Source organism: Quercus robur, chromosome 9 (genome assembly GCF_932294415.1).
Source record: "Quercus robur chromosome 9, dhQueRobu3.1, whole genome shotgun sequence".
Lineage (NCBI taxonomy): Eukaryota > Viridiplantae > Streptophyta > Magnoliopsida > Fagales > Fagaceae > Quercus > Quercus robur.
The window spans coordinates 9,375,387-9,518,265 of NC_065542.1; the positions used below are offsets into that span (position 1 = coordinate 9,375,387).

The window sequence follows — 142,879 nt, forward strand, 5'->3', positions numbered from 1 at the left end:
TTAAGATAATTATTTTATTACAATAGCCCCCCCTTTGCTAACATTTATTATCTCATATGGCATTGGATTGGCATTCTTGGATTTACATTCATCTTTCCTGATCAGTAACATGAATAATGATAGAGATCCTAATAGGAGCAGCAAAATTGGACACGACCCACAAATCCGATATGACACGATATGAAATTAGTAGGTTATAGGTTGAGGTTTAATGGGTTCATGTCATATTCGGGTTGACAAGATTGACCTGTTTAATAAACAGGTTAGGTTATAGTCCATCACATGGAACCCGTTTGACCTGTCTGATCCATTTAATTAAATGACATTTTACTAATATACCTTCAAACTCTAGGTATATAAAATTATTAGTTGTTGTGGTCTATTTTTTTTGACATATTATGATTGATTATTTATGATATTGAAATATGTTTTAATTTTGAATGATTATTTATGATGTAGTTACTCGTTAGCTCTGAATTTTATATTAAAAATATTTATTTGTTTGGTTTTTCATAATTCATATCAATTTGGTTAATACTATTTTTTTTTTTTTTTTGATAAAATATAATAAATAGGTCGATACAACTGATAGGTCGATACAACTGACCTGTTTAATAAATGGATTGTGTTAGGGTTGAGGAATCCTAACCTGTTTAATAAACATGTTGGATTAGGGTTGACCTATGTAGTCGAATACTCATGAGTAGACATGACACGAATCTGACACGCGAACATGAATTGCCATCCCTAAATACAGACAATTTTACAAAAAAATTTACAAATTACTGATATGATAACTGATTGTTGGTAAATGAAAAAATGATATTAATGATGGGTCTAGATGAAAACCAATAAGAGGTTGGTCACATCAACATATTGTAAAAATGTTGTAAAATAGTTTGTACCTGTAATAAGGAGGGAAGGCATGTAGAACCTTGGGGGAGCCATGGCCCCCACCCCCTCCAAAATTTTAAAATCTCTTTATAATATTATATAAAAATAAGTTGAGCTCATGTACATATAATGATTACACCCCCCCCCCCCCGCCCCAAATAAATGATTTTACATGCCCAGTTCCTATTAGTTTTTATGCCTTTTCCCTTTGAAATCTCACACTGGCTTTACAATTCCAATATATTAGTTTCTCAAGTGTGCTTCCCCAAAAAAAAAACAAAAACAAATAAACAAACAAACAGAAACTTAGTAAAGGCTAATAAATCCAAATCTGTCAAGTTCCCTTCCTTTTTTATTTTTTCTAAGAAAACAAAAGTGCATTGTGTTTGTGTGTTAAATTTTGAAAGTCCATTGTATAATTATCCAAAAACTATTGAGTTCCTTTTTGTGTTTTTGCAATCTTAATCTTTAAACTTCATCTCTTTATTTCCCTCTTCTATTATCATCATTTTTTTTATAACAAAATTGATATTTTTCTCAACATCCCCATTTTCCCCTTAAAGTTACATATTTTTCTAAACTTTATCACTATCAGTTTTTTTTTGGGAAGAGAATTTGATTTGTTTCAAGAAAGAGAGATTGGGTTGCAATGGATTTATGGTACATTTTTCTTCAAAGATTTGAAAAATGAAATTGCTAAGAAATTCAATGTGGAAATGATAATAGATAAATTTTATTATATGAAGAATCACCGTTGAGCATAAGTTTGATAAGAGAAGCTAAATTCTTTCTGTGGGGGCCAGTTAGTCAGGAGGTATTATTAAGGCTGTACGAATTGGGCCTACGGCCCAATCCGATGACATTAACTAATCCGAGAATGGCCAAATGAGGATATAATGGGAATGGTATAAAGAGAGAAATAAAAATAGTACGAGATAAGTCCAACACACGTTTGAGGAGAAAAGCCATCTCGGGAATAAGGATCCGAGGTTAGTAAGAGTGTCATATCACCCTAGACCTTCTTCAAAGTTACATCACAACCAGGAGTTGGACGTTGGACAAGGGGTAAGGCCTTGTTTGGGAGGAGGGAATGGAATGGAATGGAAAGGAATAAAAAGAATAATTTTAGAATATTCTTCCCTTCCCCTTGTTTGGGAGTTTTAATGGAGGGAATGGAAAGTTCATTCCCTTATTTGGGAGTTTAAGTAGAAGGGAATGGAATGAGTAGGAGGGAACACTCATTCCTCTCTATTCCCTTAAAACCTCAAATTTTCATTCCTCCCGAAATTGGGAGGAATGGGAGGGAATGGAATTAGATTTAATGATTTTTTTACTAAAACTCCCAAAATACCCCTGTATATTCAATTATTTATTTTAAAATAAGGGTCTAATAGTAATATTGTTATAAAATGAATCCATTCCATTCCCTCCATGTTGCTCCCAAACAAAATTACTTACATTCCATTCCTTTCCATTCCTTCATTTTAAAACATCCAATCAAGGTTACTTAATTCCATTCCATTCCATTCTTTTTCATTCTTTTCTCTTGCTTAAATACATTTCATTCCATTCCGTTCCTTTCCATTCCCTTATGATCATTTTATTCCATTCCATTCCCTTCCCTTATGAACTCCCAAACGGAACCTAAGTAGAGGGAGGCAACAAATATCTTCAAAGGCTGCTACCTCCACATTAAATGCCTCCCAACTAACTCTCTGGCCGCATTAATGTGGAGGTAATACCTGAACAGTGACCAAGCAGCCTTACAGCTACTATTTGATGGTTTTGGGAGGTGTTGGATGGGACAAGAAGGAGCTCCTAGAATCCAACTTACATGTGTATGGTAGGGATAACACCAAGATTGCAATATATAGCATGGGAAGGTGACCTAAAAGAGGGATCAAAAAAAAAAAAAAATCAAGAAATCTTTGTAAGAATACAGTGAACTCTTGTAGCTTTGTCAAAATACTAGATATTATAACATAAGCTCCTCAAGCCGTGTCGATGATAGATTTTCTCATCTACTGGTGTTCAATAATCTTAGTTCAGCAACTTTTATTATCCATTTTTTGGAGTAGAATTAGTTTTTTCACCCACGCTCTATAAATTAATTGTCTGAGCTTGTTGGGCTTAAACCTAATCCTACACTGGGTCCAGTCCAAATTCAGTCCTTACACTTTCTTTTATATTTTGTTACATATTTATAGCAAATTAGACAATTTTATATACTCTTCTAAAAAAAAGACAATTTTATATACTTCTTTGAGTTTATAATATGTTAAATTTATATATATTACTTATGATGTGTAATTAACCTAAAAATACATAATTTGGCCCCCCAAGTTAAAAATTCTAGCCACGCCCCTGCCTGTAGCTTTACTCAACGTAATATTGTAACAAAATGAAATTAAGATAACAAATAGAGAAGTATTATGTCCATGATATTTTCACAACAAATTACATGTGAAACATTTTTATTGGTTTTAATTTAAATTCACAACTTAAATTACTTTTTTATCCTCTCATAACAGCCAATAACAACTTATCACTTAGAATTTATTGTAAAATTGATGTGGACAACGCATTTCTCTAACAATTATGACTTATGATTTTTTTCCTTTAAAGCATTGGCAAATTTTATTGTGAAAAAAGAAATGGTTAATATCATCTTTGAAAATTGATTTTTCTTCAAATTTTTACATTAAAAAATTCCAAATGATGATTGAAAAATATTTTCCATAAAACTGACCGAGAGACCTTAATTAAATAAACTTGAAACTTAAATGACTGAAATAAATGAAAGCAAAATTAGAAGATTTGAATGAATTATGGTGAAACTTAGGCTTCGCTTGGGAGGAGGGAATACAATGGAATGAAAATGAATAAAAATAATAGTTTTAGAATATTCTTTCATTCTCTTGTTTGGGAGTTTTAATGTAGGGAATGGAAAGTTCATTCCCTTATTTGGGAGTTTAAGTGAGAGGGAATGGAATGGGTAGGAGGGAACACTCATTCCTCTCTATTCCCTTAAAACCTCAAATTTTCATTCCCCCCAAAATTGGGAGGAATGAGAGGGAATTAAATTAGATTTAATGATTTTTTTACTAAAACTCCCAAAATATCCCTATATATTCAACCATTTATTTTAAAATAGGGGTCTAATAGTAATATTGTCATAAATGATTCCATTACATTCTCTTCATGTTGCTCCCAAATAGGATTACTTACATTCCATTCATTTTCATTCTTTTATTTTAAAACATCCAATCAAGGTTACTTAATTCCATTCTTTTCCATTCTTTTCCCTTACTTAAATACATTTTATTCCATTCCATTTCTTTCAATTCCCTTATGACCATCTCATTCCATTCCATTCCATTTCATTCCCTTATGAACTCCCAAGCGGAGCCTTAGAGGTGAAGTTTTACATTTTAGCTTCTAATGGCCTTAATATCCTTGTATCTCTTATCCAAACAAAAAATTCCTTGGATCTACTTTCATCTTTCATGATTTATATAGTAACAAAATAAAATTAAGGGAACATTTATTATCTCTAATGGCATTAATATCCTTGGATCTATTATTCCAAAAAAAAAAAAAAACCTTTTATTTTTTATACCAGATAGAATTTTTACTCTAGTTTAATGTAAGTGTATATGTGTGTGAAACTCCTTCCTGAATACTTGAATCTTGACTCTTATCCTCTAAACCCCACAAACATTTATACTTGTGGAGTGACCACCACACTAAGGATGCACGGTAGTTAGAAATAATTTATGACTTATATAGGAATAGAATAAAATGACTTTTATGATTGTTTTCCTTTAAAGGATTGGCAAATTGTCTATCTTCTTTCGTCATTAAAAAAAAAAAAAAGAAAAAAAAAAAAAAAGAAAAAAAAGAAGAAGAAGAAGAAGAAGGGATTGGCAAATTGTATTGTGAAAAACAAAAAAGAAATGGTTAATATTAGGTTCCACCGAGATTTGAACTCGGGTTACTGGATTCAGAGTCCAATGTCCTGACCACTAGACCATGGAACCCTCTTGTTGGTTGTCATTAATTTAAATTATATATAAAGCATCTCACACGGAGATAAATTTAGAATATTCTCCTCTGACAAATGAAATCATTGTCACGTTCGATTTTTTTTGGTGGGCCACAAAAATCATAGTGACCTCGATTATTGTTTATCAAATTTTTACCCAAAAAAAAAAAGAAAAGAAACAACAATCAAACTTTCCACATTTGAATTTGTGCCCCTTTTGGAGTATTATATTAATAATTACTACGTATAGGTGATGACGTGACAGATGAGACGTTATCATACAATATACTAAAAATAAAAATAAAAATGTTTTTACTTTATACTTTTATACATTGATGTGATTGAGCACACGTGGAGACAACTCCACGTGTTGTTGTGGCATCAATTTAAGGAAATTCTACAACAATCTTTTTGTGTTTGCTTTTGTTTTTTGTTAGAAACAAACATGGAAAAGTTCGGATAGGGATGAGATTATAACACAAAAGTTACACAAGGGACCTTACTCAAAAGTTATTACGACTTTTAAAGGTGCATGTGACAAATTATACTTTGTATGATGAGGCACATGAAACTACTATCTTACTTATAGATGAGCCCTATATTTGAAAGATTTTTTTTCATATATAATATATTTTCTTAAATAATATGATTTGAGAAGTAGTAAAAGGTCACGTTATTGAGTGTGTGTTTGGCGATTGCTTATTTGTATAGTGTTTATTAAAAGATATAATTTTTGATAACTTTTATATTAAATGTGTGAGAAAAATTTTAAACTCGTTTATTTAAAAATAAATAAAAAATGAGATTATTTGTAAAATTGTCCTATTAATAGATGGACATTTATTAATAAATTATTTTAAGAAAATTTATATACCATTTTTATAAGAAATATAAAAATTTATTAAAAATTTTATTTTTTCTCATAAAAATAATTCATTAATAAATACTCTAAAAAGGTATCAATTAACATTTTACTTTATAACAAAGTCAAGGTAAAAAGAAAAAAGTAAAAAGCCTTTTAACCAAAAAGCACTTTTGAGAATCCAAGGGCAAATAATTTGTAATGCATCAAATAATTTTTTCCTAGGTAGTCGAACCATTTTCGTAAAAAAAAAAAAAAAAAGTCCAATCTGTTAATAACTTTTCATACTTCACTCTTTAACATAAACTTTCTTGCTTGATTTCCTTTTAAAAAGAAATTAAAAAAAATTCATAAATATCAGTTACTTTTTTATTTTTCAATAAAAAAAGTTTCCTAAAATGATTTATTAATTGATGTCTTAAGGGTAGTGAAATCCAAAAAGAAAAAGCTGATTGACTATAATAGAAAGGGTTTTGGTAATAGATGCATTCGGGTATCCGGAGAAATTTAGTGCACTGCGTTGGAAATTTCCAACGTGTCAATTCATTTTTTCTAGGCAGTCAAATAACTTTTCAATAAAAAAAAAATCCAATCTGTTACTAACTTTGCTGCTTTTCATGCTTCACCCTTTAATAGAAAACTAGCATGTGTAACCCATGTAAATGCATTGATGCATTTAAAATTAAACAAAATTTATATTATAAAAATATAAATAATTAGTCAAATTATTTTTTAAAAAAGCATGCAACAAATGCATATATATGGATACATTTAAAATTAAGCACAATTTTTATCATAAAAGTATAAATAATTAGTCCAATTATTTATAAAAAAAGTAAACGTAATTAGTCACATATTAAATTTTTTACCTAAATTCAATACTAATTATGATCATTTTTTCCCAATTTTTAATAAGATAGAATATGTGGTGGTATTTGTTGTGTGGTAATTTTTATTGAGTATATGTGATTGGTTTTTTTTTTTTTTTAATTTTATTTTATAGTTCATTATATTAGTCTTTTAGTATTTTGCACTTATTAACTTACTTGACATAAAGATTAAAAAACTTAAGTGGACAAATGACACAAACTTAAGTGGATAATTATGATGTGATCTCCACGTAAATTTAAACACATGGTGCAAAATTAAATTTCAATTTCAAACTCTAATTGAACTTTCTCTGAGTTTTACCTATTAATTATATAGATTGCTTACTTGACTTCCTTAAAAAAGGTTAATTGATTATAATAAAAATGATTTAGGTAATAGCTATATTCGCATATCCATTATGAAAAAATTTAATGCACTTCATTAAAAAGTAACAAAAATAAATAAATAAATATTTTTTATGGGATGATGTGAAACTCTCAAATATATTAATAATATGATTTTTTTTAATTGTATTAAAAATTGAAAAAAGTAATTAATTAATTTAATAATTTTTCATATTCTTCATAAAAATAACATTAAAACTTTTTAAAAGTAATTTATTACCGAATCTTAAGGGCAGCCGTACTAATCCATTAATCATCGCAATAAAAAATTCAAACTTTTTTTTTAAGTTTTGGTCAGAAGAATTAAAAAAAGTCTTAATAAAAAACTCTCAACATTAAACTGATGCTATATGCATACTCGTGCCATAAATATGATTCCTTTTCTAGTCCAATGTATGTAACGCTTCATACGAGGATTTGGACCACATAAAACGGCAACAGCCCACAGTGTCAACTAGCAATCAGTCCTAAAAATACTAGGTACCCGATTTTTGCTGTTATTTGATTGAATTGGCATCTTTCACACCTTTGGTCTAAGGCAGGTTCTAGTCATGTAGACTCGGTTCTAACAGGTCTGGGACCGTAAGCCAGTGATGTCTCAGATTAGTGACTATGAGGGACTCCATGTGTGTCACAATCACCAGCCCCAACAAAGTGGTCCCTCTCTCTATTATGTTGAAAAAAAAGTGCACGTACAGAGACTTGTCCTGTCCCTTCGCTTTTGAATTAAAACCCCAACAGACTAGACCAGACATACATTTATGTTGCTTGCTTATTATTACCTTTCCAAATTACTGAACTTTCTGTGTGTTGTGTACTGATTTAACATCAAAAATCAAATGAACCATCACAGGGTTCTTTCTTTCTGTCACAGTTAATGTTTGTATTAAGAGTGACTGAGAGGGTGTTTTAGTTGTCAATCAAAGGCGTTGTTGAATTTTGTGTTTTTTTTTTTTTTTTTTTTTTTTGGTTGTTTGTTTTTGGGATATATGAAATGAGATATTGAGAAATGGAGCAGGGCCCATCTGGCGGTGAGGACCATAGGTGTAGGAGAAGAGGGACTCCAAATTGGAGGTGTAGTGAGAGAGCCTTGGATGGTAAGGCTTTCTGTGAGAAGCATCATCTTTATGTGGTGCTGAGGAACAAGAAGAAGAAGATGGAGAAGGTTGCTCGTGAAATTGGTGGTGGAGGGGAAATGGGTTCTGAGAGAAAGAAGAGAAAAAGACAAAAACTTGAAGATATTTTGGGGAACCAAGAAGTGGGTCTTGGAGATGATAGTGTGCAAGAGTGGTTTGCTGGTGGTAGTGGTACTGCTGTGAGCGTTGGGGAAGAAATTGCAAGGCTGTTTGGTGAGGTCAGTGATGGAAATGGTGGTCTGGGTGGTCTTGAGGGTGAAAGTTTACAGCTTTGGCCTGGTGGGGATGGTCAAGCATTTGGTCAAGGTGTATGTGGAAATGGCGGTCAAGTTCTTGGTGGCGGTGGTGTTAGTGAAGGAATTCAAGGTGGGTATGGTGGTCTGGGACTTGATGGTGAAGCAATTCAGTTATGGGGTAGTGATGATGCTTGTAAAAATGATGGTGGGGTCCCTGGTGGGCAGGGAATTCAGGTGGAGGGGTTTGGTGGGACTGCATGTGACATTGAAGGCCTGATTCTTGGTGGTGGTGGAGGAATTCAAGAGAGTTATGGTGGGAATATGAGTGGAATTGGTGGTCTTGAGGATTTTAATGGTAAAAAGGTTCAGCTTTGGAGCAGTGCAAATGTTTGTGAAAATAGTAGTGGGCTTTTTGGTGGTCAAGGAATTCATGGGGGTGGGTCTATGGAGAATGCTGGTGAAAATGATGGTCTGGGTTTTGGTACTGGAAGATTTCAAGACCTGTTTAGCAAGGTTACTGGTGAAACTCTTGTTGATGAAAGAATTCAAGCCCTTTTTGGTGAAACTAGCTGTGGAAATGATGGTCTGAGTTTTAGCGGTGAAGGCATCCAGTTTTGGTGTGAGGAAGCTGCATGTGCAAATCTTGATGGTAAAGGAGTCCAAGGTCTCTTTGGTGATAATGTATGTGTAAATGGAGGTGAAGTTGGAGTTGGAAATGGTGACAGACAAGAGGTGGTAGAGTCAAAAGGAAAGCGTGGCCGTCCGAAGGGATCAAAGAATAAGAAGAAAAGTTTGGGTACAGAAGAATGTATTGAAGGGTTGAGTGGAGTTACTGGTGAAAATGGAGTTAGAGATGAGGTTAAGTCGGAGGCTAAGCAGGGTAGGCCAAAGGGTCCAAAGAATAAGAGGAAAAGTCTTGAGATGGACAAAAATGAGAGAATGCCTGGTCAAGAAACTGCTTGTATGACAGCTTTGGATAATGAGAGGCTGTTTCAAGAGGTTGAGAAGGATAAAGAATTGGCTGAAGAAGGAGCAATTTCTGTTAATGAAGTTAGGAATGAGATTGTTGAACCAAAGCCAAAGCGCGGCCGACCAAAGGGTTCAACGAACAAGTTAAAGAATCTTTCAGGTCAACAAAATCAGGGAGTGCCTAGTGAAATTATGAATAATAATTTCAGTGATATAGTTGTTTGGCCTACTGGTTTGGAGAATGAGATGCTGACTCCCGTTGGTGAAAAAGAGTGGAAATTGCCCATTGAAGCCACTCGTGATGGTGAAGATGGGGATGAGAATACCCAGCCAAAGTATAAGCTTGGTCGACCAAAGGGTTCAAAGAACAAGAAGAAAAAATCAGAAGCTCAAGAAAATCAAGAAACCCCCGGCAATATTGTGGTTGTTAATGATGGTGGTGATAAAACTCTTTGCCCAATTGGTGGGGGGAATGAAGGTGGAACTGAGATTGTTCAGCAAAAGAAGAAGCTTGGTCGTCCAAAGGGTGCAAAGAATAAGAAGAAAAATACAGCAGGTCAAGAAAATGAAGAAATAGCTAGCAAAATGGTGGTTGCTAATAATGGCTTTGATGAAACTGTTTGGCCATTAGAATTGGAGTATGAGAGAACTTTTATAGGTAAGGAAGATAGGGGATTGCATTTGGAAGCCACTAATGATAATGAAGGAGGAGATGAGATTGTGAGGCCAAATGATAAGCCTGGTCAACCAAAGGGTTTAAAGAATATGCAGAACATTCTTGCTGATAAAGAAAATCAGGGAATGCTCTGCAAAGGCAGTAATGATGGTAGTTGGGTTGAAACTCTTGGGCCAATTACAGTGAGTTATGAGAATGAGAGGCCTATTCTTGTAAGTGAAGAAGATAGGGGGATGCCTGTTGAAGCCACTGGTGGTAATGGAGGTGGAGGGACTGTCCAGCCAAAGAAAAGGCTAGGCCGGCCAAAGGGTTCAAAGAATAAGAAGAAAATTGTTGCAGATCAAGAAAATGAGGGAGTGACTGGTGAAACCATGCACAGTAAAGATGGTGGCAGAGCTGAGACTATTTTGTCAATGGATTCTCAATATGAGAGACCTACTTTTGTAGGTGAAGAAGATCAAGGGATGCTGTTTGAATCCACTGTTGGTGATGGAACTGCAAATGAGGTGATCCAGCCAAACGATAAGCTTAAAGGTTTAGAGAACATGAAGAAGCGAGGCCGACCGAAGGGTTCAAAGAAGAAGAGAACTATTATCATTGGTGAAGCTTTGAAAATAGCAAAGACGCGTCAAGCATTGAGGGATTCTGGTGATGTAGAGATAAAGTCTAATGAGTTAATATCAGAACCCAGCAGTGTTCTGAAAAGGCCTAGAGGGAGGCCCAGAAAATTCAAGAATAAAAAAAGAAACCCTGATGGCATTAGGGAGGGAAGATCAACTGAGGATGGATTGGAAAATTCAGGATTTTCAGTGAGTTACTCTGCATCCATCTCTTCTCTTTATTCTAAATATTTCTATTTAGCTTGTTGATGGTAAACAAATTAGAGGAAGCAAGAAAGTTAGCGCTGTTACCATAATATTGAACTGTTGTTCTAGAATGTTACTGCCAAACTACTGTGACTTTCATGCTACGTTTTTATGATAAATTGGCATTCATAGAATTTTTTTTTTTTTTTTTTGGGTGATGGTTAACATGTGAGCTGTTTTGGTTGCTTTCATGGTCTCCAGTAGCTCTGCAAGCTATAAGCTGATTGGCTCTGGAAGCAACCAATTTATATGGTAGTAGAAGTTCACTGGTGTTCAGCACTGGTAGAAGTGCACTGATGTTACTTATTCAACACTCTAATTATACTGGCTCCACTATTATAAGCACACGTGAACTGCCAATTGTGAAAAGTATCAATGAGTATAGAAGGTAGAGATCCAAGAGTTGTACATCATCAAACAGTCTATCCAATGCTCTGGCATATAAGTCTTCCCCCTTCCCCACCCACACCCCCTTCTTTGCTTGCGGCGCCATATTGTATCTGCAATATACAAGCCAAATGTATTGTGTACTGTTCTAATTGTTGCATCAATTGATTGTTGTTAAGAAACTAGTGTTAAATGTTTAACCAAATTCTCAATTGCATGCTGTTCTAACTAGGTTTTTGTTTTAGGATGATTCTAGTAAGAAAAATCAAAGGAGTTTACCGTGCCACCAGTGCTGGAGAAATAATGCATGTGATATTGTTGTTTGTTCCAATTGCAAGAAGAGACGCTATTGCCACAAGTGCCTTGCAAAGTGGTAATAAGAACTTTCAAAGCTCTTTTAACATCCCTAGCTTTTAGATTCCAGTAGCCATATTGAAACTGATTCAGCTTCTTTTGTTTAGCAAAGGAGTAAATGGTTCATTTAGTTATGCAACAAAAAAAAGGATTTTTATAAGCTTACTATTTTTTAATGAACCTTGTTTGTATTTTGTTTCTGATGGTACTGTAAAATGAATGAAACAGGTATCCAGATAAATCAAGAGAAGATGTGGAGATTGCATGCCCTTTTTGTTGTGGTAATTGCAATTGTAGAGTATGCCTCAAGGAGGAATTAAATGTGATGGTTTGTGCCTTTCCGGTCTTTTCTGTTCCCTTTGCTGTGGTTCTGCAGGTCACATTTTATATGCAAATAAGTATTTGGTTTTGGCAGGTTGGACATGAACAAGAAGATATGGATACCAATGCCAAATTGCAAAAATTTCTTTATTTGCTATACAAAACTCTGCCTCTTCTCAGGCATATTCAACAGGAGCAGAGCTCTGAATTAGATATTGAAGCCAGCATACATGGTATTGCACTTTGATACAATAATTGGTCTGTATTTCTTCAATAGATAGATGACTCAGGAAGCCCAAAATTTTGTTTCTCCTTGTTCATAGGTGTCAAAATTATGGAGGAGGATATTTCAAGATCTGTACTTGATGATGATGATCGAGTGTATTGGTACCATCTCATGCTCCTTGATGACTGAAACTAAATAGTTTGTTATTCATGAGTTCAACTTCTGGTATCTCCAGTTGCATATTTATTTTGACTTTGGTATGTTTATGTATTGAAAGAGTTGGAATACCTGGGAAAATAATAGTTTTATATTTAGTAATTTGAAGTTCCACACTTCCACTTACTGTACAGGGGCAGATATTGCTTGAGCCTGACTGGTGACAAGTTCTATTGGAATTCTTTGGCTTTCAAGCTCAGTACTAAAGGAACTAACGAAAAGAGTGTTTGCCTATATATATATATATATATTCTTTTTTGGATAAGTATATATATAGATTTTCAATATTTGGAATTTACATATTGGATATAGATAGATTATATCTTATAGAAAAGTAAATCAAACCCTTACAAAAGTTCTGCCATGAACAGATTGTATCTACTGGGCAAATATAGGTTCGATCAAGATGTGTTTCTCCAATCAATGCTTCTGTGCCCTATATGAATTAAATGATAAATAAAATGGTGGTATCAAGATAGAGGCCATCTTCAAGAGCCATTTTATTTAGGATTTTTCTTATTTCATATTAATTAGAGGATTAATTTTAAATATTTTTAAACTTATTTTCGTCCTTCCCTGTGCTTTGTTTAACTTGTCTATGCATGAGTTTTGCCAAGTTGTTTGCATGCACAGTCTGTGCATTAGTTGCACCCCCTTGTTTGGCACCTTCTTACTTATCCTTTTCAATGTATCCAAATTAGTGTTGTTTATTGGAATTCTGATATGTCAGATGTCAAGCATGAATTTGCTAAGAAACATATTAAACAAGTAGTTTTTCACTGTCAAGAAATCACATCACTTGTTATAATTCCTCTCTTTGTGGTCAAGATTTGGAGGTTACAAGTTATTTTATCCATCATCATTGATTATTCTCTCTATACTGACATTGGCAACTGTGCCTTCTGTATTCGGAGTCTCAAGGCCAATGTCTATCAATTTTAGTTGGATCTGCATTCAAAATGCATTGAAACTTCTGCATCTATGATTTCTCTGTTCATAGTGATACAAATTTGTAATTGTGCACGTACACTTGTTTAACAGTGACAACTGCAATACATCTATTGTCAATATCCACCGAAGCTGCTCCAATCCTGATTGCTCTTATGATCTCTGTCTCACTTGTTGCCAAGAACTAAGAAAAGGATTTCAGCATGGAGGTGATGAAACAGAATCTTCCCACCAACAAGGACCATGTGATCAAAATACAGAATTGAATGGTCAGACTGCAAATGGAAAGATATTTGGTTGGGACAGCCATATGGACCTTCCCATAAATGAGAGCATGGCTGACATGTCTTTTAATGTTCCTGATTGGAATGCAGAGGTTGACGGTAGGATTCCTTGCCCCCCAAAAGTGCGAGGAGGTTGTGGTAGGGAGATGCTTGTACTGAAACGCATATTTGAAGCAGATTGGGTTGACAATTTGATTAAGAGTGCAGAGGACCTAATTGTCAAGTATCAGCCACCAGATAATGATTTTTCTCAAGGATGTTCTTTGTGCGATCCTATGAATATTGCTCAAAATGGATCAAGAGATTCTGAAGTAAGGTGGGCAGCTTATAGGGAGAGTAGTCATGATAACTTTCTCTATTGCCCAAATGCGGTTCATTTGGAGGATAATGACTTTGAACATTTTCAAATGCATTGGATGCAAGGTGAACCTGTCATAGTTAGAAATGTACTTGAAAAGGGTTCTGGTCTTAGTTGGGAACCAATGGTCATGTGGAGGGCATTTATTGGGGCAAAAAAGATATTAAAAGAGGAGGTAGCGAAGTTTAAAGCTATTGATTGCTTAGATTGGTGTGAGGTATGTGTTCACTCATTAATGTTGAAATTTCATTTCACTACTTTTCTAATTACTTGATTTTCTCCCCCTCCCCACCTCTTCTCTTGTATGATATTTAGATTTCTTCAATTTTTCTTTGTAATGTGATCATCTCAAATTGTGTTTATTTTCTCTAGTGAATGCACCTTTACAAAGATGATAGCTTCTAATCTAGATACTGGGCTCCATTTGTTTCGGCGTAAATTGTAAAATGTCAAAGACTATATCTGATATTTTTGTTTCAGAACCCAAGTAAAATTGTCAAATAACATCAAATATAATATGGTTGTGGTATGTACCTATTCTGACCAATTTAATTACTCACTTGACCATATGAAATACTTAGCATACTAAAAGGGTTAATTGTTTAAGTTGCAACTGCGGGGCCTGTTATAAACTTGAAAAATTAAATTTTGTTGTTGTTGTGATGCAATTTAAATTCAACTGAAATCAATTGCTGATAAGCTCAAGGTCAACTAACTCCTCCTCCCCTTATAAGTGCTAGCTGGAGGGCAAGGTTGTGGGTCCAAGACCCATCAGGTGCATGTGTAACTTACCAAAAAATAAAATAAAATATAGGAGTTCAGCCAGAACTATTCTTGTTTCCATGTTCATGTGAATTGAAAAGGTTAACAGTTTTCTATTTTGCAAGGTTTTCTCAATTTACCAGAATGTGCTATATATTACAATATCTTGGTCTGTCAACCTAACTTTAGATTAAGGATTTCCTATACTGGCTTGAGGTGCCTTAATTAGAGCTCACTAGTATGTAAGGTAGTCAACTAAGTGAAGATTCTCTTCCTATCTTATGGGAAAAGAGAAATCCAATAAATTTCTACCTGATGAGATGATGATTAGGAGTGTTCAGCTCGTAACATGTAAGGCAATTTTTCTTGCATGTTGCACTTGCATATTTCAGCCAAAGTTACCAGCTATTCTGGCATGCAGTTGGCTTATATTTCTGTCGAAAATGTTTTCTCACATATTAAGTAGTGAAATTTATCTTCTGTATTGGTTCTGCAGGTTGAGATTAATATCTTCCAGTTTTTCAAGGGTTACCTACATGGCCGTAGTTACAGGAATGGGTGGCCAGAGATGTTGAAGCTGAAGGATTGGCCTGCATCAAATTCTTTTGAGGAGTGTCTGCCCAGACATGGTGCTGAATTTGTTGCGATGCTTCCCTTCTGTGACTATACAAATCCTAGATCTGGTCTCCTGAATCTAGCTACAAAACTTCCTGCTGTTTTGAAGCCAGACCTGGGACCCAAAACATATATTGCTTATGGATCTTTAGAAGAGCTTGGTAGAGGTGATTCAGTGACAAAACTACATTGCGACATTTCCGATGCGGTATGCAATAACTTTGGAGATTTTGTGCTCAATTTTTATGTTCACAGATTGTTTCTTTTTAACTTTTTCTGAAGTCCACATCACCTTATTATTACGCTCTTTGCCTCCTTCACCTTCAATGTAGTTAACCAATTGAATTATCATGTCCTTAAATGCAATGCATTTCCTCAATGAAGTTGGTTTCCTGAAGCACACACATGAATGATACAGAATATAGCAGAAAACTTGGACTTTGAACAACTTATGCTACTGATAACAAGGATTTTTCTTTTTTGTTTTTTGTTGAGGATCCATAGCTGACCCCAAAAAATTTGGGACTAAGGCTTGGTTTTTGTAATCATTTGTGGGTTTCACTCTCATATCCAGTCAGGAATAAGCATGTTATTGCAAATTTCATTTGAGAAGCCAGTTGTGCTTTCATTGTATAGTGATAGTTTTTTAGATTGTTCAATGTGTTTGCACTTAATCTAATGTTGATTTCATTGTCATTGATTAGGTCTTTAGTGAAGTAGTAGTGGGTTGGTTTCTGCTGCGTATAACTCTCAAGGGCCTTGACACCTTGTCTGCTTTTTTGTTTTGTGATCAACCCAAACCCTCCTCTTTTTCAGCCATCCCCCTTTTATCTGCTTCAGGTGATGGAATGAACTATTATGGTCTACATGTTATCACCTGGTGTTTTACTACCTTCATTTGACCCTGGTTAGATATGCATAATTAAATTTATATTTTTCTCATAGAGATTTCCAGATATTGCGTATTTTTAAACAATGTCACTGGCATTGTATGCTTATTCCTTACTCTTGTTTATTGTACTCTCTCTTATATATAATACTTATATCACTTTTAGTTTCTTAGTTGTCAGAGATTTTGCAATCATATTTTTTGTAGGATGTCTATAGGTTTTAAAATATGCTTCTTGTATCATGTCTATTAAAAGCCTTTCTGATTTCATGAATGTCATTGTAACATTATCATTTCTGTTTAGGTTAATGTATTGACCCACACAACAGAAGTAAAGATTCCTCCAAGACAGCGTAAATTCATAACCAAATTAAAGAAGAAATATGAAGCTGAAGATTTGCATAAACCTTGTGATGGTACACACAAGTTCCCTAGTACATCTGGAAGAAAGCGACGAAAAAGATCTCGCAAAGGTAAAAGAAAAGTTCATGGGTATTCTGAAAAGGCTGACATTATTGAAAGTGACTCTTGCTTACTGGAAAGGCCAAATATAGAGGAAGGAACACTGGATGAACAACAAAATAAATCCTTGGATTTTGGAAGTCCTTCTCCAGAAAGTTTACTGATTGTTAAGTCACAGAGCGATTCAGTTGGAGATTTTCATAAAAGGGTTCAGAAGTTTGATCTTCATATGTGTGATTCTAGCTCTTCTTTGCTGGGAGGGAATTGTGATAGGGCATGTGATATGGTTAAGGACAAGGTTGAATTGATAAAGCGCTTGTCACCATGCAATGGTCTTGCTAAAGATACCTTGTTATGTGAAAGAATGGAGCTCGAACAAAGCACTCAAAACAACTATGAAAAAGAAAACGCTTTAGGTTTGAAGGTAAAATTTGATGAGTTTTGCTCTCTCAAAAATCAGCCTGACACATGCACCAGCGTAGTTGACTTGAATTCATCCATTGTGCCTACTTGCATAACTGGGGACTTTAAAACAAATGTGACTGAACAACCTAAATTTAAAGGATCCTGCATTTGCCAATGCATGAATGTCAAGGAGAACTTTTCACCTGATGCGATAATTGCTGGTACCAACCATACTGCCACTATTGAAATTAGTTGTGCCAGATGCAAAATTCCTGCAATTGAAGACGTTAGTGCTGATCTGCTTGATGCCCAGAGTGAAATGGTTGAAACTGATAAACACGTGCCTTCAAGTTCGGCAGTGACAAGGACGATGACAAATTGGAATGGTTCTGTGGAGGTGACATTTGCAGGCAGCCACACAGATGGTACAAAGTCAGACCCAGTTCAGATAGCTGTAGATCCCAACTCCTGTGCAAAAAGTTGGGAAGTTTCTGATGTCCCTTTATCTAAAGAGCAGCTCTCAGGCCCTCACCGTCCTGTAAGTGGAACTGCTGCTGGGTGTAGCTTCACCTTGTCAGATGGGGTTGCTACAGGCCTCAACTGTCCTGCTACTGAAGAATTTTGGTCTACTTATGAAGGTGATGCTAAAGATGTAAGAGTTGAAAGAGATTCAGGTAATCTAAAACATTTTCAGCCTTCAAGTACAATGGCAGAACTTAAGTCTGTCAAGGGGGAATACTCTTCTGGTGCAACAGTTTCAGGCAATATAAATAACAACTTAGAGCCAGCCAAACCAGAAATAAGTTCCACCAGAGATCCCCTTCAAAACAAAGATATTTCAGAGGTTGCATATGGATGTGCTGTATGGGACATTTTCCGTAGGCAGGATGTACCCAAGTTAATTGAGTACTTACGGAAGCATCACAAAGAATTCTGCCACATCAGTAATCTTCCTGTAAATTCTGTGAGTGTTACTTCCTAACCATGTTGGCTATATTATTTAGAGTGGTAGTAGTTTAAGTTGATGTGCTTGATTTGCACTTGCTTCAGGTTATTCATCCTATTCACGACCAAACCCTTTATCTAAACGAGAAGCATAAAAAGCAGCTGAAGGAAGAGTTTGGTAAGAAATTATGTTTTGTCAACTAGTTAAAATTATAATATGGACAAGGCACACATTGTTATGTAACGATGAATTGTATTCAGGTGTTGAACCATGGACATTTGAGCAACACCTTGGCGAGGCCGTGTTCATTCCTGCAGGATGCCCACATCAAGTGAGGAATAGACAGGTGCAATTCTCTTCAAATCAAATATTTGATTTCATCATGAGCTAGCCTTTTATCATCACTAGAATATCTGTTTTTCCTTTCCTTACATGATTTTGAAGCATAGCTCAGTATATTATGATCTTGGTTACCCAGTTTTACTGAACTAATTTTGAATGTCTTTTTGGTCCTGTTATGGGAGTACATCCACTGAAGGCGATGCTCTTGCATAAACAATACTCTAAATCCATGATCTTTTATAGTAGTAACAATGTACACATAAATATTTTGGAAGAAAAATAGGGGGGTTAAGATTAAGAAGGTTTGAAACAAGTTTTAGTGGGGCTGCAAGAGACCTATCCTTTTTTTACTAGAAAGTGAGGAAATCCCTCACTTATCCAGAAACAAGTAGAAGAGGCATCCATAATGAAATCTATGCCTCATTGAGATTAGAGTTCATAGTTTTCTATGCTATAGTTCCCTCTTGTTTTGTTTGTTCAAAAGAAATCTTCATGGATAGATTTCTTGCAGATTAATTCAAAATTGTAATTGATGACATGAAATACATAAAATCTCACAAACCATTTCAGATAGTATATTAAGCTTTTTTATTTTATCTTCATTTATGTGCTATATCAAGTTTAACACTATCTCATGATCTGTTCTAGTCATGCATAAAAGTGGCCCTTGACTTTGTTTCCCCTGAGAACGTTCAAGAATGCATCCGGCTGACAGAAGAGTTTCGTCTGCTCCCAAAAACGCATAGATCTAAAGAAGATAAATTGGAGGTACATCTTACTTCAATCAATTCCTGTGGCAACTCATTACTTGGCTTTTGCATTCCTAGTAATTTGATTCTTTTAGCAGTACGCTTAAAGCATAAGGTAGATGTCATGGCCATGCAATTGTAATTTGTTTTTAATAAATCTTACAGAACTTTATCCAATAAAAAATGTCTTCTAATTTTTCATCTAGCATGCAATGTCATGTATGAAAATGTTTATTAACATGTTTACCCCCATATATGACTTTTTCTGGTTATCCCCGTATTCGTATTTTTCAAGCTTATATAACATTTTCCTTTTCTTACCAAACATCTTTGTTTCAGGATCTCTAAGAGAAAGTTTTGCTGCCTTTTATCCCTTTTTAAATTTTTTTTTTTTTAAGTACTTTGTAGGACCAACTGCTGCTTATATCCTTATACTTTTCTAACGCTCCAGAGATTTCTTTGCTTGTAGGTTAAGAAGATGGCACTATATGCAGTTTCTAATGCTGTAAATGAAGCCAAAAATCTAATGTCCAAAATTGAGTAAGTACTCTTGAATTCAACACTTTCTTCTAACAACTTTTATTTTTAGAGGACCATGTATTATTGAGTGTAAATAAAATTGGTAGAGGACCAAGAAATTATAAAAGAAAAGGTCATGAAATTATCATAATTTGTTCAGATCTATAGTAAGGGTGAAACCATATTTCTTATTCTTAGCTTTCGGCCGATATATGGCAACAATCGTATTGGAAGAAGAAATGCTAAGGACAAAGGCTTCACCTGAAGATTAAGGGTGACCTGATTAGAGAATCAAAAAATAGATTCAGAAAGTGTTTAGTTAAGTGAAACATGGATTAGGTTTGTTGTGATGCCAACGATTTTATCATATATGTATATTGATGCCATATTGTCAAGATTGTTGTAATCTACATATACCCTTTTCTTGGCTTTTGATGGTTCTTAATGACCTTGCAGTTCATCAAATGGAGACAAGAAAGCCCAGGAGCATCCATTTTAATTGATGGCTCTCATGAAGGAAAAAGCCTTAACTGTAAAGAAAGTAGTTGCTGAATAGTATGTTGAATCCTGAATGTCTTCGGGACATTTTTGTTTTAGAATAGTTTGGGGTCGTCAATGATGTCTTACTTACTCAACTATTGATTCTATTATCTTTAGTCCTGAAGATTACTCTAGGCCTACATGTTAGTTTGCCAGGAGTGTACAGAATAAATTTTTGAATGTTACTTGGCTTGCATGTTGCGACCCTAACTAGTCTATTGAGAATCGATAGCCGACCCCAAAATTTAGGGATTATGGCTTGGTTGTTTTTGTGATACTAAGCCTGCATGTTAGCAATAACCTTGCTGCCCTTCAGGAAAGAACTACTTTTGGCCAATGATGTTTAATGGGAATAGTATGAAAGCCATTTGGATGTTTATGCTTGAAGCAAGACTATAGTTTCGGCTGGTATTCATGGCTCTCAAAGACTATAGTTTTATAGGGTTTCTTAAAAGTACATCTGTACTTTTATACATTTTTAAATGATTAAAAATAAAAACAACAATTTAAAATTAAAGAATATTGTGGAGTTGAAATTGTCAGAGTGAAAAACAAAAATAATAGATAGGTAGTTATCTTTTAAAATTAAATGATCTTCATACCATAATAAGAGGTTTAACTGTGCGAGTACCACGGATTCCGTTTATTCAACTTTCTTCTTGTTGAATAAGAGACAAGGGGACTTAGGTTTGAAACATGCCATCAACAAAATCTAATTAGTGCGTCTTAGCTTGATAATAAAAAACAATTATCATGTGGCAGATGTTATACATTTAAATCCTATTGTATCTATCCAAAAAAGAAAGAAAAAAATGGAAGTACTTTTGGTCTTAAAGTTTGGTACTATTTTTATTTTGACCCTTTACATTTCAAAAAGTTTTATTTTGGCCTTTTATGTTTGCTTCCATTTTCATAATGGCCTTATCGTTCGTCTTGTTAGTTATCTGATAGTAAAATGCTAGATAATTGGTGTCTATTAAGCTATGTCATCCACAGATATCACTAGATTACTAATGAAAGTGGATGACATGGCAAATATAAAAACAAAATAAAACATGAAGGTTTAAAATAAAAATTTGATGAGTAAAGGGTCAAAAGTGTACTGTAGTAAAAAAAAAAACCATTATAAAAGTAAGAAAAATAGACATTTAGGCTGGGTTTGGATAGCCCGTCTGCGTTTTCTTCATGCGTTTCCTTCTTTTTTTCTCCCCAGCCGCAACTTTTGACCCGGTCAGCTATGAACAGTGCACTTGTGCACTGTTCACGGGTCCCACAAACTCCACTTTTTATCAACTTTTTCATTAAAAATGGGTCCCACAGCACTATTCACACATTTAAAAATTATTTTGCTACAGTGTTTTCAGTTTCAGTTTTCAGTTTCAGCAAAAATAAGCTCAATCCAAACGGACCCTTAATATATATATATATATATATATATATATATTTATATATATTTTAAGCACGTTGGAACATGCACATAATAAATAAATAAATAAATGAACTATACATTTTTAAGCACGTTTCATATTAGGTTTCAAATTATGTATAATCCTAACAATATTTTCAGGTTCACATATGTAAAATAGATCATCCATCGAGACAATATGGCATGGACAAGCCTACTTGGCATGAATGACTTTCTCACTTGAACGTGACCTAGCCATCTCTATGTAACTCGAGCCCTTCAAATGAAATGATGATTCGATGGTCTAATGAACTTGCTCATGAAGCTCAAGCACAAACACAGAACTCCATAATGTGGAGCTCCATGGAAGAGTATTGACCACTACTAAAGAAAACGTGAAAATTGAAACCCATAGTCCTTATTCACAAGAGTCGATGACCATAAACTTGAATATCTTGCCTACAAAGAGGGTAAGAGGTTGTTTGGTTTCACCAATTTCCATCACTCGTTACTCATTTTTTATGGGTCCCAAGCTTAAGATGTGTGTTTAGCTATGTTTTCATTTTCAGTTCTCATCACTCAAAACTCAACAAAATGAGTGATGAGTGAGTTAAAATGAAAACAAGATTTATGTGTTTCCTAGTTATGAAAATAGAGTGGTGGTGGCAATGTTGTAATTCCACTCATTTGAGTCATAACTAAGCCACTAAGGCGATGACTATAATTAAGGAGTAATATACATCACCGACAAGTTTATAAATTCAATAACTTTTTAACTAGAGTAAGGTATGAGCAATCTACACACTTAAAAAAGGATTTTCTCTAGTAAGATCATGCATCAGAGACCTTAAGCCAATGCTACCAAGACTGGTTCATAGGCATGTATTGGAGGATGGTACGTGTGAGGAGTGTGGCATAAATTTTGAGTCTTTGTTTCATTTGTCTTGGGAATGCCCAAAAGCCTAAAAGCCGGTGAGACTTGGATGGGCTCTAAAACTCTTTCATTTTGTGTCTTCAGTACAGTTTCGTAGCTTCATGGATTTATTGTGGTTTGTGTTGATGGAGGAGAGGTGGCAAGATGAAGATTCAGCTTTGGCTATTACTTTGGTTAGGGCTCTTTGGACTAATAAGAATGATGTTTGCCATGGTGGTTTGAAAAAGAATGGAAAACAAAATTTTCATTGGTGTACACAATATTTTGATGGGTACTAGGCTACCACGGCTATTCAAATTAAATGTGATCAGCCTTTGGAGTCAAAATGGGTGCCTCTAATTGATCCAGTCTACAAGATTAATGTGGATGGGGTGGTTTTCTCAAGTCAGAAACAAGCTAGGATAAGCGTGATTATAAGAGATAGTCAAGGGAATTTCATTGCTGGTCTAAGCAAGAAGCTGAATGCACCTTTGGGAGCCATTGAAGCCGAAGCCAAAGCTTTTGAAGAGGGTATTGTTTTTGCTGGTGAAGTAGGCATTTAGAACTTTGTGGTAGAGGGTGATTGTTTTGCAATTGTTCAAGCTCTTCGTGATGTTTCTTCAACACCTTTGTTTGTTACTCCTCTGGTATATGGAATGATAGCTGCAACCTATGTGTCACAATGTGTAAAATTTCCCATGTTCGACGGCAAGGCAATAGACCTGCCCATCTTTAAGCTAAAAATGTTTTAAGCATTGGTGATTATGTTGCTTGGATTGAAGAAAGTCCTTGTTTTATTGAACAAACTCTTCTTCATAATATATTATCATCCTCAATTTGTGTTTAATGAAGTTTATGTCTTCTATCCAAATAAAAAATAAAAAAAAAATTTATTCAAAGCCTAAGAACATGTGATATGTGAACCTAGATTGTCTTCTAAGACAAGTTGCCGAACAAGACAAAGATAAAAATCTATAATCCTAAACACTGCAAAAGAAAAATATAAAATCTTGCATATTTGATATGATCTGCACTGTGCAAAAAGTTGGGACTGCGATTTGCCACGTCAAAGCTACATATGGGCCTCCTATTCCCATATGCTAAACTCCAACGACGTTGCTTTATAGATCAGCCCACTGATTCACCAAAATTGATAGATTATAGAGAATTCTCAAAATGATTCCTCAAAAAAAAAAAAAAAAATTAGTTGGGTATTTTTATATTAAAGAAAAAAACAACTGTATTTGGATATTTTCATGATTTTTTTTTTGGTGTCTTTTATCTCTCTAATCCCTATGTACCTAGTACAAAATTTGCCAACCATACATGATAATCCCAAAATCTAAGACAATCCCATTTCAATTCGGCTCCGATTCTATCCAACCCATCTCACAAGATTTCCTTTTGACCAATTCTATGACCCCCAATATTCTATTTCTGACAGCTTAAAAACTTTCTCTCATTTTCCTTCACTTTCCCGGGAAAATAAAATATTTTTTTTTCCAACATCCTAATTATGGCCGCAGCTCTCAGATCCAAACCCTACAAGGAAACGACGTCGTTGACGGTCTCTCAGTTCCGGTACTTCCTACTGAACTACATGCACGACGGTCGCATCGGCACGGCAGCTGGTTCTCACTGTGCGAATCGTACGAAGTGGGACGACCCTTACATGAACACCCCTTATCACTTCACTTCCTTCAAGCCCGTGTCTTTGCGCGGCGAGTTCATCGAAAAGGGTACCCAATTCTCCGATTTCAGTCGGAGATTCACTCAGCTTGACAAGAATTGGAGCAATAGGTGTGGTGCTAATGCTACTGTGTTGAGCTCTGATGGTGGGGACCCGAGGGAGGTGTGGTCTGGAGATGGGATTGTGATACGGTCGGGCAATTCGAGCATGCATGTGGTTCGTGGTGGCGGTGGAGGTGGCGGTGGCGGTGGCGGTGCGAGTGGCGGCTCAGGCGGTGGTGGGTTCGGGTCGAATTCGAAGGACGAGGCTTGGGGAGGGTCTAATTTGGGTAATAGTTTTCCCACGCCAAAGGAGATTTGTAAGGGGCTTGACAAGTTTGTAATTGGGCAGGAGAGGGCTAAGAAGGTGAATTGAATTTTGTTTACATTTAGTTTTTATTTTTATTTTTGTATGGATTTTATGGTTTTTCAATGGAGGAAGTGCATTTTGAGTACTCTAGCTCTTTTGGCTTATGCTAAAAAAATAGTGTCTTTATGATGATTGTTCTCTATCTCTTGTATGTTAGTCAATATGAAAAAATGTTGGAATTTGAGAGTTTGAAATGAAATGCAGTTCTGTGTGCTTTTAATACAAGTGATGGCATTCTTTTCTTTTGAGTCTCGTGGTTCTGTTGGGTGTAGTGATATTTATGTGGTGATTTTTGTTTACTAGATTTTTGTGGAGCTTTCTGTGATTGCTTCTTTGGGGAGTGGCTTTGATTTCTTGTATGTATTTTAAGAAAAAGATAGTGTTGATATAATTGCCAGCAATTTTCAAGTGGATAGATCCAAAGGATTATTTCTGTATTTTTAGAAGTTTGTGTGATAAGTCACTTATATTTATATTGCGATGATCGATGTCATGTGGTCTTGATTGCATATTCAGTGGTAGTATTGTGTTAATGTGGAGCAATTTTCTGTTTTCACAGTTCTACTAACTGTATTGCTTGAATACAGGTGCTTGCTGTGGCTGTTTACAATCACTATAAGAGGATATATTATGAGTCCCTACAAAAGTGGTTGGTTCTGTACCTTTAATATACATAAGTTGAAATAAATGTCCTTCATTTCTTTTCTACATGTATCTACTAGGAAGGATCGAGCATAATGTGGTTGCCATAAGGAGCTATTCCTACATTGCTTTGTTGTATATGAGGCCACTGTCATGAAAATAAAAATTGTGCAATGAAGTATGTGGGTTTGGCTAAGGTTACTCTTAATTTCCTCTAAACTTTGCTACTGTTGTGTTTTCAGGAATGCTTTCACATAATGCTAGAGAAAGTACATGATTAATGATTGTGTCATCTTTAATCTTAGTTAAGAAGAGAATTAATATTAACTCCAATGCTCAGTTTTATTGAGCATATACAGAGAATTGTAATGTCAATATCAATGATCTTCTAATTTTGTATAGTTTCGTATAGCTACTTTTGTCTTAGGTATGCCTCAATTCTTTTAAAGCTCTGGTTAGCCCATCAGGGGTGAATGCCCCTGGACCACAAACCACCTAGCAACTGGTTCTGGTGGGTGGGGTCAGTTGCCCTTAGGTTTCACTAGCTAAAGGCAAGTCTAAAGGGCTCTTCTTTAGAAAGGTTCCCTGCACTATCAAAAATAAAAAAATAAAAAATATATATATTTCAAGAAAGCTAAATCACCTAGCTGATGTTCATACCCCATTAACAAATAAATGTATCATCTCCTAACCAATGAAAAGCCGTCCTTAAAGATAAATTGATGCTATCATAGTCATTTTGTGATTAAACTTATCCTCATCAATATAAATGTATACAATATTTCACATTGGTTATATTTAAATTCTTCGCATGCCTATGTTATTGATGCATAAAATGAATGAATGAACTGATCACTCCATTTGCACCAATTAAATTGCTATAGATTTGGCATCACTGTCACCGCCTTGTTGGGCTTGTAGAAATTGATTGCTTGGCCTCCCTTTATGGGAATGATTCATAAATACCTTGGATTACAAGGCCAATAGTTGGTGTGTGAACTCTTTTTCCTCATCACTACAATTAACCATGGTTATTTGGCTTAGGTAATGATATCTAACATGTTACTACCATTTGGGAAGTTAGGTCGGCAGGAGATTCAGGTAACAAGAAAGTAGAGGAAATGGATGATGATAGAGTGGAACTTGAGAAGAGTAACATTCTTTTAATGGGGCCAACAGGCTCAGGTAATTTAGTGTAATCCTTTTATCAAAGTGCTTTCAAGTTTGTATTTTTTATGTTTTCACTATGCTAAAGAATGTTGATCTTGGTTTCATATTTTATGATTTTATCCATATAAAAATGCAAAAACTTTAGTTGATTTTGTTACTAGTCTAACTTGGTCTTAAATGCTATTTCAAGGACAGGGAAGACATTACTTGCCAAAACTTTGGCCCGGTTTGTGAATGTTCCCTTTGTTATTGCAGATGCAACTACACTAACTCAGGCAAGTTGATGTGTCTTTGTTGTGTGTGTGTGTGTGTGTGTGTGTGTATATATTGTTGTGAATTTTGCAAATGCTAAAATGCTTTTGGGAAGAATGTTATTTATGGTTAATGAAATTTGGGAAAAAGCATGGTGGAAGCGGTAGGAAGAAGGGGAGAGTTATGATTGCAAATTTGGGACTTGAGGAAGTTGCAGAAGAGTTTTCTAAAGACACACACACACAAAAGGGGAAAAAAGTTGAGAGGGCTAGAGAAAGGAAAAGGTGACAGAATGTTTGGATTTTGAGGGTGAGAAAGAAGAGGTTAATGTGGAACAAAAATATAGAGGAGTTTCAGCGAAGGAAAGGGTTTGGTAACTAAGAAAGGTGGAGAAAGTTGTTGTTGTGTTTTTTTAAATTAAAAAAAGAAAAGAAAAGAAGAGATTGAGGGGGTATTTTAGTAATTTTGAGTTTTAGCAGCTTTTCGTTGCTTTCTCTTTGATTTAAGTCTGGTTGTTTCACTTTTGCTCTACCACAAAAGCCTGATTTCCAAACCCTAACATCCTCCTTCCTAATCTTTCTTCCATGCTTTTTCATTAGTTCAACTCATTCCCCTGTCATAAACACATTTCTCATGTGCTTTCTCCTTTCTATGACTTTTTACAATACCATCATAAAAGTAACTTTTGCTGAGTAAAACAAATACTTTCTCAAAGAAAAAAAAAGGGGGTGGGGGGGTTGTTAAAAAGAGTTTGGCTTGGGTTCCTTGAGTTGTAGAGTGAGCGTGGGTTCACTAGGTGAAACCACTCCTAACCATATGAGTTCAATTGCGATGGTAGTACTTCCCCTTTGTTTCCAATGTTCAATTCTTATTTTAGAGATTTATGTTTCTAAGTTTTGCTTCCTTGTGGACTTTTAAGATTGATATAGAGCTTGTTTCACTGTGATTGGTGCATCACTCTACACTGCTTCGATCGCTACTATTGGTGTAGCAGTAATAAGAACTTAGGTTAAAGGAGAAAAGGGCTGGAATTTGGTCTTTTTACACCACTTACAACCCTAAAGACCTGGGATACCTTCCAAATATAAAGTGGTCCAAATCATTGCATGCGTAGATTTATATTATCATTAATGTTTAATTTAGACTATGGGGGTAGTTTGCAATAATTCTCTTAAATTATAGGATCAATCCTTCAATTTAAAACATTGATGGGAGGCATTGCAAATTAATTGATAGTTTGGGATGATAAAGTGTAGATATTACAATTTAAAACCTTGAGCTACTCAAATCTTAGACATCTCCTTCCCATTCCCCTTTCCTATATTGGTTTTAGTTCAGCATCATCTAGAACTGGAAAACCATTGAGGTTTCAATCTCTTGTGCAATGCAACATTAAAGATTATGACATACTCCTTTAATGTGTTACACCAGAACTCTCTCTCTCTCTCTCTCTCTCACACACACACACACACATACACTCTTTTGAAGGATTCAAGTGAAACAATTTTTTAGTTTGAGCAAATCTATGTACAGACTTGTTCTATTGTGATTAGTAATTACTGATTTGCTTTTTTTGGTTTGAAGTTTAGTTGCTATCTGTTAAGAGTTACAATGTGGTTGAGCAAAAGTATTAATAGGTCTTGTTATGTGCAGGCAGGATATGTAGGGGAAGATGTGGAGTCCATATTATACAAACTCCTTACGGTAATTCTGACAAGCCTATTCACTTATTTGCATCATATTTTTTTTTTTTGAAAATCTAATATATTCTGAAAATAAAATAAAAAGACGAGATAAGGGAGAGTTGCTTTAGATGGTTTGGTCATGAGTAGAGAGCGATTAATGCACTAATGAGGAAGGGTGAGTTAATTCAAGCGGAGGAGGTGGAAAAAGATAAGAGGACAACCTAATTTAACATTAGTAGAAGCAGTAAAAAATGATATGTCAAGTAAGGAGATGACAGAGAACGTGAGGAAAGAATACATGTGGTTTGTTGAGGATCCATAGCTGACCTCTAAACTAAGGTCTAGTTGTTGTTGCTAATTTATTCTGAAAATTTAGACTTCTCTCTATTGGCATATGTGCATACTATAAAAATTATGAGCTCGCCTGCCAAAAAAAAAAAGAATAAATTCATGAGATTGTAACTTTCAAAGAAGCAAAAATTATCTTATATAATTAGAATAATATGTAAATATATTACAAAGAAAATTCAAATGTCCGATTTACATTCAATTTCTTTTCTAGTAATAATTAAGTCTCTAATGTATTCACTATTGTACAACAATTTTTCATTAAGCTTTATACAACTTACACGAAAGGAATATACTAAATCAATAAACTTTGTTGTGGTGTTAATTTAATCAATTCTCATAGAGCATGAATCAATAATGTTAAGAAAGTCTAAACGAGAAACTGAATCAATAACCTTCGTTGGGGTGTTAATTTAATTAATTCTCATAGAGCATGAAGTTTTTCAATGAATATAGACACAGACTCTATTTTATGGTATAAAATGGTGTAAATATGCACTTCTATTCATATGTGGTGAATTAATGATTATATATTATTTACATGGGCATTTGTATCTCAGGTTGCTGACTATAATGTGGCAGCTGCCCAGCAAGGCATTGTTTACATTGATGAAGTTGACAAGATTACCAAAAAGGTTTCCCTTTTTTTCTGGTCAATCTCTCTATCTCTTTCTGTTTTGAAGACCACTTCCATGCTCCTTTTTTATACTTTTGACACCTTCCACTTATCCACTTTGCAGGCCGAGAGCCTTAATATTAGTAGAGATGTGTCTGGGGAGGGTGTTCAACAGGCATTACTGAAGATGCTGGAAGGAACAGTAAGTGCACCTGTTATGTAAATTGAAGATATTAGTTAATTGATGGTCTCTTTCAAGTTACTAGAAAATATTTTATGCAATAGGTGTATGCAATGCTCCTTACATGTATGTGGGACCCACACACATAGATCCACATATATGCGAAAGTGATGTTGCATATACCTATTACATAAGATACCACCTTGGGTAACAAGTAACAACCACCAGGTATGTTGTCCTTTGAACATGATGGAGATGGTCTGGTATTATTGAGGCAGCCTCCGAACCCTTTTGTAGAATATTATAACCTTAGCATAGATGAATGAATTAACTGATATGAGTTATCTAAACTTTTATTGGGTAGAGTGAATATTTTACTTCTTTATGGTCTGATCTATGAACTTCCATCTGTTCTAGGTTGTCAATGTTCCTGAGAAGGGAGCTCGAAAGCATCCTAGAGGCGAAAACATACAGGTACAGAAGGGACTTGAAAGCATCCTTTTTTATACTATTTACATCTTCCACGTATGCACTGTTGTATTCTTTTCACAGATCAGATTAAGATAGTTTGTAACCATACTTGCTGTTATTTATTCTTCACAGATTGACACGAAGGATATTCTCTTCATCTGTGGAGGTGCCTTCATTGACTTGGAGAAAACAATCTCAGAAAGGTTAGCCCAATACAGAGATGAATCTTGTGGTATTTGTTATTTGGAGCTTCCTATTTTGTTAGAAATAATAATAATAATGGTGATGAATAAATAACCTGAAAGTGTCTGGCATTTGTTACAGGCGCCAAGATTCTTCTATTGGATTTGGTGCTCCAGTACGTGCCAACATGAGGGCTGGTGGTGTTACAGATGCTTCTGTTGCATCATCTTTATTGGAGACTGTAAGTGCACACCAGTCTTCAATTAACATGTAACAGCTTATAGCCTTTTTTCTTTCCTTTTTTTTTTTTTTTTTTCATTAAAAGATTTCTTAACAAAAAGCCGTAGTTTAGCTAATGAGCTATAGCTCAAATGGCACCTCATTCCCTTGTAAGAGTAAGGCGGATGGTTAGGTCATGTATTCAAGACCCACAAGGTGCATGTGTAATAACCAATAAAAGAAGAAACCATAGTTTACTTAACTAATATTTTGCAGCGGTTTTAGATATTCATGTTCTAAAGCAACTGTTGTTTTGGCAGGTTGAAAGTAGTGACCTCATTTCATATGGTTTAATACCTGAATTTGTTGGAAGATTTCCAATCCTTGTCAGTTTGTCAGCTCTAACTGAAAACCAACTTGTGCAGGTGATATGTTGTGATTTGTTTGTCTTGTTCTAAAAACTATTTTCTGTCTGACTGGCATTTATGTAACTGTACTTATTTTTATGCTGTTATGCTTTCTACTGTATGAAAAAGAGGATCAAATATGCATGGATCAAGAAGAGATATTGAAGAGAGATAACTGGGCAGACTCCAGTAAAAAACTCATGAATAAGATTCAACACATCTGGCCAGAATTGTTAGATACTTTTCCATTGGTTTTTATTGGGTGTATCTGGTGGGAAATTATTTGTCTCATGTGATTGGTCCTTTTAAATGTATTTATGAAAATGCCATCATTGTAATCTTTTTCTAGCCTTTTATTCAACACAAGTCAATTTCCTCTATGACTCTTAAAGGCAACAATCTTTTTGTAGGTTCTTACAGAGCCAAAAAATGCCCTTGGGAAACAATACAAAAAGATGTTCCAGATGAATGGTGTAAGTTTTTTTTCTGAGGCCCATCGTTCTTCATATAATATTGTCTTGAACTCTAGCCATCCATTCAACTTGTTGAATTCTTGCTTGTTCATGTTAGACTTGCAGAATCCATTGCTCATTCTGTTTTCACAAACGTTGCAGGCTTTTCATGATCTGCAAATGTGATCATCTAAAAGCCACATTGACATGAATTTTACTCATCTCAGGTCAAGCTGCATTTAACGGAAAATGCCTTGAGATTAATTGCTAAAAAAGCAATGTCTAAAAACACTGGGGCTCGGGGCTTGCGGGCAATATTGGAGAATATATTGATGGAATCTATGTTTGAGGTATGCAATTTTTGCCTTCTCTGAAGATACTTCATGTATTGGATATATGCATCCTCCCACTCACAGCGTTTGCATACCACAAAGCTTTGAGGCCCCCTCATTGTGAGAGGAAGGATGTATATCTGCGATGCATGTGCAATTTTTGATTTTGGTGTGAAGTTAATAGAGTGCAACATGTGGCCAAAAAGGTTCCCGTTCATGTGTTTTTGTTCTTTGTATGGCTGTGAATTTTTTTCCTACTAATTTTTTCTCCATGAACATTAGGAATTATCATTTTAAGACAATGCAACTTATAACTTTTGAATCTTTTCCAGATTCCCGATATTAGAACAGGTGATGATATAATAGATGCAGTTGTAGTTGACAAAGAGGCTGTTGGATCCGAGGGACGTGGATCTGGAGCTAAGATTCTGTATGGAAAGGGTGCATTGGATCGTTATCTTTCACAACAAAAAGTAAAGGATTTAGAGGTGAGTAATTACATGGCAGGATATAACCTTAGCTATTATTTGACATTATCCACAAATTTTTTAATGTCTAACGATTTGATTTGGTGTTACAGACCACTGCAGAGGGATCTGAAGTAGAACCTGAGGTGGATATAGAATCTCCTTCAATTGTTGCCAGCATGTAACCTTTGGTGAAATTCACTTGTATTCTCACCCTTTGTACATAATAATAAGTTATACATTTATTTTTAATAATGATATAATATGCAATTGTACTTTATACCATAATCATCCAATGGTCTGCAGTGCTTGATTCAGTCTTGCAGCAATCACCATCAAAATGAACAGAGCCTGGTATATTTGATGGATGAAGATGTTGGCTTGTGTATATATATAAATGTATGTGCGTGTGTGTACATATTATATGTGTCCTGGAGAATAATCCAATAGCCATTTAATTTGTTAAGATAAGATTCCTATGATGTAACTAAATGTTTGCATACTGTAACCAAAAAAAAACTAAATGTTGGCTTAGCTCATTGTAAAGGTATTTCACACCTAAGTCGTCGATTAAAAGTTAAATGTTCTTTAGACTGATTATTCTTTCACTGTCGTGTAGCTTGCAGACCAACTACATTTAAAAATTGTCCTTTGTATAAGGATGGCTTGGCTTAATTTTTCCTCCTATTTTGTTTAGGTAGCAGGTTTCTAAAATAAGTTTTTAACATATCGAAACCAATGAGAGCAAGGAATATTTAAATCCCATCTATTGGGTGAGGTGGACGTTTTGTATCAGTGTAACTTCAAGATTTGTAATGGATTTTAACTCTCTACCTCTTAAACTTAATGTTCAATAAAAAATCAATGCACAATTGAGGACTAGTTTTGATTTCTACCTACTGAATCAAGAGAACAATGTCCATATTATATGACCTATTCAACCTTTAGATTGCATTATCACAACCTTTTATGTGGGGCCTTAAAATCATTGCCTATTGGGATGGAATGCCATTAGCAAATAGTACTTGCATTTACATGTTCCTTGGCCAACAAAAGCAAAATTATAAAAACAATGTTTCATGAACAATTCTGATCTTTATAAAATAAACAAATAAATCCTAAAGTGAATAATGTTTTAGTATATGAATTTGGTGTCACACAAGAGAATAGAATTGTGATAAACTTGACATGATAATGTGAAGTCTCTACTCTCTACTTCAAAAATCAATTTGCAAAAAAAAAAGAAAAAAGAAAAAAGGTATTGGGAGAATACTTATTCAATCCATGTAATCTTGTAGAGCAAACAAAAACGATCTGGCATCATTCATGCCTCTTACACTAGCTATATATGAGATTATATTTATATATATATATATATATATATATATGTATATATTGAATCTAGATAAATTTAGTTATTTCTTATAGACCCTACAATAAGAAGTTAGAACTGCCTAGCAGTAATTTAGGGAGAAGAAAAAAAAAAAACCACCGCAAGATATAGATTGCCAGGTTTTTCAAACAAAAATTCCAAGTCAATGTTAAATTTAAAAGATGTGTTGAGGGTCATTTGTGAGAATCCAAGTAGAGAGAGGAAAAGCCCAACGACAAGGGCAGCAAAGAATTGGCAAGCAGATGACAAAACCATTAGGCCCAAGCGGCAGGAATAATGGATCACAGGCCCATGAAATAAACAAATGGGCCTTGAAGAGGCAAGTGGGCTTAAAGAAGCCCGGAAAGAGAGAAATAGCATACCCATGGGCAATGTATGATGTAGAAAAGTAAGAAAGGGCCGCCGCAGGCCCAAAGTAATACAAACAAAGAAAGTAAGGGGTTAATAACAGACCCATGAACCCCAATGATGAGAATAAGGTAATTGGGTCAGGGAAACCCAATGAAGTTAGTAAAAGTCCACAGGAATGCAGAGTTAGTAAAAGGACCAAGGAAGCCCAAAGAAAGCAAGTAGGCCAAGGATGCCCAAGAGAAAGACAAAATGGACACAGGAGCCCATAAATAGGAAAACCAATGGCCATACCAAGCCACTGGGGGAAAGAGTAAACGGCTGGCCTAATGAGGCCCAGCAGGATTGAGTCATTACAGCAGGAATAACAGAATAATATAGTAGGAAATGAGGGCAATCAAAAAGCGGGCCGAATAAATATGATGCCCATTATCAAATAAGGCCCAGCTCTTAAGAGGAGTGGGAAATCGAAAAGCCACCCACATAAAAGGTCAAAGAAAACGGACGACAAGCTATGCAAGCAAGCCTCCAGACCATGGCAGACGAATGAGCAGCAGACAGATTTTGGACACATATGGAAGGAAGGCACGCGCAAGGCCTAGGCACCACCAGCCTGTACCCAGCCAATATAAGGCATGGTGAGGTCGGGGCTCAGAGATTCAGAAGGCATTGTTTAATGGTGAGGAGATGGGAAAAATCTATTTTTGAGGTTCTGGCTCAGGTTTTTTTGGGGAAGTGTCCTGCTGGGATGACTTACTACCCAAAAGAAGCAAGCTGAGTTGGAACCACTAGGTGCATGCCATGAGGGATAGGGAGAGAGGAAGAACCCAGATCGTAACAGGAAAGGGTGCCACGACAGACAAACAAACAAAATATCCTTCTTTGTCTGGTGATGAGGAGATGGCACACAGACGGATTAGTGGTGGTCAGCCAATACACCCAGACCAGACAAAAGAGGTTAATGGCTAAAACAGTAAAATCCAGTCACGGCAGACACTATAAAAAGAGGATCTTGCCATGAACAGAAAAACAGAGCAACAACGGGAATCATAACTAAGAAATAGGAATTCGAAAAGAGAGACCAAGAAATAGAAAAGAAACGAGTGGAAGGGAAAGAAAGAAAACAACCAGAAAGAAAATAAAGTGAGAATTAGAATGGCAGGCATGCACCGGTAGATTGATTCCCTCTCTCTCTCACAAAATCCTACTCTTTGTTAAAACCAAAAGGGGCCTCTGTGCATGAACCATTCAGGTCCATTTCTCTAAGGACAGTTAATCTCCACGACAGGACTTTTCCTGAGAGATTAATTGCGTTGAGAATGAACGTTCTTTCCTCTCTGGTTTTGCTCATGCGGACTAGATTTTAGCTGATTTCTTCATATTCTGATTAACCCATACATATTACTATTCGTTCCCTTTTGTTCTGTTCTTTTCTTTCTGTAAAAGTGATTATTAGTACTGTGATTGTGTTTGGGGGTCATTTGGTCATTTCCTACTAAGTAGCCAGATATTTTATTTATTTTTTATTATTATGTCTGTCTGTCACAACTTGTCTGAAACAGCTCTGCATGTCGCAAGCACATTCTTGGCAAACCAGGCTAGTTTGTGCACAAGCCTGGCTTAGTTTGCACACAAGCTGGACTAAATTGAGTTGCAGCTGGACCGGTCCCAACTCCCTTATTTAGAAAACTTAGGCCTAGTGCAGCAGGAAGCAGCCCAACACTACTAGCACAACCCACCACTTTACAAGATGGAATAAAAAAAAAAAAATCCATTATGACTTCTCTGAAATTTCGTTAACCAGATCGGTTAGGAAAACTAATTCTATAGCAATATATGCCATAAATTTGTTACAATTGTGATGAGGTCCGATAATCGCATACTCAATACATGATGAACTAGTATTACAGCTTAGTGATTGAAAATAAAATGTATATTACATAATAGAAAAAGATTTCACCAAAATCATCACATTTGAACAATAAAATATATAATAAATAAATAAAGCCTTCTGTAGTAGAAGTAGATCTGTTTTTTTATTAAAACAAAAAAAAGGCTACACTATCAAAATAATTTTAAATTAAGATAAATTTTTTAATAAATTTCTTAAAACTTTATACTGTTGACATATATAGGACAATGGCATATTTTAATTATAATTATATTAAATTATATGATATATGATTATGATGTGATCGATGTATTGAAACACTTAATTGTAATAAACCACAATATTTAACCAAAAAAAAAAAGGGATGCTTATGTGTGTGTCTTAACAGTTGAGAATCTAGTTTGCTTAAACAAGACATCCTTTTCTCAAAATGCATCTAATTCTCATTTTTAACAAAACAAAGAGACTAGAGAGACCCCCCCCCCCCCCCCCTTTTTTTTTTAAAAGATAAAATGCAGATTTAAAAAGAGTTTTAGGGAAGATATAATATACTCTTGTGTGCCCTAAGGTCACAGCTCAAGGAACAAATAAATATGCAATTATTGTGGTTCCATACAATTTTTCTTAATACTTGTGTACAATTTAATTTTTCATTTTTAAAAAATTTTAAATACAATAGTATGAAAATCTTAACTTGTATCTTTAAGATACTTGTTAACAATAACTTAATTTATTTTCTTGTTGTCCTAATTAGGAATGACAAGAGGGAAAGATGAGATTGAATTAGGGGTTTTATACCCCTCTCTTTAGGGTAGAAAAACCTGCGCAAGACCAGAGTGGAGTAGGACGAGGGCGAGGCAGGTTGGTGATGTTTTGCTATTTAGCCGATTCTTAATGAAATGGATTTGACATTACATAGATAGAAATGAAAGAAACAAAGATACAATTATGAAAGTGCTAAGAAAGTGGGAAAAAATATATTTTAAGATGGTATATATAATTTAAATATATTAAATAAAAACACACATATTAAAAGTTTAGAGTTCATTTAATTTTATTTCAAGCATAAGTTAAGCTTGAGCTCAATATTAAATAAGATTACGTGTTTAAATTTAGTTCATTTTCTTGTCGAATAAATTAGAGCTTGTTCACGAATTATTCGATTAAATTTTTTTTTTTCATATACAGTGAAACCATGATTAAATTTTTTTACTCATTCACAAATTTGTTAATCTTTACTATGAATAAATTGTTTAAATTATCAATAAACCACAACCCAAACTTATATGAATCTATTTACTAACTTTTAGATATAAAAATATAATATTTATATAGTTAAACCGTGCCTCATATCATGGGCTTGATTGCAAACACATTATTATGTTTAAACTTTACTCGTTTAATAGTCGAGCTTAAATTCTGGTTTGAACTTAACTTATTTACTAAACAAACAAACACAGACAAACATTTTTTTTGAATGAGTTCAAATTAATCATAAACAATTTAGTTTATATACTACCCTAATTTGGGGTGGGATGAGATGAGATGGGGTGAAAATAGTCTATTATAGATGAGCAAAACCTGTTCCCGCCAGTTATTTCTTCCAGATGAAAGAAAAAAAAAAAAAAAAAAAAAAAAAAAAAAAAAAAAAAACTCACACAAACCATAGTGGATAGGTGACAAAGATATTTAGCCATATATATTTTAGATTAAACTAGCGAGAATTTTTATTTTGTATAAAAAGAAGAAGAAGTTATGTAGTAAAATTTATAATATTTATAATATTTTTCTATTTGAATTACTTGTGCTTAGTAACTTGTCTATTTGTAGGACCTATTTATTTAAATTTGTCTTATCTCTATCTCTAGCATTACTTAATATTTTGGCATTCTTAATAGCGAAAAAAAAAAGTAATCTAAATTTTTTTTAATATCTCCCAAAAATATTTATATATATAAAAAAAAATTATTCCCCAAATTTGGGGTCTTTCTCTAGTAGGGGAGAAAGCTCTAGGCATGGGCCTAATTGTCCCAGAGACTGAAATTTTGATTTGTTTAATATTTTTTGGGTTGCTTTTTCTCTCTTTTATATTATTATTTTTCTATTCCTTTGTCCTTTCTTTGAAAGTGTTTTAGAGGGTGTTTAGTAGATAGGTTTGAGTAATGTTATTTGGGTGTTTTTGATATATGTGTAGATAAAAAAGTGTATGAAAAAATATATAATGTTCTTTAAAATGCTCAAAAGTATGTTTAAACTAAGTTACCAAACACCTCCTTAATTTGTTATATTTTTTGTCGTTATTGTCGTAATCATGGACATGGTCACGAACCTTTTAAAGAAAAAAAAAAAAAAAAAAACCCAAAGAGGTTTCCATTCATTTCCCTGGCCGCGGACAAGACTACTCAAGCTCACCTTCCTGACTCACTAGACCTACTTCCCAAACAGACCCGAAAGAAAGAAATTGCGGGAAGCAACGGGTCATTTAGGCGGGAATCCAACCAAGCACGCCTTGCGCTCTCTCTCTCTCGATCTCCTTCAATCCACACTACATTTCCTCTCTCACAAGTCTCTCTCTCTCTCGCTGTGATACCAATGGAGCTTTCATCTTCATCAAAATCCAAATCCAAGAAATCCCATTCAAAACACTTCAACTCAACCGACCAGCTGAGCTCCAAAACTCCAGAAAAACAGCCCACACAGCTCCCCCGCAACCGCGATGTCAGAAAAGTCGCCGAAACCGCTAGAAGGCAGATCCAATCCTGGCCAACCTCCCCAGAGCCCCATAAGTCCAAGAAACCGCTCCCCCAGCAGCCCACTAAGCTACCCGAAAAGTATTATGAACTACTTTTTTGGTTTTTAATGTGATTTGATTGGTTTATTTGTTTTAGCTTTTAATTAATTAATGTTTCTGGGTTTGTATTTGTTCTATGTGCAGGTATGAGATTCTTGCTCAGTTTTTTGATAGCTTGGATAGTTCTATTCGGTTGTTGCGGTTGAAGGGTTACTCATCCTCTTTCACCAATATTTGCCCCAAAATTGAGTGTTTAACTGATAGGTAAATTTTTAATTTTTTAATTTTTGGGTTTTGTTTGGTTTCTAAGAAAGAAAAATTTTGGTTGGGAAATGATTGCATTCTGTGTCTTATAGCGATGATGATTGGTATGAAGATATGAAATTTGTTTTCCCTCTTTTTGGTTGCTTAGAAAATAGAACCTTAAACGTCTGTTTGGATTTGGGAAAAGCGTCTGAAAACAAAATAGAAACCCATTGCCAAAAAAGTTTTGAGAGGGAAAATGTATGTATTCTCAAAACACAGATTTTTCAGTTTTTTTAGATCAGTTTTCAAAAATTGCTACCACACTGCATATTTGATATTTCTTAAGCAACTCACCTGATACATTGACTACACTTAGCTATATGAGATTAATGAATCTTATGATTGTTTTGTATGTTTAAAAAAAAAAAATGTTTTTAGGAGGTTTACACACAGGCACTTGGCTCAATTGAAGTTTATTTTGCGTGATGCAATTGAGATAAAGAGGGTACTTGTGTTTGATGAGCGGACGAGCTGTATGAAGCCGGATCTCCATGTTTCCATCAACGTTGATGCTGTGGAAAATGATGGGAAGTTGAAATCTGAAAGCGGGAATATGCATTTGAGGAAGGTGTTACGTTCGTGGCTTGTGGATTTTTCAAAATCCTTTCCTGAGGTACTCGTGTTCTGTACTTTCTGTATATTACATGGGATATATCCTTAAATTGTTGTTAGTTCTGTATTCATGATCACATCTAGAACAACATTAGTTGCCAATCATTTACATTTTTTATTTTTATTTTTTATGTATATATAAGTTACTTTGATTCTCTGGTTATAATGCCTTCCTGTCCAATTGAAAAGGGGAGTGTGCTTTGGAATATAATGCACAAAAACTGTTGGGCATATATTCTCTCTTTTCTTAGGACATTCTTGCAGTGAGATGCCTCTGTTTCATCTGTTCCTTCCATTCCTATCTATATATAGTTGTTTTACACTTTATGTATAAACTTTAGCACAAGATTCCATCTGCCACTTATGGCCACCTAATGAGACTGGGTTAAGATAATACCATAATCTAATATAATTTTGATTAGGGTCATATTCTATGGTTTCCATTATAGAAGTGTTCCTTTTTCATACAATTGAAAATCAACTTTATGCTCTAGCTGCTTTTGACGTCCCTTTCACTACAAATGTTAACCATAAAGGTAGCTGTCAGCGTGATATTCACTACCACTTAAAATTGTAACTAACAATATGGATTTGAGATGAAAAATTATTGTCAGTTTACTCATATATATTCGATATGAAGATTTCTGGTAGTTTTAAGCAATGCTCTAAACTGCACCTTAAGATTTTTCTTCTGCATGCAGGTGGATGAAATTCCAGAGGAACTGTTGCCTGAACCATTCAATCGTAAAGAGCTAGACGTCCATTCGAACATGAAAACACCCACCTCATCATTTCCTATTAAGACATCAACTGTTGCACTAACAGCTCTGCAATCAGCAGTATCAGAAACCTGCATTCAGGATGATAAAATTGCAGAAGGAACAGAACAAGGTCTGAATTCAAACATAAACGATTCTCCCAACATGTCATTTCCCCTCGGGACATCAATCGAAGCACATAGAAAACAGCAACCAGTGGTAGCATCACATCTCTCTCGATCTTTCCACAAGCGCTTTTCACAGAAAGTCATTAGCCATGAAGTACAGAACTATCCTCTAAACTTATCAAAGACTGATCTCCAATCTTCAGTTCTTCCAGTTCCAGAGTCACCACTTAACAAAAGTTCCTCCAAAGAGAAAAGTAGTTCTGCTGCTGGTACTCCATCCCCATCAAAACTGTCGTTTGAATCAACCAGCAATGAAAAATGTCTGGCAGTTAATGCTTCCCCTGCTCATTTGCCACAATCTTGCCCACCAGCAACCCCAAGCAAAGAGATAGATGCCATGAATAATGAGAATGGTTCTCCTGCAGAAATTGCTAATATCCAGTTGACTCCTGCAAAACATGTTCTCACTCCAGCTGGGCTGATGAATGTCACGCCCACATTGTATCCACCAAAGAGATGTTATATGAGCCCAGAGGATGATTCCACTAGCTCACCAAACAAGTTAATAAGGCGTCCACCCCGTTCAAGATCGTTAAAATTTGACACTCCCATAAAGAATGGAAACATTGGTGATGAAATGGATGACACTGGAGGTGTTTTAGTTGATAATGATGTTTTTGATATTCTTCCTGAGAATATTTTGCAATCGGTAAGCCCCATTTTGAATTCCTTATGCTTTCATCCTTACCAAGCATGGTTCTATGTTCTATTTAAAACAATATACAAGCTATCATTTTTTTTTCTTCTAGTGTTATTTGACTGCAATAACCAACATATAAATTTCATTTTGCTTCAAACGGAAATTAAATCAAGGATAGGATATCAGTGTATAGTCATTATGTTTGCATTTATCCTAGCCTTATTAGTTTACAACATGAACATATTGAACCTGGACAGAGACATAGAAGTTTGTTCTGATTGCATCATTAGAATTTATAACTATGTTTTCTTGCTGCAGATAATAGAGAAAGAGAGGAAGGCAGTAGAAGAGAGAAATCCGGTGATCTCACGGGCAAAACGGAGGCGACAAATGATTGCTAGCCTGCCTAAGCTCTTCAACATGATTCACTTCTTATTTCAGTCTATTAAGCAGTCTGTTATCACAAAAGAGGAGCTTATACACAAGATAATTGCAAGCCATTGTGGTATTGTTGACAGAAGTAAGCATTTGTACCACATGGATATAATTCCCTTTTCTCTGGGTGCTTTTGGTGATCCTCTTCATTTGTGTTTGCAGGAGAAGTTGAAGAGCAGCTAAACCTCTTAATAGAATTAGTTCCGGAATGGATTTCAGAAAAGTTGGCATCTGGAGGGGATTTGCTCTTCCGGTGAGTCTTGTTAATATGTGATATGGTTGTGGGTGGATCCATTTTAATTGTTATAGAGAACAAATGGATATTTGTCTTTAGAAGATTGTAAATTATTCTTCAAGTGACAAAACTTATTCAAATTGTTTGATGTCATTATCTGTTCTTTTTTGCAGTATAAATAAAACGTCAAGTCCTGAGTCATTACGTGCACGGCTTGAAGAAGCAAAGTGAGGAGAAGCATGAAATAGATTTTTGGAAATTACTGTAAGAAGCATGTGGAGGAATGGTTTAAAATTGTCTTTGTAAATGTTAATTCTTTGTTGTTAGCTGAGATCGTAGAGTAGATTTTGGAAGTAGACTTAGGAGCTTAAGATGAAGTCTTTGTGAAATATGTTAATTACATGGCAAGATTATTAGAAAGCTTGCTTCTTGTATGATCAACTTATTGTCTTAAAGTTAATATATAAAAGTTCCTATGTAAGCAGCATCAACAAGCATTCTAAAAGTCCTTGGGAAGTTTTCCCTTGCGTCAATGTCTTAGTATTTTGTGTTTTTATTGAATGGGACCAGTGTAAGCTAGATTATTCCCTAAAACCTGAGTAAATGCTTATAAGCTGACAAATGATGTGTATGGCTATGTGAATTGTGATGTGTCTAGGTATGTTAGGAGACTAGCATTATGTATGAAAGGGGCACTATACATTGCATATTCAGTGGTAGTATTGTGTTAATGTGGAGCAATTTTCTGTTTTCACAGTTTTACTAACTGTATTGCTTGAATAAAGGTGCATGCTGTGGCTGTTTACAATCACTATAAGAGGATATATTATGAGTCCCTACAAAAGTGGTTGGTTCTGTACCTTTAATATACATAAGTTGTAATATATGTCCTTCATTTCTTTTCTACATGTATCTACTAGGAAGGATCTAGCATAATGTGGTTGCCATAAGGAGCTATTCCTACATTGCTTTGTTGTATATGAGGCCACTGTCATGAAAATAAAAATTGTGCAATGAAGTATGTGGGTTTGGCTAAGGTTACTCTTAATTTCCTCTAAACTTTGCTACTGTCGTGTTTTCAGGCATGCTTTCACATGTGTATGGTGCTAGAGAAAGTACATGATTAATGATTGTGTCATCTTTAATCTTGGTTAAGAAGAGAATTAATATTAACTCCAATGCTCAGTTTTATTGAGCATATACAGAGAATTGTAATGTCAATATCAATGATCTTCTAATTTTGTATAGTTTCGTATAGCTACTTTTGTCTTAGGTATGCCTCAATTCTTTTAAAGCTCTGGCTAGCCCGTCAGGGGTGAATGCCCCTGGACCACGGACCACCTAGCAACTGGTTCTGGCGGGTGGGGTCAGTTGCCTGTAGGTTTCACTAGCTAAAGGCAAGTCTAAAGGGCTCTTCTTTAGAAAGGTTCCCTGCACTATCAAAAATAAAAAATAAAAAATATATATATTTCAAGAAAGCTAAATCACCTAGCTGATGTTCATACCCATTAACAAATAAATGTATCATCTCCTAACCAATGAAAAGCCGTCCTTAAAGATAAATTGATGCTATCATAGTCATTTTGTGATTAAACTTATCCTCATCAATATAAATATATACAATATTTCACATTGGTCATATTTAAATTCTTCGCAATATAAATATATACAATATTTCACATTGGTCATATTTCAATCTCTTTTGCAATGCAACATTAAAGATTATGACATACTCCTTTAATGTGTTACACCAGAACTCTCTCTCTCTCTCTCTCACACACACACACATACACTCTTTTGAAGGATTCAAGTGAAACAATTTTTTAGTTTGAGCAAATCTATGTACTGACATGTTCTATTGTGATAAGTAATAACTGATTTGCTTTTTTTGGTTTGAAGTTTAGTTGCTATCTGTTAAGAGTTACAATGTGGTTGAGTAAAAGTATTAATAGGTCTTGTTATGTGCAGGCAGGATATGTAGGGGAAGACGTGGAGTCCATATTATACAAACTCCTTACGGTAATTCTGACAAGCCTATTCACTTATTTGCATCATAATTTTTTTTTTGAAAATCTAATATATTCTGAAAATAAAAATAAAAGGACGAGATTAGGGAGAGTTGCTTTAGATGGTTTGGTCATGAGTAGAGAGCGAGTAATGCTCTAATGAGGAAGGGTGGGTTAATTCAAGTGGAGGAGGTGGAAAAAGATAGAGGACGACCTAATATAGCATTAGTAGAAGCAGTAAAAAATGATATGTCAAGTAAGAAGATGACAGAGAATGTGAGGAAAGAATACATGTGGTTTGTTGAGGATCCATAGCCGACGTCTAAACTAAGGTCTAGTTGTTGTTGCTAATTTATTCTGAAAATTTAGAACTTCTCTCTATTGGCATATGTGCGTACTATAAAAATTATGAGCTCTCCTGCCAAAAAAAGAAAAGAATAAATTCATGAGATTGTAACTTTCAAAGAAGCAAAAATTATCTTATATAATTAGAATAATATGTAAGTATATTACAAAGAAAATTCAAATCTCCAATTTTCATTCAATTTATTTTCTAGTAATAATTAAGTCTCTAATGTATTCACTATTTTACAACAATTTTTCATTAAGCTTTATACAACTTAAACGTACAGAATATACTAAATCAATAAACTTTGTTGTGGTGTTAATTTAATCAATTCTCATAGAGCATGAATCAATAATGTTAAGAAAGTCTAAACGAGAAACTGAATCAATAACCTTCGTTGGGGTGTTAATTTAATTAATTCTCATAGAGCATGAAGTTTTTCAATGAATATAGACACGGACTCTATTTTATGATATAAAATGGTGTAAATATGCACTTCTATGCATATGTGGTGAATTAATGATTATAAATTATTTACATGGGCATTTGTATCTCAGGTTGCTGACTATAATGTGGCAGCTGCCCAGCAAGGCATTGTTTACATTGATGAAGTTGGCAAGATTACCAAAAAGGTTTCCCTTTTTTTTTTTTCCTGGTTAATCTCTCTATCTCTTTCTGTTTTGAAGACCACTTCCATGCTCCTTTTTTTATACTATTGACATCTTCCGCTTATCCACTTTGCAGGCCGAGAGCCTTAATATTAGTAGAGATGTGTCTGGGGAGGGTGTTCAATAGGCATTACTGGAGATGCTGGAAGGAACAGTAAGTGCACTTGTTATGTAAATTGAAGATATTAGTTAATTGATGGTCTCTTTTAAGTTACTAGAAAGCATTTTACGCAATAGGTGTATGCAATGCTCCTTACATGTATGTGGGACCCACACACATAGATCCACATACATGCGAAAGTGATGTTGCATATACCTGTTACATAAGATACCACCTTGGGTTACAAGTAACAACCACCAGGTATGTTGTCCTTTGAACATGATGGAGATGGTCTGGTATTATTGAGGCAGCCTCCGAGCCCTTCTGTAGAATATTATAACCTTAGCATAGATGAATGAATTAACAGATATGAGTTATCTAAACTTTTATTGGGTAGAGTGAATATTTTACTTCTTTATGGTCTGATCTATGAACTTCCATCTGTTCTAGGTTGTCAATGTTCCTGAGAAGGGAGCTCGAAAGCATCCTAGAGGCGAAAACATACAGGTACAGAAGGGACTTGAAAGCATCCTTTTTATACTATTTGCATCTTCCACGTATGCACTGTTGTATTCTTTTCACAGATCAGATTAAGATAGTTTGTAACTATACTTGCTGTTATTTATTCTTCACAGATTGACACGAAGGATATTCTCTTCATCTGTGGAGGTGCCTTCATTGACTTGGAGAAAACAATCTCAGAAAGGTTAGCCCAATATAGAGATGAATCTTGTGGTATTTGTTATTTGGAGCTTCCTATTTTGTTAGAAATAATAATAATAATGGTGATGAATAAATAACTTGGAAGTGTCTGGCATTCGTTACAGGTGCCAAGATTCTTCTATTGGATTTGGTGCTCCAGTACGTGCCATCATGAGGGCTGGTGGTGTTACGGATGCTTCTGTTGCATCATCTTTATTGGAGACTGTAAGTGTACACCAGTCTTCAATTAACATGTAACAGCTTATAGCCTTTTTTCTTTCCTTTTTTTTTTCATTAAAAGATTTCTTAACAAAAAGCCGTAGTTTAGCTAATGAGATATAGCTCAAATGGCACCTCATTCCTTTGTAAGAGTGAGGTGGAGGGTGAGGTCATGTATTCAAGACCCACAAGGTGCATGTGTAATAACCAATAAAAGAAGAAACCATAGTTTACTTAACTAATATTTTGCAGCGGTTTTAGATATTCATGTTCTAAAGCAACTGTTGTTTTGGCAGGTTGAAAGTAGTGACCTCATTTCATATGGTTTAATACCTGAATTTGTTGGACGATTTCCAATCCTTGTCAATTTGTCAGCTCTAACTGAAAACCAACTTGTGCAGGTGATATGTTGTGATTTGTTTGTCTTGTTCTAAAAACTATTTTCTGTCTGACTGGCATTTATGTAACTGTACTTATTTTTATGCTGTTATGCTTTCTACTGTATGAAAAAGAGGATCAAATATGTATGGATCAAGAAGAGATATTGAAGAGAGATAACTGGGCAGACTCCAGTAAAAAACTCATGAATAAGATTCAACACATCTGGCCAGAATTTTTAGATACTTTTCCATTGGCTTTTATTGGGTGTATCTGGTGGGAAATTATTTGTCTCCTGTGATTGGTCCTTTTAAATGTATTTATGAAAATGCCATCATTATAATCTTTTTCTAGCCTTTTATTCAACACAAGTCAATTTCCTCTGTGACTCTTAAAGGCAATAATCTTTTTGTAGGTTCTTACAGAGCCAAAAAAATGCCCTTGGGAAACAATACAAAAAGATGTTCCAGATGAATGGTGTAAGTTTTTTTTCTGAGGCCCATCATTCTTCATATAATAATGTCTTGAACTCCAGCCATCCATTCAACTTGTTGAATTCTTGCTTGTTCATGTTAGACTTGCAGAATCCATTGCTCATTCTGTTTTCACAAATGTTGCAGGCTTTTCATAATCTGCAAATGTGATCATCTAAAAGCCACATTGACATGAATTTTACTCATCTCAGGTCAAGTTGCATTTAACGGAAAATGCCCTGAGATTAATTGCTAAAAGAGCAATATCTAAAAACACCGGGGATCGGGGCTTGCAGGCGATATTGGAGAATATATTGATGGAGTCTATGTTTGAGGTATGCAATTTTTGCCTTCTCTGAAGATATTTTATGTATTGGATATATGCATCCTCTCACTCACTGCGTTTGCATACCACAAAGCTTTGAGGCCCCCACACTGTGAGAGGGAGGATGTATATCTGCGATGCATGTGCAATTTTTGATTTTGGTGTGAAGTTAATAGAGTGCAACAAGTGGCCAAAAAGGTCCCAGTCCATGTGTTTTTGTTCTTTGTATGGCAGTGAATTTTTTTTCTCCTAATTTTTTGCTCCATAAACATTAGGAATGATCATTTTAAGACAATGCAACTTATAACTTTTGAATCTTTTCCAGATTCCTGATATTAGAACAGGTGATGATATAATAGATGCAGTTGTAGTTGATGAAGAGGCTGTTGGATCTGAGGGACGTGGATCTGGAGCAAAGATTCTGTATGGAAAGGGTGCATTGGATCGTTATCTTTTACAACAAAAAGTAAAGGATTTAGAGGTGAGTAATTACATGGCAGGATATAACCTTAGCTATTATTTGACATTATCCACAAATTTTTTATTGTCTAACGATTTGATTTGGTGTTACAGACCACTGCAGAGGGGTCTGATGTAGAACCTGAAGTGGATATAGAATCTCCTTCTATTGTTGCCAGCATGTAACCTTTGGTGAAATTCAATTGTATTCTCATCCTTTGTACATAATAATAAGTTATACATTTATTTTTAATAATGATATAATATGCAATTGTACTTTATACCATAATCATCCAATGGTCTGCAGTGCATGATTCAGTCTTGCAGCAATCACCATCAAAATGAACAGAGCCTGGTATATTTGATGGATGAAGATGTTGGCTTGTGCATATATATAAATGTATGTACGTGTGCGTACGTATTATATGTGCCCTGGAGAATAATCCAATAGCCATTTAATTTGTTAAGATAAGTATCCTTTGATGTAACTAAATGTTTGCATACTTTAACCTCCCCCCAAAAAAAAAAAAAAAAAAAAACTAAATGTTGGCTTATCTCATTGTAAAGGTATTTCACACCTAAGTCGTCGATTAAAAGTTAAATGTTCTTTAGACTGTTTATTCGTTCACTGTCGTGTGGTTTGCAGACCAACTACATTTAAAAATTGTGTTCTTTGTCCTTTGTATAAGGATGGCTTGGCTTAATTTTTCCTCCTATTTTGTTTAGGTAGCAGGTTTCTAAAATAAGTTTTTAATATATTGAAACCAATGAGAGCAAGGAATATTTAAATCCCATCTATTGGGTGAGGTGGACGCTTTGTATCAGTGTAACTTCAAGATTTGTAATGGATTTTAACTCTCTACCTCTTAAACTTAATGTTCAATCAAAAATCAATGCACAATTGAGTACTAGTTTTGATTTCTACCTACTGAATCACAAGAACAATGTCCATATTTTATGACCTATTCAACCTCTAGATTGCATTATCACAACCTTTTAAGTGGGGCCTTAAAATTATTGCCTCTTGGGATGGAATGCATGCCAGGCCACGTGTTCTACAGAAAAAAGTTGTAGATAGATTATAGAAACCCCAAGAACTTCCTATCATTTGTGCCATTTGCAAATAGTACTTGCATTTACATGTTACTTGGCCAACAAAAGCAAAATTATAATAACAATGTTTCATGAACAATTCTGATCTTTATAAAAGAAACAAATAAATCCTAAAGTGAATAATGTTTTAGTATATGAATTCATGAACAATTCTGATCTTTATAAAAGAAACAAATAAATCCTAAAGTGAATAATGTTTTAGTACATGAATTTGGTGTCACACGAGAATAGAATTGTGATAAACTTGACATGATAATGTGAAGTCTCTACTCTCTACTTCAAAAATCATACTGCAAAAAAAAAAAAAAAGGTAGAGGGAGAATCCTTATTCAATCCATGTAATCATGTAGAGCAACAAAAACGATCTGGCATCATTCATGCCTCTTACACTAGCTATATATGAGATTATACATATATATATATATATATATATATATATATTGAATCCAAATAAATTTAGTTATTTCTTATAGACCCTACAATAAGAAGTTAGAACTGCCTAGCAGTAATTTAGGGAGAGGAAAAAAAAAAACCACCGCATGATATAGATTGCCAGGTTTTTCAAACAAAAATTCCACGTCAATGTTAAATTTAAAAAATGGAACAAAAAAAATATAATCCATTATGACTTCTCTGAAATTTCTTCAACTAGATCGGTTAGGAAAACTAATTCTATAGCAATATATGCCATAAATTTGTTACAATTGTGATGAGGTCCAATAATCACAAACTCAATACATGATGAACTAGTATTACAGCTTAGTGATTGAAAATAAAATGTATATTACATAATAGAAAAAGATTTCACCAAAATCATCTCATTTGAACAATAAATATATAATAATAAATAAATAAAGCCTTCTGTAGTAGAAGTAGATCTGTTTTTTATTAAAACAACAAAAGGCTACACTATCAAAATAATTTTAAATTAAGATAAATTTTTTAATAAATTTCTTAAAACTTTATACGGTTGACATATATAGGACAATGGCATATTTTAATTATAATTATATTACATTGTATGAAATATGATCATGATATGATCGATGTATTGAAACACTTAATTGGAATAAACGATAATATTTAACAAAAAAAAAGAAGAAGAAGAAGCTTTTGTGTGTGTCTTAACAGTTGAGAATCTAGTTTGCTTAAACAAGACATCCTTTTCTCTAAATGAATCTAATTCTCTTTTTTTACCAAATAAAGAGACTAGAGAGACCCCCCTCTTCTTTTCAAAAGATAAAATGCAGATTTAGAAAGAGTTTTAGGGAAGATATAATATACTTCTGTGTGCCCTAAGGTCACAACTCAAGGAACAAATAAATATGCAATTATTGTGGTTCCATACAATTTTTCTTAATACTTGTGTACAATTTTATTTTTCATTTTTTTTTTAATTTTAAATACAATAGTATGAAAATCTTAACTTGTATCCTTAAGATACTTGTTAACAATAACTTAATTTATTTTCTTGTTGTCCTACTTAGGAATGGCAAGACGGCAAGATGAGATTGAACTAGGGGTTTTGTACCCCTCTTTTTAGGGTAGAAAAAACCCACACAAGACAAGAGTGGAGTAGATCAAGGGTGAGGCAGGTTGTCAATGTTTTGCTATTTAGCTGATTCTTAATGAAATAGATTTGACATTAGAGAGATAGAAATGAAAGAAACAAAGATACAATTATGAAAGTGCTAAGAAAGTGGGAATTTTTTTTTAAAATATATATTAAATAAAAACGCACATATTAAAAGTTTAGAGTTCATTTAATTTTATTTCAAGCATTAGTTAAGCTTAAGCTCAATACTAAACAAGATTACGTATTTAAGTTTGGTTCGTTTTCTTGTCAAATAAGTTAAAGCTTGTTCATGAACTATTTGATTAATTTTTTTTCCATATACAGTAAAACCATGATTAAATTTTTTTACTCATTCACAAATTTGTTAATCTTTACTATGAATGAATTGTTTAAATTATCAATAAACTACAACCCAAACTTATATCAATCTATTTACTAGCTTTTAAATATAAAAATATAATATTTATATAGTTAAACCGTGCCTCATTTCATGGGCTCGATCGCAAACACATTATTATGATTAAAATTTACTCGTTTAATAGTCGAGCTTAAATTCGGGTTTGAACTTAACTTATTTACTAAACAAACAAATATAGACAAACATTTTTTTGAATGAGTTCATATTAATTATAAACAGTTTAGTTTATTTACTACCCTAATTTGGGGCTAGATGAGATGAGATGGGGTGAAAATAGTCTATAATAGATGAGCAAAACCTGTTCCCGCTAGTCATTTTCTTCTAGATGAAAAAAAAAAAAAAAAAAAAAATCTCACACAAAGCATAGTGGATAGGTGACAAAGATATTTAGCAATCATAATCCTGATTTCTAAGGCCTTATTCTTCTTTCTAATTTTTTATCCAAAAAAAAAAAAAAAATCCTTATTCCCCATCCAAAAAACCAAACCAAACCCAATTTAGTAGTGTTTAGATACATCCCAGGATTTTTTTTTAAAATAACTAAATCCTTTAAACTATTTTATTAGTAAGATAACGTTTTAAACTATTTTTGTTTCTAGCAATTCGAGTCCATCAGACTCGATTTTGCCATTTAAAAATACACTTGGAAATCGAGTGTCTCACACTCGATTTCCAAGTGTATTTTTAAATGGCAAAATCGAGTCTGTTGGACTCGAATTGCTAGAAATGAAAATAGTTTGGAAAGTTGCCCAATTAATAATATTGTTTCAGATTTATAGTTATTTTTTTAAAAAATCCTACATCCCAACTTCAATCATAAAATAATCCCTGTCCTTCTCTTCTCTGTCTGGCTCTCTCACTCAAATGGAGAGAATGGGTATAGACAATACATACATACGTAAAAAGTGGTTGTACTTATATCCGTATACTATAAGAAAAACCCAAAAAAAAAAAAAAACCCTATAGCATAAAGCCTAAAATAAAATTAAAAAAAAAAAAAAAAAGCCAGCAAAGAAAGAAAAGAACATCTTCTTCCACAAAAGCGAGAGAGCAAGAGAGAGGGAGAGAGAGCGAGAGAGGGTAGTTTGGTTCCTGAGAATCCATCCATCCATCCAGCTCCTCCTACCATTCGATTCCTTCCATTTCATCTCCCTCTCCATCTTTCCCATCTCTCAATATTTCCTTTAAAAACCAAACCAAAGAGAAGAAGAAGCTTGCAAAAAAAAAACTCAAAAGTTCAAATTTTTTAGCATAAATTTAAGATTTTGAAAAGTGGGTATTGGTTTTGGTGGGTTAGTTTGTGAGAGGAAGATGGACTTGGACAGCATCGAGTGCGTTTCATCATCGGATTTGGACGAGGATGAGATCCACCATCATCAACATCCACACCAACAACTTCAACACCCACATCACCACGTTCTTCATCCTCATCTCCACTCTGAATTCTCTTCCTCAAACAACAAGTCCCGCAATGCCAGCAACAACGTTGTTAACGGCAACAACAACAACGCCAACAATATTGTGGGCCCAACAGCTATTACTCCCGCCACCAGCGTCCACGAGCTCCTAGAATGCCCTGTCTGCACCAATTCCATGTACCCTCCAATCCACCAGGTCTCAATCTTTCCCTATCTCTCTCTAGTTAAGAGTTGTGGAATTAGTATTTTGTGCAAATGGGTTTTTGTTTTTGTTGTTGAAAAAATTGTTACTTTGGATTTGTTTGTGGGATTTGATTGGGGATCTGGGGTGTGGAGCATTATTTGGAACTGGGTTTTGAAGGATTTGTTGGATAGAGAGAGGATCGTTGATTGCTTGGATTGTTTTTGGTTTAATTTGTTCGGAAATGATATTATGCTTAGAAGAGAATTTTGATCAATTTAACAAATCAGACTTCTCTCAATATTTACTGTGTTTATGTGTACTTTTACTATTCAAATGGATCTTTGTTCAGGGTCAGAAATTTTCATTGCAAATCAATCCATTTTCTGCCTTAAGTGATTACATATGTTTATACTCCCTATGAATATATTACTCAAAAGAACTTGTAGGACACCCCAGTTTTCCAATAAAGGGAGGGTCAGAAATCTAGGACCAGGCTGTTGGGTTAGTTGGTGACTGAAATGAAAGGAGATTTGATGTGTTACTGTTAATGATTGACTAAGGGTGTAATTTAACATTTAACTGAAAATATACTTGAAATTATTTTTTCCAGTAGACTAAGGGTGCAATTTAACAATTTGAAATATATATATATATATATATATATATATATATATATTTTTGACTTATCTTACTTACTATTAGTTAAAGCAAGAGAGGATTATATGTGTTTCTGTTTACTTACAAATTGGAAGGTTTGAAATGTCTATCTGAATGGTTGGGGAAGGTTTGCTTCTCCAGCTTGTTGCTACAAGACCTGATATGGTAATTATATGTGAAGTTTTTTTTTTTTTTTTTTTTTTTGAAAAGCAATTATATGTGAAGTTAATTTGCTGAAATGTGCAATCCTGTATAGCACAGCTACTTGGATAGCGAGGTTGGAGCTCATATTAGTTGCCATGTTTCTCTTACTTTTGCATAGACAGAATTCTTTAGGATTCTCTCTCTCTCTCTCTCTCTCTAATTGAGAGTAGTCTCATTTATTTCCCTTTATGATTCCCTATATATCTTAGGTCCCTTAAATTGCTGATTACAGTGCCTTGTTATAATTCATGTTGACAAAGTGCAATTCAACATCTGCTGCTTGTAATTATGTGTTTTAAATATTACTTATTAAAAGAACCATGTGTCTTAATTATCAAAATATTTTGCACTGGGAGTCACTTGAAGAGGGGAATTCAAGTTAATGTTTGGTAAATTGGGTTTGATGCTCTAAAGTGTGTATCAGCAGTTTTTTTGGCTTGCACTTTTCACGGAAGTTTGATAAGTTGACAGATGAAGAAAATTTTGCAAATTTTTTGGGAGAAAAGGTTATTTGTTGGGAGCTACTGGAGCCTGTCCTCTGAATATGCTGTAGTTGAAGTGAGTTTTGGTTTGTGAGAGAGAAAATGGAATCTAAGGTTTGGGAGGACGTTTGCAGGCATCAAAGATTTTACTCGTCACTTGTCAGAAGGAAGTTTGCTAGCAAGGTTATATATCGGAGCTCTATAACTCAATGTGTTGCTGAGGGCCTTTCCCTGCAGCATATAGAACTTTTGTGGATAATCATTCAATAAAAGTCAAGGTTTTGATACAACCAGTGGGCATCACTGAAATTGTGAAGTATGGCTTATTATGCTGGTCGGATGGAACTATGGGATATTTCATCTCCTCTTAGGTTTTTTCTTCTTCTTCTTGTTCTCTCTTGTTCCAACTTTGTCAATTCCATGATCAAAAGCAGATCAGTCTTTTCTTCAAAGTTGTTATTATAAAATGTTCTTGATTTTTTAGGCTATTTACTGGCTAATCAAGGCCTGAAACAGACACACAAAAAAGTATTTGCTATAAAATATGTACGTCTTATAGATTTTCTGCTTGTAGGTCTTAGAGTGCAGAGACAGAACTCAGACACACAAAGTATGAACATTTTTTTTCAACTACTCAAGAATAAGAATTATACTGAAATTCCAAACGAAATTAATACTGAAAAATAAAACTAGTGTCCATTCAATGTTAATAAGATATAAACAAATAAATTCACAAAATAACTGTTTTTTAATACATTTCAACTTAATCATCTTTCAAAATAGAACTTAAGTTTCTTTTAAATACTGAAAATCATCTATGATTGACTATGAATTAAATTTAGCAGTTATTTCCCTTCTAATGCAAAAAAATAAAGAATCTGCTAGAAAACCATCTCCCCTTTCATTGTGAAGCCTAGTTTTGACTTCTGAATTATTTGCATTATTTATTTTGAAAGTTTTAAGTCAAATATCATAGTTGATTTTTCCAGCATCTACAAATCAATAAAAATCTTGTTTAACTATATTCTTCTAAAAATCCAATTAATGCTGGCATCTTGCCAAGTAAAAAAATTACACACCCAAACACCAATCCACTAGCTCTCTCTCTCTCTCTCTCTTAATATTTCAATTGCTACACTAAGTGGGGAGGGGGATTCGAAACTTGTATCTCTTTATAAACGAGACCAAACAGTGCCACTGAGCTACAACTTACAAGGCTCTTCTTTTTTTTTTTTTTTTGGGCGCATGGAATTATATTTTGTGCAGATGGGTTTATGTTTTGGTCGTTGGCAATTTTTTGGTGGGATTTGATAGGGATCTTGGGTTGGATGGTTTGTGTACGTAGGTTATGAAGGATAGACATAGGCTTATTGATTGCTTGGAATTTTTGAGTTTAATTTTTCTGGTTGATTAAGCCATAAGATTGTTCAGTGGTGAACTCAATCGATGATTTAAACAAAGGCTTATTGTTGAATTTATAGTTAGGGGATATTATGCTTACCCAGAAATTTTCATCAATTTAAGAAATCAAACTTTTCTTAATTCTTATTGGGTTTGTGTCCTTTTACTTTTCACATGGATCTTTGTACAAGGTAAGAAAGTTTCATTGTAAATCATGTATAAAATTTTCAAAGAACTTTTAGGCCACCCTGTTTTCCAGTGAACGGAGGCTCAAAAATTTAGAGCAGGACTGGTTGGCAGTTGGTAGCTTGATCATATGATTCTGTCAAGTAGCTTCTATTAAACTTAGAACTTGAGGGGTGGCAAATATAGTGTGTTTATGTAAAATCAATGAGTGGTTTGTGAAACGTTTAGCATAGAAATTTTATTAGCATGGGTTTGCATTAGAAAGGAACACTGAAGTGGGGGAAATTTGATGTATGCTAACGATTGATTAAGGGTGTAATATAACATTTAAAAGAAAAGATACTTGAAAATATTTTTCCAGTAGAGAAACCTAGGGTCATACATTGAGCACATTTTGAAAAGTTTCTTTGACTAATCTTACTTACTATTTGTTAAAGCAAGATAGGCTCATATGTCTTTCTTTCCAAACTCCAAATAGTGGTATGTAAATGAAAATTTCTTACCTACAGATTGATGAGGGTTTGAAACGTACCTGAATGGTTGGAGAAGTTTCACTTCACCAGCTTGTCAGGAGCATCACTGATATTGCTATGAAATGTGATATGGTAATTATATGCTAAGTTGATTTGCAGAACTGTACAACCATTTTTAGTGTAGCTACGTAAGTTATCCTACGTCATAACTCATAAGTTGGAGCTTGGAGTAGTTGCCATGTTTCTCTAACTTTTGGACATAGAGAATTCCCTTTAGGATGCTCTCTCTCTCTCTCTCTCTCTCATTGACAGTGCTCTCATTTATTTCCCATTACCATTTCCTATATTTGTTGGATCCCTTGAATAGCCGATCACAGTGCCTTTTGACAAAGTGCAATTCAACATCTGCTGCTTGTAATCATGTGCCTTAATTATCAAAATATTTTTGGGCTTGGAGTTACTTGAAGGGAGAAGCTCAAGTTAATGGTTATGTTTGACACATTAAAGAGTGCATTAGCAGTTTCAGATTGGAGATGGGACTAGAGTGAAATTTTGGCATGATGTTTGGTGTGGGGATAATCCTTTGAGTATGTGTTTTCCAGATTTATTCAGAATCAGTAATGGTAAGGAGGCTTATGTGGCTGATCTCATGCAGTTTCCTAATGGGGTTCTTTTTTGGGACTTGCGAGAAATTCATGATAGGGAATCAGATTCTGTCTATTTTTTGGAATGTTATATATGGAGTCTCATTGAGAGGTATTGGTGAGGATTAGATGTGTTGGACACCTGCTAAGAGCAAGGGTTTTGAGGTAAGCAGTTACTATCAGGCTTTGTTGGGTGTATGTACTCAATCTTTCCCTTGGAGAAAGATTGTAATTTATGTATTTGATTATGTTGGTCCCCAGCTGTATACTTCCTGTATACTCGGGTGACTCATTATTAAGTTTTTGAATAAAATTTCCTTTACTTATTAAAAAAAAAAAATGTGCATCAGCAGTTTCTTTGCTTGTACTTTTCATGGAAGTTTGATAAGTTGATAGTTGAAGATGCTTTTGTAAAACAACTTTTTGGAGAAAAGGTAATTTGTTGGGAGCTACTGGAGCCTGTCCTCTGAATATGCTGAAATAGAGGAGAGTTGAGATCTATTTGGTTTGTCACGTTTGTGAGAGAGAAAATGTCATCTAAGGGTTGGGAGGGCTTTTGCAGTTATCAACTATTTTACTTGCCAGAAGGAAGTTGGCCAGCGGGGTTATATATGGGAATTCTTTTACTCATTGGGTTGCTGAGGTCCTTTCCCTGCAGCATAGAGGACTTCTATGGATAATCATTCAATAAAGGTCAAGGTTGTGATATAACCAGTGGGCTTGCTTTAAACTGTGAAGTATGGCTTATTTTTTCCCAATAATAATCTCATTAAGCAGTAATTTTGATAAAGTAGAGTGTTTCTATGTGCATAGGGCAATGGTCAATATCTTCATCTCTCTGTTTATCACTTTATCTATCTGTCTATCTATCTACTCTCTCTCTCTCTCTCTCTCTCTCTCTCTCTCATGTTGTCACTGTCTATCTGTCTATTCTGTTTTTTATTTAATAACAAATTACTTTCATGCAGTGCCACAATGGACATACATTGTGTTCTACCTGTAAAACGAGGGTACAAAACCGATGCCCCACTTGTAGACAAGAGCTTGGAGATATTAGGTGTTTGGCCTTGGAGAAGGTGGCTGAGTCACTTGAACTGCCCTGCAAGTATTACTCCTTGGGATGCCCAGAAATATTTCCATACTACAGTAAGCTTAAACATGAGGCAACATGCAACTTCAGACCATATAATTGTCCGTATGCCGGATCAGAGTGCTCTGTTGTTGGGGATATCCCTTTCCTGGTTGCCCATCTGAGGGATGATCACAAGGTGGACATGCACACAGGATGCACATTTAACCATCGCTACGTGAAGTCTAATCCCCGGGAAGTTGAAAATGCCACTTGGATGCTGACAGTAAGTGTTAAAATTGCATTTAGGCTCTTTGGTTGGATTTCCATAGTAAGCAATATGTGATGTGCCTCCATAGTTGTTTTCAATGATGGTGTTAGAACCAAAAGGGTGTGACTAGTTATCCTAGTTCTTTTCTTGTTTTGTTGCTCGGTGTTAACTGCGCACACAAACGCCAGAGCCAACAGGCCTGAAGGCCATTGGCCATGCTGTGCATTGTGTGTGTGACATTTTGAGGCCAGGCTGAAGTCTATTATCTGCGTATTTTGTGTGTCAGTGTGTCCAATCCATGTCATTGCAAGCAGCCTATTAGAGGATGTCACTGGAAAAAAGTAGCACAGCTTAATTTATTTTGATAGAGAACTATTTTGTTCTTAATTAAATCAAAAGGAAAAGCTGATCAACCCTGACCTGGAAATTCTGGTTTACATTTCACCAGCAGCATGTGTACCCCTTTCAATGTACTCCTAATTGCCTGAATCTTATTGGCTTGGGTGCTATTTTCATCAGGTATTTCATTGTTTTGGTCAATACTTCTGCCTTCACTTTGAAGCTTTCCAGCTTGGCATGGCCCCTGTTTACATGGCATTCCTCCGTTTCATGGGTGACGAGAATGAAGCTCGGAACTATAGTTATAGCCTTGAGGTCGGGGCAAATGGGAGGAAACTCATATGGGAGGGTACCCCACGAAGTATTCGAGATAGCCACAAGAAGGTCAGGGACAGCCATGATGGTCTCATTATCCAACGAAACATGGCTCTCTTCTTCTCAGGTGGGGATAGAAAAGAGCTGAAGCTGAGAGTTACTGGGAGGATATGGAAGGAGCAACAGAATCCAGATGCTGGGGTATGCATACCAAACCTCTGTAGCTGAGAAAGATGTTTTTGAATACATATTTAAGGGTTATGTTTGGGACACAAATTGTGTGTTGTATTATTCAATTTTTCTGGTATGTTATAATGTATGAAAGTATCGAGGACTTCTAGTGTTCAGATTCTTCCAATTGTATAATAAGCAAGCTCGTTCTCCTTCACCGTTTGACTGATAAATCATTAATTAATTGGCTTTTTAAATCCAGATTAAGACAACAAGTACAAGCTATGGCAGTGTGTTGGGATTGGATACTAGACAGTAGACACTTTAGGTGTTGGGAGTTGTGTCCTGTGCTTTCGCCTTTGGAGTGTGTGTGTGTGGCACCATGGAACGTACTTCACAAAAATTTTAACAATGATAGCTGCATGATTCAACGTAAGGTTTGTAAGTAGTTGATAAAATTACATCTTTTTTAATGTTATTAAAGTCTTGTTAGAAAATAATCACATCATTTTAAGAAAAATGTTTGAGAGTAACATTTATAAGTCTCATCTACTATTTTCATTTTTTACTTAACAAAAAAAAGCAAATCATCAAATTTTTCAACGACTAGAGTATTAACAACTAACAAGAATGCTGATGATTGAGGCCATGTGATCATGTTATTCAGTCGGACTGCTTATTTTTCAACATATATTTGGACATCTGAGAAGATTTGAGAATAAAAAGACTGGAAAAAAGGGGCCATTTTCATTTTTCTCACAGCTATTTTGCCAATATCTTCTAGGGAGTTGTGGATATTAAGGATGTTATAAAGTTACAATTTTCCATCGCCACTTTATTAACGTAGAAGACAGTAACCTCATGAAATTGTGGTTACCAACCAGAAGTCACCACAAATTTCTGTAAAGGAACAAGACCAGCAAGCTACCAAGTACCAAGGATACCACAAAACGTAAAGAACGTTGAGACAGATGACTAATCTGTGTGTGCCAAATTGTCGCATTAGAACAGAAAAAGTGAATGGTAGATAGTAGAAAACCTTGCCAACCAGTGTAACTGTGTAAGTGTGAGCGCTATCAATGTCAAATGTAATGACTACATCTGCTTGCTAAATGCTAACTCCATTTTTTTACTTCAACTTATTGAGGTGTGATCCACATCCTATGTTTTTTGCCTCACCATTTATTTCTAATAATCAGTTTTCCCCCACGAAATCAAAGGGCTCTATGTCTACGTCAAATGTACAGGAGATAAAAAATTCAATTTACAACATGGCAACCTTCCTTGTCTTATGATTGATATTGCAGATCGGAGTGGTAATCTGATATTATTATGTATTGCATACCAGCTAGGTTTCTAAAAATAATTCCCCCATAAATTGTGCTAAAGGAATTAATAATGATGGTTTTACACTTTTACTCATCAATAGACCTAACAATCCCCTCCCCTGTTTTATAGGGTATACATAACCATGTCATTTGAACTGGCAAGAGAACCATATATTGGTTCTTTTTCCTTCAGTTTGCTGGAGCTTCTGCTGTGGATTCAAATGGGAGTCCTACCTTCAATTGCAATCATGAGGATGTAAATTTAAAGAAGACCGAAGTTACCTCATGTTGAATCTTCAACAAAACAATTTCAAGATTCTTTGGGTTCAAGTACCAGTATGGGTTTAAGAAGGGGAGAAAAAAATGCTTCAACAGTTGTAGTTTAACAGAGACTGACACAGAATCGAAGGAGTTATCTCTGTCAATGTCAAAAAAATCTTCAAAAATCAAAACCATAAATCCACCGGTACCAAGATGAAATAAACTAGTGAAGTAAATAAAAATAAACCATCATCCTTTCCAAAAGTCCCAGTTACATATAAATTGATCAGAGTAGCACATGAATTTCCAAAGTATTACATGAAGAAAAGGAACACAGATAACGACCATTTCCCCACTAAGTCATGCACATTCAAACTATTACCTGCTAATTCGCACCATCACTTTTTGCTTCTATACCACCTGAATCCACACTACTAGTAACAGCTTCCTCTGTCGATTCCCCATCAGCATTCACGGAAGCATTTTCACCAGGACTCAGCACTTCTTCATTCACGGAAGTAGCTTCAATAAGATTTGTATTGGCCTCTGCAGACTCCGTCTCTCCATCCTTATTTCCAAACAACTTTGACGGAAGCAAAGAAGCAACGGCAGCTCTTGCACTTCTCTTGGCTGCTTCTGCTGCTTCAGCCTCCTTAGCCTTAGCTTCAGCCTTCTGCCTTTCTTTTTCCTCTATAAGCTTCCCCAAATCCTCTTCCCTTCCTTCTTTCCTCAACTCCCCTTTTACAAACTCCTGCAATTCCTCAGTTAATTCAACCCCATCATCATCCAACATCGTATCAACCACATTAAGAACCTCATCCAACTTCCCAACCTCACTCAACGCCTTCATTATAAACTCATAACTTGCAACATCCATCTTGAGTTTCTTCACCATCAAATCGAAAAATGACTTGGCATCATCCACCTTCCCTACTTTAACCAACCCATCAACCAGCTTATTATAAACCCCCAAGTTCGGCCTCAGCCCTGACTCAACCATTTTGCTATAATACCCGGCTGCATCATCCGCCCTATCTGCCTTAAAACAAGCATCCATCAACAACACAAACGTAAACTCATCCGGGTTCACCCCCTTCTCACTCATCTCCCCATATACCTCCTCAGCTTCACCCAACAACCCATTATCACACAACTGCTCAATCAAATTATTGAAAGACAAAGTATCCGGACGACACCTATACTCTCCCATCTTCCTAAAAACCTCAATGGCATCCTTAAACCTCCCTTGCGCGCAATACCCATCCACCATCACATTAAAACTCCCCAAATTCACTGTCAAACACCACGGGGGCCTATTCTCCTCAATCATCTTATCAAACAACCTCAACCCCAACTCGAACTTCCCATTCTTATTCAAAGCATCCAACAACGAATTAAAAGCGACTGCACTCATCTTCACCTTCGAACCCTCCCCAACAGCCTCCTCATAAAACTGCATAGCCTCCTTCTCCATCCCTTTCATGAAATACCCTTTGACCAAAGCCCCATACACAACCCCATTCTCCACAAACCCACCAAGCTTCTCCTTCAACTCCTCGAAAAGCCCGAACACACCATCCAAATCCCCACTCCTCACACACCCATTCATCAAATAGCTATACACAACAGGGTCAGGAGCAAAACCCCTAACACCCATTTCCTCTTTCATCTCGACCGCCTTACTAACCCGGCCATTGTCGACCAACCCTTTGATCAAAATCCTATAAGTAGTTGGAGAAGGATTGATGGGCGCATCATTAGCAAACTGTCGAAAGTGTTCCAAAGCCGTGTCGGGTTTTCGACAATCCAGATAAGTCTGGAAGAGGAGATTGTAAGTGATGACATTGGGGGCAATGCCGGCCTGAGTGATGAACCGGTGAAGAGAGAGGAGATCGGAGTACTTGGATTGCCGGAGCAAACCGAACAAAACCGAATTAACTGTAAAAATGGTGGGGCGACAGTTGGAGTAGACAGAGTGGCGAGTAAAGAGTGCGGCTTCTTCCAAGTCGTTTTGGCGGATCAAGGTGAGAATACGGTTATGGAGGTTGAGGCGGTTGCCTGATAAAGCTGAAACGTGTTCGGGTAGCTTTGGGGAGTTGGGGTTTTGGGGGATTTGGGATTGTTGGGGTTTTTGGGGCTGTTGGGTTTGTTGTTGTTGGGAGCGGTTGAGGGAGGAGAGTGGGGGTTCTATGCGGAGGCGGCGTTTGCGGCGGCGGCGCTCGGCTGCGGCTTCTTCTGGGGAGGAGAAGGAGAGGGAGCGGAGGGAGATGAAGGCGGATTGCGGTGGTGGGTGGTGGTGGAATGGTGGTCTGGCTAGGATTCTGATTTGGGTGAGTTTGGAGAGTGCCATTGGTTTTTTTTTTTTTTTTTGGGGGAGTGAAAATGAGATAAGGGTTTTGATAGGGTTTCTGGAAAGGGTTTTGTATGTAGGTGTGTAGTGTTTATGTTTTGTTGTGTCACTTGTGTGTGTTTTGAGATTTTTTTTTTTTTTTTTTGGATAGATTTGAGATTTTTAAAGTGAGCCAATAGGAATGAAATGTTTCAAATTTATGTTTTACTAATCACAATTTATATTTTATCTAACTTTATCTATAAAATAATTAAAGTTAAAAAAAAAAAAAATCAAACACATATGAATATCCTTAAGGAAAATAAAAATAAAAGGTAGGACATAAGATTTTTATTGAAAAAATGTATACATTATTTTTTTAAAACAAAATATATGAACAAAAATGTGCTATTCCAAACAGATCCTAAGCTATAAAACTATAGATTTGTGTATCTATTCCAACAGACCCTAAGCTTTAAAACTATGTATTCTAATCCATTTTTCCTTTTATATATATATATATATATATATATATATATATATATATTTATTTTTTTTTTTTTAACTAAAGGCCAAGACAGCTATTGAATTTTTTTTTTTGCCGCAGAATGTGGGATTACTAATTTATTATAGATTTGTGTAGGGTCACGATTCGGGGTCTAGGCCCAACAGGTATGGGGTTCTGGCCTAAGGAACCCGAAACAATGAATTTATAGAGAGTGGGTTACAGAACTAGACCCTAACGAAGTGCATACTAGTTAACATTAGGCCATACAACAATTGAAAATAAGAAAATCTCCTTCATGTCCATTAGATATACGGTCCGAGGAGACGTAGGGGATGTATCTCTGTCTCTGCTCAAAAGTTATGGTTCTCACCCTCTTCTTCTGTTCTAAGTTCCTCCTTTTTTTCGTCCCCTTCTTCATGGGGACTCTCCCCTCTTATATAGCCCCCTTGAAGTCATTAGGACCTTATACTTGTTGATCATCTGGACCTTCACTTGAGTGCTCGTCTTATCGGACATCTCTCCCATCTTTCTGTGAGTTGTGGTAGCCAAGGTAACACTGTTCACAAGTCCTCTCCACATTAATGCGGCCGAAAAAGTAGCTGTCATGCATTTAATGTGGTAGCTGTAGCCTCTCCCTTGGCATCCTACACTTTCCTCCCTCTTACGGGTTTGTGGGACTCATCTCTGTTACTAATACTCGTTGGAGTGAATCCTTATAGCTAGCAGAGTGCATGTTCAAGCCACATTTGGTATGTCCGAGGAGACATTTCTCCTTGGACCGCCTTTTAAACAATTTTGGGTTCATAAGAATTGGGCTGGGAGCCCTTTTGGTACCCACACCTTCTTCTCGGACGTGGTCGAATTTTATATGGGGCCCAAGGCCCATTGTATGATCTTGGGACTTTACCCCTACAATTTGTATTTATTTTTTGCTTCAAAAAGATTGTTCTCTATCATTAAAGACCAAGAAACTAATTAGCTTTTTTTTGGTATAGATAGGTTTCAAGCTTAGATATCTCATTCAATGATAAGAGGTTTTACTAGCTGAGTTATCTAGAACTCATGTGTTTGATATTATTGGATGAGCTAAAAATCATCAATTTATTTTATTTACTAGTCACTATCCTTTGCGTTTTGAATAGTTGAATAAAAATTAGGGATAATTACAGATTACTCACCTGTGGTTTAGCTCGAATTTAACTTACCCACCCATGGTTTTATATTTGACACTTTACCCACCTGTAGTTCATTCCGTCTATGCTCCGTAACCCACTTCTAATTTTTCCGTTACTCTAACACATTTCATCAAAAAATCAAACAAGAAATTAGATCAAACACTCCTCTCCCACACACTCTTTACACTTGCTCACCCACTTGGGATCTTTGAAAATAAGAAGGGTTTAGACTCAACAATCTATGATTTTATAAAAACATAAATTGCTAAGTCTAAACCCTCCTTATTTTCTCCGATATCCAATACCTAAAAGCCAAATTTTATAAATTTTTGTTTAGATTTTAATTTTGGACTTGCTCTTGCTCTCTTCTCTTGTTCCTCTTCTAGGTCTTGGTAAGTGCAAAATTTTTCTCAATCTCATTTCTTTTTCTTTATTTGTGGATCCAACAATTTTTTTTATAATATAGCAATTTCAAAAACGCTTTTTTATTTTTTATTTTTTTGCTTACTAGGTTATCTTTGTTCACAATTTTAACCAGGTTCTTTTGCTTTTTTGGGTTAATGGTTATGCAAATCTATGACCTTTATTCTATAATCTTAAATAGTGTTTCTGGGCATTTTTTAATCTAGGAATTTTGTGGAGTTTCTATTTTTTGGGTGCAGTGGTTGAAAAGGTTGATGATGATTTAGATCTATTAAAGACTTGCAAACTGTTTGATTCTTTGCCTGTGAATGAATGTTTGACTATGAGAGTTTTGTGTTGGGGATGGTTGATGTCTATTATTCATTGAATTACTGTGTTGATTTTTTTTTTTTTTTTTTAAATTTAAATTTTTTGATCATGAGAGAGTCAAAGGTAGTGGCGGTGGTGGGGAAAGAAGGGAGGAGAAAAAATGGAGGAAATAATGGCAGCAAGGTATTGGTGTCACATGTGTTCACAAATGATAAATCCTGTTATGGAAGTTGATATCAAATGTCCCTTTTCCCAAGTTGGTGAGCAGGCATAAAGAGTGTGTGGGAGAGGAGTGTTTGATCTGATTTTTTGTTTGATTTTTTGATGAAACGTGTTAGAGTAACAGAAAAATTAGAGGTGGGTTACGAAGCATAGACAGAATGAACCACGGGTGGGTAAAGTGTTAAAAATAAAATCACAGGTGGGTAAGTTAAATTCGAGTTAAACCACAAGTGTGTAATCTATAATTATCCCTAAAAATTATATACAGGTATAATCAATCTCATGTAATTCATTTAAAACTAATGAGTAATTGCCCTAAAGGTTACATTTGTATATGCATAGCCTTCATGTTTAGGAAAAATTTATTTAAATTTAGCCGAATTGAAGTGAACCGAAATGCTATGTTAATGTGGCTCATTATAAGTGTAACAACAATAAATACTATACTTAAGATTTTAGATATTCTGAGTTTGAAATCTATATTTTCTTTAATGAATTTAGATTTAGAATAGGTGCTCTTAACCCAAACCTGTCTTTTCCCACTATGTAAGTGCACAAAAATGGACTGAATGTACTGAATGGATAGAAGTGGAATAAAATGGATCGAATGGCCAAAGTGGACAGAATGAGACCAGGGGCGGCCCAACAAATTTGATGTGGTTGGTTGTGATAACACACATGAGCCACCTTTTTTTCTTTCTCAAAAAAAAAAAAAAAAAAATACTAGTGTTTAATATCATAATTTGTTTATAACAAAAATATTTTTTTTTTAAATTTTGTAATATGCTTTTTTTTGTGTGTGAAAAAAATGCTAAAGCTGTAACAAATTTTACTACAAAAACATTTACAAACGATGTAGCAATGATATGATTAGTGACACTTCAAGAAGATAATAAACAAGTATTTGAATGAATGATGTTAGGTATATGATAAATTTTATGACATGATGCTTACAAAGATGTATCACCAATCACAAAAAGTAATTCAAATATGTATTTAATAGGTTGTTGACATATACAAATCATATTAATTGTCACATCAATTTGTAAAGGCTTTGAACTAAAACTTATAGTACTTCTGACATTTTCCTATCAAATCATCTCTTGTAATTACTGACACATATATTTGTAAGACCTATGTATTTAAAATTGTATTATCTCTAGCATTACTCAATTCTTTGGAACTTCTTAAAAGTAGAAAAAATGTAAAACTTTTTTTTCCTAGATCTCCAAAAAAATATATTAATTTTGCCCCAAAATTTGGGGGCCTTTCTCTAGTAGGAGGCCCTAGGCGATGGTTTAAGTGGCTTAGGCCTAGGGGCTAGGGCCGGCCTTGAATAGGATTGAAGTTGACCGAATAGGATTGAATAAGACCAAATTGAACCAAATAAGACTGAAGTGGACCGAATAAGATCAAAGTGGACCGAATAGGACCAATGAAAACCAAAGTGGATTGAATAGGACCGAATAAGACCAAATTGGACCGAATAAGACATAATGGACTGAATAAGACCAAAGTGAACATAATGGACTGACTAAGACCGAAGTGGACTAAAGTAGACCGAATAGGATCGAAGTAGACTGAATAAGACTGAATGAGATCAAAGGGGAATAAGACCGAAGTGTACTGAATAAGATCAAAGTGGACTGAATAGGACCGAAGTGGATTTCATAGGACCGAATAAGACCAAAGTAGGCCTAATGGGCGAATAAGACCGAAATGGACTGAGTAGGACCAAAGTGGATTGAATAGGATCGAATAAGACCAAAGTGGACAGAATGGACTGAACTGGACCAAATATAACCGAAGTGCACAGTTTGAAACCAAGTTGGACTGAATAGAACCGTAGTAGACTGAATAAGGCTTTGTTTGTTGTTGTTGTTGTTTGTATCGTGTAAAAGTAATGTCATCCTTGGAAAAAAAGAAAAAAAAGAAAAAAAGAGGCTTTACAAAATTGTACGAGAAATCAACAAAATAAGCTTTGTCGAAAATTCCAAATGGACTCTTTTAGGTACAAGTTGGATGCAGCCAAATGAGGTCTTAGTTTTTTGATAATTTTGAATATTGGTGATATAATAATACAAATCATTCTACATTAATTTCAGTTCTTTGTAATGGTTTGAAGGCCACTCGTGCCGACCTGAGGTTCAGGCCGAGGTTGTGCAGCATGTGTTGTTGACTTCTTGTCGTGTTGATCATGGCACAGAATACGCGGTGACACTCTGACTTTCTAAGCTGGTTGTTGACTTTTGAACTTTACGTTTACAAAGAAATACTAGGAACCTGTGTTTATCAATTGACAATTGCAACTTCCTCCGGTAGTGCCACTCACGAAACCTTATTGTTTTAGGTTTAAGAAGGCTGGCTCTGTCTCTTTGGGAATACATAAAAAAAGCTCAAAAGTTGAAGTTTATAACAGTATTGTTTGAGGCTGTTTCTTCTGTATATATGGTACAATTCTTTTCTTATTGGTGTTATTGTTTTTTATTTTTATTTTTTTTGGGGTATTATTTTAAAAAAAAAAATAAATGGGAGATGGGTATTCGAACCCCAAGTCCTCCCCATAAGGTAAATGGAGCAATATCACTAAGTTACAAGGCTCTTGGCTCTCATGAGAGTTAATTGATTCTGTGATTTGGGTTTTAGTTCTTTGTATCAGCTCTACTAAAATTTTGATTGCCTTATATGTTCTTGTGTTCTTTTGGTCATGAGGTAATGCACGAGTTAACCTTTTAAATGGTCAAGATTTTATTGCTTTTATCTCTAACTAGTTTTAAATTTATTCAAAGTATTTGGCACTGAGGGAGGCATCAACTCAAATCTTGTTTTTGCTTCCAGTTTTTATTCTTTGCTTTCTTTTTCCATTTTATCCTTTTCTTTTAAATACGTTTTGAGGTTTTTCAAGTTGTATTTATGAAGTTAAGTATATATAGATAGGGAATATTGTGAATACCATTTTCAATAAAATTGAGAGAACGCTAAGAATAGCCTTATTTTAATTTGGGAGTGCATGCCTTAAAAAGATACTGGGGTAAGCAGAAACTTGGGTGGAAATGGAATGGGACTGAGGGAGGTAAAGTCAAACTACTATAATTTTTTTAATGAAGCCTTATAGTTGAAATCTCTCTCTCTGCAATTACAGGATGAGCCACAGATGGGTGAAGGGCTTCAATGACAATGTTTGACAAATTTTACAGGTCGGTTCCTTTTTTTCTTATTATCGAAGTGCAAAAATGTTTCAATTTCAGATGAAAATGAGAGTTTCCTTGCTAACTGTTTAAGGTACTATTGTCATGCTTTTGATATGGACGAATCAAAAATTGATTTACATGATAGTTATATTTGCTTTGCTAACAATTGGGTTTTGCTTTTGTGTCTTATTTTTAACAATGTGCATCACTCAGTTGTTTTTGAGAGAATATTGAATTACTCATTTTATGCTTGTAAAGTCAACATCCATTTGGTAGACAAGATAGGGTGGGAGAAGAGAAGAATTTATGGTTTAAATTCTTCAAACCCTTGCCTTTGGATCTCACGGAGGCTATGTCACCTCACCCTATATGAGTAAATGATTTATTAAGGCTGCAGTACAGAGAACTCTAGCCTGGCCTAGATCTGCTTTATAAGTTGTTAGCTATTTAATTTCTCATTATCAAGTTTGGATATGAGAATTACTGCACGTGTAAGATTGATAGTTTCATCATAATCTTAGCTTTTACAATGAGGTTCTGAGTTGGGTGATATACAATGCCTGTTTTTGTATGTTTCATATGTTGGTATCTGCTTGAATGGACAGGGTTGAATGTAAATGACATGCACAGCCATAATGTTAAGACTCTGTATAGATGTTGTAATTGGGTTAGTAACAAGCTATTGGATTGATTGTAACTGATTAGGATCTGTTGTATAGATAAGCTGGTACAGTTAGGATGTGGTTGAGGGAAGTTAGTTAGGTTGGTTAGTCATAACAACTAACTGAAAGTAACTGCCAGAAGCTATAGAATTAGCTATTAAAGGACTTGTATCTTGTACATCAGATTCATTACAGAAATAACAGAAGTTTCATTGTTCTTGATTCTCTAATTCTTCTCTCTATCTCTTCTCTATCTTAAGGAGGACTGGTTCCCTTGAAGCAACCACTCATAATTCCCTATTCCACCATTAATTCCCACCTAGAAGCTTAACACATAAACCAGACTAGTAGGTTTCTTTTATCATGACATGGATTGGGTAGAGGCTAAAATGGAGTTGATAGTAAGAAAAGACAGTAAGCTCTTCAGCAGTTTAATGGCAAAGCAAGATTCCTGAGTGGAATGCAACGGTTTCCTTCCAACCAAATTGAATCAGAGAAACACATGTTTTCCCGATATCTGCTTTAATAAAGTACAGAACATAGTTGAGATTCAGCTGACATAAAGTCCATGCCTTTGTGTATTGACTGGTGTATGCAATGCCATAGACAGGAAGATGGAAATTTTGATTCACTATGCATGAAATTTGTGCTTAAATGACTTGAGAAATGACCAAATCTTCAATGTGTAGTCATGTTTTAACATGATCCTGTCAAGTTTGACACAGTACAGAAGTCCTGTTGTTTTACAGTGTGTCTCACATACTTCAAATGAAGTGAAAAAAAGGTGTTGCTTTCTTGCTTGTACAACATAATGCTTTAGTATTCATATAAATTCTGCCCTTCATTCTAAATCCAAAATATAAGGAAAAAACATAAAAGGGACATTGGTAATGTTTGACTTGGTGCTTATTAAACATGTTATATTCATTTAATATCTGACTTATACATATTCAATTATGTTGCACATCAATTGGCTCCATGAACAATTGAATCATGGGCTTTTGCTTCTTCCATGGCAGCTTATTTTAAAGGAAGTCATGAAGAAAGGAACAGAAGGAGTAATGCCCTCAGAGAGGGAAGTTTTCAGCCTTTCAGGGCCAGTACATCTCACAGCTGTTGACTGGTAAGACCATTGACTAATACTTCACTAACAGGGTGTAATCAATTGCTAAGGAATTCCATTCAGCAAAAAGAAGAAAAAAATTGGAAGGGAATTCCAATGCATCCAAAGTATAACATGTTCACTTTAACCACTGGTAAAAACTCTCTTAAATGCATGCAGCACTTTTGAGTCTACAATGTTAGGTCAAGAATTATCAAAATTGGATGACATACTTTTCTGTTACTGTCTTGTTCACAATGGTTCATTAATGCGACCAAAATGGCATACATTATTCATGTTTTCAATATTTAGAAGAATCTGAACATGCAGAGCAAGGCCAATGTTTTATTTTAGAGCTCTAAATGGACTAAAAATCTGTATTGCTACACTCACATCCTATTGGTTCGATATTATTGGCACCTCCCCAAAGAGAATAGATTATTGATTTTGCTCTTAGGATATAGCCAGCATGCAGAAATATTTTTACTTTTTTAAACTTAAAACATACAGTTTCTTGATCATTTTAATGTTGATCATTTGTGTTTGGTGTAATAAAAACAGATTACTCTTGTTCAGTCCACCATAGGCCACTTTCACTGCCAACCACTAACAATTTGCCGTCTCAGCAAGTTGTGTAACTAGACTTATTCTTTGGCTTAAGCAGCACAACAGTCAAATCTTTCTCTTCTTCTTTTGATTTCCCTTCCCCACTTTTGTTGTCCCCTGAAATCCATTTCTGAGTAACAGTTGGCCATGTTTTGCTGGGTTGAAGTTAAATTCTGGTGCATTGTTTTAACTCACTGGGATTTTCACATTTTGGCCCATGAAAAATGATGGGGGTACAACTCCCATTAAATAGAGTGGTTATACCAGATGCATCTCATAGGCATTTGTTATTGTCTAATGTAATTTATTTTTTCCAAACTAGTTGATATGTGGCTTCTGTCCTTGAAATTGTACTTATTAACGAGTAAACTTCAGTAGATATTTTTCTATTCTTACAATCTCCTTGCAGGAACAACATACATCACCGAAGATCTATTGCAGCCAGCTTGGTTCAAGGAGTGTACATTCTTGAACGTGATCGCCAGAAGAATCGACATGGATCCCAAGCTCTTGCTCTACCTTGGTGGGACTGCTTCCATTTCCAATTAAATCATATGCTCATAGATGATGATGACTTATCCATATTTGGTGCTGTTTATGAATACAAATACCCCTCTGCTCCAAACATTCCACAATATGTTATTGCCTTCCGTGGCACAATCACCAAATCAGACACAAGGTTACAGGACCTCAAGTTAGACTTCCAGTGCGTCCGTAACAATCTTCACCAGAGTTCCCGGTTTCAACTTGCAATGCATTATGTTCACAACACAGTTTCTTCATCTAAAGGTGCAAGTGTGTGGTTGGCTGGACATTCTCTGGGGTCAGCTATGGCATTGCTTGCAGGAAAGAACATGGCCAAGATAGGTTATTTCCTTGAAACATATCTTTTAAATCCACCATTCTTCTCTCTCCCCATTGAGGGGGGTTTCGAGGATGAAAGAGTGAAGCTTGGAATCCGCTTTGCAAGCAGTGTTGTCAAAGCAGGCCTCAGCCTTGCTGTAAATGGTCGCCAACATCATAAGGCTCAATCACATGATCCTTTTGTAGTGTTATCTGCGTGGGTCCCTTACCTTTTTGTGAACCCAGCTGATCCTATTTGTTCAGAATATATTGGATACTTTGAACACAGGAAGAAGATGGAGGAGATTGGAGTTGGAAAACTTGAGAAGGTTGCAACAAGAAATTCCATGAGGAATCTACTCTCCAGTGCATTGAGAATGGATTCAGGTTCAGAAGCACTGCATCTCCTTCCTTCAGCATATCTGACCATTAATAGGGGTCAATTCCCAGATTTTAAACGTGCTCATGGAATTCATCAGTGGTGGAATCCTTATTTTCCTTGTCAATCTATGCTTTATAAGTACAACACAACTTGAATTGAATGAAGGAGTGCTTTTTGTGAACAGGCCCAAAAGACCCTACCCAATACAGCCCCCCAAGTCTGTCGAGGCAGAATGAGTCTTGGCAAAGCTTCAGTCTGACCCAGAAGTGGCTCTAGGGATGCTTCTTATGCTTGATATGTTGTTTATTTGCTTTTTAACATGTGTGGAGCTTTCCAAAATAAGATTGACACAGTTTTTTTTTTTTTGGGTGAATAAAAGCGGCTGAGTATTTATGTGATTCTTAAACTTTATAAGTGTCTGTACACTTTGTGAACAAAGGATGGAGAGGCTCCTCCCCAGGCCTCAACAGCTCAAGAATTACAGGCATAGTCTGCTAAGGCTAAAGCAGCCAAGTTACAACCTTTGTCTACAAGAGAAAATTCACAGCTTCCAAATTAGCAGTAGCCCATCTTCACATCCTGAAATAGAACATTGCAGGATTCAACTTGGACAGAAGTTGAATTGAAAGCTGTGATTGCCACACTCACATGGTTCACGAGTTACACATCCATAATTCCTTGTTGTTGGCATAAGTGTAGAGCTTTCAAGAAGCCATCAAAGTAAGATTGCAACCTCCCTGACAGCATCCACTTTCTGCTAGGAAGATTCCTTTGAAATTGGTGGCATTATCATTTTCATCGAACACCAGTATCATCACGGCATACCAATTATAAATGGTCACCTCAAGCCGGTGCGGCTTGATGCATTTGAAAGCCTAAGGCGAAAACTAACATTTAATATATTTAAATATGGCTTAAAAAAAATACTTATAAACTTTATTATTTTATTTTAAATGCAAAATTACTACTTAAAATGAACCATGTAGATTTTTTTTTGTTGTTGAAAAAGTCTATAGAAAAAATTGGCTAAACTTTTCACGTTGATATGACAGATTGATAGAGGTAAGTAAAAAATTGATGTTAGTGGTAAATCTAAATGAGAACTAATAAAAGTTTGCCAACTCAACTATTGTCGAAAAATGTTGTGAAATTTTTTTTCTATTGTTTTTTGTTTTTTGTTTTTGTTTTTGTTTTGAGAAGTATTATATTCACAACATTTTAACAACAAATCCTAGGTGTTAAGTTGTTACTAGTTCTAATTTGAACATATTATTGAAATTACTTTTTTATTTACCAATAAGTAACAATGTGCCACTTGTTGTGAAAGTGTTGTAAAAAATGTTATGAACGTATCATTTCTCTCATTTTTTTTTTTTCATTTGAAAAAAAAATATTTTATTTATTAGCTAATATGTAGACTTAATTAATACTATTACAATGAAAAAAAAAAAATAGTCATATTAGTTAAAATTTGGAGACCTTTTTTAACTTTGGGGCCTTAAACAACCACCTCTTTTGCCTATACTATAAAGCGGGCCTTGACCTCGTAGATGTGAAATTTGTTTTCAAATTCTTTGTGCAATTGGACTTTCTCCTTGTCCTCCCTAATCAGAAAGTTGATGGAGATCTTGGAGCATGTGGTTTTGTTACTTTTGTAAGCTTGAATTGCGCACGTATGCATAATACATCATATCTTTCGTAAATTGTCTTTCCATAATTCGCATGCGCTAACGTTTGCATATTTTTCAGAAACATGATGAGTTAAAAAAAAAATAATAATAAAAAAACGCTGTGAAGAAAAAATGTTGTGTACTTCAATTATTAGATTTATCAAATTAAGATAAGGTGTATTCTTTTTAAATTTAGCCTAATTTTATCCTGAAAATTATAGTATTGACTTTGTTACATAACCTATTTTGTAAATAAATAAATAAAAAAAACAATGACTTTTCACAATGTGTCTTTAAATTTTACAGTAGAAATGATTAACAAAAAGACTAAAAGAAATTATATAAATAGTTATTGATACTTGGATCTGGAGGAAAAGTCTACTGGTTCACTGTGTCAATCACCATTAAAAAATAACATAGTCCTTTTCGTATTGGTATTATATATTTGGAAAAGGTATGAATATTTCCCTTCTTTTAAGTTATTATATATCCGGAAAGTGAGATGTAAGTCCCATTGGAGCTTTCACATTTAAGTTCATTAATTTCTATCCCCTTATTAATTTATTATTATCTCAGTGAGGGCCAACTAGAGATGGCAAGTAGGCAATTTTATTTTTTAATGATAGTTTTCTCATCAAGTTTGACTTGTCACAAGATAAGCTAAACTTGTAAAAACAACATAAAGCGGGTAAATTTTGGCTTACATAAAAAATTAATTGGTATCTTGATTCTGATAATAAAGAGTTATTATTAGAAACGGATGTCATAGGTTGAAAATCTCTTAAAAAATAAACACAAAAAGTGTAAAAAGAAATTAGAAGAGAGAAAAATATTCTAATGGTGTGGAAAAAAACAATACTTAATAATCAGGGAGTTCATGACCTTAAGCGGGAGAGTTTGTGAATGGTGAGAGGACTAATTCCAAACTGTTTAGAATGCTTCCTTCCAAGCTGATTCTGCCTAGTAAACATGTATGTACTGCAAACTAATCTTTAATAATCATGTATGCATTGTTATTAACCATTCAAATTCAATTGAAAAAAAATTAAACCATTTGATTATACTAATTCAAATTAACTAAACAAATCGATGTTGTGTGCAATATGCATATATGCTATAGATTTATTTTAAATATTTTGTAAGAAATTATTCTTATGTTCTATGTATAATACTCATTATGTGGTATAATTAGGGGGTTAGTTTAGATTGTATAATTTTCTCCAAAAAAAGAGAAGAAGCTTAAATTGTATAACATGTCATTAATAAAATATAAACATATTTATTGAGTGAACTCACAAATATTCAATTATTCTAACTAGTTTAAGTTCATAATTACATTGTATGTTATTGATTGCGTGTTTGATTAAACTTCTTTTGTATTTTGCCTTTTTGTTTTTGTTTTAATTGTTAGCATGGCAACTAATTAAAACCATACTCCAAGTCAATTGTTATGATATAATTTTTAGAATATAACAGCATAGATCTTTTTTCTTTTTCTTTTTTTTTCAATAATAATCAGTGCATTACCTAAAGATAATTTAGGGATGACAATTCATGTTAGTACGTCATGTTATGCTATTTTTAGAAAGATGTAAATCAAATATATTTATTTCAAAAGTTGCCATATGGTGTAATATTAACAAAAATTGTGGGAATTTTTGAGTTCATAGGATATAATGCATATTTATAATTTGCTATCCGACCATAATCCCATATTTGTATATAATTTTAAAGTGTTAAAACACATTCATAAAAAATAAAAAAAAATAAAAAAGTGTTAAAACACTTGAAACGTTTTAAGTGGACCTCTTTTTAAGTGTATATAATTTTTAGTTATGGACCTCTTTTTAACTTAATATTTTGTAAGTTTGAGAGTATAATGAGACTATGTATTAACAGTGGGTTTCTTAATAAGAAACATGTAGGGTCTCGATTTACAGTCCAAGTCCAATATAATAAATTTGTAGAAAGTGGGTCGAAGAACTAGGCCCTAATGAATTGAACAATGGATGATACTGAATTGAATGACAATTAAACATAAATAAGAGATTTTGATTTTAATAGACTTTCAGTCTAAGGAGGTCACCCTTGTATAAGTTAATCACAGATGGATACAAAGATAATTTAGATTGCTATAGTGCTCTATCTTTATTTTTCAGATCTTATCGTCGGCCGAGAAGCCCAGAACCAGCGGGGCCTCTTTTCTGGCCCTTTTTGGCTTTGAATTGTTGTCTTCGGTAGATAGCCTAGCCACAGACATCACTTTGGAGGGATAAGAACCGGTCCTACCGGGGGCAGTGAAGATGACATTGATCATTCCCAGAGGAGATCTTGAAGAAGCATCTCTCCGGGGATTCAAACTTGTCTGCCTCGCTTGGCCACTGGAATGGTGCAGTAGCTGCTTCAACTTCCCTTCTCGGACCAACTGGTCCAGATGGTTCCACAAATTCCTGCAGTCTTCTGTAGTGTGCCCCTAGTCCTGATGATATTGGCAATAAAAGTTCTGGTTGCGTCTCATGGGGTTTCCAGTCATCTTGTTTGGCCATTTGAAGAATAGCTCGTTCTTAATCTTCTCTAGAATCTGATGCACCAGTTCTCGGAATACTGCATTAAGGGTCTAGGTGTTGGTAGACCTTAATTGTCCAGCAAAATCTCTCCGAGGTCGGTTGTTATTGAATCGGTCCGACCTGAAATTCGTCATCTCCTGAGGGATAACCTTAGCCTTTCCTTTACCCAGTTGTTGGTCTTCCTCAACCCTTTTATACTTGTCAATCCGGTCCATGAATTGGCGCCATTTGTGGGAAGAACTTATGTGATAGTGAAAACAACGGTCAACTATGGTAGGTTCAGGTCCACACCAGGCAGAATCCATAGCATCTCAACGTGAAAATCCTTTCGCCAACCTTGAGCGTAGGAGAGATCAAGAGGGCAGTGTGCACGCTATGCATACAAGCAAAAGCCACTCTTGAGTTGAGAGTCACGTCTCTCAAGAGCAACATAATAAAGCCATGCAAAGGGACATCGACCATCTAAAGAAGAAATTACGCCATACACAACGAAAACGAACTCCCACCCCATCTGATTCCTCTTCCGACGATGAGAATGATAGCGGTTATCGATGTAGATCAAGGACTCCTCCTAGTGAATCCCTCTTATATGAAGAGTACCACCACTGTGAACGCAGATGCAAGAGCCCAACTCAAAGAGGGCTAGGAAATGATGCGATGAGCAAAGCCTTGAACCAGATTTCCAAGTCGCCTTTCATGTATAGGATTGAAAAGGCAGCTCTTCCTCGGTGTTTCCATCAGCCAACATTCACCATCTACAATGGGTGAATGGACCTGGTGGAGCATGTGAGCCATTTCAGTCAAAGAATGACTGTCTATTCTAAGGACGAAACCTTGATGTGCAAAGTGTTTCCATCCAGTTTGGGACCTGTGGCGATCAGATGGTTCGACGGCTTGAGGACAGATTCTATAGATTCCTTTAAGGAGCTCACTCGGGCATTTGGCTCTCGTTTTATCACATGTATTGGGGTCCCTCAGCCCTTAGACTCCTTACTGTCTTTGTCCATGCGAGAAGGGGAGACCCTGAAAACATATTTGGACAGGTACTGGGAGATGTACAATGAGATAGATGGTGACTTTGATGACGTCGCCATCAGTACTTTCAAAAGCGGCCTCCCAACCGAGCATGGTTTAAGGAAGTCCCTAACAGGAAAACCTGTCACCAGTCTGCGCCAACTCATGGATCGAATTGACAAGTATAAAGGGGTTGAGGAAGACCAGTAACTGGGTAAAGGAAAGGCTAAGGTTATCCCTCAGGAGAGGAAGGATTTTAGGTCGGACCGATTCAATAACAACCGACCTCGGAGAGATTTTGCTAGACAATCAAGGTCTATGGCTCGGCTATCCATTGAAGACAGCAATTCAGAGCCAAAAAGAGCCAAAATAGAGGCCCCATTGGTTCTGGGCTTCTCGGTCGACGATAAGATCGGAAAAATAGAGATAGAGCACTATAGCAATCTAAATTATCTTTGTATCGATCTGTGATTAACTTATACAAGGGTGACCTCCTCAGACTGAAAGTCTATTAAAATCAAAATCTCTTATTTGTGTTTAATTGTCATTCAATTCAGTATCATCCGTTGTTCAATTCATTAGAGCCTAATTCTTCGATCCACTTTTTACAAATTTATTGTATTGAGCTCATTGGGCCAATATCCCATACATTTTGGGCTTGGATTGTAAATCGAGACCATACAAAACATATTCACTAGAAATTTGGAGGAAATTGGCAAATGCCCATTTCACACAAACTTTCTAGTATTTTGCCTCATTTCCCAAACTAATTAGGGAAATACCCCTGTTTTGAAACTTAATTTTCAAAAAATTGAGTTTCAATTTAAAACTTGATTTTTGGACAATTGAGTTATAGCGAACCAAATTTTTTTTTTTTTTTTTTTTGGAACTCAAGTTCCTTGAAAAAATTTAAATGGAACTCAAGTTCCATGAACTTGAGTGCTTCACATGGAACTCGAGTTAAAAAAAAAAAAAAAAAAAAAATTTCTCTAAGTCCACGTTTGCTATAACTCGATGTTCCAAAAATCAAGTTCTACATTTGGAACTCGATTTTTAGAAAATCAAGTTTCAAAATAGGGGCATTTTCCTAATTAGTTTGGAAAATTGGGTAAAATGCTGGAAAGTTTGTGGAAAAGGGGCATTTGCCAATTTTGGCCCCATAAATTTATTAAGTACTGTAAAACTAGAACATATATATGGTTTGAAAATATATATATGTGTCACTAAAAGTAGTTAGAAAATGTAAATTGTTAACATCAATAAAATTAAAAATATTATTTTATTGTTCAAATAATTAAATTCACAAATATTCAATTAACTTAAGCGTACAATTTTGTTTAATCTTCTTAATAACACCTATTATTAACTTTTCTTTTAAATTTTGTTAATTTCGTTTCTATTGTAGACAAAAACAATTAAACATGAGCAAGAATGCCATATTCTCAATTAATTTTGTTTTCTATGATAATAATTATTAAAAATTAATTGTCTTTCATTTAAATTTTATAAAAATAACCATATAAGTTCATTTTAAATAAATAATTAGTCCACCACTTATAAATAATTAATATATAGAAATAAAATGCATTTAGCATATGATAATGAAGTAATACTTTAACTTTGACAAGAATGCGAAATTTTGTTAATGTGGAAAATTAAATGAAGTTTTTTTTGTTCATTTTCCATTTAAAAGATAGTACATAATATATGGCACAAATTTAGACTATTTTAACAACTCTTGGTTATATATAAAAAATATATAGATATTTGGAATGTCTCTATTTTACTAATTATAGAATTATTTAAATGGGTTTAATTCACTTATGCAAAAAATAAAATAAAAAAGGGTTTGATTCACTAATAATCCCATTATAAATGTATACGAAAATGGGTAAAGCCCTATCATTCTTAACGTGAGTGCTTCCCTAATATAGTCAAGCCCTCTATTAATATAATTTTAAAGGCAGGTACGTAGTGTTTTCTCTTCTTTCATGCACACTAGATACATAACATGCACTTGGGAATAAAATACATAATTTGTTGGTGTCAAACTCTAACCTTTTCTCAATCGGTTTTTTTTTTTGGGTATATAAATAAGCAGAAAAAAGAAATGGCAACTTGTGTTTGTTAATTGACAATTACAGTTCTCCTTGTAGTGCCACCTGATCAAGAAACATCATTGTCAGATGTCTCTCTCTCTCTCTCTGTGGACTAAGTAAAAGAAAAGAAGTTGAGGAATTCAACAGCATTGTATAAGGAATTTCTCGTGAATCGATTCACGAGAAATTTGATCAAGATAAGAAAAGTAGTCAACAGCTCAAGAAATTTTCATTATAAATCTTTGCAATTCAATAGATAGTGATAAGTCATTTGAGTGACATTTATAAGTTTCAGATAAAACAAAGAATAATTTTTATTGATCTTGTTACTCCTTTAGCTTCCATTTTTTACTCTTTGCCTTCTTTTTTTATCTCCTCTGATGTTTTTTATTTTTGGTTGTATTAATGTGACACAATTGTGAAGTACATGAAGAGAATATTATGTGAAATCCAGTTTCAATAAGAAGTTCTAGAAAACACTATAGTTCATCATTTGGCTGTGCAAGCCTAAAAATGATACTTATTGGTAAGCAAGACTTGGGTGGAAATGGATGGGACTGAGGGAGGTAAAGCCAGTACTATCTATATTTATATATTAATATATTTTAAGAATCAAATATAGGTCAGATTTATTTTTTTGAAAATTGTGAAGTAGGTCAAATTACTGAAGTGCTAGTGGACAATATTTACAATATAATTTTGGTTGATGAAACCTTATAGTTGAAAATCTCTCTCTTTCTCTCTCTGTCTCTCAAAGTACAGGATGAGCCTCATATGGGGTGAAGGGCTTCAATGACATTGTCAGACATTTTGTACAGGTCGGTTTCTTGTTATCTTATTAATTTTACACTGAAAGTACAAAAAGTTTCGATTTCAGATTAAAATGAGAGTTTCCTTGCTGCATTTGAAGTACTATTGTTATGCTTCTGATATGGACTACTAATCACAAATTGATATACATCATAGTTTTGACTTATACTTGCTTTGGTTTTTGCTTCTACGCATATCATTTTTAACAATATGCATAGCTCAGTTAATTTTTGAGTGAATAGTCCACTGCTCATTAGCTTATTTTGTGCTTGTATAGTCGATATCCATTTGGCACATAAGATAGAGTAGGAGATCATAAATTTTTTTAGTTTAAATTCTTAAAAACTTTGCGTTTTGACCTCACAGAGGCTGTGTCTCCTGAGATTTCATTGAGGCTGCAGGATTACAGTATAGAGAGCTCTGGCCTGGTCTGTATCATCTCTATATATGAGTCATTAGTTATTTAATCACTCATTTTCATGTTACAATGTGGGAATTACTATTCGTTGGATATACACATGTAAGTAAAGTTTCATATTGAATAATAATAATAAAAAGATTGAGTAATTAATATAACTACTTAATTGAAATCTCCCTACTACTGCATACATAGCATTGATAGTTTCAACATGATCTGGGAAAATACCATATGAGTTGGCTGATATTAAATATTTGCTATGTACGTAATTGAATGTATAATGGCAATTGGCAAGTGCAGGCTTAACGTAGACTTGTAGGTTTGTTTGATTATAAGCAAGATTCTTCAAGTGGCCGCAACAATTTCATTACAGCCTCATAGGATTTTAAGTGTTAGGCTAATTCCATGATAAAAATATATATGTTGTAATTTTGGATTGTGTACATTGTAATTTGTAAGGGTATGATTTGGAATGAAGACTAGAGCTTCTGTTCTGTGCAAGAATATAGACTTCACTAAAGTGAAATCCAAAGCTCAATGGAGCTAAAACGATGTTCATACAGAAAGTTTTCCTTCAATTAATTAAAATTTTGGTAGTGAAGCCGTTGGGGGGTCTAATCTTGTAGCTTTCAATGCCAAGTTAAATCAGAGAAAAATGTATTTTCTGATATCTGCTATATAAAAGTACAGAACATAGTTGAGTCTGACATAAAGTTCATGCCTTTGCTTGTTTGCTGGTATTGACAATGACAAACGCAGGAAGATGGAAATTTCCATTCACCGTGTATGAGATTTGTGCTTAATAGATGACTTGAGAATTAACCAATATGGCAATACCCTATGTGAATTCATGTTTTAACCTGAGCTTGTCAAGTTTGATGCAGTAATGAAGCCCTGTTTTTTTAACAATGCATATCACATACCGATTGAGGTCAGGACTGTCAAGTGCAATATCCACCTGGTGCAATATATTGCTTAATTCTCTCACAAATTTTTTTACTCTTTTACTTTTTAACTTTATTTTATTTTATTTTATTCAATGGTTGAGATTGAAAGTTGCTTTTTTTAATTCTCAATCCCAACAATTAATAGCTATTGCGCTAGATTTCAATCCATCACATACTTATTAAAGTGAAAAAAGATTCTAAAATATATATATATATAAATAAATTGAAAAAAGGTGGTTCTTTTATGCTTATAGACCATATATGATGCGTTAGTATTCGAATAAACTCTCCCCTACATTCAGAATCAGAATCCAAAATATAGGAGGACAACAAAAATAGGACATTGGTAATGTTTAACTTGTTGCTTACTAGAGATGTCATATTCATTTAGTATCTGACTCTATACATATCAAATTATGTTGAACATCAATTTTGGCTCTATAAACATTTCAATCATGGTCTTTTGCTTCTCCAATGGCAGTTGATTTCAAAGGATATCAAGAAGAGAGAAGCATAAGGTGAAATGGCCTCTGTGGAGGAAATTTTCCACCTTTCAGGACCAATACATCTCACTGCTATTGACTGGTAAGACCATTAACCAATATTTCATCAACAGGGTGTTATAATCTGTGTTTGTGGCTTCTTGAAATCCTAGTAATGTATTTTACAATCTGCTTGCAGGAACAACATATATCACCGAAGATCTGTTGCTGCCAGCTTGGTTAAAGGAGTGTACATGCTTGAACATGATCGCAGGCAGAACCGCCATGGACCTCAAGCTCTCGCTCTACCATGGTGGGACTTCTTCCATTTCAAATTAGATCATATGCTCATAGATGATGTTGACTTATCCATATGCGGTGCCATTTATGAGTACAAATACCCATCTCCTGCTCTAAACCTCCCACAATATGTTATTGCCTTCCGAGGAACAATCATGGAATCAGACACTGTGTCACGGGACTTCAAGTTAAACCTCAAGAGCATCCTTAACAAACTTCACCGGAGTTCCCGGTTTCAACTTGCAATGCATTGTGTTCACAACACAGTTGCTTTGTCTCGAGGTGCAAGAGTGTGGTTAACTGGACATTCTCTGGGGTCAGCTATGGCATTGCTTGTAGGAAAGAACATGGCCAAGATAGGCTATTTCCTTGAAACTTATCTGTTTAATCCACCATTCTTATCTCTCCCCATAGAAGGGGGGTTCAAGAATGAAACATTGAAGCTTGGGATCCGCTTTGCAAGCAGTGTTGTCAAGGCAGGCCTCATGGTTGCTGTAAAAGGTCGCAAACATCGTAAGGCTCAAGCATATGATCCTTTTGTAGTGTTATCTCCATGGGTACCATACCTTTTTGTGAACCCAGATGATCCTATTTGTTCCGAATATATTGGGTACTTTGAACACAGGAGGAAGATGGAGGAGATTGGAGTTGGAAAAATTGAGAGGCTTGCAACAAAGAATTCCATGAGGAACCTATTCTCAAGTGTGTTGGGAATAAATTCAGGTGCAGAAGCACTGCATCTCCTTCCTTCAGCATATCTGACTGTTAATAGGGGTCGGTTATCAGATTTTTATGGAGCTCATGGACTTCAACAGTGGTGGAATCCTTATTTTCCATGTGAAGCTATGTTTTATAGGTACAACACTACAACTTGAATTGAATGGGCTAGGTAGCGCTCATGCAAAATAATTTGCAAATAATTTTTAGTTCTCTTAAGCAGACCATCTAAACAATAGCATTAAACTAAAAAAATATGTCACACCTGATGATGAGTCTTCCTTTCACTTAGATGATCTAAAGTTTTATTGTGTATGTAGTAAGAGAAAAGGAAAATAGACTCTGTTTCCTCATTTCTTTTTTTCTCTAGATGTCAAGAATGGAGAGCAAAAGTGTGTGTTTTAATGAGTTATCAATGTATATTAAAGATGAAAATAAGAACCGTTTCTATTGATAACAAACGCAATGCAAATTTGATGACAGGAAATGGGGATAGAGTTCTGGAAAGGTTTTGTTTAGAGGTGGGAATGGGTAGGAAAATTGATCAAATGGTGATATGGAAGAAAATGAAGTCGGTTTTTGTTTTAAGGTTTATCCCTCATTGAGAATTTATAAAGCTTTGTGGGAGTATATAAAGTAATATAAGTACCAACAAATAAAATAATTGAGAGAATCTATGGACATGTGACTATAGAACATGGACACATATGTAGCCCTTGTTTAGTACACCAATGAGTAGTGTGTTTGTTACACAAACTATTTAACCCTTTAATCCTTTAACAAAAGCTAAAAGTTGAAGCGATTAAGACAAAGCTCTTTGCCATCCACAAAATTTGACTCGAAGTGGAAATAGGATCCCATCTCTTAAACCTTTTTTGCCCTCAAAATTGTCCAATAAGCCACCATTAAGAGCAATAGTGTACTTAGGGGTAGCAATGCAAGTTTTTCTTCAAGCAACAAATTTTTTATGGCACCCAATAGGCATGAACAGATCAATGATGAAATCCAATTTAATAGTCATAATTACTTGGAATCCATTAAAAAAAAAAAAAAAACCTCTTTAAAATTTTTATTAATGAAATTTTGAACTCTGAATTTTCATTATATATATATATATATTATAGGTTTAGCTCTAGAAAATCTATTTTTCAAGTACAAATATTCTTAAACCTATTCTAATTAGTACCATAATATGACTTTATGTTGACTAACAAACCCCTTAAGTACACCTAATATCAAATACAAATGTTTGTAAACCTGTTCATTCTAATTGATATAGTACCATATAGGACTCTATTCTGACTAACAAACTCCTTAAAAACACCTAGAAGTAAGGAAGTAAAATTCTATTTTCAAAAATTACATAAAAATTTAAAAATTAGCTAACGATAAAAATTAAGAACAAAATTTGGCTAGCTTTTAGCCAATGGTTACAGCTTCACTGAATATCCTTTTATTGAATGTGAATTTTGACAAGGACAAAGTTTGGCAACAAATTACTTGATTGTAGGCTAAGGTTACAACTTCATTCAATATTTTTTATTGGATGTAAACTTTGACAAATCCACCATTGGATTACATTTTTTTTCTTATATTCTCCATACTTTTAATATTTCAAAAAAAAAAAAAATCAATAGCTATGTCATTAATCAATGTTTAAATTTCGCCTTTTTAGTCTAAAGTTATACATAAAAAATAAATTTATGGATTAAATAGTAAATAATATTCGATTGACAGGAAATTTGACATGTGTTTTAAGAATATAAAAAACATACAATTCAACGATTAGATTTTTAAAATATGTAGTCATGTTTATTTGTTTGGTGAGAGTTGTAGTTTTAGGCTACAACTAAGTTTGTAATCAAATTTTGTCATTTTGACAAATCTACCAATAGATTACATTTTCTTCTTATATTTTTTATACTAACAAGTTGCAACATTTCCAAAAAATCAAAGATCAATAACTATCTCAACAATTAAATATTTAAATTTCAATTTTTTTATAGTATAAAATTATGCATAAAAAATAAATTTATAAATCGAATAATAAATAACATCCAATTGGCATAAAATTTGATTTGTGTGTTAAGAATATAAAAAATATGCAATCTAATAATTAAAATTTTAAAATATGGGTGGCAGTTGGAGCCAAACTTTTTTTTTTTTTTTTTTGGGTGAAAATTTGGCAAAGTTCATATCTTGTCTTTTATCAAAACAGATAAATTTATTAAAGAAGTAAATGAGATTTTACAACACAAGTAATCAGGTCCACGACATGCGCTTTGTGTGAGAGTGGTTGATCGTAATTCGTGTAAATGCTGTGCTAAATCAAACTTTTTTTTTTTTTTTTTTTTTTTTTGAGGATAAACGGCAGAGGCTAAATCAAACTTTAGGGAGTTACCGATGAAAAAAATCTAGTTCCAAATCAAATTCGTTGGATTGTAGCAAAAGTCAACTAATTTGAAGGGGTTTGGTTTGGAAACTAGGAACCAATTTCCAGATTGTAGCATCCAGGAACTCATCATCCAAAGAGAAAGATCTGAGAAAACCCATATGAGCTATATCCTCCACATAATACTTATTATTATAAAAAAAAAAAATTAAAAAAAAATTGACACCATTCCTGGCATTTCTCATCCTCAAAACCGTGTGAAAATTTGGCCTACAACTTCAGTTTGGCTTTCCAAAATCCGAACTTTTTCAGCAAAATTACCAAACTGAATCTTGTTGAAATTTCTTCATTATTTTATAAACTTGAAACATTAGCAGTTATCACACCCTTGACATCTCTACACACCACACTGCCTTAAGCAAATCTAAATAACCAGCAGGTTGCTTGACCCAGAATTTGAAGGACTTAAAAAGGATAAGTAAAAGCAGTGAAATCTCTTCCCACTAGCGTTATTAGTGCTATTGAAATTTTTTAGCTGTAAACATTTGCTTGCATGCATCTTAGATGGTACCCTGTAGAGTTTAGACTTGTTTCTTGGATGAATCATAACCTGATTTACATAATATTCTGAACTATATTTGTTTGCTCTGATTTGGGTTTTGGTTGCTTTTTTATTTATTTATTTATTTATTTTTTATATGATCACCTCTACTGATTTTGATAGTTCACTTGGGCCTACAGTGACAATTTTGAATGGCTTATCTGTTCTTGTAGTTTTGTTTTTGGTTATAGAGGTAATTAATTAGGTAAATTGAGTATTAACTTTTCTCAAATGGTAAATTCTTTAATATGAGTTTGTGGCTCCAAGGAGAGCATTAGCTCCAAAAAAAAAAAATTGCTTCCATTTTTTCTCTTAAGGTGTATTTATGACTCAATTGTTTAGTCGAGTGTAGTGTACTACGTAAATACCAGGTTTAGTAGAGATAAAGTACCACATTCACAAATAGGAAATCAATGCATAAAGCAGAAATGTCTGGCATCACTTCGTCATGTTTTGTCTTGATCCTTCTTTGCCTCCTAAGCTCTTTTTCAGTTTGTTTGTTCTACTTGATGGATGTTTTATGAATATTAAATTGTTCATTGACTTTTGAAACTTTTATTTTGTTGCCTTAGGTGGGTGAAGGACTTCAATAAAATTTTTTAGCACTTCTTTCTTTCGCATATTGTGCAGGTTGGTTCCTTTTTATCCTGTTAGTTTTATTGAGAGTGTAAAAATGTTCAATTTCAGATGAAAATGATCATAATTCCCCTGCTTTTTTTTGGATAATCTGCAATTCATTAAAAGAAAAAAGAGGAACAAAGAGGATAATCTTCCTTACAAAGAGCCGACAAGGCGGGGGGGAAGATTGTCCTTATAGAAGAAAAAAGAAGACAAAGAACTCAAAGCAAATTCGGCTACACTATGGGCAACGCTGTTGCAAGCACGTTTAATAGTACTAATATTAGGCTTTTGATATGGACGAACCACTAATCGATTTACATCATAGTTTTAACTTAACTTGCTTGCTAAATTTTGGGTTGCTTCTGTATGTCTTATTTTAACAATGCGCATAATCCAAGTGGCTGAAGCTCAAGTATTGTTTAGTGTTTACTTCCATTATATTTTGTATATATTAACCATTCCCGCTGTCTCTCTTTTTTCATATACAAGCTTTGAGGTTTTTAATTTGTAACAATTCTTAAGTAAATCTGAGCTAAATGTATTCTAAACACTCTATGGCTTTCTCTTTCGATTAGGTGATAAGATGAATATTAGGAAAAATATCTGACAGATTACTGGTTCTTAATTCATTGGTCAGACCCACATCTGATTGGGACACTTTGAGATTATTCAAATTTCAGTACTAATGCTTCAACTTTCTGTTGGGTCACAATCTAGTTCTAGTGTCATGTGAATTATGAAATTCAACAAATATATTTATTCAATCACCAAAAAATATTATCACCAAAGTTATCAAAGCTAAGATATCACACACAAGAACACAAAGATTTACACAGAAAACTCTCTCTTTTATAGAAAAAATCGTGAGACAAACTTCAAATAAATTTACAATTATAAAATCTGTTACAATACTTCTCAAGTTCATTCCTAAACTTGAGATCCTCACTACAATAATATCTTCTCTCTAATAATTAATATGAATTCACCTAAGATCTTCACTCATTTTCGATACAACAACTCTCCATGGTTGTAAAACCCAAAATAACCTTCCTTAAAAAAAACCCTAAATTTATCTTCCCTTCCCTTGTATACGTCTCATGACTAAAGAAAAACCTCATTACTTTTCTTTGCTTTCACACACACACTTCACTCTCATTTTTCTTTTTCTTCCGGGCGCCACTTGCTCTTTTCTTTTTTCCTTTTTCACATGGTTACAATAATTTGCCTGATCCATAGCCAGTGTGGAGAATACATATAAAAGTAAATCCATAACATATTACACATCCTTCAACATTTAAATTTGTAAAACAATCTAATTTACCCTTTCTTATAGCAAATCTCTTTCATCCTCTCCATTTGATCTTTTCCATTTTGACGTTTGGGGACCATCCCTCGTTCCCACTAGGAGAGGTCTCGATATATTGTAATTTTAAATGATTGTTTGCGTTATACATGACATTTATCTTAAGGAACATAAATATGAGGTGCAACATATTTATTGTAATTTAAAAGAGAAATGACTGCTATATAGTTTTCCGAAGATATTAAAAATATTTCATTCTGATAATGCCATGGAATCAGATAAACGTGTATTTTCCTGATAAAGTACAGAACATAGTCGAGATTCATCTGATATAAATTTGATGTCTTTTCCTATTTACTGGTGCACAGTGTATACCATGAGATACACAAGAAGATGGAAATTATGATTCACCATGCATGAGATTAGTGCTTAAATGACTTGAGAAATGACCAATATCCTATGTGAAGTCATGTTTTAACCTGATCTTATGAAGTTTGACACAGTAAGGATGCCTTTTTTTTTTCACAATGCATGTCACATACTTCAAATGAACTGGGGGGAAAATGGTGCTTTCTTGCTTGTACAACATAATGCTTTATTTACTATAATTCTTCCCTTCCTTTAGAATCCTAAATATAGGGAAAAAAACAAAAACAAAAACAAAAAAGGGGCATTTGTAATGCTTGACTTGGTGCTTATTTAACGGGTTAATCATTTGTATCTGACTCATACATATCAAAATATGTCGAGCATCAATTGGCTTCATAAAAAAATTCAAGGGCTTTTGCTTCTCCCATGGCAGTTTATTTCAAAGGAAATCAAGAAGAGCGGAACATAAGGAGTAATGCCCACTAAGAGGAAAATTTCCTCAAATCAGGACCAGGACATCTCACTGTTGTTGTCGACTGGTAATTAGACCATTAACCATTACTTCACAAGAAGTGTGTAATCTCTTTAGTTGCATTTAGATACTTGAATTTGGTTTTAAATTTAATGAATTTGGAATGCCTTAACTGTAGGGAATTTAACCGAAATCCCAACCTATGTGAAACAAAAAAATAGAGAAAACACACGCCAAAGAAAAACAATCACACGCACAAGATAATATTTACGTGATTTGGCAATTTGCCTACATCCACAGAGTTATAGAGATTTCACTATTATCAGGGAAAAGACAATACATAGTACGGCTACAAGATTTTTCACTCTATATAAACACGGCAACCGACTCACAATTATAACCCTAATCACCAAAGTCGATTCCACAATGGGCTAAATAGGCCAAAAAAGAGAAGAAAAAGAAGCAAGAAAGGAAGGAGACATACCTTAAACTCGGGCTCATCAAGTAATATAGGACGGGTGGCAGATGCATCCTCCTTATGCTTAGACTGCAAAAGAAAAGAAACTAGAAAACAAAGATGAAGAAATAAGTTAACAAGTGTATGAGAGTTAATTGCAGGAAAACCCTATATACATATTAAAAAAAAAAAAAAAAAAAAAAAAACAAAGCAAAGTTAGAGGTAACATACTCTCCACTCAGCGGTGGTGGCCGCAGGAGGAGGAGAGGTCTTTCTCTTACTGCCTCGTGTTCTATTGGAAAGAGGAGCATCGGTAGATAGCCGCAGAGCAATGAACTTAGACTTGCTGGCAATTGGGCACATGCTAGAACGGGTGCAGGCGGAAGGATGAGGAGAGCCCTCCAAAACTATATTTCCAATGGGAGGGAGGCCACTCTCAAAAGGTACAATGTCTGAGCAAGCCTCAGAAGAATCATCACCCTTTTTGGCGGATTTAGGCTTGGTAGAACCCTTCTTACTTAGCATTAGAATGTTTGTCTCCTTTACTTTTTTCTCCCAACCCGCGGGATAATCATTGACATGCCAGAACCACCCTCTATCCTCCTCAACCCACTCAAAAATGGCAGACTGATTCTGCTTCCTAGCATATGCCAACACAGATTTAGAAGGGAGAAGCAACTGAGGGTTGGCTGAAATGATCGTACTAAGCCTATCAGGAGGAATAAGAGAAAAACCACGGCTACCCATCAATTCTTGCTCAAATGAAGTCATCATAGCCTGCCAGTATTCGTGCATAGCAGGAGTACAAATGCCTTCTCTCTACGAGCCTGTAATAGTAATCGCAGTGAAACGCTGGCTTTAGAACTCAAAGGCAACATGTCGCAGAAATGGTCAAACGGAAGTGGGAGGCTCCATAAGGGAAGAAAGATCATCGAGAATATCCTGATCTAGCTCGAATTGTCTTCTCATCCTGTTAGCAAGTCGTCTGCCAAATAAGGCAACCACCCAGCGTTGGTGGCTGCCAAGTAAGTAATTCTCCTTTCCTCGAAACCGGTCAATGGGGTGGTGGTCTTGGCAGTGTCAACAAATGGACCCATAACAGAATCGGTGCATGTGTAACCCGTACCTAAGTTCCTGTATGCCCTCTTAGAAAATCCAACTCCTTTATCAAAAAACTCAACGGCTAGATGACCAATTGGCTTCAAACTGACCCAGCGAAAAGCCAACGGAAAGTCAAACTAAAATTTTCCACAGAAATCGGTAATGACTCTCGAACATGACTGATATTTCTCCTTAGCAAAACAGACAAGCCTACACTTCACTAAGTGCCTGGCATAACGCTTATACAACAAGTGTTCCAGAATAGTACTGTGAACAGAAGAAGTGACTATGTGACAAGAGCCTGCCTGATCCTCATCACTCCTCAGAATGTCTAACTGAACATACAAGTGTCCCAAAAACAAGGGAGCCAATGGCAGGCTTACCCCAGTAGAAATCTTGACAGCTAATCGAAAATATAAAGAATTCACAGCATAGTGGGGATGAGAGCCAAAGATAAACTTACAAAGCCAGAACACGACAAAGGCCACACGGTGAGCAGCAACAGAGAACTTAGAGGAGGAACTGACCCAAAATGACAACTTCGCATTGCCACTCATCCTTTTCTTCAACTCGGCCTCCATGGCTTCTTCTTCCGGAGAAAGCTCTGAAGCGCCAGGATCAGCATCACCAAGGATGGGCAAAAGCAACTGATTTGCTACATCTTCCAAAGTCACAGTGATCTCACTGCAGGAAAGAAAGAAAGTGTGGGTGGTGGTACACCACTGGCGGACCAAATGACGAAGGTTGAAGAGGTCCCTATAGTTAGATAAACAACGGGATGAAACAATAGCCTTCAATACATTGGCCTGCTGTAGTAACCCTATGAAACTCATGTCGGACAACTCCCTATCCACCCGTTCCTTCCAACCCAAAGCGATGCCCGATCCAAATTCGAAGTGAATGGGCATGGGGAATGAAGTGCCTTGGTGGATGATGAGGTCAGGGATCAAGGAAGCCAACGGAGCCTAAGAAATGTTTGTGTTGTGACGACAAAGAGCAAGCCACACATGGCCCGGTGGCGGCGGTGGCGTGTAATCACCAGGAACTTTTGGGAAATGGGCATGGATATCGTACCAAGGATTTATAAGACGAGCGCACTCGCTATCAAGGGCACGCTGGGCTTCTTCCTCGTCAGAGTGGTCCGATTCGGAATACACGGCCTCTTCGCCTACATTGCGTGCAGCAGGAGGATTGGAGACAATTTTTTTTCCCTTGTGGCGGGAAGAACTTTGGCCTTTCGCCAATGTCATGGTACAAGGGTTGATCGGAGTAAACGGATGAAAGTGTTTGAAAGGGAGAACGCGGGGAAGGAAGGGAAATGGGGAAAGTGTTTGTGTTGGAAAGGAAGAGAGTGTTTGTATTTGGAATACGAAGGGAATTTCTCTTAAATACCAACGTCAGTAATACTAACACGAAAGGATGCGACGGGTCAGCCATCGGATAAAAGATGGAATTAATGAAGTGGCGGCTACATTTTAGAATAATTGCTAAACTAGGAAATTCGAAGAGACAACACTGTTCATGGCAAGAAAAAATATATACATATGTATAAGTTAGGGACCACTATTCGAAAAAGCTCGCGAAGAAAAAGAAGAAGAAAAGACAGAAAGGATAGGGAAATCTTTTATTCACATATGAACCGCAGGAACGCTTCATATGCTTAGGGGGCTAAATGTTGATGCTCATTTTGGGAAGCCCATCTACCCAGCAACATGGGCAGAAAGGAGTTAGTAATTGGATAGAAAAACCATTAAGTCCAAGCGGCAGGAATAATGGATTATAGGCCCATAAAATAAACATATGGGCCTTGAGGAAGCAAACGGGCCTAAAGGAGCTCGGAAAGAGAGAAGTAGCAAACCTATGGGCAGTATGTGATATAAAAAAGTGAGAATGGGCCACAGCAGGCCTGAAGTAATGCAAGTAAAGAAAGTAAGGGGTTAATAGAAAGTCCATGAGCTCCAAGAATGAAGGATAAAGTAATTGGGCCAGGGAAGCCTAAAGGAGCTAGTAAAAGCTCATGGGAACACAAAATTAGAAAGGGCCGAGGATGCCCAAGGAAAGTAAATGGGCCAAGGATGCCCAAGAAGAAATAAATGGGACGTAGGAGCCAGCAAGTAATGTAATAAAAAATCCAAATGACCATACTGAGTCATCGAGAGAAGAATAAGCAGCAGGCCTAAAAAAGCCTAATAGGCTTGGGTCAAATGATATCATAGTAGGAATGGCAGAGTAGTGCAGCAGGAAATGGTAGTAAGACTTCAAAAAGGAGCAAAAGATTGGGTTGAAGAAAGAAAAGCCCACTATCAAACAAAGCCCAGCCCCTAAGAGAAGTAAGCCACAAAAGAATGAGAAATCAGAAAACAGCTCACACCATAAGAAGTTAAGGAAGGATGGCAGAATATGTAGACGAGCCTCCAAACCGTGGTGAACGCATGAGTAACAGGCAGATTTTAGACATACACAGAAGTGAAGCATGCGCAAGGCCCAGACATCACCAGCCTGTACCCAGCCAATACAGGAAGTGGTGAGGTCATGGGTCAAAGGTAAAAGGGCATGGTCTAGCAGTGGGGAGAGGAGGAAAACCTATTATGGGGTTCCTGTTTAGACTCTTTTGGGGGAAATGTCCTGCTGGGATGACATACTACCAAAAATGAGCAAGGATGAGCTAAAACCACTAGGTGCATGCCACGAGGGATAGGGAGAGAGAGAGCACCCACATCGTAGCATGTAAGAGTGACACGGTAAACAAACAAAAAAAATAGTCTTCTTTGTTTGGTGATGGGGAGTGGTACAGCCAACACAGGTAAGTGGTGGTGGCTAGATAACTGACAAACCAATGGTGGTCAGCAAGGACACCTAGACTAGACAAAGGTAGTTAAAGACTAAAATAGTAAAATTTGGTCACAACTGGCATTATATAAAGGACCATTGCCGTGCACAGGAAAGGAGGATCACGATAATAGTAACTCTAGGAGAGAATCACAACAAATAAGCAAGCACTGAGAAAGAAAACGAAAAGAAAAGAAAGGAAGAATTAGAAAGAACAAAACGGAGAGCATAGAACGGCAGGCATGCACCAATAGGTTGATCCCCTCTCTCTCTCTAAAGCCCATGCTCTCTGACAAAGGAAAAAGATTCTTCTGGGCAAAGGTCATTTAGGTCCGTTCCTTCAAAGCAATTAATTTCTTCCCGGGGAGATTATTCGCATTGAGGAAATGGCTCCATTCTTGACTTCGGCCCTGTAACATAACTTGGCACGGCAAACTGACATTTCTCTCTTTGATTCAAAACTTATTACTATTTCTTCCCCATTTATTTCTGCTATTTCATGAATAGGGCACTTCTTGTCGTTGCCCTTTATTTATTTCTGTCTAAGTAGCAAACGCATTTCTTTTGTTATCTTTATCATATCTGCCTGCCATAACTTTTCCCATAGCAGCTTTGTCTATCATGGGTATGTAACCAAAGTTTAGGCAAACAGGGTGTAGTTTGTGCACAAACCGGACCAAGGTGGGTTATAATTGGACTGGTTCCAACTTCATTATCTAGAACACTTAGGCCCAATACAGCAAGAGGCAGTCCAGCCCAACATTACAAAAAGGCCCACCACACGTATCAAAATATGTCGAACATCAATTGGCTCCATAAAAAATTCAAGGGCTTTTGCTTCTCCCATGGTAGTTTATTTCAAAGGAAATCAAGAAGCGCGGAACATAAGGAGTAATGCCCACGATGTATTCAAGAGTTAGACCTTTTTGGATATACACCATTGTCAGTTTTTTTAAGATCTCATTCTCTCTCTCCGTATGTGTGTAAATATTTAGTATTCTTAAAAAAATAGAGGCAAATTTCCTCAAATCAGGACCAGGACATCTCACTGCTGCTTCTGATTGGTAATTAGACCATTAACCATTACTTACCCAAAGTGTGTAATCTCTTTAGTTGCATTTAGATACTTGAACTTGGATTTAGATTTAGATTTTAAATTAATGAATTTGGAATGCCTTAACTTTAAATTTATAGATTTAAAAAAAGAAATGAAGTGAAAATAAAAGGTGGTGCTTTCTTACTTATCTATACTACTATTTAAGGGGTTTCTATTGTTTGGATTCCTCATTTTTTATGCCCAAAGTACCCTCAAATTTATCAGTTTATAAAGCTTAAATAGCAGGTTTAGACATGTAAAATTACTAATTTAAAAAGTCCTAAATTTTAGATTCATCTACACTATTATTTAAGGGGCTTTCCCTGTTTGGATTCCTCAATTTCGATATCCAAAATACACTCAAGTTTACCAGTTTGTAAAACTTAAATAGTAGGGTTATATATGTAAATTTGCTAATTTAAAAACTTCTAAATTTTAGCAAAATTTAAAAAAGCATTTTACAAACTATTTGCTCCTTGAATAACTGACTCCTACTCTGGGAAATTATTGTGTACTCCCGGAGTACCATAAATGCGTAGTCCCTCATTTCACATGAATGGTAGGTCCCACTAATTAAATTCATGGTAGGACCCACCATTTCTGTGAGAGAGGGGAGTACGCATTTATGGTACTCTGAGAGTACCTAATAATTTTCCCTCTTAAACACCATACACAACCATCCCACTAACTTCCCACTAAATCAAAATCTCCTAGGATCAGTTACTGATTTTATATCTCTATCTCCCCCACTTTTACTTGCTCTTCTACTCATTTTTCAATTCCAAATAATCCCATTCTACTCCTATTTTAGATTCAGTTTTCACCTTACACACGTTGCTCCATTACTCTAGAGAAAAAAATAGAATGAATTATAGGGCTGGTGACTCACCAATCTATGCTCCATTAAACAATTTTAAAGAAATTATTAATTTACATATATACATACCTACATACATACATACATATATATGTATATAAAAGACCTGAATTTGGCTCCAAAATGCATCAAGTCATCTTTGATTATTGATAGGTACAAAAGTGATATTAATGGTAGATTCAAATGAAAATTAATAAAAAAATTTCAAGTTGTATTATTAGAAATTTATAAAAATATTGTAAATAATACATGACTCATTAGTTGATATCAAATTGTGCAAGAGAAAAATCACTTAGAACTTTTGTATGTTTTCACACCATGATCTTCGGTTGTCTTATTATCAGGGTTGGTGTCACTGTTGGTGGTAGGGAAGAGGAAACACCTACGGGTCAACGAGTCGTTGGCCCATTGCACGAAATATTCTCCTAAATTAACGGAATAATTTCCCTTATATAAGGCAAATAGTTATCTCTCTCTCTCTCTCTCTCTCTCTCTATATATATATATATATACTATTGTTTAAGGGATTTCCATTGTTTGGATTTTTCAATTTTGATGCTCAAAGTATTGTCAAATTTACCAGTTTGTAAAGTTTAAATAGCAGGTTTAAACATGTAAAATTACTAATTTAAAAAGTCTTAAATTTTAGATTCATCTATACTATTATTTAAGGGTCTTTCATTGTTTGGATTTCTCAATTTCGTTACCTAAAATACTCTCAAATTTACCAGTTTGTAAAACTTAAATAGTAGGGTTATATATGTAAATTTACTAATTAAAAAAATCCTAAATTTAAGCAAAATTTAAAAATGCATTTTACAAACTATTTGCTCCTTGAATAACTGACTCCCACTCTTCAAACACAAGTTATACATACTTTTGATTTAAAGTACAATTTGCCAATTCCCAAGTTATACAAACAAACAAACACTAGTTACGATTTTTTTTTTTTTTTTTTTGAGATGATTAGTTACGAATTCTTTATTGGCTAAGCTAAAGGATCATTTCAATAATCTCGAGGAATATTCTTCAAGATATTCTTTTTTTTTCCTCTCTCTCCCACAATTTATATTATATTATGAGATATCTTTTTGATAATCTATATTATGAGATATTGATATCTTTATTATATAACCAAAAAAAAAAAAAAAAAAAGATATCTTTATTATAAAAATCATGGTCTAATAAAAATTGGAACCAATCATGGTCTAATAAAAATTGGAACCAACGTAAAGTTATGTTTTTTAAGTGTGAAAAGTCTAGAATGGAAAACTATTTAGGTTCCCACAATGTTTTGGAGGGAAATGATAGCCCCTCATCCCATTGGGACCCCCTTATTTATACAAAGAAAATAGGGTCCAATTTTCCTAAGTGTGACTTCTTATCCCAACTGCCAAGTATAGACAAAACATATTATGTTGACTATATGCTCTAAATTTTTTCTGCCTTTCACAATGATATGTTGTTGAAATGGTCATCCAAGTCCAATATATGCTTGGGAACTTTAACTGAGACCATGGCCTAGCTGAAGCTCCATACTTTGTGTGGATGAAGAATTAAACACTCATTTGATGTAATAGGAGATAATGGAATTTGACACAGTGCACACTGGGGTTTGTTCTTGATGTGAAATTGTTGTTGGTGCTAAAATCTCTTGTATGATTAGTTGGAAAGTCATGTTCTTTATGTGTGAAAAGTCTAGAATGGAAAACTTCTTAAGTTCCCACAATGTTTGGGAGAGAATTGCTAGCCCCTTATCCTATTGGGACTCCCCTTATTTATACAATGGAAACAGGGTCCAATTTTCATAATTGTGACTTACTATCCCAACTACCAAGTATGCACAAAATATATGATATTGACAATACATTCCAATTTTTTTTTGCCTTTCATAATCATATGTTTTGGAAATGGTCATCCAATGCCAATATTTGCTTGAGAACTGTAGTTGAGATCATGGCCCAGCTGAAGCTTTACTATTCAATACTTTGTGTGGATGAAAAATTAAAAACTCGTTTGATGTAATAGGAGATAACGGCATTTGACACAGTACACACTGTGTTCTTGATGTGAAATTGTTGTAGGTGCCAAAATCTCTTGTATGATTAGTTGGATAGTCATGTTCTTTATGTGTGAAAAGTCTAGAATGGAAAACTTTTTATGTTACCACAATGTTTTGGAGATAATTGTTAGCCCCTCATCCCATTGGGACCCCCCTTATTTATACAAAGGAAAAAGGGTCCAATTTTCATAAGTGTGACTTACTATCCCAATTGCTAAGTATAGACAGAATATGTGATATTGACTATACACTCCAAATTTTTTCCGCCTTTCACAATGATATGTCGTGGAAATGGTCATCCAAGTCCAATATATGCTTGAGAACTATAGTTGAGACCATGGCCCAGCTAAAGCTTTACTATTCAATACTTTGTGTGGATGAAAGATAAACACTTATTTGATGTAATAGGAGATAATTGAATTTGACATAGTATACACTGGGGTTTGTTCTTGATTTGAAATTGTTGTAGGTGCTAAAATCTCTAGAATGATTAGTTGTAAAGTCATGTTCATTTTGTGTGAAAAGTCTAGAATGGAATACTATTTAAGTTTCCACAATGTTTTGGAGAGAAATGCTAGCCCCTTATCCCATTGGGACCCCCCTTATTTATACAAAGGAAAAAAGGTTCCAATTTTCCTAAGTGTGACTTCTTATCCCAACTGCCAAGTATAGACAGAACATATGATATTGACTATACACTCCAAATTTTTTCTGCCTTTCACAATGATATGTTGTGGAAATGGTCATCCAAGTCCAATACATGTTGACAACTATAATTGAGACTATGGCCCAGCTGAAGCTTCAATATTTTATGTGGATGAAGAATTAAACACTTGTTTGATGTAATATGAGATAATGGAATTTGACACAGTACACACTGGGGTTTGTTCTTGATGTGAAATTGTTGTTGGCGCTAAAATCTCTTGTTTGATTAGTTGGAAAGTCATGTTCTATATGTGTGAAAAGTCTAGAACGGAAAACTTCTTATGTTCCCACAATGTTTTGGAGAGAATTGCTGGCCCCTCATCCAATTGGGACTCCCCTTATTTATACAATGGAAAAAGGGTCCAATTTTCATAATTGTGACTTACTAACCGAACTTCCAAGTATGGACAAGATATATGATATTGACTATACACTCCAAATTTTTTTTGCCTTTCATAATGATATGTTTTGGAAATGGTCATCCAAGGCCAATATATGCTTGAGAACTGTAGTTGAGATCATGGCCCAGCTGAAGCTTTACTATTCAATACTTTAAGCACTTATTTGATGTAATAGGAGATAATGGAATTTGACACAGTACACAATGGGGTTTGTTCGTGATTTGAAATTGCTATAGGTGCTAAATTCTCTAGAATGATTAGTTGGAAAGTCATGTTCTTTAGGTGTGAAAAGTCTAGAATTGAAAACTATTTAGGTTCCCACAATGTTTTGGAGGGAAATGCTAGCCCCTCATACCATTGGGACCCCCTTTTTTTATACAAAGGAAATAGGGTCCAATTTTCCTGAGTGTGACTTCTTATCCCAACCGCCAAGTATAGACAAAACATATTATGTTGACTATACACTCTAAATTTTTTCTGCCTTTCACAATGATATGTTGTGGAAATGGTCATCCAAGTCCAATATATGCTTTGGAACTTTAATTGTGACCACGGCCCAGCTGAAGCTCCATACTTTGTGTGGATGAAGAATTAAACACTTATTTGATGTAATAGGAGATACTGGAATTTGACACAGTGCACACTGGGGTTTGTTCTTGATGTGAAATTGTTGTTGGTGCTAAAATCTCTTGTATGATTAGTTGGAAAGTCATGTTCTTTATGTGTGAAAAGTCTAAAATGGAAAACTTCTTATGTTCCCACAATGTTTTGGAAAGAATTGCTAGCCCCTCATCCCATTGGGACCCCCCTTATTTATACAAAGGAAAAAGGGTCCAATTATCATAAGTGTGACTTACTATCCCAACTACCAAACTTTTTCTACCTGTCATAATGACATGTTGTGGAATTGGTCATCCAAGTCCAATATTTGCTTGAGAACTGTAGTTGAGACCAGGGCCCAGCTGATGCTTTACTATTCAATACTTTGTGTGGATGAAAAATTAAACACTTATTTGATGTAATAGGAGATAATGGAATTTGACACAGTACACACTGTGTTCTTGATGTGAAATTGTTGTAGGTGGTAAAATCTCTTGTATGATTAGTTGGAAAGTCATGTTCTTTATGTGTGAAAAGTCTAGGATGGAAAACTTTTTATGTTACTACAATGTTTTGGAGAGAATTGTTAGCCCCTCATCCCATTGGGACTCCTCTTAGTCATCCAAAGGAAAAAAGTGTCCAATTTTCCTAAGTGTGACTTACTATCCCAATTGCCAAGTGTAGCTTGAACATATGATATTGACTATGCCCCCTTTATTCATACAAAGGAATGACACTTGTACATGTGAACGACGTTGTGCCATGTGAGCCCTAAGTTCATATGATCGTTCAAGGCATCTACACTCCCTAGGACTCTAAACAGGTTAGGAGCGCATTGATGGGGACACAACCTTTGATTGAGCAGGTAGTCTCTGGTTATCCTACCCATGGTATGTGTCATTCCTCCCTCTATAAAGGCGATCATTGGAATGACAACTTCACCCTCCTCTCTATTGGTAAGTATTTGGTCCGGGGGACAATATTGTAAGCCCAGTCCTTGTGGGATATGGTATTTGGTCCTAAAACCCTCCATACCAGCCAGAGAGTCTACTATGTGCTTGAATCTACCCATCTAAGCAAACGTAGATGACACGAAGGAAGTTTTCTAAAAAGGGAAGAAGGTCGAAGAGGTTGGCCGAGGAGAAAAAGAAAGGTTAAAGAGATAGATATTTATGAAAACAAGTGAGTGTATTAAACTCTGAACTTTTAGAAAAATCTATTGGAAATTTCTTAAGGAAAAGAGTTAGGGAAGCTTAGGAGTGTAGAGATTTTAGTGAGTTGGAGTGCTTGAGATCCTTGGAGAACTTGAAAATTCATAAAATAAGGGGAAAATGATTTCTCTCAAGGCTTTATATAGAGGGTGAAAATGAGTGAGAGTAATCCCGCTCAAAATTTCAAGAGAGAGATCAATCGTTGGATCTGCGCCTCACCATTAGATCTGGGGAACAAAGCGTTGGAGTAATTAATAGCGCCTCGCAGGCTTTGAAGCGTCAGTGGCAATTATAGGGTGCGTAAAATGGTACTCCTACATGTGTAAATCAAAGGATCAAGTAGAATTAACTCTTAAAAATTCAAAACCCCAGTTTTCTCCTTGGATGAGAGGAAAAAACCAGAGTTTTGAGGGGCTATTGTAGGGTTAAGTGCCTGAATCATATATTGGGCCTTAGGCCTTGGCTGAGAGCACGAGTAGTCTGAGGACGATGGAATGGTAATGAATGGTTTAAACCCAGGACTTAATGAGCAAAACACAAATGGAAGGGTGGTTCGAGGAGGAATATCTCCTCAGACATGATAAATACACTTCAAATATGTATTCCAACAATTAAGGTGACCTTCCAGGAAGCTCCAACGATAAGAACGTGTATCATAAACGTATAAGGATGATGGGAACTCAGAAATATCTAAGGAAAAACTGCTACCACCGCGTTAAATGCACTGTAGCTGCTTTTTTGGCCTCATTTATGTTGAGGAAGCCCCTGAATAGTACTGCCTTGGGTACCACAACTCACAGAAAGCCAGAAAGGGTGTCTGATAGGACAAACACTTAAGTAAGGGCTCAAATGATCAATAAGTGTAGGATCAAGATGGTCCAAAGGAAGATATATAATGTAAGAGACCCTCCATAAGGAGGGGATCGGAAAAATAGAGAATGAATTTTGTAGTAATCAAAATTATACTTATACTCAACTGTTATTGATTTATAAGAAGAAATACCTCCTCGGACAGTAAGTTCATTCATATCAATCCCTCTTATTTGTGCTTGATTGTCACCTGATTCCATACTAGCCGTTGTCTAATTCACTAGGGCCTAGTTCTTTAACTCACTCTCTACAAATCTATTGTACTGGGCTCACTGGGCCAATATTCCACACACTTTAGGCTTGGGCTGAAAAACATGTCCCTACAGTACTAATTTTAGCAATTTTGTTCTATAAAATTATATTTTGTTTCCCTTAAATAATATCATTGATTTTTTCTTTAAAAATAATGCTATACTCACAAACTTTTTTACAACTTTTTTACTAACTGTTTTGGTAGCAAATTCATAGTGGTTCAAAATAATGAACCTATGGTATGGTTGTGAAATTAATGAACCTTTGTGATAGTGCGACTTTATCATAGGTGCAAAATAAGCATAGACTAAAAAGATTATTGCTTCTGTTTTCATAATTATAAGAAGTTGAGGCCAATGAAATTGGCGGCTGGCATGTCAAATTTTATTTAAAAAAGAAAAAAAAAAGCTGAAAATAAATTTATAGTTTTTTTTTTTTGATATGTTTTTCCTTTCATTCTTTTATAATTTTCTTATTTGAAGGTCAGTAACTTAAATACCTTTATGTTAATTGACCTTTAATTAATGGAAGAAAAAAAGACGTTAAGAAAAACTCTTTAAATTATTTCTATATCTTTTTATTGAATGTGAATTTTTACAAATTCACTATTGGATAACAATTTTTTTATTATATTTTCAAGGACTGCATACTACAAAACAAATCATATTTTCATTGTAAAAAAAAAAAAATCATAATTTTCAATGCAGTTTATGCAGAATGTATTGGTGTAATGAAGCAATATCAAAGTTGTTATGCTTTTTTATTCTAAAAAAAGAAGAAGAAGTTGTTAAGGTCGTTTGTAATTTTAGTGGGCCTATTTAAAAATGATTAAAACTAGGTTAAAATAATTTTTTGTTCAATTTTTTTTTGGGGGAAAAATTCATGCAATCACTATGTACTATTGATGAAAGTTCCAATTCTATTCATTTTAAAGTTCCAATTTGATATATGAATAGCATAATCAACTTAATTCAATTGGTTGACTAGGAAGAAAGAAATCAAACAAAACTCCAATGGCGGTGCGTTTGTATAGAAATATGATCCAATTGCATGAATGTTTTATTTAGAGACATTTGAGACTAATTGTATATTTCCTTCCCTCATACAATCAATAGTCTGCTATTGTCTAAACAACATACTGTGATTTGTTTTCTTATAGAAATAGAAATATCTAACTAGTTTATCCAAATATTAAAAAAAAATTCTACTGGAAAACATTCATTCAAGAAATGTTCATCTCGAATTGTGATAACAATTTATAGAACAAAATAGATTTTGGTTGAGGAATCAAACATTCAATAAACAAGTCAAGCAAGTCCTCTCTTGGGGGATTCACTACTTGCTTGTTATTAAATTACATCCATGCCAAAAAATATTATTAACATGTTTTTCTAGTATCTGCTGGTTTTGTCAGCAGACCTTACTGTGATTAGAAATGGAAAGATGTTATATGTGTCAAAATTCATGAACTTTCGTGACAGTGCAACTTTATCATACATACAAAATAAACATTGATTTAAAAGATTAGTGTCAGGTTTTTAGGTTGAAAGATTCTATAACATGTAATCTTGTTCTGATCCATAATCAGATTTCCAAGATGTAGCTCAAAAGAAAGAAGTACGGAGTTTCAATTGCCATTCGATTGAGTCTTGATCAATCAAGGCAGTGCTTTTGTAAGACCTTCAATTGAGTCTCTCGATCGATTGAAGCAAGTTTCTTAATACTTCACAGTTGTGACTTGCTCAGTTGAGATACAAGAAACCAGAAATCTAACTTGTTTTAATTGAGTTTGTGTTGCCTTGTACTTTTTTGTGTCATACATACAAAGTTACAAACATATAAAAGACACTTTATAGCACAACTATAATTGAGGTATTGCCGAGTTGCTCTGCATCTAAGAAGAAGAAAATCTAAACCTCAATTTCACCAAAACCAGTGAGAATTGAAGATCAATCTCAAGACTCTATTGTTATTTGGTGATCAAGGTTGAAGCCACAAGAGCCTATTGCTAGTGTATTATTGTGGAGATCAAATCTTCAAGGTGGTCATTGGATTCAGTCCTTGGAGTCATTGACACAGTTTGTAGAAGGTTTTCAAGATAAAAGAATCCATGCAACTTGGAGCTGAGTATAGGTTCATCTCAGTCAGTATCTACTGCATAGAGTCTAGGATCAAGAGTGTGATTCGTGTTGCAAACTTTAATCCATTGGTTTTCAATATCTTGTGTTTTTTTTTTTTACTTCTTGTTATTTTATATTTTGCGACTATGCTCGTGGTCATCAACAGGTAATAACTGAGTAACATAATTGGTTGATTAACAAATTGATAAATTATGCTATGATTTCAAAATACTTCTTAACTTGCACTTGTGTTGGTATGGTAAAAACTCTATGCTAGCTTGCTTATATGAGCTATAGAAAGATGAAATAACTAGTCCATTTAATTTTTTACGTTTTTTTCACTAGTCCTTTTTCAATATTTTCTTTCACAATTTCTTATTTTGTGTTAGTCTTTATGGTATATTTTGGTCTTTCCAATTTTGAGAGTTAAGGCATTATAATAAGATGTTCCCTATATATTCTCGACCCAAAAGGCAAAGCAACTGCCAAGCTCAGGATTTTTGGTTAGTTTCTTGTGGGAGCAACACAACCACCCTGAACATGACACATAAGATGAAACTATTGATGTTGCTTGAACATGGCTACTTGTGAATGAGAAATTATTCTATACCATAGTGGAGGGTGGCAGCTAATACCAATTACACATGTTCAACATATTACTCTATTAAAAAACTTAAGAAAATCAAGACCGTTATAAGGTTCTCTTTAATCTAGAAAAGCATATGCATAATTTTTGCAGACAGATCACTCATATGATGAAAATTTATAGAAGCCTGTCAACTGTACGAATTGCCCCGTTAGGTGAATATTTCCAAGTCCACAATAAAGGACGGGATAAGATTACCTGGACTGTCAAGTGCAATATCCACCTGGTGCAATATATTGCTTAATTCTCTCACAAATTTTTTTACTCTTTTACTTTTTAAATTTATTTTATTTTATTTTATTTTATTTTATTTTATTCAATGGTTGAGATTGAAAGTTGCTTTTTTTTATTCTCAATCTCAACAATTAATAGTTATTGCGCTAGATCTCGGTCCATCATATACTTATTAAAGTGAACAAAGATTCTAAAAGTGAAAAAAGGTGGTTCTTTTTTGCTTATAGACCATATATAATGCGTTAGTATTCGAATAAACTCTCCCCTACATTCAGAATCAGAATCCAAAATATAGGAGGAAAACAAAAATGTGACATTGGTAATGTTTAACTTGTTGCTTACTAAAGATGTCATATTCATTTAGTATCTGACTCTATACATATCAAATTATGTTGAAAATCAATTTTGGCTCCATAAACATTTCAATCATGGTCTTTTGCTTCTCCAATGGCAGTTGATTTCAAAGGATATCAAGAAGAGAGAAGCATAAGGTGAAATGGCCTCTGCGGAGGAAATATTCCACCTTTCAGGACCAATACATCTCACTGCTATTGACTGGTAAGACCATTAACCAATATTTCATCAACAGGGTGTTATAATCTGTGTTTGTGGCTTCTTGAAATCCAAGTAATCTATTTTACAATCTGCTTGCAGTTGCAGGAACAACATATATCACCGAAGATCTGTTGCTGCCAGCTTGGTTAAAGGAGTGTACATGCTTGAAAATGATCGCAGGCAGAACCGCCATGGACCTCAAGCTCTCGCTCTACAATGGTGGGACTTCTTCCATTTCAAATTATATTATACGCTCACAGATGATGTTGACTCATCCATATGCGGTGCCATTTATGAGTACAAATACCCTTCTCCTGCTCTAAACATCCCACAATATGTTATAGCCTTTCGAGGAACAATCATGGAATCAGACACAGTGTCACGGGACTTCAAGTTAAACCTCCAGAGCATCCTTAACAAACTTCACCGGAGTTCCCGGTTTCAACTTGCAATGCATTGTGTTCACAACACAGTTGCTTTGTCTCGAGGTGCAAGTGTGTGGTTAACTGGACATTCTCTGGGGTCAGCTATGGCATTGCTTGTAGGAAAGAACATGGCCAAGATAGGCTATTTCCTTGAAACTTATCTGTTTAATCCACCATTCTTATCTCTCCCCATAGAAGGGGGTTTTAAGAATGAAACATTGAAGCTTGGGATCCGCTTTGCAAACAGTGTTGTCAAGGCAGGCCTCATGGTTGCTGTAAAAGGTCGCAAACATCGTAAGGCTCAAGCATATGATCCTTTTGCAGTGTTATCTCCATGAGTACCATACCTTTTTGTGAACCCAGATGATCCTATTTGTTCCGAATATATTGGGTACTTCGAACACAGGAGGAAGATGGAGGAGTTTGAGGTTGGAAAAATTGAAAGGCTTGCAACAAAGAATTCCATGAGGAACCTATTCTCAAGTGTGTTGGGAATAAATTCAGGTGCAGAAGCACTGCATCTCCTTCCTTCAGCATATCTGACAGTTAATAGGGGTCGGTTATCAGATTTTTATGGAGCTCATGGACTTCAACAGTGGTGGAATCCTTATTTTCCATGTGAAGCTATGTTTTATAGGTACAACACTACAACTTGAATTGAATGAGCTAGGTAGCGCTCATGCAAAATAATTTGCAAATAATTTTTAGTTCTCTTAAGCAGACCATCTAAATAATAGCATTAAACTAAAAAAAAATGTCACACCTGATGATGAGTCTTCCTTTCACTTAGATGATCTAAAGTTTTATTGTGTATGTAGTAAGAGAAAAGGAAAATAGACTCTGTTTCCTCATTTCCTTTTTTCTCTAGATGTCAAGAATGGAGAGCAAAAGTGTGTGTTTTAATGAGTTATCAATGTATATTAAAGATGAAAATAAGAACCGTTTCTATTGATAACAAACGCAATGCAAATTTGATGACAGGAAATGGGGATAGAGTTCTGGAAAGGGTTTTGTTTAGAGGTGGGAATGGGTAGGAAAGTTGATCAAATGGTGATATGGAAGAAAATGAAGTGGGTTTTCGTTTTAAGGTTTATCCCTCATTGAGAATTTATAAAGCTTTGTGGGAGTATATAAAGTAATATAAGTACCAACAAATAAAATAATTGAGAGAATCTATGGACATGTGACTCTAGAACATGGACACATATGTAGCCCTTGCTTAGTACACCAATGAGTAGTGTGTTTGTTACACAAACTATTTAACCCTCTAATCCTTTAACAAAAGCTAAAAGTTGAAGCAATTAAGATAAAGCTCTTTGCCATCCACAAAATTTGACTCGATGTGGAAATAGGATCCCATCTCTTAAACCTTTTTTGCCCTCAAAATTGTCCAATAAGCCACCATTAAGAGCAATAGTGTACTTAGGGGTAGCAATGCAAGTTTTTCTTCAAGCAACAAATTTTTTATGACACCCAATAGGCATGAACAGATCAATGATGAAATCCAATTTAATAGTCATAATTACTTGGAATCCATAAAAAAAAAAAAAAAAAAAAAAAAAAACCTCTTTAAAATTTTTATTAATGAAATTTTGAACTCTGAATTTTCATTTTATATATATATATATATATATATATATATATTATAGGTTTAGCTCCAGAAAATCTATTTTTCAAGTACAAATGTTCTTAAACCTATTCTAATTAGTACCATAATATGACTTTATGTTGACTAACAAATCCCTTAAGTACACCTAATATCAAATACAAATGTTTGTAAACCTGTTCATTCTAATTGATATAGTACCATATAGGACTCTATTCTGACTAACAAACTCCTTAAAAACACCTAGATGTAAGGAAGTAAAATTCTAGTTTCAAAAATTACATAAAAATTAAAAAATTAGCTAACGATAAAAATTAAGATCAAAATTTGGCTAGCTTTTAGCCAATGGTTACATCTTCACTCAATATCCTTTTATTGAATGTGAATTTTGACAAGGACAAAGTTTAGCAACAAATTACTTGATTGTAGGCTAAGGTTACAACTTCACTCAATATTTTTTATTGGATGTAAACTTTGACAAATCCACCATTGGATTACATTTTTTTTTCTTATATCCTCCATACTTTTAATATTTCAAAAAAAAAATTAATAGTTATGTCATTAATCAATGTTTAAATTTCGCGTTTTTAGTCTAAAGTTATACATAAAAAATAAATTTATGGATCAAATAGTAAATAATATTCGATTGATATGAAATTTGACATGTGTTTTCAGAATATAAAAAACATACAATTCAACAATTAGATTTTTAAAATATGTAGTCATGTTTATTTGTTTGGTGAGAGTTGTAGCTTTAGGCTACAACTAAGTTTGTAATCAAATTTTGTCATTTTGACAAATCTATTAATAGATTACATTTTCTTCTTATATTTTTTATACTAGCAAGTTGCAACATTTCCAAAAAATCAAAGATCAATAACTATCTCAACAATTAAATATTTAAATTTCAATTTTTTTATAGTATAAAATTATGTATAAAAAATAAACTTATAAATTTAATAATAAATAACATCCAATTGGCACAAAATTTGATTTGTGTGTTTTTTTTTTTTTTTTTTTTTGAGAATGCGATTTGTGTGTTAATAATATAAAAAAATATGCAATTTAATAATTAAAATTTTAAAATATGGGTGGCAGTTGGAGCCAAACTTTTTTTTTTTTTTTGGGTGAAAATTTGTCAAAATTCATATCTTGTCTTTTATCGAAACAGATAAATTTATTAAAGACGTAAATGAGATTTTACAACACAAGTAATCAGGTCCGCGACATGTGCTTTGTGTGAGAGTGGTTGATCGTAATCTATATATATATATATATATATATATATATATATATATATATATAAAACCGAAGCCTCTGCTGGCACCACAATTTTCCACGTTAGCACAATATTTAAAAAATAAAAAAAAAATAAAAAAAAAACATTATAACACCTCAAAACCCTAGCAACCTTACCCCTCTCTCAAGTTAAGAAATATAAAGCCACAGTTTCTGCAAACTCTCTCTCTCCAAACGTAAATATCAAATTCAACCCCTTTAATTTCTCTTTATATTTTTTAGGCTTCTATAGAGTTATAGTGAGTTATGCTGATTTTGTTTTTTGTGTGTGTGTATAGATGGTCATAATACTCCGGTATTCCAAGAGAAGTTTGTGTTTTCGTTAATTGAAGGCCTTAGAGAGATAAGTGTTGCAGTTTGGAACAGCAATACAAAAGACGATTTCATTGGTAGCGAAAAGTAATTACTTTGTCTCATATTTTTGTTTTTTGAATTGATTTTGTGTGCTTTTTAGACCTTTTTGGATCAATTTTGTTAATTTGGTGTTTTTTTTTTTTTTTTTTTGATAGGGTCCAATTGGGGAAGGTTCTTTCAAAGGGTTACGACGACCGCACTTGGTGTCTGTATACTAATAGGGGGGTAAGTGCTATAAATTACTAACCCTTTTAAGTGTATAATCTATTTCTAAAATTATCTATAATATTTTGTCCTCCGAAAATTTTATCTCTTTAATTTTAGTATATTGTGTTTCTTAAGCTATAGACAGATTTTCTTTGTTTCTTATTTTCAATAATAAATCATTTCATTGCAATACCGGTAATTGTTTGAGAAATCCAATATGTTCATATCTCTATAGAATAGAGAATAGTAGAAGCCAATTTTATTACAATTACAAAGTATAGCATGAAAGATAATGGAATTAATTGTTGTAATTTTTATTTTCTTTCCATGTTTTGAATTTCCATGTTTTTATTGTTGATGAGAAATTAAGGCTCAGTTGCACAATATGTGTAAATTCTTCAGAAGGCTACTTTAAATAGTAAGTCAATGTGTCTCTTACATTTGGGTATTAGTTAGAATTATTTTCAAATGATTGTACCAATAAAAGTGAATGTGTATAAATTTTGTTTAACTATCCCGTGCATCGCACGGGTTAACGACTAGTTCGTGTAAATGATGTGCTAAATCAAACTTTTTTTTTTTTTGAGGATAAACGGCAGAGGCTAAATCAAACTTTAGGGAGTTACCGATGAAAAAATCTGTACCAAATCAAATTCCTTGGATTGTAGCAAAAGTCAACTAATTTGAAGGGGTTTGGTTTGGAAACTAGGAACCAATTTCCAGATTGTAGCATCCAGGAACTCATCATCCAAAGAGAAAGATCTGAGAAAACCCATATGAGCTATATCCTCCACATAATACTTATTATTATAAAAAAAAAAATTAAAAAAAAATTGACACCATTCCTGGCATTTCTCATCCTCAAAACCGTGTGAAAATTTGGCCTACAACTTCAGTTTGGCTTTCCAAAATCCGAACTTTTTCAGCAAGATTACCAAACTGAATCTTGTTGAAATTTCTTCATTATTTTATAAACTTGAAACATTAGCAGTTATCACACCCTTGACATCTCTACACACCACACTGCCTTAAGCAAATCTAAATAACCAGCAGGTTGCTTGACCCAGAATTTGAAGGACTTAAAAAGGATAAGTAAAAGCAGTGAAATCTCTTCCCACTAGCGTTATTAGTGCTATTGAAATTTTTTAGCTGTAAACATTTGCTTGCAACCTATTGACCTGCCTGTGTGGTGAGCGAGGAACTGAGCGAGGAGCTGAGTTAAAAGCTTGATCAAATCATAGATATCCACACCGTGACAGCGAGGCGAGAGAGAAGTGGGTTTGAAATATTGAGAAGAGAGTGAGAAAGAGAGTTTGAAATATTGAGATGGGTTTGGTCAAAGATGGGTTAAAAGTTTGAAATATTGAGATGGATTTATTCAGATGGGTTGAAATATTGAGATGGGTTTGGTCAAAGATGGGTTAAGTTTGAAATATTCAGATGGGTTGAAATATTGAGATGGGTTTGGTCAAAGATGGGTTAAGTTTGAAATATTCAGATGGGTTAAGTGTCTAACCCCAGCTAAGTGTGCAGTTAAATGTGTGGTTTGGGTTTTAAATGACATGGCACTTTTTTTACCATTAATGCTCTCCATGGAAAATCCTTACCGTGTACTAGAGCCTAGGGAAATAAGACTCGGATCTGAAATTTTTCACATGGAAAAAGTTAGGTTAGTGAAGTGTATCGAAAAAAAAAAAAAAGTTAGGTTAGTGAAAAGCGGTGTTGTGAACCCAGTGGGGTTGGCCAAGCGGTTCGGCGCTTGGTCCCAGAGTGCTTGTACTTGGCTCGACTAGGTGTGCTCCCTAGTTCAAGTCCTGCTACCTGCACTTTGAAAAGAATCCCTGGGCCAGTGCTTTACCCCTTCGTGGGCCGACCCGGCACGAACAGTGATTAGTCTCTGGTTGAAAGCTTTGAGGATACACTGTGGGAAACCAAAAAAAAAAGAAAAAAAAAAAAAAAAGAAAAAAAAAAGAAAAGCGGTGTTGTGATAGTAATGAAACCACAGGATAGCGGTAATAATGAAACCACAGGAAGGTATAGCGGTAGTAATGGTTTTTTTAACACGAAAACAGAGGTGGTACTTTTCTAAAAAGCCCCAAAGAGGTCCCCAATTAGTATATAAGGAAGGGTCTATTTCAGTCTTTATTTTTACATAAAAGCAGAGCAAGTCAGTAACAAACAGTACATAAAAGCAGCGCAAGCAAGCCTTCCATTCATTCCACATTTCTCCATCTTTCCTGGTCTCTCATCTCTCTCAATCCAAAGAACCTGCCCTCCAACTCAGCTCAGGTGAGACTCTTTGCAACCTCGATCTCAGTTTACAGGTTTCAAACTCGCGTTGGGTGGGTTTCAGTTGGTCTCAACATCTTCGGTAGGGGTTTGGTTTCTGTTGGGGGAGAGAGACACAACAGCAGTTGTCTCACTCGGGTTTTCAAGAGAAGGGCAACAGCTAGCATTTCTTGCACTAGGATTACTTGGTTAATTATTGAAAGATCGGGTGGAACTAATTTTGATTAGCGTGATTTACAGCATTTGTTATAGCTGTTAGAGTTAGTTCAAGTCATTAATCTGGTTTGATTTTAGATTACTGTAGCTTTATTTGTTTTTTCTCTAAAGTAAAGCCATACTCTGTTTTTCTTTTTCTCTTTTGTTATTCTCTAATAAGTGAGATATTTTGCAGGAATTTAAAACAGAAGAATTTCGAAAGATTTACCTCATCGAGTAAGTTAGCCTTTTAGTCTTCAATTAAAAATAATTTTTTTAAATAAAAAAGAATTAAATACGTTATTTAAATATATGTATTTTTAAATTTTTGTATTCTACTATAAATAATTAAATTAGTGATTTTATAAAGTAATACCTACCATTTTATTGGTTTTTAATTTTTGTGCAAATAAAACATGTTTTGCATTGCCTTAGTTTCTGAGAAGCATATTCCCTAGCTTGTGTTTGTATTTATATGTCGAACATCAATTGGCTCCATAAACAATTCAAAGGCTTTTGCTTCTTCCATGGCAGTTTATTTCAAAGGAAATCAAGAAGAGAGGAACATAAGGAGTAATGCCTCCTGAGAAGCAAATTTTCCTCGAATCAGGACCAGGACATCTCACTGCTAAAGTCGACTGGTAAAAAAAGGAATTCTGAATTTTATTATTAAAAAAATATTTAAAAAAAAGATCGCGTCATGGATGAACCTGTTTTAATTCGGGTGAAAAAATTCAAGTTTGAATATGGTATTTTCCTTTGGTTCAAATTCAATTTTGCCTCATCTAATTTTATGTTCACCTTTCCAAAGAGAATATATTAATAATTTTGCTTTTAGTGAGTAGTGACTCACAATTATTATTATTATATATTTTTTTAAATGAATAGTTTTTTTTTTTTTTTTGATCGTGATTTTAAATGAATAGTTGGGATGATGATTTGATCCCTAAATAGTTTTGTTGAAAACAACATGAGATGTCAGTTAAGTTATATTATTCTTAATCGTTTTAATATTGATAGATTATGTTTGGTGTGATAAACATTGACTTAAAAATGCTAAAAATTAATATTACAAATTTTACTATATAAGTTTTACAAATTGATTAACTTGACAATGAATGTGAATGATAAATTTCAATAGAATTCTTATTCTATGATCACACCATTTTTACAACAAGCTAAGGTGTCAATAAAATAAAATAAGATTACATACCAACCACAATTTTTCTTTAAAATTGTTGAGATTTTGTTACGTTTGTAGACTTTCTTAGTGCTCGTTTGTTTCGGCTTTTTGAACCCAAAAAGCGCGTTTTGAAAAAAGTTCAACCAACTTTTGCGTTTGGTAAACTCAAAACACAACTTTTTTATAAAAGTTGCGTTTTGAGCATTGAGAAAAAACTGAGAACAAACGCGGAAGGGATTATGGACCCTTAGGGGTCCATAAATAAAAATGCGCTATGCGCGTTTTGTATATTACCGTTGCAAACCCGAAAAATACCGAAATACCCATCAGTTCTCTCACGCCCTCATCTCTCGTCTGTGTCTTTTTTCTTCTTCTTCTTCCTCTTCGTCTTCCTCTGCTTCTTCACCGGTCTACCCCCACAATCAACAAAACCCATTTCAACCTTTGATATTCCGAACACAGAATCAACAAATCCAAACCAAAAATAACTCAAAATCAACACAAAAACAACTTAAAATCAACTCAAATCCAGAAAACCCATCCCAAACCCAACTCAAAATTAACCCAAAATCCATAGAAAAAAAAAACCCAAAATCCCAAAATCCTTATGTTTCAATCATCTTCATCATCATCATCATCTTCTTCTTTGGAGTGTGAAAAAAAAAAGAATAAAGGATGAGTTCTGGCGTTGGTTTCGATGGTTCCGATGTGTTCCGATTTGAAGTGCTAAGAGGAAAAAAAAAAGAAAAAAAAAAAAAAAGAAGAAGAAGCAGAGCTGTGTTCTGGACCGAAGTGCTAAGAGGCAAAAAAGAAAAAGAAAAGAAAAAGAGCTGGGAATGTTCTGGACTAAAGATGGTAGAGGAAAGAAGGAAAAAGGAAAAGAAAATAGTGTGGTTACGTGGGTGGATGAGAAAAAAAGAGGAGAAAAAAAAAAGGAAGTAGAGCCACGTGTGTGGAGAGAAAAAAAGGGAGAAAAAAGAAATTATATCATAATATTTTCACAATATTTTTACAATAAATTTTAAGGTAGACTATTATTAGCTAATATTGGTGAGAAAAAAATAATTTTTTTAGAAAGAGAAAAAAATAATTTTTTTAGTATGTTAAAATTAAAATTACTATAAATTTTTATCACAATATTTTTACAATACTTTCACAATAAATTTTAAATGGTAGGTTATTATTAGCTAATATTGGTAAGAAAAAAATATTTTTTTTAGAAAGAGAAAAATTGATTTAAGTATGATGAAGTAATTGATTTAAGTATGAAACAAATTCACATAAAAAAAAAGTATGAAATAAATTCTCTTATATATACATTGTCCTTTTTGGTCATTTACCCCTCAAAAAGCCACTTTTATAAGTACTAGCCTAACACTCAGCTTTTTCATTATGCACTTTTTAACAGTTTTTACCAAACATTTAGCTTTTTGAAATTCCACTTTTTCATTATGCACTTTTACAAAACTCCACTTTTTCATTATGCACTTTTTCAAAAAGCTGAACCAAACTCACCCTTATTTCAATAACATAAAAAAATAATATATAAATGTACGATTTTTTTTAAAGAAAAGATAGAATAAATGATTGAATTAGTGAAATATATAAGTTTGTAAATCTTATACAGTAAAATTTATAATATTTCTAACATCAATAATATTAAATTACACCTATGAAGTCTACCATTAACACCAATTTTATGTCAACCACTAATAATTTGTAATCTCAACAAGTTATGAAATAAGATGTCACTTGCCTTTATTCTTCGGCCTAACTAAGAGTCTAGCACAACGGTCTCATTTTTCTCTTCTTCTTTGCATTAATGCACTTCCCTACTCCCTTTTTTCAGTCCCCAGAAAGTTCATTTCTGAATAAAAAGTTGATCATATCTTGTTGGGTTCATGGCTTGATCCTAAATTCTGGTGTATTCATATTATACCATATGCATAGATTGGTTATACCAGATGCATCTCAAAGGTGTTTGTAATGGTCTAATGTAATTTTTTTTCTTTCCCTAACTAGTTGATATGTGGCTTCTCTTCTGTTATTGAAAAATTCTACTTATTAACAAGTAAATTAACTTCACCTTATATTTCTACCACATACTTTACAATCTGTCAATCTCCTTGCAGGAGCGACAAACATTACCGTAGATCGGTTGTTGCCAGCTTGGTTAAAGGAGTGTACATTCTTGAACGCAACCGCCAGAAGAGCCAGAAGAACCGCCAAGAACCTCAAGCTCTTGCTCCACCTTGGTGGGAGTCCTTCCATTTCCAATTAAGTCAAACACTCATAGACAATAAGGACTCATCCATATTCGGTGCCATTTATGAATACAAATACCCACCTTCTTCTTGTTCTTCTCGAAACATCCCGCACTATGTTATTGCCATTCGGGGCACACTCATCAAACGACGCACATGGTCACAAGACTTCAAGTTAAACTTCCAGTGCTTCTTTAACGAACTTCACCAGAGTTCCCGCTTTCAACAAGCAGTTGAGTTTCTTCGCAAAACAGTTAAGTCTAAAGGTGAATCCAGCGTGTGGTTAGCTGGACATTCTCTGGGGTCAGCTATGGCACTGCTTGCAGGAAAGGAAATGGCCAAGGAGGGTCATTTAATTGAAACTTATCTTTTCAATCCTCCATTCTTCTCGGCCCTCTTAGAAAGTGTGATCAAAGATGAACGAGTGAAGTTTGGAATCCACTTGGCAACCAGTGTTTTCAAGACAGGACTCGCGGGTCTTAACTTTGTTGTAAATGGTGGCCAAGCTGATGACCCTTTTGCGGTGCTATCTCCCTGGGTTCCTTACCTTTTTGTGAACCCAGATGATCCTATTTGTTCAAAATACGCAACATATTTTGAACACAGGAAGAAGATGGAGGATAACGGAGTTGAAGAATTTGAGATGGTTGCAACAAAGAACTCCACGTGGAATCTATGCTTAAGTGTGTTGAGAATGGATTCAGGTTCAGAACCACTGCATCTCCTTCCTTCAGCAGATCTGACCATTAATAGGGTTCAATTCCCAGATATTGAAGGTGTTGTTGATGATTATAAAAAGTTTAAAAGAGCTCATAGTCTTCAACAGTGGTGGAATCCTTTTCCCTATGAATCTATGCGTTATAACTACAACACTACAAACGGTGTTGAATGTAGCAGCTAATTAGTGTGTAAACAGGCCCAAAAGACTACCCAATACAGACAAAGTCTGTGGGGGAAGAATGGGTCTTGGTAAAGCTTTTGTCTGACCCGAATGTGGGTCTAGGGGGGGGGGGGGGGGGGTGTTGTTTGGTGGGGTGCTTCTTTTGCTTCTTGTTTTGTTTATTTGCTTATTTGCTTCTTGATAGAGGTGGTCTAGGGGGCTTCTTGCCAAGTTAGAATTTCCTCCACCTCATAGATTTCAATCGATCTAAATATATCACCTGTATTGATAAAGATTTCTAAGGTTAAAGGAGCTTACAAGGTTATGAAAGACAAATCTGAGTTGTCACTACAATAATTTACAATTTATTTTCAATTCTTTAAGCACTAGGAAGCATGGAAATGAACACAAGTACGAGTATGACACGGTGAAATAACAATTTTTGAAAAATTAGGATATAATGCGAGAATATGTATATTAATTAATAATATATATTTTTTTATTTTATATATTGTTAAGCATATCAATTCATATGTGAGAGAGAGAGAGAGGATAAGTGATTGAAGTAAGATTTTCTCCATTATAAGACTTACTATGGCTCACATTGAGTTTATCCGAATGATTAAATTACTATTATTTATTTATTTATTGATAATAAGAGTGATAGATAAAGATCTATTCTATTAGGGGTGTCTTTGTGAATACACTTCTAACATCAATATATATATATATATATATATATATATATAAAAGTAGAGACCTCAAGTGAGAAGGGCAATAGTGTTGACAATAGAGGCTAACTAAGACGAAAAAGCTATGAAAAGGATGTGAGTCACAAAAGCTCTTATACCATATAAGCACAATAATATTCTAGAATATTTTCAGCCTTACCAATTCGGCTTAGGACTTTTCATTTATATAGGATTGTGCAAATACAGAGATTCAAAATATAAAAGAGTTTGAATTACAAACAACTTCATCTTATCCTATCTTCAGTAGATCCTATCTACAATTTGTAATTCGTCTTGGAGATTATCACAGCTACTCTAGACAGCTGGATTAACCTCAGCAGCTGTTATGGACAGCTGGATTATCTTCAGCTCTTATCCGTAACACAATGCCAATATCCATTCTGCAAAAAAACCTTGTATAAGACCAATAGGGCATGTGGGTTTCATGCATGTGGAACCCACATGTCATTGAAACATTGTTCTCATGACTCTTATGAGATACTTTCTCCCATTCTTCCTCCTCATATTTTGAGTCTGGACTGCTGCATTGACAAGTCTTTTGGGCCTGTTTTACACAGTAGCTGCTTCATTCAACATAGTTTGTAGCGTTGTACTCATAACGCAGAGAATCACAGGGAACATAATTCCACCACTGTTGAATTCCATGAGCTCTTTTAAATTTTTTATACTTACAAAAGGGTCCTTGGAATTCAGTCAATTGACACCTATTGATAGTCAGATCTGCTGAAGGAATGAGATTCAGTGGTTCTGAGCCTGAATCCATGCAACTCTTTGTTAAAAACCTATCAATTCCTCCAAGTATTTTTGCCCTCATCTTCTTCCTCTGTTCAAAATATCCAATATATTCTGAACAAATAGGATAATGTGGATTCACAAAAAGGTAAGGAATCCAGGAAGATAGCGGAACATTAAAAGGTTCATGATCTTCAGTCTCATGATGTTGGCGACCATTTACATCACGACTCAGGCCTGCACTGACAACACTACTTGCACAGCGGATAACAAACTTCACTATTGTATCCTTGATAGCTGCCTCCATGGGGAAATATAAGAATGGAGGATTAAAAAGATAAGTTTCAAGAAAGTAACCCATCTTGGCCATGTTCTTTCCTGCAAGCAATGCCATAGCTGACCCCGGAGAATGTCCAGCTAACCACACCCTTGCACCTCCAGACATAGTAACCAGAACACAATCCATTGCAAGTTGAAAGCTGGAACTCTTGTGAAGTTTGTTATAGAAGCACTTGAAGTTTAATTTGCCGTCACGTAACACTGTCTCCTTTTTCATGAGTGTTCCTCGGAAGGCAATAACATATTGTGGAAAGCTTGGAGCAGGATTAGGGTATTTGTATTCATAAATGGCACCGAATATGGAATCATTATTGTCTACGAGCTTGTGATGTAGTTGGAAATGGAAGGATTCCCACCAAGGTGTTGCAAGAGCCTCAATTTCATCACGGTTCTGCTGGCGGTCACTTTCAAGAATGTACACTCCATTAACCAAACAGGCAATAACCAATCTTCTGTATTTTACATCGTTCCTACAAGGATATTGTAAAATAGTAAAAATATTTAGTGAAGGTTGCTTGTTAATAAATAAAAATTCAAGAACAGAAGCCATATACATATCAACGAGTTAGGAAAAAGCAAATTACATTACACAATAAAAAACACCTTTGAGATGCATCTGATATAACCGAACTATTTTATGGGACTTGTACGCACATCAATTTTTTGATGGGACAAAATTCCAGTGAGGTATAGAGTGCACCAGAATTTAACATCAACCCAACAAAAAATGTCCAACTTTTTATTCAAGAAGTGGACTTTCAGGGGACAAACAAAGAGGGGGGAATCTAGAGAGAAATCCAAAGAGAGAGGGAGAAGACTGTTGTGCTTGTTAAGCCAAAGAATAAGTCTAGTGACACAACTCATTTCACGACTTGATGATGAGATGATAAATCATTAGTTGGTTGGTAGTAATAGTGGTGCACTTAACAAGAGTAATAGAGGTATTACAAAATTTACAACATAAATTTTACAAATTTGTGTCACCAATAACCCAAAAAAAAAGTAATTAAAATATTCATTTATTAAGTTATTAAAATTTATCAATCTCATTCATTGCCACATCAATTTGTAGTAATTATATAGTGAAACTTATAGTATTTTTAGTATGTTTCACTTTGCTTTTATTACGCCAAACACAAACAATTATATATATCAAGAAACTCTATCTTAAAAGTTCATTAAAAAAAAGAAAAAAAAAAAAGAAGCTTTATTTGGTTAGAACTTAGAAAGGTAGAAAATGTTAAGATGATGGAAAAGTATGAGGACAGAAAAGATTTTAATTTTCTATCATGTGTTTGATATAAAAGATGGCAGAGTGAAATATAGAAAATAAATATATTATTCCGTGTGTATGTTTTCATCTTAATTTATAATTGTGAGTCACTAAAAGCAAAAACAGTAAATAATATGTTTGGGGAGGTGCAGGTAAACCACTAGGCTGTGACAATACAGAAAAGTCGGTTTTTTTTTTTTTTTTGAGTCAACAGAAAAAGCCTGTTTGGTGCATTAAAATCAAGCATTATCCTAACACTGCACGTTGAATGTTCTGAAAAATGAAACTATGAACAATGTATTACGCTATTTTGGATTCGTTAATGAAATACTGTGAACATCTCTTATACTTTGGATGCATTGGAATTTCTCTTTAGTTTGCTATGGGCTGAATGAAATTCCTTAGCAGTTGATTACACACTGTTAGTACTGAAGAATTGGTTAATGGTCTTACCAGTTAATATCAACTCTGGGATTTGGTCCTGAAAGGCTGAAATTTTCACTACGAGACGGCATTACTCCTTCCTTTGTTGAGTTTCTTTTTTTTTTTGAGAAAGAAAGAGAAAGCTTTGTTGAGTTTCTTGGCTGCAAAAGTTTAGTCAAAACAATAAATTTTACACTCAGCAAGAAAATATCTTATTAAATACTTTGTAATAAGTTTCATTACACTCAAGTAGAATATACATAGACAAATTCTCAATAAAATAAAAGTTTTATTGATTTTATTACACACACTTTGCTACACACCACTTTGCTGCACACACTACACACCACTCTTATTTCTTATTTCACTTGCATGCTTCGCAATTGGTGGATAACTTGGCATATATAGAATCTGTTAGAGATATAATGACCAACCTGTACTACAATCCAAAAACAAAGGAGGTAAGGCATTAAAAAAAGCCTATATTAAAGTCATTCCAACACACAAAATATACAAAATCAGGTCCCCTAAGTAACCCTAAAGTCACTCAAACACACAAATGTATAAAATGAGAAAAGTTAGACCCCTGGGTGATTAATGCTGCCGAACACATAAATCAGCTTATTCATTAAATGAAATGCCCCTTTACAATTCAGTGCTCCTTTATACTAGCATCTGACAGAATCTACAAACCAGCCATACAGACTTTTAACTACCCTTAACTACCTCATCTCTAAAAGCATATTAAGCACATGCTCAATTACAGTAACAGCACATGCTTGATTACTGTAGCTACACGTTACAAGATACACACAGTAAAGCTATCTGCACTATCACAAGCACAAACCAGCTGTTGGTATCCTAACAATATAGGACATACAAGATTAATAATGTAACCTCACTCTCCAGCCTTTTGCTTGTTTTTAGGGGTGAGAAAAGATTTGGTCAAAAGGCCATTGGCCCTTTTCAAGTACTCCCAAAAACATGAAAATGATGTGATGTGTTCAGCCATGAACAAATAAGTAAGAATATATCAGAGAGTAAAAAAAAAAAAATAACTCTGGAGGAGGCGTGTGGCGAGGCCGCTGTCGCTGCGAAGTTAAAAAACGCTGCTGGGGTTTGGAGTTGGAGTGAAATGATCCCTTTCTATATATATCCCCCATTACACAATTTCTGACAGTTTTCTTCGACAAAGTTTTCATTTGACTAAAAATTTCAGTGCCACAGTACTAAATTTAAATTTGTTCTCTGCAACAGACTTAGAGCAAGTCTGGTGACATTGCAGGTTCGCTTAAATTTTTGATGATCTGTCCCGTTTTTTATTGGCCACAGTTCAAGATGAAATTGTTGATACTGTAGTGCCATATCTATCTATAAGAGTGGTTCTGGTGCCACACCATTGGCCTCAACTTGCCCATGTGGTGAGTTGTGGTTGGGGGAGGGGTGATGGTGAGGACACCCCTCCACCAACCACAACTCACCATATGGCGAGTTGTGGCCTCAGAATTTTTACTACCTATAATTTCTCGCTCTGTCTTGGTGAATCTATTTCTTGTCATTTAGTGTAGTATAACTTGTCCCACTCCCCCTTAAAAGTTATCATGGCTTTTGAGTGGAGATGTGGTGTGCATTTGTGTTAGAACCCCTTTCTCTTTCCCTTGTGTGTGTGTTTGTTTCTCAAAAAAAAATCATATCATATTATATTATATTATATTATATATATATATAATAAAAGTTGGACTTAGACGTCGTGGTTGCGTCACGTGGTTCACCAAATTGCAAAAATTTTAATAAATTTTTAGATTTTAAGGATAAATATATACATATTTTTTGGATAAATATGACAAATTAAGTAATGAAAGAAAGTAATATTTGATTTACAACTATAACAGTTGTGTCTATCTAAAATGTTATCAACAAAACCTGAAATCAATAGAATAGAATTAACTAAAGATAGAATTTAAATAAAAAAGAGAAATAAAAAAAAAAAATCGAATTTGCTTTTCTTTTTTTTTTTCTTTTTTTCTTTTCCACGTTGCTTTAAAAAAAAAAAAAAGTACAAACATTTGGACATTCGCTGTTTGTAGTAGTTGGAACTTGGAAAAACGTTATCACCATTCACGAACTTTGGCAACCGAAAACTCCAATTTATCATTCATCAACTTTTTCCTATTCAAGTCCATTTGAGATGAAAAAGCTGATAAACATCATAAACGTTCCAAACTTCTCTCTTTTTTTATGATAAGTTTTAAAAAAGGGTAAAAGGAAAAAAAAAATACAACTTGCATTTGAGTTTCACCTAAATTACTTTTTCTTAATAATAAAATAAAAAAAATATTTGAGTTTCACCTAAATTACTTTTTTTGTTCATATCATCTTCTTTACAACCTAAAATTCTCACTATATATACACATAGTTTTTTGGTGTTTCATTATTTCTATTACGTACTTTACAATTATTTGTTATATTCTTCCTTTCTCCTCTCTATCCTACCTACAAACTTGCAGGTAATTTTTTTTTTCTTTCGTCAAATTGAATAGATTTTGTGTATTTGTTACCTTTTTATTATATATAATATGATTTTTATTAACAAGTTTTATAGATAGGCTGAAATTCTATGTTTGATCACACATTTTAGTGTTTTTTTTAGAAGTCAATATAGCAAACAATATATTTGTATTTTTTAATTTCTTATTACATGATTATTTGTTGTTGACATCAATATTTTATAATGGATTTAATTGGTATGGCTTTTGTTTTGTGCTTTGTTCCATGTAATCTATATTCTTTAATTAAAAGCAAAATTTGTTGTTGTCAAACATGAAATTGGATACGAGAGAATCCATTCGTCCAAATTTCTATGTAAGTTTATCTTTACTTAACTCCGTTTTTTTTTTTTTTTTTAGTTTTGGATATTTTTTCATTAATGAATTGAGGTTTTGGCTTAATTTTGTTTTCAACCATTTCAATTATTGAATTCATTATTTTTTTCATGTGTAATATTAATATCTATGTTTTTCTTATGATAAAAAAAATATAATATATGTGTTCTTAAAGGCTAAAACACAATACAATTACAAACATTACTTTAAGTTAGGATGTTACATTTATTTATTACTAAGTTAGAATGTTACATTAAGTTAGAGTATTATATTTTTATTTATTATTAATTTAGAATGTTACATATGGATACATATGCTGGTTTAGGGTTGATATAACTTATAACCATTTGAATGAAATCAACACTAAAACAAATTATTTAAATATCAAAATAAGAAATAAAAATTAAATTTCTTTTAAGTGTACAAGTACAATTTATTTTTTAATCTTAAATTCTGAATTAATTCTTTTTTCATTTTATTTATTATTAAATTTAATTATATTATCCAAATATTTTTTATTAAGCCATGCATTGCACGGGCATAATACTAGTATATATATATATTTCTTGTCATTTATCTGTTTATAGTCACTCTTTCTTGGGAAGTACGGTTCTCTTTACTCCTTAGCTCTTAGTCCGCTTACCGTAAATTATTAAACTCAACTGAAAACACTTACCATAAATTTGATTGGCTGTCTTGGGAAGCACGGTTCTCTTTACTCTTTAGCTCTTAGTCCACTTACCGTAAATTTGATTGGCTCGTGTTAACTGTGTTTTAAAGCAATTATTAATAACTAGTCACAGACTTGTGCATTGTGCGTGATAATTTTTATGTAAAATAATATTTTAGTCCTTAAACTTTGTAAAGAATTTTTTTAAAAATAGTTATATCGTATTTTTTATAATCTTTCTTATATGGTTTCTTACCATTATCATATATTTATTAATTGATCATTTGCATAACATAGACATTAAATAAGAGATAAAATTGTTCATCAGTTTTTTTTTTAAGTCATGGTGTGTGTGTGTGTATAAGATTAAATGAAATGTCAAAAAATGAGATTATAAAATATTTTAACTTTATTTCTAATATAATTTCTAAATTACCAAAGAACATCTCATTTTTAGTTATGATGGGAAATATAATTTCCCTAGTTAAGTTTAAATTTTGTGTTATTATATTTAATTATTGATTATTGATTTAATTAAGTGAATGTAGTGGTTGATTTTACTGCACTATAAAGTTTTGAATGTCCTCTATATAGGCATTTCTATTTTATTTCTTACTCCTCTCGGCCACTTTTTTATTTTCCAAATAATGGTTACTATTGACGTTTGATTTCATTTCATTTTTTCTTCCATCATTTATTCTTGATTACTTTGTATGTTCCCTTACTAGTTGTAGTTTTTATAGTTATCAATAAGAAATATATATCATGGATGACTTGAATAGTTACAGATGTAGTTACATTAATGGTATATCAAATGTTTTTTTTCCCCTTTCTGAATTTTCAAGGAAATATGAAAGGTATTTCTCTAGTTTGGTCTCAATCAATTAAGACATCTATAATATCTTAACGGAAGTTGTAGGGATGTTAGGCCCAGTAGAATATATTGGGCCTAGGGCCCAATTCGAGAACATGAAGTAGTCCGAGAAGAGGTGAACATTATCAGAGAAGTTTGTATTGGTAAGTGAATATGTTAATTTTGATCATAAGGGTCCATGAGAGCAGTCCAAGTATGAATACCTCCTTGACTAATCAAAGCCGAAGTCCAAAATGGTGGTCTACCATCCAGGGCAGCGTTTCAGGAGATTCTATTGATATGGATAAGCATCACAGAAGTACAGAATAGAGGGAAGTCCTAAAATATTTAAAGAAAAAGTTGCTACCACTACATTAAATGCTCTGCACCTAACCAACTGGCCACATTAATGCGAAGGTAATACCTGAATAGTAATTTTCAACCTTACAGCTACTACCAAAGATTTCAAGAAGGTGTTGATGGGACAAGGATCAATACCAGCAATTTGCCCTATACATGGAGGGTAAAGAGAAAAGAAGGAAGATAGTATAAAATAGAAAGAAGACCCTGAAGAGAGGAGATCGAGAAATTAAGAGAAAAACACTATAGCAATCAAGAATTGAACTTGTAATCAAACCTAAGAAGAAATATATAAGAACTGATCTCCTTGGATAATGCCAAGGACGATTTTCTTTAGATTAAACTAGTCAATCTTCATTTTCTTGTCATCTGGATCTATTTTACTTGTTGTTTGACTCATTAAAACCTAGTTTTTCAACCCGCTCTCTTCAAATTCATTGTATTGGGCTCTTTGGGTCTAAGTTCATCCATCCTTTGGGCTTGGGAGCCAAATTGTGTCCTTACAGAAGTAATAATGAGCATTAAAAAAAAATTTTAATGTATGAAGCAGTTAGGTTAGTGGTATGTCAAAGTTTTTTTTTTAAAAAATTTTAATTCTAAGGAAATGTAAAAGGCCTTTTTTGAAAAAAGAAATGGGAACTTTTTGAATTGTAGAAATATGATTGTTTTAATTACCTTGTTTATAGACTTCATTATTAAGTTATAATCATCTAAATTATAGTAGACCACACAAGATAAACATGTATAGATGATTTTTTTTTTTTTTTTTGGATTATTCATGAATCAATATTTCATTGTTTACTTATAAATGTCTAAATTAAAGTTTTTTTTTTTTTTTAATCTAAATTAAAATAGATGAATATGTAGAGGTAAAATTATATGAAAAGTTAAAACTACCCAAGATAAACGTTTAACCACTGATAGATATGTGTTTTTTGAAGGCTAAAAGTTTGCTTGATTGCTTTACCGGGAACTATATAACTATGCAAATATTGTTGAGAATGGTTCCATCATTTGCAAATTATCAAGTTTGGTGGCCTTACATGAACTCATGTTTTGTGACAACCTTTTTTTTTTTTTTTTTTTTTTTTTTTTTTTTTTTTTTTTTTTTCTTTTTGCCAAAACAACTTAAAAATATTAAAACTTAAGTTATCACATGTGGTAACTATAAAACACGACAATGATATGAAAAATAGAAAGGTTTAAATTTTTAAAAAGCATTTTTAGTAGTCTGTAATATAAAACATTTTTTTCTCAATATTTTCTGTAACTTTTCCCATAGGATCAATATTGTTGGCATCCTTTAAAGATGATACATAATATTTTTGAGAAGAAGAAGAAGAAGCAGACATGATGCTAACTCATAATATAAAATTATCAAGTTTGCATGATTTAAATTTGTGGCAAAAAAATTAATATATCTATGATAAAGGTTTTTATCTAAATGATATATAGTCCATATTTTTTTAGTCTTGATTCAAAAAGTCCATTCTCAATAGCCTTATAAGAGCATCCATAGCAGGTGTGGCATAATTTATGCCATTTTGCCAGACTAAAGACCTACTTTATTATTTTACCACATCATTTTACAACATCTCATTTATCAGATGTTTTATCATTTAATTCTATACATTAAAATAATATTTACTACACATTAAAATAATATATTTCCTCCTCCCTATCATCACCATCATCAACAACAACCCACACCCGCAGATCAACCGCCACAGCCCACAACCACTGGCCACCCCCACAGATCAACCACCGACCACTAATATCAGCCACTGCTACCACACACAAAAAAAAAAAAAAAAAAAAAAAAAAAAAAAAAAAAAACTCAAACAAACACTACACAGCCACAAATCTCACACCCACAATCCGATCAACCTACCACCATCAACCAAAATCAGCCAACCACAACAATCAAAACAACCAACCACCAAAAGAGAGAGAGAGAGAGATTGGTGAGATCAGAGAGTGATGAAGATGACGATGGCCCTTCTCATCTTGGATGTCGGCGATGACGATGGCTCGTGCACCGTGAGCAGCGAACTCACGAGGCTTGACGATGGCTCGTGAGGCTCGGTGAACTCGCGAGGCTTGGCTCGGCGATGGCTTGTGCCTCCGGTAATAATGGCCACCGTCAAACTGATCTTAATTAAATTAAAGGGAAAAGAGAGAACAGAGGGAATCGGTGGCTGAGAAGAGAGGGAATCGGTGAGAGAGAAGAGAAAAGAATAAAGTGAAGAGAGAAGAGAGAGAAAAGAGAATAAAAAAGGATTAAAACTTATACCATCTGATTTCGTACCGTTGCAAATTTGCAACGGTACTGTAGCTGTGTGGTATAATTTTTGGGATTTGACACATCTGATAAAGCTCTATTTTTGTGTTTGGTGTGGCAAATGTGCCAAATATTTGGCATTTGACACATTTGCCACACCTACTGTGGATGCTCTAAGACTACAAATTGCTCAATCTATAGGCCTAGACACATTCAAAGAGTGCTATCTAAATTATAAATTATATGATCCTTTATCACACAAATATTTTGATTCTCCTAATGTATGGTAAAGGAATGCAAGTGTGTGTCTAGCCATTTTCTTGATTTGTGCTACATATGTATGGAGGATGTGACTGAATTTTGAATAAAATAAGATAAGAAGAAAAAAGAGTAAAAATAAAATATACAACAATAAACATCAAATTATCCAAGTCATTCTATGTAATACAATAACATTAAATTATTATATACTATATATACAATGCAGTAGGATAATATTTAATAATCAAAGAGAATAGAAAAGATAACAACTTAAAACACAAAATTAAATCGCATCAACCCAAAGTAGAATTCTAATTAACACAAAAATTCATCAACTTAAGTATGGATGCAATAAAAAAAATGAAAAAAAAAATTGAGAGAGAGAGAGAGAGAGAGAGAGAGAGAGAGAAGTAACCTTTTTTGTGTAGGAAACTGTGCATAGAATGAAAAAGCTAGAAAATGTCAAATTTATAGTAATATGTTAAGAATAAGAAGAGCCAAAATAAATGAAGATAAAATGGTAGAGAATGAATGATATTAAGGTAGTGGGGAGATAAAGAGGTAAAAAAGAGTGAGAGTTTTGGAAAATTAATAATAAAAATAATGGTTAAAAGATTTTTTTAATTTTTAAATAATGGATTTTTTAAGTCACCTTATTAAATGAGAAAATTTAATATATATATATATATATATATATATATATATAGAAAAAATTAGAAACAAAAAATAAATAAATAATAATGAAGTTTCTACTGAGGTGGCTCAACCAAAGCGTAACAACAATAAATACTACACTTCAGCTTATATATATATATATATATATATAGATAGATAGAGATGATTTCACACTACTTTTATGGAAACTAGGGTGTAGTCTTATATGGATACAATTAAAAATAATCACAATTATACGATTCAAATTATACATTTTTTTGAAAAGATGTTTACAATTATACATGATATTAACTTACACTTTTTTAAACCATACATTTTTAAAATATGTAATAATTTCTCATTTCTAAAATGTTATCATTAACTTCCCTACTAGGTGGTGGAATTCTTTTCCTAATGAATCTATGCTTTAGAACTACAACACTACAAAACGATATTGAATGTGGCGGCTAATTAGTGTGTAAACAGGCCCAAAAGACTACCCAATACAGACCAAGTCTGTGGGGGCAGAACGGGTCTTGGTAAAGCTTCAGTCTGACCCGAACGTGGGTGGGGGATAATATATATATATATATATATATAAGCCAATCATTATCCATAATAGTAATAAATTACGGATTTGATTGTCACACCACATGTGCAGTCTCGATATCATGAAGGTTTTTTTTTTTTTTTTTTTTAATAGACAACTAGCAATACCCAAGTTTTATAATAAGGAAAAGTAGGTATTAATTTAAGAAATATTTTATAAGAAAAAAGAGTTAATAAATTTTTTTTATACATGTTTATATTTTTTATGAAAATGATATCAATACTTTCTTAAAGTGGTTTATTAACAATTGCTCTAAGTGCATTTTGAGGTAATATTATTCTTTATTATATTCTAATTATCTTTTATTGCTTTAGTTCCCACGTGCGATTTGTAATGTCGTGGTTATATTAATAGGGTCATGCTAATGAGTAACGAGTGCCCTTAGGGCACTCGTTAAGAATCTATTTTAGGAAAGTTTTAACATCACTTTTATGGAAAATGAAAAAAGTTGTTAAAACATTAATTGCTTTTTTTTTCTTTTCCCATAAAAACTTTCTTTAACTGGATTCTTAATAAATGCCCTTAGGACACTCGTTAGCATTTCTCATATTAATATTCAATTAGCAAATTGCAAAATTAATATCTATGGAAGTTCGAACTTCGAAGTTGGACTTGGATGCAAAAGTCAAGTCAATTAATTTGAAGGGGTTTGGTTTGGAAACTAGAAACCAATCCTCCACTTTATACTTCTCATCATTATAAATAGCATTTGACAGCATTCCTGGCATTTCTCACCCTCAGTGAAAATTTGGCCTACAACTCCAATCTCGCTTTCCAAAATCCAAACTCTCTCAGCAAGATTACCAACCTGACTCTTGTTGAATTTCCTCCTTGTTTTATAAACTTGAAACATTAGCACACCCTTGACATGTACATCTCTACACACAACACTGCCTTAACCAAATCCAAATAACCAGCAGGTTGCTTGACCCAGAATTTGTAGTACTTACAAAGGTTTAGGAATTTTATTTAATTTTAATGATCATTTTGTATATAATACATGTATGAGTTATGACTAACATATGAACATATAATTCCCCCTTAAAAAAAAAAAAAAAAAAAAAAATCCTGCCTACGCCCGTCTTTTTGTTTTTGGATTGTAGTATAGTTTGTTCTTTTATGTGTTTTATATAAAGGTTATCATTGATTGTAGAAGAACCAAGCAAGTGTTACTGAAATAATAAGAAAGTAAGAGTGGTCTGTACCTAGCTAGTATGCGTAGCGTAAGAAAGCAAGAGTAGTGTGTGTAATTAATATCAATAAACTTCACTTTTATTAATTGAGAACTTTTTTGTGTATTCTATTTGAGTGTCGTGAGACATTATGATTTTCTCTAAATTTTTGCGGCTAGAAATCTCAACAAAGGATAATGTCGTTTAAGAGTCAAAATTTCAGCTTTTCATGGCCAGTGCGTCTCACAGTTGTTGACTGGTAAGACCATTAACCAATACTTCACTAACAGGGTGTAATCAGCTGCTACGGAATTCTATTCAACAAAAAATGCTAAATCTTGTTACACATTTCTTATTACACATTCTATAAATACTTCTTGTGAAATCATGTTTTGAAAACTTAATTTCACAATTATAACCGAAATCATGTTTTCAAAACACGATTTGAACCAACATGATAGTATGCGTACGATAATTGTACAATAGCTAGTGTGATAATTATTTTCTAACCAAAAAAAAAACTGCAAGTGAATTCTAATGCATCCAAAGAATAAGATGCTCACTTTGACCATTTAAAACTCTCTTTTGATCGTAATCAATTACATAGAATAGTTGTTCAAAAATGTAAGACAAAGATTGTGGTGGAAGACTTTTTGGCTTGACAAAGATTGTGTCCATTTCTAAGTATGAATTTGATCATTTTTTGCTGGGTTGATGTTAAATTCTGGTGTATTATTACATAACTCACTGGTATTTTGGCCCATGAAAAATAACGGGGGCACATGTCCCATTGAATGGATTGGTTATACCAGGTGCATCATATCACAAAGGTGTTTGTTATCGTCTAATGTAATATGTTTTGTCCTAACTAGTTGATATATCATGTGGCTTATTAACAGGTAAACTTCACTATATATATTTACTATTTTACAATGTTCTCCATGCGCGCAGGAACAACATGGATCACCGAAGATCGGTTCTCGCCAGCTTGGTGAAAGGAGTATACATTCTTGAACGTGACCGCCAGCAACACCGCCATGAATCTCAGGCTCTTTCTCCATCTTGGGCTAATCCTTCGATTTCAAATTAAAAGACAAGCTCATCGACCATGATGGCCAGTCCATTGGGCATAAGGATTCCATATTCGGTGCCATTTATGAGCAGGGCCGGCTCAAGGCCTAGGCAAGTTAGGCCTAGGCCTAAGGCCCCACCAAAAAAAAAAAATTCCTTAAGAAAAAAAGGCCCCACTTTTCATAGTTAAAGGCCCAAATTTTTATACAATCATATATATTTTCTAAATGTTGTACATTTTTTTTATTAGTGATATACAAATTTTACTATTGACTTACAAATTGTCATGTTATTAATCACAAAAAACGTGATATAAACATTCATTAGTTAAATTGATGAAGTTTATCAATGAGAGACAATATCACATTATATTTTAAACATTTTATAGTGCTTTTAATTAGCACATTTTTCTTTTTCATTTCTATTAAGACTCTCAAAGTACGAGACCAATAGAACCTTAACTCAATTGAAACCCTAAAATATTTCAAAAAGATGTTGCAAATGTGTTAAATCATCAATTATAGATTAATCTCCCCTAAGAGTTTGAGACTTTGATTTTTGTAAATTAATATCCTACAAAACCATACACCAAATAATATCTATCTCTCTCTCTCTTAAAATCAAAATATAAAATTAAAAATTAGATTACGACTTTATTTAACTACGCATCGTCTTATATCCAAAAAAAGTATCTTTTTCAATCATAATATATTTTTATTTCTTTTTATTAATATTTATAATTCAACTATGATATTCAATTCTCTATATGAAATTAACATTAGTCTAGTTGGTATTATTTATGTATTTAATGTATCAAATTAACCTTAATTTGATTAGTATTAAATAATTTTGTTTAATTAATATTTACATATTAAAGGCCCCGTATAAATTTTTCGGCTTAGGCCCCAAATTATGTTGGGCCGCCCCTGTTTATGAGTACAAATATCCATCACCAAATGATCCAAACATCCCACAATATGTTATTACCTTTCGCGGCACAATCATCGAGCCAGACACCGTGTTACGTGACATCAACTTAAACTTACGGTGCTTCTTTAACAAACTTCACAAGACTCCATGCTTTGAAGTTGCAATGGATTGTGTTGTTGATTTGTGTAAAGGTGCAAATGTGTGGCTGGCGCTGGACATTCTCTGGAGTCAGCTATGGCATTGCTTGCAGGAAAGAACATGGCCAAGAAATTTTTTTTTTTCTTGAAACTTATCTTTTTAACCCTCCATTCTATTCATTCCCCATAGAGGGTGCGATCAAGAATGAAGGGCTGAAGTTTGGACTCCGCTTTTCAAAGAGTGTTTTCAAGGTAGCCCTCACGGGCCTCAGCATTGCTGTAAATGATGCCCAAGCACATGACCCTTTTGTGAAGCTATCTCCATGGGTTCCTCACATTTTTGTGAACCCAGCTGATCCTATTTGTTTCGAATACATTGGATATTTTACGGACAGTAAGAAGATGGAGGAGCTTGGACTTAGAATAATTGTGAGGCTTGCAACAAAAAAGTTGTTAGGTTCTAAAAATTTAGGTTTAAATGTTTAGAATCACGTTTTTATTGTGTTGGCAAACCGAGAACAAAATATGTCCAGTCTAGATGTTAGGCAATGCTTAAAAGTGTTGGTTTCAAGTTTCAAGTTTAGTTGATTGCAGAAAAAGGAAGAAAATTTCTGTTAAGCTCGACCGATCGAGAATTAGACTCAACCAATCGAAAATCGCAAGCACAGAAATTCCGCAGATTTTTAAATCATGCCCAAGCCTGCAAAAACTTTTAGGGGTTCATTCCAACTTCTCTACATATAAAACAGAAACCCTAGCTATGTTTTTCAGTTTTTAGGAGACTTGTGTATTACTTTGTGAGATCTGAAAGGTTTTGTACTTTCTAACTACACAATAATATACCGGAGCAAGATCTACAATCAAGCGTTGGTAGAACATAGTTGTTGCATCAAGATCATTACTGATAGTGATCTGAAACCTTTGAGTGAGATTTCAAAATCACAAGCAAGGGTGCTTGTGTTGCTGTAAATCTAAGGAGAGAAGGAGTCTGTGGATTCGGTGCTTGCATGTGGTCGTGTCAGTAAGTTACTATTGGAGGTAGCAATAGATTTAAAGTTAAACTTGACTGTAAAAACTTCAATTCTCTATAGTGGATTTACTTTACCTTGAAAATAGTTAGGTCAAATCCTCTCCAGGTTTTTACCTTGAAACAGTTCATGTCATTAATTTTCTTGGGTCATCATATCGTAATGTTATTTACTTTCCGCTACTTTGCATGATATGATGTATTTGTATTTAACTTAGATCTGAATAATTAATCTAAGTAATCACTTGGTTAATATATTAGGTTAAACAAGTTGGTTTAAGGGGTATAAATTAAAAAACAGAAGTCCATAAAGAGTCTATGCTCAAGTTTGGTGGCAAAGGTTTCCCACTTAGAATCACTGCATCTCCTTCCTTCAGAATATCTGATCATTAATAGGGGTCAAAATTTTAGAATATTTCATGAACTTCAACAGTGGTGGAAATGTTTTGCCTGTGAATCTAAGTGTTATAAGTACTAACACTACAAGGTGTGTGAGGGCAGAATGGGTCTTGGCAACATTCTAAATTTTCTTATTTTGTGGGCTAGCATAGAAATTTGTGTATTCAATAAAACCTTGCATTGTTTGGAGTGTACTTTAGTATTTCACTGAGTTATTTGATAAACCCAATAATGGATAGTGACCACATGTTAATATTAGGTTATTTTAATGCAACTTAGACAATTTTGTTGTAATGAATTTTGTTTGGTTATAATTTATAAATTCCCTTTATTGGGGGAAAATTATTGAATACTTCGGAAGTACCATAAATATATACTTCCCCCTCTCATATTAATTGTAGATCCCACTAAAAATTTAATTAATGAGACCTACAGTTATGTGAAATGAGAAAGTACGCATTTATGGTATTCCGGGAGTACTCAATAATTACCCCTTTATTGAGATAAACCTGTGTTTTGATTTCTCTCGTAATGGAAATGTCATTATCCTCTACTTGTTATAATATTTGTTATGGTTCAAATTACACAATTTTGCAACTTTAAGTAATATTATATTAGCTAAGAAATTTTTAGAGCATTCTCATTAAGAATGCTAAATGGTATAAATGCTAAATTTTAGCATGCTAAATGCTATAAAAGTTAAAAAGCATGCTCCATCAAAACTTTTAAATCCTATAAAATTTGCAATCCGACTACAGTAGCCCACTATAGCAAGATTGTAAAAAAAAAAAAAAAAAAAAAAAAAAAATTGTTTAATCACTTCCCTTCCCACCCGCTTCCCTTTTTACACCTATCTCCACTGGTTTTCCCTTTTTTTTTTTTTTTTTTTCGGTTCACTCTTTCTCCCACGCCTACGCCTCTGCCTCTACCTCCTCTCCTTTTTTTTTTCTTCGTTCTCCCTTAACCCAAGCCGCTCTTCCCTTCCCTCAATCCATGCCTCCAAACCCATCTCCACTTCACTACTCCCTCTGACCGAAACACCATCACAAACACAACCTCTTCTTCCTCTGAGTGAACCCATACCGAACCCACTCCTCTCTCCCTGACCTAACCCACCGAATCCACTCTTCTCTCCTTGATGTGCTCCGGCGATTTTGTGGGTCTGAGTTCATGGGTCTCTGGGTGGGTGGTGACTGAGGTGGATTACTGTGGCTGAGGTGTGGGTCTCTGGGTTTGGTGGGTTTTGCTTGCCATGGCCACCGTGGGTCTTGGGTTTGTGGGTTTTGTTTGCCGCTCTATCCTCCGCTTCCCTCTCTTCCTCTCACGGTGAGACTTCTCTCTCTCAAGTTTAGTTTAGATTTTGTTGTTGTCGTTGTTGTTGTTGTTGTTTTTTTTTTTTTTTTTTTTTTTTTTTTGGGCTATGGGGTCAATTTTTGGATGGATGCTGATTGTGGTGGCAGTGGGTTGGCCATGGGTTTGGGTTTGCTATTGAATGTTGATGGTTTATGGTGGTGGTGGCTAATTGGGGTTGCTTAGGCTGAGAAGAAAGTGGTGGAAAGAGAGAGAAAGTGGTAAAATAAAAATAATATTATTTAAATGAAGTTGTAAAAAAAAAAATGTTTGATGTTTGGTGGATTGTAAAATGGTATTTTAAAATTGATAAAGTAGGATTTTGAAGTGGTAAATGCTAAAATATTTAGCATTCTTGATGAGAATGCTCTTATGGATTAAAATTTTGGAAATCCAATATAGTCAGATTACATATTCTCTATGTCATTCATTAAATGTTTAAATTTCAAAAAAAAAAAAAAAAAGAATTGCAAAACTATGCATAAAACATGAACTTATAGATCAAATAGTAAATAAAATCAAATTTGCACCAAATTTGGCATGCATGTTAAGAAAATAAGTAGCATATAATCCAACGTAGGATTTTCTAAGTATTAATTTAATAAAAAGTTTTTTTTTTTTTTTTTAATGGTTAGCTCAACTGGTAAAGTCTCTTATGGTTGAATAATTAGAAATCTGGAGTTCGATCCTCGCCTACACCAAAACTAATTGGTATCTTGGTCTGATGATAAAGAAATATTATCAGGAGCAAATGTTATAGGTTGAAACAATCTCAAAAAAATTAAAAAAAAAATTATTAATTTGTATAACTTTGCTTAAAGTTATACCCAGTATAATTAACTTGGACCCAACTATAATTGGTATAACTTTTTATGTTACACTTTTGTAGGCACCAAAGACGGGCTTGATGGGCCAAACCACTATTTGGGCTCACAATTTATTTATCTAGTGGGTCTGGGTATCCTACCTTGGGTTGTCCTAGGCTAAGGGATCCAACGGAGTCACTTTTCTCTCTCTCTCTACTCTATCTTCTCTCTATCTCCCTTACTTCTTTCTTTTCTCAGATTTGTATCCCCCAACTATCCATTTATTTCTCCTATTTATAGCCTTTGTTAATGGGAAAGGTCATCATTATTTTCTCCCTTAGTGCAAAGAAGGGTCCAATGTCAATGGGCTTAAGTGGGTTTTTAGGCATGAGTGGCTTTGGAAATGGTTCCCACTTCAGTTAATGTGTTCAGTAGCGGGGTTTCCTAAGGTTCTGCCGAGCACATAAACGACAATGCGTCCGAGCAATGTGACCGAGCATGTGCATAGTGCCCGTAAATGGTTTCCCGAGCACCCTATGAGCAAGGCATACGCAATCCGTGTTCTAAGTGTCCGGACAACACTCAGTCCACATTGGTAGCTGTTCGTGGGTTTGGGCCGGGGCCCTTGTTGATGTGAAGATTAGATCTTTGGCCCATATCATTAATTCATGGTCCAAGGCCCAATATGAACTTGGGCGTTAGGTGTCGTACAATAGCCCCCTCTTGATTAGTCCTCGGACCCCGGGGATGAATCAAGGAGTTAGAGAGGCAGTGTTTTGCCCGAGAAGTCCAACAGATGTGCTTGGGGGGTTACAGCGGTCCATAAATGTGCTTCTCAAAAGACGCGTCGCTTCAGATCCTACGGCTCTGCCATCATTATTACCTGACGGTTCACAAATCGAGGTGCGCGTGGGGACTGCTCTGGGCATTTCTAAGGTCACTCCTTTTTTACTTCATCATTGCTAATTAATGTTACTCATTGCACACTAACTGATGCTTTCCTTGGCTCCTATAAATAACCCATCTTAATTCATTTTCTCACTTTTCACTCTCTGTCACTTCGAAACTTCTCTCTACTGAGCATTCCCCTGCGCTCCAGTCCACAAACCTAGAATCCTCCTCTCCCTTAGAGCCAGAAGTAAGTTTTCTTCCCCTTTCCTTTATTTTCATTTCCTTCCCCAGAGCCCCTTTTTTAATTTCTAGTCATAGGATGGGTTTTGCTTACCTTTTGAATGTCGGAGCTCCCTTAGCCGCTTTTAGGCAAGCCTTTAGCGTCCCTGATGATGTGGAGTTGGCTTATTGTCACGAAAGTGAAATTGCTCTCCACAAAGGGGTAGGTACGGCCTTTTTCCCGCTGATGTCCGTCTTAGAAGGCGGGGTTAGGATTCCCATAGACCTACTTTTACTTAACACCCTTAGATACTATAGGTTGAGTGCCGACCAACTTCCCCCCAACTTTTACCGGGTAGTGAGTTGTGTGGGTAAGCTGAACCAAACGTTCTGCTTGCAATTAGACCACCATGACATAAACCACATGTACAGCCTTTGTGGAAAGAAGAAATCAAACTATTACTTAAAGACTAGAGATAACAGGGTACGGCTGATTTCTTGTTTGCCGGACTCTAATAGGAATTCCGCTGGGGAATTTGTCCGGGTGCGTGGCAATTGGTTTGCTGGTGACATCCCTCCACCTTTGTCACGGCGCGAAGTTGGTTCGTCCTAACCTTAAATTCCTTATGTTTCCCAAATTTGTAAATACATTATTTAGCCTAACCTTGATTCATTTTCTTTTTGCTGTAGATGGTTCAGTGTTCACTCAGGATATCAGAACAGTTTACGTCTGTGACCTAAATTTTGTGCTAAGGTCTGAGATCTTCGTTCACCGGGACAGGCAACTTCGTGCTTCTCACCTCATCCTCGGCATAGACCCGGTATACTCCACTTGGCAACCTTTTAGCCAAGCCCTCATTGTAGATAGTCTACTTCTTTCTTATATAGATGTTCGGCACGTGAACTTCCTCCCCCCCAGCATCACTGTAGGAGAAGCCCGTGACCTCGGCCCGCGGTATACTTGTTCAGACGAACTCGCGCCTATAAGGGACGAATCGGCCGAAGTAGCATCCAGGCATCTCCGGGAACGCGCTCGCGAGGCCATTTAGCGTGAAGCCGTACAAGCCGAACCCACGAATCCAGTTCAAGTAGCCGCACAAGAAGCCGCGGAGTCTAGTGACTCTTCCAGGACACATTCCGCTCCTAAAGACATGGTGACCAGAAGGACTTTGACTGTCAGCCGTTTCATCCCTAGGGCAAGCCCGGCAGTTTAACAGCAGCAGCCTCCACCTCAAGGGCGCGTCCCGGCTCCTTCCACTCATCCTCCGCCTCCCCCTACTCCCTGGCGGCAACGCAAGAGGCAAAGGCTTGCCGATCAATCCTCCACCGGCCCGGGAGAGGGTCAAGTCCAGACTCCACTTCAAACTTCTCGGGGTATCTCAATCCGGGAGCCGCCGACCCAGGTTGGAACCAATGTGGCCTTATCCTCCAGACCAGCGCAGCCGTGGCAACCAATGTACGAGCTGGACGGCACGCCCCTTCCGGCTGGCGCAAGCGTTCGGGGCTGGGAGAAGGGTGAAGGGGGCCGTGTTGCCCAAAGCTTAGTCCACGGTCTCCTCCTACCCGTGGACGTGAGCGCATTTGCTGATGCGACCGATGAGTCCATGAGGAGAAGACTCCAATGGCACACCATCGCGGTTAGTCCTCTTCCTTCGCCCTCTTGTTATTATCATTTTCCTTCTGTGCACGTCCTTGTATTTTTTGTGTTCGTTGTAACTTTAAGTTGCCGTGTGTGAATAACATTGTCTTTAACAGGCCGCCCAGCTAGCCCATATACTGAATGAGAGGGTGAAGGATCTTTCCGAGGAGGTTGGTCGGGAGAAAGCTGGTAAGGAAGAGGCTGTGGAAGCGGCTAAGGAGAAAATGAAGATTGCTGAATCTGCCGAGAGGAGGGCTGTTGCTGCGGAAAAGTCCCGGGCTTTGGCAGAGAAGAAATCGGCGGAGCTGGTGGTGCAGCAGAATGAAACAGAAATGAAGCTGGCCGAAATAGCAAGCCTGAACACCACTCTCTCTGAAGAGGTAGCTGATCTACAGGCGGCCCTTGAAGCATGTGAGAGTAAGTGGTACGATGAGGGGTTTGCCGACGCCGAGAAGAGCGTGGAGCTGGTGATTATGCAAGCTTGGCAGCTATCTTTCCGAGAGGGCTGGATGGCTACTCTACAGGCCCTAGGGGTGCCCGAGGACTCCAATCTTAGGGACCCTGCTCAGATCCCCGTTCCAGTCTCTGTCCTTACCGCTTAAAATCCAGCCGGTCCAAATGAAGAGAAGGAGATGGATAGCTTGAGGGAGCTGGTGGAGCAGATTGATGCCCACGTGGAGATGATCGGGGCCGAAGTAACCAGCAACCCTCCCCCTGAAGGCCCTCAAGGCAAAGCTGCCCATTCTCAGCCCCCAGTGCTCGAGCACCGCTCCGTCGAGATCACCTCCAAGATGCAGCACGTGGAACTTTCTTCCTAATTGCCGAACCTGCTTTACATTTCTTTTATTCACTTTTATTCTTATAATTTTTATTTAATTTCGAGTTGGTTTGCCCAAGTCGCTGGGCTGTGGCGACTAGACATTTCCCTATTTTAAACAGTTTGCTCGATCTTTAAATCTCAATATCACCGGGTTTTGGTGATGACAAAATTGATTTATCATGCTTGATTTCAAATTTGTGTTATTTGTCGATCAATTGTGATGATGCATGTATATTTCCTCCTTCTCGTGTTTGTTTCAAAGTTTCTGCAAACGTATGCGCAGCTTTCCCTTGCTGGTTAGTTGGGGTTGAACCGGGAAGTCGGATTGTGCTTTCCGGAATTCTGCCTACTCGGTGATGAGGATTGAACCGAGAAGCAGGTTTCTATCCTTAGAAATGTTTTAGTAAGGTTTCCACCTGCTCGGTGATAGGAATCGAACCAAGAAGCAGGCTTCTGTCCTTAGAAATATTTTAATAAGGTTTCCACTTGCTCGGTGATAAGAATCGAACCGAGAAGCAGGCTTCTGTCCTTAGAAATATTTTAGTAAGGTTTCCACCTGCTCGGTGATAGGAATCGAACCGAGAAGCAGGCTTCTGTCCTTAGAAATATTTTTGAGCTGCTTGAATCTCCTTAGCTTCCCACTTGTCCATCAACCAGACATAGTGGACAAAAAGATTTTACCCGGCAAGAACGGACTAGTTGCATTTCTATCACATGAGCCATTACAATGTACATTTTTTTTTTTTTAAATGCATGGACAGTCAATGATAAAACCTCTTAAGATTAAAAGCATTCCACGGTTGGGGTAATGGTACCTCGTTCATGTCTTCAAGATAATATGCCCCTACGCCAGCAATAGCTGTAACTCTGTACGGCCCTTCCTAAGTTTGGGCTAGCTTCCCAGCATTTGTATCCCACATGCTTCCTACTACCTTTCTTAGTACTAGGTCTCTTGCGCTGAATTCTCTCACCCTTACACCTTGGTTGTAGCGCCGTGCAAGCTTTTGCTGATACTTTGCTAGCTTTATGGTTGCTACTTCACGGTGTTCTTCAAGTAAATCCAGGCGCTCCATCAGCTGAACTTCGTTCAGTTTCATATTGAATTCCGAAACTCGTGCGCTACATAAATTGACCTCGGCTGGTATCACGGCTTCAACCCCATAAGTGAGAGAGAATGGGGTTTCACCCGTGGATCTTCGAGGAGTTGTCTGGTATGCCCACAAAACAATTGGCAGTTCTTCAACCCAGTTGCCCTTTGCTCCTTCCAACCTTCGCTTCAAGTCGTTCATGATCACCTTGTTCACGGCCTCAGTCTGGCCATTGCCCTGGGGATACGCCGGAGTAGAGTACCTGTTCCTGATGCCGAGATTGCTGTAAAATTCGCGGAAACCTCAACTATCAAACTGCAGCCCGTTATCCGATATAAGGGAGTCCGGGACCCCGAACCTGGTGATTATGTTCTTCCATACGAATTTCTTCACATTTATGTCCTGGATACTGGCCAAGGCCTCTGCCTCCACCCATTTGGTGAAGTAATCAATGGCCACCAGCACGAATTTTCGATTGCCTGTTGCTCGGGGAAATGGCCCGAGTATGTCCAGTCCCCATTGTGCGAAGGGCCAAGGACTGCTAATCGAGTTCAAATGCCTGGCAGGACGGTGTGTCTGTAGGGCGTGCTTCTGACACTGCTCACACTTCCGAATGTATTCCGTGGCGTCCTTCTGCATCTGGGGCCACCAGAATCCCTGAGTCATTGCCCGGTGTGCCAATGACCGTCCCCCAACATGGCTGCCGCATACCCCTTCATGCAACTCGGCCAGAAGTTGGCCTACTTTCTCCGGGTGTAAGCATGACAGATATGGCCGTCCGAATGACCTGCGATAGAGTTTTCGGTCTGCGGACAACCAATACCGGGAAACCACCCTGCTGACCTTGTTCGCCTTCTTCTCATCGTCAGGAATCCGGTCATCGGCCAAGAAATCTACGATGGGGTCCATCCAGCTCGGTCCAAGTGTCGCGACTGCTGTGACTTCGATTCCCGCAACCCCCTCATTTCCTGCCACCCTAATGCTCGGCTCGGGGACGAGTTCCACTCTGATAAGTCGGGTAATGTCCTTAGCAATTGACGATGCCAGAGTTATGAGGGAGTCAACATGTCTGTTTTGTGCTCGGGCCACTTGAATCACCTTAACCGTACAAAAGTCGTCCATGACTTGCTTCACCAAGTCTAAGTATGCTTTCATCCGAGGATCCCGAGCCTCAAAACTCCCTTGCACCTGGTTGACTATGAGTCTTGAATCCGAGTAAATCTCTACATCTCGGGCCCCTGACGGTGTAACTGCCCTCAGTCCGGCAAGTAAAGCTTCATATTTAGCCTCATTGTTGGAGGCATTAAACCCCAACCTGAACGAATGCTCCAAAAGAATTCCCTCCGGGGTGTTCGGACATCGAAAGGTACATGAACAATTCCTCTCCGGGCTCAGGTGCACTCAACATTGGTGCTTGCCCTAAGTACTCCTTAAGGTTCTAGAAAGCCTTTTCACATTCATCATCCAACCGAAACCCCTTCCACTTCTTCAATAGCTGATAAAAAGGACGGCAGTGATCTGAAAATTTGGAGATGAACCGGTTGAGAGCGGCCAGCATCCCGGTCAATACCTGTACTTCTTTTAGGTTGCTCGGCGACTGGAGACGCTTCACGGCTTCTATCTGGTCAGGATTGACTTCTATCCCCCTATTGGTGATCAAGTACCCCAAAAATTTTCCAGCCCCCACTCCAAAGGCGCATTTTTCTGTGTTAAGATGCAATTTGTGCTTTCGCAGTACCTCGAACACTCCCCGGAGATCCTCTACATGCCGAACCTCTTGCTTGCTTTTTACCACCATATCGTCAATATATACTTCAACCGTATGCCCAATTTTATCCCAAAACATTCTCGTCATCATCCGTTGGTATGTCGCCCCGGCATTCTTCAACCCAAAAGGCATCACGGTGTAATGATAATTAGCGTCGGGGGATATGAATGTCGTTTTCTCCTGGTCTTCACCGGCCAGGGCAATCTGATGGTACCCTTGGAAGGCATCCAGGAAGCTCATCCTCGGGTGCCCGTAAGTGGCGTCCACTAATTGATCAATCTTTGGCATGGGGAACGGGTCCTTTGGGCATGCTCGGTTTAGATCCGTGAAATTCACACAAACCTTCCATTTGCTGCTCTTCTTTCGGACAACCACTGTATTGGCCAGCCATTCCGGGAAAAAGGTTTCCCTTATTGCTCCTGCCTCCTTCAGCTTCTCTACCTCCTGTCTTACTGCTTCTACGTGGTCTTTGGCCGACCTTCTCAGCTTCTGTTTCTTCGGGAGATATGAAGGGTCAACATTAAGTTTGTGAACAATAAACCCAGGATCGACCCCGGGGACTTCATAAGGATCCCAAGCGAAAACATCTAAGCTTTGAACCAGAAAAGTAATACTTGGACCCTTTCCTCGCAACTCATGCTTGCTCTAATCTGAAAATATTTATTAGTGTCTGGTAGTATTTTTACCTTTACTAACTCCTCAGTGCAGCCATCTCCCATTCCTTCTCGGGGGCCCTTTAATTGCTATAATGGGTCTTTCCGGGACACATCTTCCTGTTCAACATGCCCCTGTTCTGGCCGGCCGGTCTCCTTGTCTCCGACTAGTTGTCCGGTTGTTCCTCCCTGACTGACTTGATTCCCCTGCTTCCAGTTTACTACTGCAGTAAGGCATTGTCTGGCTGCTTGCTAGTCCCCTTTTATTACAATGACACCCCTCTCGGTCAGGAATTTTATCTTTACATGCAGCGTTGATAGGACGGCCCTCATTGAATGGATCCATGGTCTTCCCAGGATGGCAGTATATGGGGAAAATGAACTTAATACTGTGAACGTTACAGATACCTCTTTCCCTCCCATAATCACGGGGAGAGAGATTTGCCCCTCCAGAATCACTACTTTGCCATCAAACCCAACCAAGGGTGAAGTGTGCTTTATAAGGTCCTCCTTCTTTAGACTGAGTCCCTTGAATAGATCGGGGTACATCACGTCGGCCCCACTCCCCTAGTCTATCATCACCCTTTTTACTAAGAAGCCGTTTATCTGGGCCGTGACCACTAATGCGTCATCATGTGGCTGAATCATCCCCTCTAAATCATCATCGTCAAACGTGACGGGCTCCCATGCAAACTTCATCCTCTTACTCGGTGACTGTAGACCCAGGTTATCTTCTACCGGTACCACTGTCAACACTCCTTTCCTCCTTCCTTCAATGAGCTTCTCCAGCGCAACATGGATTACTTCAATTACCCCCACAGGGGGTGGGAGAGGGTTTCCCCTTTACCGGGTATCTTGCCCTACGACTCTGTCCCCCGAGTCTAGCAAAAAATCCCTTAAGTGCCCGGCCTTGACTAGCTGCTCGAGGTGGTCCTTCAATACCCGGCACTGTTTGGTGGTGTGACCCTTGTCTCGGTGATAAGTGCAGTACAGATTCTGATTCCTTCTAGATAGGTCCCCTCCCATCTTGTTCGGCCATCGAAAATACGGCTCGTGTTTTATCCGGTCAAGAATTTTGTGTACCGATTCCTTAAACGTCACGTTCACTTCTCCCATTTGTGTGGCCGGTTCTTGAATGGCAAGACCCCCATGAGGCCTGAACGGGAAACCTGTCTGCCGGGGACGAGTTATCAACGGCGCTTTGCCTTTGCTTTACACTCGGTCATCTTCTAATCGTTTGTATTCCTCGATGCGTCTCATAAGTTGCTGCATGCCTTCGGGCGGTTTCTTGGTTAACGACTCTCGTAGTCCGGAATCCTCGGGCAATCCCATCCTAAATGTGCTCACCGCCACCCTTTTGTTATCTCCGCTAATCTTGTTGTATAGCTCCCAATACCGACTGGCATAACTACGGAGGGTCTCTCTCGCCTTCATTTTCATTGAGAGAAGCGCATCCACTAGCTGAGGTACTCGGCTGCACGTCAGAAACCGGACTCCGAACTCTTGCATCAGCTCGGAGAAACTACGTATGGATTCTTTCCGTAACCCATTAAACTACCTCAATGCAGTCGGTTCCAAACTCGAGGGAAATACCTTGCACATGAGCGCATCGTTATGAGTATGCAAAGACATCATCTGAATATAATGGCTGACATGTTCTAC

The 142,879-nt window shown here is 35.3% G+C and overlaps 11 protein-coding genes, 1 non-coding gene and 1 pseudogene across 20 annotated transcripts; 10 read left to right on the plus strand and 3 right to left on the minus strand.

The window, feature by feature from the left end:
* Positions 1 to 4,862: 4,862 nt before the first annotated feature.
* TRNAQ-CUG (transfer RNA glutamine (anticodon CUG)) lies at positions 4,863 to 4,934 on the minus strand. The gene has a single exon. It is a non-coding gene; the product is annotated as a tRNA-Gln (tRNA).
* Positions 4,935 to 7,798: 2,864 nt separating this feature from the next.
* LOC126699884 (uncharacterized) lies at positions 7,799 to 20,658 on the plus strand. 3 transcript variants are annotated; one of them, XM_050397851.1, is made up of 13 exons: positions 7,799 to 10,901; positions 11,591 to 11,718; positions 11,928 to 12,021; positions 12,115 to 12,253; positions 12,344 to 12,407; positions 13,504 to 14,269; positions 15,311 to 15,637; positions 16,623 to 18,149; positions 18,236 to 18,308; positions 18,392 to 18,477; positions 19,122 to 19,241; positions 19,692 to 19,762; positions 19,940 to 20,158. In XM_050397851.1, the coding sequence occupies exons 1-13, from the start codon at positions 8,085 to 8,087 to the stop codon at positions 20,004 to 20,006; spliced, it is 6,279 nt and encodes a 2,092-aa protein (XP_050253808.1). In that variant the 5' UTR covers positions 7,799 to 8,084; the 3' UTR covers positions 20,007 to 20,158. The 3 variants fall into 3 exon arrangements, with proteins under 3 accessions (XP_050253808.1, XP_050253806.1, XP_050253809.1); XM_050397849.1 differs by having other exon boundaries at positions 7,800 to 10,901; positions 11,928 to 12,027; positions 19,940 to 20,157; XM_050397852.1 differs by lacking the exon at positions 19,940 to 20,158 and adding an exon at positions 20,198 to 20,658 and having other exon boundaries at positions 7,811 to 10,901; positions 11,928 to 12,027.
* A 3,157-nt stretch (positions 20,659 to 23,815) lies between these two features.
* On the plus strand, positions 23,816 to 32,410 carry LOC126700210 (CLP protease regulatory subunit CLPX1, mitochondrial-like). Of its 2 annotated transcripts, XM_050398238.1 has the most exons (15): positions 23,818 to 24,694; positions 25,285 to 25,346; positions 26,424 to 26,524; positions 26,705 to 26,788; positions 28,419 to 28,465; positions 29,355 to 29,429; positions 29,535 to 29,612; positions 30,009 to 30,065; positions 30,195 to 30,265; positions 30,387 to 30,486; positions 30,785 to 30,889; positions 31,282 to 31,344; positions 31,551 to 31,673; positions 31,988 to 32,143; positions 32,236 to 32,410. In XM_050398238.1, the coding sequence occupies exons 1-15, from the start codon at positions 24,116 to 24,118 to the stop codon at positions 32,305 to 32,307; spliced, it is 1,773 nt and encodes a 590-aa protein (XP_050254195.1). In that variant the 5' UTR covers positions 23,818 to 24,115; the 3' UTR covers positions 32,308 to 32,410. The 2 variants fall into 2 exon arrangements, with proteins under 2 accessions (XP_050254196.1, XP_050254195.1); XM_050398239.1 differs by lacking the exon at positions 30,785 to 30,889 and having other exon boundaries at positions 23,816 to 24,694.
* A 5,780-nt stretch (positions 32,411 to 38,190) lies between these two features.
* Positions 38,191 to 42,252, plus strand: LOC126700209 (CDT1-like protein b). Its single transcript, XM_050398237.1, has 7 exons — positions 38,191 to 38,585; positions 38,690 to 38,809; positions 39,230 to 39,464; positions 40,165 to 41,058; positions 41,368 to 41,569; positions 41,647 to 41,737; positions 41,893 to 42,252. The coding sequence occupies exons 1-7, from the start codon at positions 38,347 to 38,349 to the stop codon at positions 41,948 to 41,950; spliced, it is 1,839 nt and encodes a 612-aa protein (XP_050254194.1). The 5' UTR covers positions 38,191 to 38,346; the 3' UTR covers positions 41,951 to 42,252.
* A 1,435-nt stretch (positions 42,253 to 43,687) lies between these two features.
* On the plus strand, positions 43,688 to 47,684 carry LOC126700211 (CLP protease regulatory subunit CLPX1, mitochondrial-like; annotated as a pseudogene).
* A 3,807-nt stretch (positions 47,685 to 51,491) lies between these two features.
* On the plus strand, positions 51,492 to 58,533 carry LOC126699790 (E3 ubiquitin-protein ligase SINAT5-like). The gene is made up of 3 exons (XM_050397761.1): positions 51,492 to 52,116; positions 57,120 to 57,506; positions 58,011 to 58,533. Exons 1-3 carry the CDS (start codon positions 51,814 to 51,816, stop codon positions 58,371 to 58,373), a joined length of 1,053 nt encoding a protein of 350 aa, XP_050253718.1. The 5' UTR covers positions 51,492 to 51,813; the 3' UTR covers positions 58,374 to 58,533.
* Positions 58,534 to 60,119: 1,586 nt separating this feature from the next.
* On the minus strand, positions 60,120 to 62,326 carry LOC126699789 (pentatricopeptide repeat-containing protein At3g49240, mitochondrial). Its single transcript, XM_050397760.1, has one exon. It carries the CDS (start codon positions 62,253 to 62,255, stop codon positions 60,291 to 60,293), a length of 1,965 nt encoding a protein of 654 aa, XP_050253717.1. The 5' UTR covers positions 62,256 to 62,326; the 3' UTR covers positions 60,120 to 60,290.
* A 4,831-nt stretch (positions 62,327 to 67,157) lies between these two features.
* LOC126699523 (GDSL esterase/lipase At4g10955-like) lies at positions 67,158 to 72,055 on the plus strand. Of its 3 annotated transcripts, none has more exons than XM_050397398.1 (4): positions 67,158 to 67,322; positions 68,014 to 68,068; positions 69,744 to 69,847; positions 70,842 to 72,055. In XM_050397398.1, exons 3-4 carry the CDS (start codon positions 69,762 to 69,764, stop codon positions 71,809 to 71,811), a joined length of 1,056 nt encoding a protein of 351 aa, XP_050253355.1. In that variant the 5' UTR covers positions 67,158 to 67,322; positions 68,014 to 68,068; positions 69,744 to 69,761; the 3' UTR covers positions 71,812 to 72,055. The 3 variants fall into 3 exon arrangements, with proteins under 3 accessions (XP_050253355.1, XP_050253354.1, XP_050253356.1); XM_050397399.1 differs by lacking the exon at positions 67,158 to 67,322 and adding an exon at positions 67,402 to 67,583; XM_050397397.1 differs by lacking the exon at positions 68,014 to 68,068.
* Positions 72,056 to 76,662: 4,607 nt separating this feature from the next.
* On the plus strand, positions 76,663 to 77,118 carry LOC126700681 (uncharacterized). The gene has a single exon (XM_050398889.1). The coding sequence runs from the start codon at positions 76,663 to 76,665 to the stop codon at positions 77,116 to 77,118; it is 456 nt and encodes a 151-aa protein (XP_050254846.1).
* Positions 77,119 to 79,705: 2,587 nt separating this feature from the next.
* LOC126699488 (GDSL esterase/lipase At4g10955-like) lies at positions 79,706 to 105,785 on the plus strand. Of its 3 annotated transcripts, XM_050397335.1 has the most exons (4): positions 79,706 to 79,825; positions 81,664 to 81,767; positions 81,864 to 82,853; positions 105,551 to 105,785. In XM_050397335.1, exons 2-3 carry the CDS (start codon positions 81,706 to 81,708, stop codon positions 82,837 to 82,839), a joined length of 1,038 nt encoding a protein of 345 aa, XP_050253292.1. In that variant the 5' UTR covers positions 79,706 to 79,825; positions 81,664 to 81,705; the 3' UTR covers positions 82,840 to 82,853; positions 105,551 to 105,785. The 3 variants fall into 3 exon arrangements, with proteins under 3 accessions (XP_050253292.1, XP_050253293.1, XP_050253291.1); XM_050397336.1 differs by lacking the exon at positions 105,551 to 105,785 and having other exon boundaries at positions 81,676 to 81,767; positions 81,864 to 83,086; XM_050397334.1 differs by lacking the exon at positions 105,551 to 105,785 and having other exon boundaries at positions 79,707 to 79,825; positions 81,864 to 83,086.
* LOC126700682 (GDSL esterase/lipase At4g10955-like) lies at positions 104,985 to 105,536 on the plus strand. The gene is made up of 2 exons (XM_050398890.1): positions 104,985 to 105,174; positions 105,244 to 105,536. The coding sequence occupies exons 1-2, from the start codon at positions 104,985 to 104,987 to the stop codon at positions 105,534 to 105,536; spliced, it is 483 nt and encodes a 160-aa protein (XP_050254847.1).
* Positions 105,786 to 110,474: 4,689 nt separating the features above from the next.
* On the plus strand, positions 110,475 to 115,283 carry LOC126699487 (GDSL esterase/lipase At4g10955-like). The gene is made up of 4 exons (XM_050397332.1): positions 110,475 to 110,635; positions 111,027 to 111,067; positions 111,365 to 111,471; positions 114,146 to 115,283. The coding sequence occupies exons 3-4, from the start codon at positions 111,407 to 111,409 to the stop codon at positions 115,176 to 115,178; spliced, it is 1,098 nt and encodes a 365-aa protein (XP_050253289.1). The 5' UTR covers positions 110,475 to 110,635; positions 111,027 to 111,067; positions 111,365 to 111,406; the 3' UTR covers positions 115,179 to 115,283.
* Positions 115,284 to 116,048: 765 nt separating this feature from the next.
* On the minus strand, positions 116,049 to 119,992 carry LOC126699496 (GDSL esterase/lipase At4g10955-like). Of its 2 annotated transcripts, none has more exons than XM_050397351.1 (3): positions 119,000 to 119,992; positions 118,707 to 118,837; positions 116,049 to 117,450 (listed from the first exon to the last, which is right to left on the minus strand). In XM_050397351.1, the coding sequence occupies exons 2-3, from the start codon at positions 118,766 to 118,768 to the stop codon at positions 116,475 to 116,477; spliced, it is 1,038 nt and encodes a 345-aa protein (XP_050253308.1). In that variant the 5' UTR covers positions 118,769 to 118,837; positions 119,000 to 119,992; the 3' UTR covers positions 116,049 to 116,474. The 2 variants fall into 2 exon arrangements, with proteins under 2 accessions (XP_050253308.1, XP_050253307.1); XM_050397350.1 differs by having other exon boundaries at positions 118,988 to 119,992.
* Between the last annotated feature and the right edge of the window lie 22,887 nt (positions 119,993 to 142,879).

Coding starts and splice junctions, on each gene's coding strand:
- LOC126699884 (XM_050397849.1), top strand. CDS start 8,085: ATGGAGCAGGGCCCATCTGGCGGTGAGGACCATAGGTGTAGGAGAAGA. Junction 14,270..15,310: donor ATTGCTTAGATTGGTGTGAG/GTATGTGTTCAC, acceptor TTGGTTCTGCAG/GTTGAGATTAATATCTTCCA. Junction 18,478..19,121: donor ATCAAGTGAGGAATAGACAG/GTGCAATTCTCT, acceptor GATCTGTTCTAG/TCATGCATAAAAGTGGCCCT.
- LOC126700210 (XM_050398238.1), top strand. CDS start 24,116: ATGGCCGCAGCTCTCAGATCCAAACCCTACAAGGAAACGACGTCGTTG. Junction 29,430..29,534: donor TTGACAAGATTACCAAAAAG/GTTTCCCTTTTT, acceptor TCCACTTTGCAG/GCCGAGAGCCTTAATATTAG. Junction 30,890..31,281: donor CTGAAAACCAACTTGTGCAG/GTGATATGTTGT, acceptor ATCTTTTTGTAG/GTTCTTACAGAGCCAAAAAA.
- LOC126700209 (XM_050398237.1), top strand. CDS start 38,347: ATGGAGCTTTCATCTTCATCAAAATCCAAATCCAAGAAATCCCATTCA. Junction 39,465..40,164: donor TTTCAAAATCCTTTCCTGAG/GTACTCGTGTTC, acceptor TTCTGCATGCAG/GTGGATGAAATTCCAGAGGA. Junction 41,570..41,646: donor TTGTGGTATTGTTGACAGAA/GTAAGCATTTGT, acceptor TTGTGTTTGCAG/GAGAAGTTGAAGAGCAGCTA.
- LOC126699790 (XM_050397761.1), top strand. CDS start 51,814: ATGGACTTGGACAGCATCGAGTGCGTTTCATCATCGGATTTGGACGAG. Junction 52,117..57,119: donor TGTACCCTCCAATCCACCAG/GTCTCAATCTTT, acceptor ACTTTCATGCAG/TGCCACAATGGACATACATT. Junction 57,507..58,010: donor ATGCCACTTGGATGCTGACA/GTAAGTGTTAAA, acceptor TATTTTCATCAG/GTATTTCATTGTTTTGGTCA.
- LOC126699789 (XM_050397760.1), bottom strand. CDS start 62,255: ATGGCACTCTCCAAACTCACCCAAATCAGAATCCTAGCCAGACCACCA.
- LOC126699523 (XM_050397397.1), top strand. Junction 69,848..70,841: donor CATCTCACAGCTGTTGACTG/GTAAGACCATTG, acceptor ATCTCCTTGCAG/GAACAACATACATCACCGAA.
- LOC126700681 (XM_050398889.1), top strand. CDS start 76,663: ATGGACCTGGTGGAGCATGTGAGCCATTTCAGTCAAAGAATGACTGTC.
- LOC126699488 (XM_050397335.1), top strand. CDS start 81,706: ATGGCCTCTGTGGAGGAAATTTTCCACCTTTCAGGACCAATACATCTC. Junction 81,768..81,863: donor CATCTCACTGCTATTGACTG/GTAAGACCATTA, acceptor ATCTGCTTGCAG/GAACAACATATATCACCGAA.
- LOC126700682 (XM_050398890.1), top strand. CDS start 104,985: ATGGCATTGCTTGTAGGAAAGAACATGGCCAAGATAGGCTATTTCCTT. Junction 105,175..105,243: donor TGTAAAAGGTCGCAAACATC/GTAAGGCTCAAG, acceptor TTGTGAACCCAG/ATGATCCTATTTGTTCCGAA.
- LOC126699487 (XM_050397332.1), top strand. CDS start 111,407: ATGCCTCCTGAGAAGCAAATTTTCCTCGAATCAGGACCAGGACATCTC. Junction 111,472..114,145: donor CTCACTGCTAAAGTCGACTG/GTAAAAAAAGGA, acceptor ATCTCCTTGCAG/GAGCGACAAACATTACCGTA.
- LOC126699496 (XM_050397351.1), bottom strand. CDS start 118,768: ATGCCGTCTCGTAGTGAAAATTTCAGCCTTTCAGGACCAAATCCCAGA. Junction 117,451..118,706: donor CCCAGAGTTGATATTAACTG/GTAAGACCATTA, acceptor ATATCCTTGTAG/GAACGATGTAAAATACAGAA.